The sequence below is a fragment of the Temnothorax americanus genome, unplaced genomic scaffold, assembly GCF_048541705.1.
Source record: "Temnothorax americanus isolate GAGA-0224 unplaced genomic scaffold, ASM4854170v1 Scaffold61, whole genome shotgun sequence".
Classification (NCBI taxonomy): Eukaryota; Metazoa; Arthropoda; class Insecta; order Hymenoptera; family Formicidae; genus Temnothorax; species Temnothorax americanus.
Window position 1 is genome coordinate 657,507 of NW_027509762.1, and position 115,136 is coordinate 772,642.

General features: G+C 35.8%; 7 protein-coding genes across 7 annotated transcripts; 1 reads left to right on the forward strand and 6 right to left on the reverse strand.

Annotated features, from left to right (window-relative positions):
* Positions 1-8,211: 8,211 nt before the first annotated feature.
* Positions 8,212-46,568, reverse strand: LOC143905420 (osmotic avoidance abnormal protein 3). The gene is made up of 9 exons (XM_077420846.1): positions 45,744-46,568; positions 37,362-37,651; positions 32,182-32,658; positions 31,477-31,786; positions 29,463-29,845; positions 28,549-29,063; positions 14,557-14,881; positions 12,270-12,449; positions 8,212-9,089 (listed from the first exon to the last, which is right to left on the reverse strand). Exons 2-8 carry the CDS (start codon positions 37,430-37,432, stop codon positions 12,335-12,337), a joined length of 2,196 nt encoding a protein of 731 aa, XP_077276972.1. The 5' UTR covers positions 37,433-37,651; positions 45,744-46,568; the 3' UTR covers positions 8,212-9,089; positions 12,270-12,334.
* Positions 19,806-28,475, reverse strand: LOC143905419 (uncharacterized). Its single transcript, XM_077420845.1, has 2 exons — positions 21,352-28,475; positions 19,806-21,266 (listed from the first exon to the last, which is right to left on the reverse strand). Exon 1 carries the CDS (start codon positions 24,981-24,983, stop codon positions 21,891-21,893), a length of 3,093 nt encoding a protein of 1,030 aa, XP_077276971.1. The 5' UTR covers positions 24,984-28,475; the 3' UTR covers positions 19,806-21,266; positions 21,352-21,890.
* A 12-nt stretch (positions 46,569-46,580) lies between the features above and the next one.
* Positions 46,581-47,672, reverse strand: LOC143905444 (uncharacterized). The gene has a single exon (XM_077420863.1). The coding sequence runs from the start codon at positions 47,670-47,672 to the stop codon at positions 46,581-46,583; it is 1,092 nt and encodes a 363-aa protein (XP_077276989.1).
* A 183-nt stretch (positions 47,673-47,855) lies between these two features.
* Positions 47,856-48,359, reverse strand: LOC143905445 (uncharacterized). The gene has a single exon (XM_077420864.1). It carries the CDS (start codon positions 48,357-48,359, stop codon positions 47,856-47,858), a length of 504 nt encoding a protein of 167 aa, XP_077276990.1.
* A 116-nt stretch (positions 48,360-48,475) lies between these two features.
* Positions 48,476-49,897, reverse strand: LOC143905446 (uncharacterized). The gene has a single exon (XM_077420865.1). The coding sequence runs from the start codon at positions 49,895-49,897 to the stop codon at positions 48,476-48,478; it is 1,422 nt and encodes a 473-aa protein (XP_077276991.1).
* A 4,647-nt stretch (positions 49,898-54,544) lies between these two features.
* Positions 54,545-61,674, reverse strand: LOC143905452 (uncharacterized). Its single transcript, XM_077420871.1, has 5 exons — positions 61,171-61,674; positions 60,197-61,076; positions 59,545-59,604; positions 59,348-59,425; positions 54,545-59,255 (listed from the first exon to the last, which is right to left on the reverse strand). The coding sequence occupies exons 2-5, from the start codon at positions 60,446-60,448 to the stop codon at positions 55,827-55,829; spliced, it is 3,819 nt and encodes a 1,272-aa protein (XP_077276997.1). The 5' UTR covers positions 60,449-61,076; positions 61,171-61,674; the 3' UTR covers positions 54,545-55,826.
* A 4,208-nt stretch (positions 61,675-65,882) lies between these two features.
* On the forward strand, positions 65,883-70,111 carry LOC143905447 (uncharacterized). The gene is made up of 5 exons (XM_077420866.1): positions 65,883-66,335; positions 66,377-68,184; positions 68,294-68,431; positions 68,697-68,901; positions 69,359-70,111. The coding sequence occupies exons 1-5, from the start codon at positions 65,883-65,885 to the stop codon at positions 70,109-70,111; spliced, it is 3,357 nt and encodes a 1,118-aa protein (XP_077276992.1).
* The last annotated feature ends 45,025 nt before the right edge of the window (positions 70,112-115,136 follow it).

The following is a 115,136-nucleotide window of genomic DNA, read 5'->3' on the forward strand; positions in this document are numbered from 1 at the left end:
TCCAATTAGGGGGGGGGGGGGTTTCTCTCATAATATTCCGCTACGTGCCCTACGAGCGGAGATATTGCGACGCAAAGTCCAAATGCGAAAATTTATTTTTAAGATACTCCTCCTCCTCCTCCTCCTAACGCCGACGTCTCAATATTATTATGATTATCAGAGAAACGTCCCTTTCACTTTTTCGACGCTGGCGGCGCAGGTATCGCCAGTTTCGATATCGCGCGCGTATTTCGAAATTAGGTCGATAGACTTATCGGTCAGAAGGAATATTTCTTTTACAATTAGGTAAATTAAGTATATATATAATAAATATTGAGTCAACGGAAAAGAAGGTTCTCTACGCTTGGCAGAAAGTGCCGCTAGGGAATTTCTAAGTCGATTCTTATGAATCAAGCTTGAATTTGATGTCTATGTATCCCAGGTTGCCGATGACGAGGTCCAGATAGTGCGCTTTATAGTTTTCGGTGTCCAGGTGTAATAATACGTTGAATTCGATGTCTACGTGTCCCAGGTTGCCGATGACGAGGTCCACATAGTGCGCTCCGTAGTTTTCGGTGTCTACGTGTATTAATATCTTGAATTCGATGTCCACGTATCCCAGGTTGCCGATGACGGGATCCAGATAATGCGCTTCATAGTTTTCGGTGTCCAGGTGTAATCGTACGTTGAATGCGATGTCTAGGTGTCCCAGGTTGCCGATGACAAGGTCCACATAGTGCGCTCCGTAGTTTTCGGTGTCTACGTGTATTAATACCTTGAATTCGATGTTCACGTGTCCCAGGTTGCCGATGACGAGGTCCACACAGTGCGCTCCGTAGATTTCGGTGTCTACGTGTATTAATACCTTGAATTCGATGTTCACGTATCCCAGGTTGCCGATGACGAGGTCCAGATATCGCGCTCCGTAGTTTTCAGTGTCTAGGTGTAATAATACCTCGAATTCGATGTTCACGTGTCCCAGGTTGCCGATGACGAGATCCAGATAGTGCGCTTCATAGTTTTCGGTGTCCAGGTGTAATTGTACGTTGAATTCGATGTCTAGGTGTCCCAGGTTGCCGATGACGAAGTCCACATAGTGCGCTTCGTAGTTTTCGGTGTCCAGGTGTAATAATACGTTGAATTCGATGTTTAAATGTCCCAGGTTGCCGATGACGAGGTACACATATTGCGCTCCGTAGTTTTCGGTGTCTACGTGTCTTATAAATACCTTGAAATTGATGTCTAGGTGTCCCAGGTTGCTGATGACGAGGTCCACATAGTGCGCTTCATAGTTTTTGGTGTCTAGGTGTATTAATAATTTTAAATCTAAATGGGTGCGTTCAGCCGATACTCCGCTAGCCTAGCAGTCGTGAGCAGTCGCCCGTTTTTGCTCGTTTCCTCTCTTTTTAATCCAGTAGGTCAAAAGAGAGGAAACGAGCGAAAACGAGCGACAGCTCACGATTGCTAGGCTAGCGAAGTATCGGCTGAACGCACCTAATGTAAGACACGTAGATATCGAATTCGAGGTATTAATACATATGTAGACACCGAAAACTACGAAGCGCACTATGTGGACCTCGTCATCGGCAACTTGGAACACGTGGCCATCGAATTCAAGGTATTAATACATCTGGACACCGAAAACTATAGAGCGCGCTATGTGGATCTCGTCATCGGCAACCTGGGATACCTAAACATTGAATTCAAGCTTGATTCATAAGAATCGACTTAAAATCTCCCTAACGGCAGAATTAAAATTATGTCATGACATAATAAAAATCGTTGAATTAAAATTATGTCTAGACATAATAAAAATTGGACAAAAATTATGTCTAGACATAATAAAAATTGGATGAATTAAAATTATGTCTGATGTAAAAATAATTATCAAAAATATCGATACCTGAAGATATCGATACATATACAGTTGCGAACAACATTCAGTAAGACACGCAAATAAAAATAAATACAGAATTTTACAGTTAACGACTTATTAACATTAATCATGCTTTATTGCCGATTATGTTTTATGTTGAAATTGAAAAATATATACAAGGTGTACAACTAAAAGGGTTACAGATTATTATTAAAAATAAACTAAGCAAAATATTAAATTGTTGTTTTCTTTAAAAATAATAGTCCGTAACACTTTTAGCTTCATACCTTGTATTATATACGGTTTATAAGATTATAAGATATATTGTTCATAAGATTAAGATGCGTAACACTACAAAAAGGCGTGATATCTGTACAAAATTACTTTTAAAAAAAAAAGGTAAAAAAGAGTGCCAAGTACATGCATAGTAGTGTATATGTTGTTACCTAAAAAAAAAAAAGAAAGTGGTAGTATTATACCTCGAAAAAACCTAAGTAACAAGTGGTAGATTTTTATATCTCAAAAAATCTCGAAAAAATCTAAGCAATAGTATCTTTATTTCCGAAAAATTATAACCCAAGTGATACACGTCACAAAATTATGCTACCTTATCAAAAAGAAGAGTCAATTACAATTACAAAAAAGAAATGATATCTCTTTAAATTAGAGCGCCAATTACAGAGAGAACATGTATATTGCCTCAAAAAATAATTGTTGCACTACTTTAAAAAATCTTTACATTGTGTCAATTAGAAAAGACTGTATAATAACAATTTTATAAGATTAAAAAATTTTATTTAAATTTAACAAGGGAATACAAGATATTTAAATACAAAGTTATTTACATGTGTATTTTTTAATGGCCACAAAGAATTACAGAGGTAACAGTACAAAATAAAAATATTTTATTAAAATACATAAATTTTTCTTGTAAAAAAGCTTGGCGCTGCTAGACCTCGAAATTTTAAATAAATAAATAAATTTATTCTATACTTAATTATAAGCCGCATTATCCGCCGTCCGCGTCGTCACGCACTCCCATATCACTCACTCCCACATCCACGCTGATAATCATTTAATATTACTCCCATCGCATTCTTCTCTAAATTATTTTTATTTATTGTTGTCCTTATTCATTTAAAATTTTGAGGTCTAGCAGCGCCAAGTTTTTTTACAAGAAAAATTCATGTATTTTAATAAAATATTTTTATTTTGTTAGCCTTTCGGAAATGAAGATACTACTGCTTAGATTTTTTCGAGATTTTTCGAGATATAAAAATCTATCACTTGTTACTTAGGTTTTTTCGAGGTATAATACTACCACTTTCTTTTTTTTTTAGGTTTAAATATACTCAAAATGTTTTCTCAATTTTTCTAAACCACTTGAAAATGAGTAAATTACGTTTATTTTCGAATGCTTTTTGTAAAATTTGATTCTATCGATCCAATCAAAAGTTACAACTCTTTTTAAAAAATGCGCGCGCGCCCGCGTACTCTGCAGGCGGCTTCACACGGGACGGCATCGACGCACTTTGAAGCGTTAATTAAAAAATTATTACTCCTACACATATTAATATTAAGATAACTTTAGATATGTTTCTTTAGTAAAATTTTCTCCTCTTTCGATTAGCATGGTTTATTTTTTCATAAAATTAATGTTTTTTTAGTTATACTAAAAAAACTGATTTTTTCGGTCTTTTTTTGTTAAATAAAACATTTAACATAGGGTTTACGTTGGTAAATTTTTGGGACATGTTTTCTGAAACCCAAAAGAACACTTTCCAAAAAAGTTTACTCTTCGAGAAGAAATTTCCAAGTGTTTTCCTACATTGACTGGACTAAACATTCGATAACACATTCTTTCACATGTTGCACATTATTTCTTGTAAAAACTATATTTAATTGTAATAAAAAACTCGTTAGCTTCAACCAATCTGGCAATCTTTATTTTCAAGCACGACGCGTTTCGACCGAGATTCCGGTCCTTATCAAGTGCAACAGTCCATTAAACGCTTGCAGAACACTTCATTGTACAAATGTGGCAGCAATAAGTCAACAAACTGACACAGAGAAACAAAGGAACAATAGAATATAACAATGAGTAGTTGAAAAGTTGAAAAAAAATAAACGAGTTTTTTATTGTTTTATTACTTACATTCTGGCGAAGGAAAAGGATTTTATTATATATATTTAATTATATTATCATATTGATTTTTCTTCATTGGAAAACCGCCTTACGTAAACTGTCAAAGTCCTTTTCTGGTTCTTGCTTTTTTTCCTCCGCGAAAAAATAATACAGTTTTTTGAAAAGGTTGTCCTCCTTAATTTTTTGCTGGAAAGTGCAAGTAACATTCTCGCGAGCAATCGCCAATAATAATCGAGTAAAGTGCAACATGTAGTACACGTGTTCGAGGAATGCCACGCGATACTTTTACTTGCTTTTTACTCGATGCTTTTTATCCAAAGTAAACTTTACCTATAAAAGTGAGTCTTCTCAATTCAAAAAATTAAAATACGTAATGCATTGTACATACTGTATACAAAAGATACATTTTTATTATACATATACATATTTATTATATGAGATTTGTTATATAAAATAAAATTATATTTTAACAATAAAAAACAAAATTCTGTCATACATGTCACTATTAACCCTCAGTTACCTTACGTTTTTACACCCCGATATTACCTCACCAGGGTCTGAGAGACCCCTGCCGTTTTTTCTAGCTTGTATCTTTAAGACAAATGCATCAATTTGAAGTCCTTTTTTTTTAATCAATGCGTCTTTTAAAGATCTACAAGACTGTGCAAGTTAGATTATTCCAAGTTAAAAAATGTAAATGTTATTTAAAAAAAAAGACGTGTTTTTCTGAAAAAGCGAAAAAGATTGCTTTTTTTCAAGTTGACGTAGTACTGACTAAAAAAAGATACAAGGGTTTTATGAACGGTTTTATGAATATTAAAAACTTTTTTAAAGTGATTTATTCAAACATGCAATATATGTAGTTTTACTCTTTTCATTAATAATAATTGTTGATCATAATAACACTTTTCTCTTATTACAGTATACATTTTTCTGATTAAAATATAATCAAAATCAAAATTTGATATAATAATCCTTGGCATTAATATAACATAGGTATTTATCGATAGCGTACGAAAAAATGTAAAACATTTTGAGAACACAAGACATTATGCCACGTGGTCTAATGCCTCCGTTATGCCCTAAAATGTATAAATATACTTTTTTAAGTAATATAAAACATCACAGATAATTGATATTTATTTATACAGATACTTTATTAAATTGACAAGAAAAGATCATTTAATAACGTAAATATACTTACAGTAATAAAAAGTAGAATTTTATTATTGTTTATTTTATGCAAATGTATGAAAGAAATTGTAACTTAGTCGCGGAGAGCGCAGCAAAAGCAATTTGTAGCATCTTTTAGCTAAAAATAATATAAAAATTGATAATAGCAGTTAGAGACATCTAAGAGTAATAATTTCGAAATATTTCATTACTTGGCAACATCTCTGTAAAGAGACATTGACCACTTCATTATGCCCCAGGTTTCCCTATTATTTTATTGTCTTATTACTTCGTTTAATTTATTTTATGCATGTGTATTAATTGCATTCTTTTATGATATGAGATATTATATATATATATATATATATATATATATATATATATATGTATATGTAGGTCCGGAAGTATGTTCCGGGACATTTATTTTTGATATCGGTATATTCCAGGACATTTGGCAGTTTCCAGAACTGTCCTGGAAAAAATTGATGTCCTACGGCAATTTTCGGAACAGTTTTTTGAATCTGATTACATATATAGCGTTATATTCCAGGACTGTACAATTCAAAAAACGTAAACAGTCCCGGAACATACCTCTGGACCTACATATATATATATATATATATATATATATATATATATATATGTATATATACGTATATGTATATATGTCCACTATTTACAAGTTCTTTTTTTTTTATTTTACTGATCTGATAGTAGAATTGATACTAAGAAATTATAAATTCTTTTTCTATATAATTTAAATATTTATTTATAGTTAAAACTTTTTTGAAACATTTCATATCTCTACATACTACAGATTAAAAAATCACAGCATTTATTATAATAAATATTCTTACATGTAAGAGTATATACATTTGTTCCTTATTTACAAAACGTATATATATATTTTTTTTTGTTATAGTGATTTAAGCAACATTTTTGTGACTTTAATTTTTTTGTTCAATATAAAGACGAAACATGAAAAATCAGTAGAAATAATTTGTTACATATATCTAATCATGAGAAAAATAGCAATTTTTCATATAATGACATTCAATTCGAGGGACAAAATTAATGATTTGTAGAACTATCATATCACTTTGACTTCCTTTTTCTTAATTTAGCTTATTTCTGTAATTTTTATTTTATGACTAATGATAATTTCGACGGTTTAAAAGAAAAATATATGATGTTGCACGAAAAAGTAGCTCAACTAATGTTAATAAGAATTTTATCATTCTCTTGTGCTAATAAATAAGAAATTTTATTATTTTTATAGTAACATCACATATTATTACAATCATCATATTTAAAAAATTATTTTTAATTTTATTATTATACCAAGAAATCTTCTTGAGTAAGTATTAAATAACTCCCAACACTGTAATGTATAAACAATATATGTATAAATTGACAATAAGTAACATTTTTTAAATTTATTAGACAAATATATGTTTTTTCCAAGCTTAAAGCTAAGAAAAGGAACTTGGTTTACAAATCGACCTTAAACACTCATCCATCCACACCATATAAACTACAAACCTCGGCTATTAAACTTCCTTCGCTTATGTTCTAACCTGTTTCCGCATCCTTTCTTTCTCTTTCCAAAGCCTTTTTAGTATCCTTCCTTTTTCTATTCCTAACTCATCGTTACAAAGTGTATCTAGTCTTTCTTTATAGCTCTTACCTAAATTTACAAACCAGTTGCCAATTCCCACCAGGGATGCCTTAGCGGTGAGAGTGAAAGTGAGAGTTTAGATTTTTAAAATTTATTTAATATTATTAGATATTTATATATATATATATATATATATATATATATATATATATATATTATTTTTTAAATTAATGCTTATAAAATAATATGGTAAATATGCATATTAGGTCAAATCTCACCGATGACATTGACCTTGACATATGTTGTCAAGGTCACCCTCCTGAGTGACCTTCAGAAGGTTTTAGCCGGCGGTCATTGTGTATTAAAAAGTTATAAACAAAAAAAGTTTGAAAAATATAGCAGATATTTTGAGTATTGGAAGGCATAAATGACTAATATTACGTTTCTTTTTTAAAGCAGAGAATACTTTATTTCGCGAGAAAGTCGCTGCTTTACCAAAACACAACATTTAAAGTAGTAAATTGTTGATAAATTGAAGTCTTTTTGTTAAAGCAGAGAATACATGGGTTAGATGACGCTCTTTAAACAGTTGAATACTTTTAAAGCGCGTCATCTAACCCATGTGGCATCTCGCATATTAACTTTCCACGCATGAAAAATTCACGCATACACTTTCCACGCGAACCGAGGTTCACGCACACCCCCCCGTGCTTTCGGGGGAGGTGCGGTAGCCCCGAAACAGTTCACGCATACGCTTTCCACGCGAACCGAGGTTCACGCGCACACCCCCCCCCACCGTGCTTTCGGGGGAGGTGCGGTAGCCCCGAAATAATTCACGCATACACTTTCCACGCGAACCGAGGTTCACGCACACCCCCCCGTGCTTTCGGGGGAGGTGCGGTAGCCCCGAAACAGTTCACGCATACGCTTTTCACGCGAACCGAAGTTCACGCACACCCCCCCCCCCGTGCTTTCGGGGGAGGTGCGGTAGCCCCAAAATAATTCACGCATACACTTTCCACGCAAACCGAGGTTCACGCACACCCCCTGTGCTTTCGGGGGAGGTGCGGTAGTCCCGAATAGTTCACACATACACTTAATTGGACAAAATACGCAAAATTTTAAGTATGTAAATTAAATACACAAAAGTAATAAAACGGCTACCGCACTTCCCCCGAAAGCACGGGGGTGGGTGTGCGTGAACCTCAGTTCGCGTGAAAAGTGTATACGTGAACTATTTCGGGACTACCGCACTTCCCCCGAAAGCAGGAGGAGGTGTGCGTAAACCTCGATTTGCGTAAAAAGTGTATGCGTGAACTATTTCGGGGCTACCGCACCTCCCCCGAAAGCACGGGGGAGTGTGCGTGAACCTCGGTTCGCGTGGAAAGCGTATACGTGAACTGTTTCGGGGCTACCGCACCTCCCCCGAAAGCACGGGGGGGGGGGGGTGTGCGTGAACCTCGGTTCGCGTGAAAAGTGTATGCGTGAACTATTTCGGGACTACCGCACCTCCCCCGAAAGCAGGGGGAGGTGTGCGTAAACCTCGGTTTGCGTGAAAAGTGTATGCGTGAACTATTTCGACATATATATTAGTCATTTATGCCTTCCAATACTCAAAATAGCTGCTATATTTTCGAAACATTTTTTGTTTATAACTTTTTAATAAACAATGACCGCCGGCTAAAACCTTCTGAAGGTCACTCAGGAGGGTGACCTTGACAACATATGTCAAGGTCCAAGTCATCGGTGAGGTTTGACCTAATATGCATATTTACCCTTGTATGTGTTATATAATAAATATCTGGCTGCTTTTTTTCATATTTCGCGTATTTGCTCTTCGTAAAATTACTTCATGATTTGTTTCTGAACTTTCACTTCTAGGTTTATTAAAACAGGCATATCTCAGGTACGTTATCCAGGGGGACATATAAAAATATGTATATTCAAATATTTCTTTCACATATATCTGTTTCTTAAGCAAGAGCTTCATATTCCTATTCTGTACTCTTATTTTGTTATTATCGTTATATTATCGTTGCACAGCTTAATTTTTTACCATATAACGCAAATATATAACGATATATAGCGAAACTGTCGAAGAGTTACAGCCTACTGAAAGAGTTACGGTCTACTAAACAAGTTACAAAATCATCTCTCGGAAAAGACCGAAGGCACAGCATTTTATGGATTAGAGTTTAATTCATCACCGTTAATATTTTTGATGCATCAAATAGTTTCGCCGATTTTCATCGATGCCACCTTGAAATTCCTTTCAACCTGACCTCTGTTTCTTGAACCTGCGTGTCAGAGAAACCACAATTAGTAGTGTATAAATATCACAGCGGAATGATTTAAAATCGAGAGATAGCCTGACAACTGGATGATTGCGTAAGGATGGAGTCCAGAGATCTACATGCAATATAATCATGTTATGTAATCGTGCATGATTATTCTTAAATTATTCGGTGACAAAAATAAGTACAAAGCTATATACACGTATCTAATTTATAAATTATAAATGCCTTATTTATAAGAAACAAGAAACAAGAAATTTATTATAAATAAAACAAGGTTTTATTAGAAAACTAGCATCACTCTCCCCCTCTCTCTCTTTCGCTAAAATTTTTTAAGACGAGCACAAAACTTTTTATATTATTGTACAATGATTTATTGTATTATGTTTTGTAATGATTCAAGTCGATTTTTGACAACACGCGGAAAAAATTCAGTACGTTTTACAGATTGTTATCGAGAATTTATTACACACAGAATGCCTAAAACTTTTTATTTCAGAATCTCTTTGCCATGTCGTAATAGCCATAATTGAATATACATATGGTCGGCTTATTGTGAAATTCAACTGGTTTAAATCGTTTCACGAGATCGCGTCGCATTTTGTTTGTTTGTTACACATATGTACGAAGGTCAAGCATCAAAATAGATTAGGAAATCAAGTAATCCGCGATCAAGATATTTTCGATAATGTTTAAATTAATTAAAAATTAGATATATAATTCGTAAATACGCAAATTTTATAAACTATTGTATTATATAAAATTAAATTTATTTCCATATTTACATAAAAAATAAAATATTGTGCAAAAAATAAAAGAAGAATAAGAAGAAGAGCAACATAGAAGCCGGAAAGGGAAAATTTCGTAATATTATTTTCTTACATTATGATAATTTGAGGAGAAACAGACTATTGATTGATTACAATTGAATTTATTGTAGGGTAAGTAGTCCAACAATAAACCATAAAAATTTCAGAGGTTTATATCTCTCTCAATTATTGAGTTGGAGATCTATGTTTTTGCAGTTCATGAATTTAGTTGGCTATATACTGTATACGATTTATAAGTCATTTTTCAAGTTTAGCCACAATTTTTATTTTTTTAAAACAATGTCAAATTGTTCATTATGTACAGGGATGTGTACACACACAATGAACCTAATAGCCATTTTTAACAATAAACTACATCTTTTATACTGTAAATTGTTAGTGTTATTTTAGTTTTACTATGTTTTAAAATGTTTATTTAGGGAAGAGATAACTATATAAGACATGATAAGTAAAATTAAAGCTAACTTAATTATATATGTTATGTTTTTATTATTTGAAACTTACAATTAAAATTATTACTTTTTATCAGACTTTTTCTCACTTAGATTATTATTTATTGTAGCAATAACTTATAGCCAGTTTAATAAGACTTATAACACAGATAACTGTAGTAAAAAACAAAATTGTTCATTGTAGACCATATAACATTTTTTACGATAATCTCTAAAAAATACAGTAAAATAATGCAATAGAAGAAAGTTGCTTATATACAGAATTATAAAGCCAAATATACGTACACAATTATAGAATAATAAAAAAAATAATAGATATAACAATAAAAACATGAAAAATACGTAAAACTTACGAAAAAAACTTAGTTTGTGACTCAAAAATCATAAAATGTGGCCTCAAACTGCCACCTTCGCAACCATCCTTCGCGCGATTTGCCGGTCAATTGGGGAGCCAAAAAGTTCAAATGCGAGCTGTTGTATGACAACAAGTACAATCTAGCAACATTACATTTATGAAATATCGCAATGGTTCATAGTGTATTACTGGTTCATTGATGGACTATATACCTACCCTATATATTATGATAGATTTAAGTCAGTTTCGGAAAAGATAGATAAACTTTAAGAGATAAATTTTTTTTAAGTTGCTTACATTTAATTATTATTATTTTTGTAAAAATAAAAAACGTAACAAAATGACAATAAACAAAAAGATGTTTCAAGATTTTGATACATGCTTCTAGAAATGATTCTTAATACATTTATAATAATCGTTCCAGTGAAAAAATTCTGACTATATAATAATTATATATATATAATATATATATATATTATATATATATATGTAGGTATGTGTATGTATATATGTATGTATATATATGTATATGTAGGTATAGGTACGCATATATGTATACATACATATATATATATATATATATATACATATTTATTTAATTATTTAATTACAGAATAAAAATTATGAATATTTTGTTTATTTTGTTGAAAATGTAATATGAAAAAGTTTGTTTTACATAAAGATGTTTTAAAAGCATAAAATATTAATATTTTCATTAATGTATTATTAGTCTCAAATTATATTGTGTATGCTGATTATAAAAATATAACTATATTTAAAATGTAACTGTATTACTTTTAATAATGTGTGTTTTATTTACTATTTTCTTCACAATTTAATAATTTATTCTTTAACATAAAATTATTATTTTTTTTATTAAAGGAGGATATTAATATTTTTCTTATCATTAATTAACTTTTAAAAGAATTTAATATTTATATACGCACGCACACGTACATGCACACGCATACGCACACGCATATGCACACGTATACGCAAGCACTCTCTCTCTCTCTCTCTCTCTCTCTCTCTCTCTCTCTCTCTCTCTCTTTCTTTCTGTTATTAAATCAGATACTAGTACTTAATAAAAGATGAACCAAATCTTTTTTTTCTTTTTTTCCTTTCTTCCTTCTTTACAACAGATAATAGAAAGAATAATAAAATAGATTAAACTTTTTTAGTACGTAAACATATTAAATTAATTATTTGGATAGAATTATATAGATAGGTTGAAATGAATTTGCTTGTCTTTACTTTAATACATTTTTTAAAGTAGTCTTTTCTTTCAGAGTTACTCTAATATATATTTGAGTGAAAAGAATTTTTAGAAAGTGTATTATATTATAAGCTGCATTATAAATTTCAATTTTAATTTTATTTAAGAAAATAATTAACTATTGTGGTTATGCTCTTCTGATATCAAATTGTATAATTTACAATTAACAACTAATCTAATCATTAACAGTTTAATAAATAACGAAATTAATTCTTTTACATTATAGAAATGTATTGTTTTCTTTTATACCTTTTTCTTGAATTAACATACCTTATATTTCTCTTAGCTTCTTCTTTAATACAAAATGTTTTTATTAAAAATTATCGGCTGGCTTGTCAATAAGTTGGCGAACAGGTATGTTCGACATGGAATGGATGATGGCGGGTAAAAGTATCGTTGCTGCGTAGTAATCTTGGTGGCAGTTCTCGCTCCTGACAGTCTTCAGATATTCTAATATCAAAAGTATAAAGTAATTTTGTGAAGATTAATAAGTTAAATATTAAACTTTTTTACTTATAGAGAGAGATTAATAATAGAATATAATTAAATTATTTATGTAAATAAAATAAGACTAATAAAAGTAAAATATTACCTAAGTTAAAAAAAATAACAATAAACATTTTTTAATAATAAAAAATAAAATAATTAAAATAAATTGTACGTTTAATTTTCAATGAAATTTAACGAAAATTGTGGTTTACTTATAATTTCCATTAAATTTAAGCTATACTCCAGGAAAATTCTTAAAATTAAAAAGAAATAGTATAATTATCTAAAAATGGGACTCGGGTAACGTGTAACTTGGACGTGGTGGACGGCCCAAGGAGAGAGGAGCGGAGAAAGTGGTGCGAGAGGAGAAAGAAGGGAGAGAGAGAGGCCGGAAGAGGCGGATTGGATGGAGAGGGCATAGAGGAAGATGAGAAAATGAAGGAGACGGGAAAATCGAAGCAGGAGGAGAGAAACGGAGGATGAAAAGGGCTGAGTGATATGGAGGTTTAGGAGAGAGGCTGATGGAGCGAGAGGGGGGAGACGAGCGGGGGCAGCAGCACTGACGCGAGATCACGCGGCGCTCGCGCAGGCGCACCGGTGGTGATGAGCGCGGAGCGGAATGGTGTGCAGACGGAAGAGAGGTTGGCAAGGGGAACGGTGAGGATAGAGGACGCGGTAGGAGGAGGAAAGTAGATACGGCGGCGCGGGACATCAACGGGTGAGAGGTTGTGTGGGGAAAGCGGAGAGGCTAGAGGGCGTAGCAAGAGGAAAAAAGTTGAGACAGCGGCGCTGGATAGTAGCTGAAAAGGATTGGTACGACTGAGAGGAGAGGCAGGGAACCGAGAAAAGTTGGACGCACTGGCAGAGGTTTGAAAGGAGGCAGAAGTGTAAAGGAGGAAATTATACAGAAGGTGAACGGAAAAGGTTTAAGGGAAATGCGAAGGAGAAAAATCGTGGAGGAGCGGACTGAGAACTGTAAGTAGAGGAGGAACAAGAGGAGCGAGGGAGAGAAGGGCGGGATTGAAGGAACGGAGGTAGCAGCCCAGGTTACACGACGAGGGAGCTGAGCGAGTTGGTAGCAGAGAGTATCGATCGGGCGATCGATTGACCTGTCGAGAAAGAGGGTTTGGCGATGGTGGCGCGGCAGGTGTGGAACAGAGCAGGGAGTCGGCTCGACAGATCGATGGATCGAACGATTGAAGGGGCTGGACGGATAGATAGGTGATGAAAGGAGAAGGAGAGAAGGCGACGTAGAAGTGGAACGAGGAAGGGGAGGAAGTGACGAGCGTGCGTGAGCTGGACTTTGGTTGGCAAGAAGAAGGAAGGAGAGTGGGAAGGGTGAAGATGGACGAGGATAAAGCGGTGGAGGCGAGGGTATGGATGCGGACGAGGACGAAGGCCATAGGAAGAAAAAAGAGTAAGAGGGAGGTAGGATGGAAAGGAGAAAGGGTCTGGGAAAGGAAAGGGGAAGGAGGGAGAGAGGTTTTGATAGTGGAGATGGAGGATGAGAGGGAGAGGGCAGAGTTGCTGGGAAGATTTGGAGAGGTTAGGCAGAGGTAGCGAGAAAGAGTCTAAGGGTAAAGATAGCTGAGGACAGATAGGGGGAGACGAGGATAAGAGAGAGAGAGGGAGGGGAAGTTAGAATAGGAGAGAGAGTGGAGGAGAGGAGGAGAGCAGGAGTGAGAGGAGGTAGGAGGTGGAGGAGAGCACGAGAGAGACGGAGGAGAAACTCCGCAGGAGCGGGGAAGAGGATCAACAGACCCAGGGCAGGAGACAGACAGGAGGGAAGAGCTGAGACAGGAAGAGGTGGAGGGAGACGAACAAAGACGTGAAGGAAGAGGAGAGGGCTAAAGGAAGGGAAAAAGATTTATTGTGAGGTCGCACATGGCCAGGAAATGAAAGAAGGGGAACTATTGTAAGAGGTTTGGGTACGCTCCTCAGTAAAAAAAACGCCTTGTAAGCCCTGCGGGGAAATGCAATAAACACTTACATACATACATATAATTATCTAAATCTATTTAAAATTTATTAAATATTAAATTTATTTGTTAATATAAGAATCACTTACTCTTTCAACTCCATCTCTTTGAGACGAACGGGTGATTTGAATGATGTATCGTCATGCGGGTACGAAGGTAAGGCTTCCAATATTCTTGGAGGAGGTTTCTTCGTGGTATTGATGAAAGAGTTATAGGTAGGTCGGTTAGGCTGCTCATCGTAAACCCAGCCACCGCGTATCGTCGATTTACGCTGGTTCGGACTGTAGTTGCTTTCGCCGCGCATCGGCGTGTTACTTTGCAAATTCAGTGCATTGAGCTGTAGATAACCGCTGCCACCTGCAATCGGTCCCAAGTCTTCCGAGCCTCCTGATTTGCTCAGTCGATTTCCCGGTTCTGTAGCATTTGTATCATTTGATAACAATTTCCAATTAAAAAATCTTAACAACAGAAACATTTTTTTCGAAATTTAACAGTTTGTATATTATAATTGTGAATTTCAAACTGATACAATACATATAATCAAAACATTCACTATCAAAATTGATTCCTATTTAATTTAAAGTGCAGCTGACTCAATACACCATCTTGTAAGATGTCTTAAATTCAAAATCATTAGTGGTACTTTTATTAGTATTTTTAAGATAAAAAAAAATAATTGCGACTACAACAATGTAACTTAAAAATTGTCATTTTAGAGTTGTTTGCAAAAGAAAGGTGAGAATTTAATATATATTGAATAAAGAGCTAATACACGGAGAAAAAGATAGAGTTGCTACAACAGAATAATAATGTTATTTTTTGTTCATCAATGCAAAAAGGTTATGGAAACCATAACGTACTCTGGAAGTGACTTTGCGATTGAACTGAACTCTCACAATTAGTGCTGTACCGTGCAACTATACATCTTATAGATCTCTCAATTATACTATTTATGCTGCAGACTGCCACTTTCGAGAGAGTACCAATAATCCTAAGGTAACTATATATGAGGGTATTGTAACCGAATGCTACTTATAGTAAGAACTATACAATTATGAGAACCGTACATATGAGCATATCTTAGCTACATTTAATGTAAATATCAACCAAAAAAAAAAAAGAAAGTGGTAGTATTATACCTTGAAAAAACATAAGTAACAAGTGGTAGATCTTTACCTAAAAAAAAAAAAGAAAGTGGTAGTATTATACCTCAAAAAAACCTAAGTAACAAGTGGTAGATTTTTATATCTCGAAAAATCTCGAAAAAATCTAAGCAGTAGTATCTTTATTTCCGAAAAATTATAACCCAAGTGATACACGTCACAAAATTATGTTACCTTATCAAAAAGAAGAGTCGCGCTTCAAGTGATCTATTACAATTACAAAAAAGAAATGATATCTCTTTAAATTAGAGCGCCAATTACAGAGAGAACATGTATATTGCCTCAAAAAATAATTGTTGCACTACTTTGAAAAATCCTTACATTGTGTCAATTAGAAAAGAATGTATGATAACAATTTTATAAGATTAAAAAATTTTATTTAAATTTAACAAGGGAATACAAGATATTCAAATTAAATACAAAGTTTACATGTGTATTTTTTAATGGTCACAAAGAATTACAGAGATAACAGTACAAAATAAAAATATTTTATTAAAATACATAAATTTTTCTTGTAAAAAAACGTGGCGCTGTTAGACCTCGAAATTTTAAATAAATAAGGACAACAATAAATAAAAATAATTCAGAGAAGAATGCGATGGGAGTAATATTAAATTATATATATATATAATTATATATATATATATATATATATATATATATATATATATATATAAAGAGGTCTAACAGCGCCAAGTTTTTTTACAAGAAAAATTTATGTATTTTAATAGAATATTTTTATTTTGTACTGTTACCTCTGTAATTCTTTGTGGCCATTAAAAAATACACATGTAAACTTTGTATTTAAATATCTTGTATTCCCTTGTTAAAATTTAAACAAAATTTTTTAATTTTATAAAATTGTTATCATACATTCATTTCTAATTGACACAATGTAAAGATTTTTCAAAGTAATGCAACAATTATTTTTTGAGGCAATATACATGTTCTCTCTGTAATTGGCGCTCTAATTTAAAGAAATATTATTTCTTTTTTGTAATTGTAATAGATCACTTGAAGCGCGACTCTTCTTTTTGATATATAAGGTAACATAATTTTGTGACGTGTATCACTTGGGTTATAATTTTTCGGAAATAAAGATACTACTGCTTAGATTTTTTCGAGATTTTTCGAGATATAAAGATCTACCACTTGTTACTTAGGTTTTTTCGAGGTATAATACTACCACTATCTTTTTTTCTTAGGTAACAGCATATACACTACTATACGTGTACTTGGCGCTTTTTTTTACCTTTTTTTAAAAAAGGTAAATTTGTGCGGATATCACGCCTTTTTGTAGTATATTACGCATTTTATAAACAGTATGTACAGGATAAAGCTATTTGGAGGTATAATACTACCACTTCGTTTTTTTTTTCGAGGTAACAACATAACAGGGTAACAACATAATACATATACACTACTATGCGTGTACTTGGCGCTCTTTTTTACCTTTTTTTTAAAAAGGTAATTTTGTACGGATATTATGCCTTTTTGTAGTGTTACGCATCTTAATCTTATAAACAATATACCTTATAATCTTATAAACAGTATATAATACAAGGTATGAAGCTAAAAGTGTTACGGACTATTATTTCTAAAGAAAACAACAATTTAATATTTTGCTTAGTTTTTTTTAAATAATAATCTGTAACCCTTTTAGTTGTACACCTTGTATATATTTTTCAATTTCAACATAAAACATAATCGCAATAAAGCATGATTAATGTTAATAAGTCGTTAACTGTAAAATTCTTTATTTATTTTTATTTGCGTGTCTTACTGAATGTTGTTCGCAACTGTATATGTACCGATATCTTCAGGTATCGATATTTTTGATAATTATTTTTACGTCAAACATAATTTTAATTCATCCAATTTTTATTATGTTTAGACATAATTTTCGTCCAATTTTTATTATGTCTACACATAATTTTAATTTAGCGATTTTTATTATGTCATGACATAATTTTAATTCTGCTGCTAGGGAAATTTTAAATCGATTCTTATGAATCAAGCTTGAATTCAATGTCTAGGTGTCCCAGGTTGCCGATGACGAGGTCCACATAGTGCGCTCTATAGTTTTCGGTGTCCAGGTGTATTAATACCTTGAATTCGATGGCCACGTGTTCCAAGTTGCCGATGACGAGGTCCACATAGTGCGCTTCGTAGTTTTCGGTGTCTACATGTATTAATACCTCGAATTCGATATCTACGTGTCTTACATTAGGTGCGTTCAGCCGATACTCCGCTAGCCTAGCAATCGTGAGCAGTCGCTCGTTTTCGCTCGTTTCCTCTCTTTTGACCTAATGGATTAAAAAGAGAGGAAACGAGCGAAAACGAGCGACTGCTCACGATTGCTAGGCTAGCGGAGTATCGGCTGAACGCACCCATTCAGATCTAAAGTTATTAATACACCTAGACACCAAAAACTATGAAGCGCACTATGTGGACCTTGTCATCGGCAACCTGGAACACGTAGACATTGAATTCGAGGTATTATTACACCTAGACACCGAAAACTACAGAGCGCGTTATCTGGACTTCGTCATCAGCAACCTGGGACACCTAGACATAAATTTCAAGGTATTAATACACGTAGACACCGAAAACTACGGAGCGCACTATGTGGACTTCGTCATCGGCAACCTGGGACACCTAGACATCGAATTCAACGTACGATTACACCTGGACACCAAAAATTATGAAGCGCACTATCTGGATCCCGTCATCGGCAACCTGGGATACGTGGACATCGAATCCAAGATATTAATACACGTAGACACCGAAAACTACGGAGCGCACTATGTGGACCTCGTCATCGACAACCTGGGACACCTAGACATCGAATTCAACGTACGATTACACCTGGACACCGAAAACTACGGAGCGCACTATGTGGACCTCGTCATCGGCAACCTGGGACACGTAGACATCGAATTCAACGTGTTATTACACCTGGACACCGAAAACTATGAAGCGCACTATCTGGACCTCGTCATCGGCAACCTGGGATACCTAGACATCGAATTCAACGTACGATTACACATGGACACCGAAAACTCTGAAGCGCACTATTTGGATCCCGTCATCGACAACCTGGGATACGTGGACATCGAATTCAACGTATTATTACACCTGGACACCGAAAACTATGAAGCGCACTATGTGGACTTCGTCATCGGCAACCTGGTACACTAGACATCGAATTCAAGGTATTAATACACGTAGACACCAAATACTACGGAGCGCACTATGAGGACCTCGTCATCGGCAACTTGGGACACGTAGACATCGAATTCAACGTGTTATTACACCTGGACACCGAAAACTATGAAGCGCACTATCTGGACCTCGTCATCGGCAACCTGGGATACCTAGACATCGAATTCAAGCTTAATTCATAAGAATCGACTTAAAAATTCCCTTGCGGCATTTTCTGCCAAGCGTAGAAAATCTTCTTTTCCGCGTTGACTCAATATATATTATTTATATATATACCTAATTTTTTTACCTAAATAGAAATCTTCCTCCTGACCGATAAGTCTATCGACCTAATTTCGAAATACGCGCGCGATATCGAAACTGGCGATACCTGCGCCGCCAGCGTCGAAAAAGTGAAAGTAACGTTTCTGATTATGACGTCAACATATCAGACGTCGGCGTTAGAAGTAGTAGTATACGTATCTTAAAAATAAATTTTCACATTTGGACTTTGCGTCGCAATATCTCCGCTCGTAGGGCACGGAGCGGAATATTATGAGATAAACCCTCCCCTAATTGGACCCCAAGCTATCGATCAAGCCTACTTAGAATTTGATCCGTTCACTCGTTATCGAGATCTCAACATCTCGACTACTCGCAACCCGTCGCGTCGCGTAAAAGAGTCACGGTCGGTCTCGCTCCGCGTGTACTTGGCGCGAGACACTACCGTGTCTCTTGATATAACTTGAATTTACATACATTTCTTTTTCAATCATATAGAGAATGTTGTTGTAACAACCGTACTAATTTTCTCCGTGTTGAGTTGGTTACACGCTCGGGGATGTTTTTTAGCCGGTGCAAGCCCGACATAACCTTGGAGACTGGCTCTAGGGTATGCGTTAAGCATTTTCATCCCGAACGCAAAACAAAAAAAAAATATATATCCGAGGTACAAAAATAATGCCTCCTGATTTTATTTTCAGAAAATTTTATTTCTGTGGGAATGTCTGCACAAGCTCGCGCACAAGCCTGATCTCAAGAGTCAGATGAGGAAGGAACAAATGAAAAGAATCCGTTTACTGAAAGAGAGATTGCGTTTCGTGATTTATATGTAATTCAAATCAAAAGTTTAAAGTGGGCAGAACTATACAAAGAATACCAACATTTGTTGCATAGGAGAAGGGAAACTGCCCTAAAACCTTCCCAGTATTCGTGAACAAAATTATACATCGGTAATATAAAAATACAATATAAGTACAATAAATGTCTCAAATGCTTAAAAGAAACAAATAAATGGTTATTATAGAACAGTCCTTTCTTTAAATATGTATCATAATATACTTTGGAGGTTTTACTGAGGTATTTCTTTATCATATGAAATCTTCATTGTAAGAAGAATTGTCATAGTAGGTTCTCGTATAATTTCTCTTGACGTAGTGAAGCTTAGAATTAGTTGTTCTTCTCTAAAGAAAGGATCGTTTGAAACATAAACATAAATCAATTAATACAAGAATATCACTTCAGATAGAATGTACAATATATAATCTGGAAAATAATGCATCAATCTTTTATTTTAAATAACGAATTACTATCATCAGTCTATTCAGTGATGTTATTTGTAATGTCAATACTGATTGAGTATTACCAAATAAGTGTCTGCATCTCGGCAAAGCATTATACTATATCATGAGCGATTACTACAACATAAGCTATGTACATGACATGAGCTACAACAGAAACATAAGCGATAAGTTTCTCACTAAATTTACTAGACTAAATCTTGTACTAGGCAGTCTTTGATTGACACATTAATTCACCACAGCATGAACGTAATACTAGATAACTAATAATTCGCAAGATATTTATTAGAAGATTATAAAGTAATTGAATAAGAACTTATATAGCAACGCACGGAAACGGTTATTCGATAGTTTTTATTACAATGCCAGGAACTATTTATATATTTCGCAAAGAACGCATTCTCATTTAGTACGTAATACAAGTGAGTGTAACGAATGTCCGCAAACCAAAGTAATAGACGATAAAGAATATGACATAATCAATTATAATGAAACAGTCGTATGAAAGAAAAAAATAAACGTTTTCCTTGTAACTAAAATGGTTGCAACCGAATGATTAATTATTTAATGTACTTTAGACTGAACTCAGTGTTACAATTAGACTCGAAATAAACTTTAATCTCTTTTCAAAAGACGAGGAAGTTTTCCTTTCGCTTGCTCTCGTGATTTCTGCAAATTGTCAGTTCAAAAGGTAACCTTGAGAGGAGAGATTATCACTCTCGCAACGTTAGAAGAAATCTAACGTTTCCACTCTCGTAACGGTAGACGAAGTCCAACGTTTCCACTCTCGTAACGGTAGACGAAGTCTAACGTTTCCACTCACGTAACGATAGACGATATCTAACGTTACCACTAAAATATATTTAAACAGGTTACCTTTAGTTTTTTATGATAACATCACGTAAGAAGTTCATACACGAGTATATCTCGAAAATACCAAGCCAAAACCTAGTTTATCCAGGACTTCGAAAGGGCGTTTTATCTCATGCCGAAAAGGTTCTCTCGAACGTTCCAGAAAATGGCTGCCTTCCTCGAACCTTCCACGTGCCGGCATGGCTCGCCAGGATGTATCTCGCTGGCTTCCTCTCAGTGACGATCGTTGTTGTCCTTTTCCGATCCGTATATGTTTCACAACTATCTTATTTATTGCACACGAATAGGCCGATCTCAAATACTTTACGACTTAACTGCGAAAAGATGATGCAATTATGCGACACGAATTTCTGTATAACGCACGATGTATCACGCACGATGTCTGGGAGACGAATGCTCGCTTCTTCTTTGCGCCCCTAGTGGATCTCTGGCTCAACAGGCCACAGTACCACGCTTTCCGTACAAGACAGCGGATCCAGTGACGGGGAGCACTGGAGCCCTCTTGTATTATTTACAGGAGGCTTCAAGCCGATTCAATTATAACTTTGACCATCTGAGAGGTCGATAACTATTCAAAAATAAAAATGTGCCATGCGCACGTATTTACAACCCGAGATCACAATCTTTAATAAAGGAGAGTATCGCCTTAACAATCTTGTAATTTAAGTTACTATATAAATATAGGCAAGAAAAAGGAGCCAAGAGTTCAAGGTCAAAAAGAGATCGTAAAAACCTAGATCTACCACTTTCAAACCGACTACATGCCCAGAATAAATGATCAACATCTTGATACTCCCAGCCACAAGGACATGAGGGGGATTCGCCGATACCAAACCTATACTTAATAACGTTAGTATATGGGTAACCAGCAAGCAAACGAGCCATAATTCCAAAATCTCTCCTGCTAATTCTAAACTTTGATAGAAATGACAAATTCAAATTTTGATCGGCCAGATTTTCCATGTAAAACCTGCCCGATCCATTATTAATACGGTCCAAGAACCCAGCATCAATATCAATGTAAGCATACAAAAGATGAGATGAAATATCCTTATGAGAGATTTTGTTATTAAGTGAGGTGCCACTTAGCGAGGCTTCCTTAGCAGCCGAGTCGGCCCGCTCGTTACCCAAAATTCCCTTATGTGCAGGACACCATGAAAATCTAACCGTCAAGCCGCTTGCAGCGGCAAGACTAAGCTTAGACTTAAGATTCGGAACCAAAGGGCTAAGTTTGCCATTGCTAAATGGTTTAATATTTGCGATAGATTGCAAAACGCTCCACGAATCCGTACAAATGTTAACATGTTCCCATGAATTGACCAGCGTCAAATCGACAGCAGCAATAATCGCCAGAGCCTCCGCGGAGAAAGAGCTTGTATACCTATTCAATTTAATTCGTTGAGTAATATTCAATTTGGGAATCCAAACCGAGCAGCCCGCAAATGGAACTCCATCAGTCCCCACGGATTTAGAACCGTCGGTAAAAATATCAATCTCAGTAGGGGAAGATCTATTCAGAGAGATCAAATTAGTGAAAGCCAAGTTAGGGTTACCGTTATCCTTAGCAAACTGCCCAGAAGTGCTATCTATGGGAGGGGAAACAGCGAAAATATGTGACGGGAAAGAGAAAACCGGATGTACATCCCAGGCATATAAATGACTGCGGAACGGAACCACTACAGGCCATCGAGAGACAATGAAGGGAACGTTACTCGGAGCAGTGTTTTGCCGATTATTCAACCAATGCAAATTGGCAACCTTATTTATCATTTTATTATTACGCAATTGAATAGATCTACCTAAATATTTGTCGCATTTATACGAAATTCTTCTAATAAAGGATCTCTGACCCGAAAAAACCCAACACACCCTGTTAGAGGAAGATTTGGGAATATTCAGAGCAACCTTGTACGCAGAGCATAACAGACTCTCGACGGTCCCGAGATAAGAGCGAGCAGCGCTAATATACCACATAGAACCCCACTCACAAATCGCACCAAGGGTAGCGTTAATGAAATTAATCGCAAGGATGGGGCTGATACCCCAGGATCTTCCCGCCAGCCATTTCAAAATATTCACAAAAATGAAAGACTTGGTTCGCAAAGAGGAGATATGTTCCTTCCATCTAAGACCACGGTCCATAACCAGCCCCAGATACTTAACAGAAAGGTTAAGAGGTATATTGCCACCAGGCAACTCCAGAATATCAGGCAGGATCACAGATCTTTTACGATGAAAGATAGTGAATTGAGTTTTTGGGAGAGAAACCGACAGATCCAGATCATTCAACCACTTCTCCAGTCGAATAAAGGTCGACCTCAAACCAAAAATAATATTATCCAATAAACTATCAGAACATAAAATCGCGATATCATCAGCATATTGTAATAAGGCAACATTATGAGGAACATGCAGTAGAATATCTTTAACATATAAATTAAACAATAACGGGCTCAGGACAGACCCCTGAGGTAAGCCCCTTTGCAGAAGCCTACTACCATATGAAATGCCCGACTCATAAAAACACGCAGACCTAGGAGAAAGAAAGTCCATGAAAAAGCTCTTATACCCAGAAGGGATCCTAAGTTTATTTATCAGACTAAACAAGGTACAGGGATTGACATTATCGTAGGCACCTTTAATATCTAAAAAGAGAGCACCCGTCATGGAACGTTGAGCAAAGGCTTTATATACCTCCAGGTTGATAAGAGCCAGGCAGTCATCACATGATTTACCCCTCCTGAATCCATACTGACAATTGGGTAAAAGCATTTCCAACTCAATAAACTTCTCAAATCGTCCCTTAATCATTTTTTCAAATATTTTCAAAACATTGGAAGCCAAGGAGATAGGTCTAAAGTCCACCTTGTTAGGCTTAGGAATAAGTATCACATCAAATCGCCGCCATTGAGACGGATATGACCCATCGCGAATAATTAAGTTAAAAATGTCCAAGAGCTTAAATCTAGCAGAGTCAGGAAGCAACTTCAAGAGATGATAACCAATCAGATCCGGGCCAGGAGAGCTCGAATCTCTGGAAGAGTCTATAGCCACATTAAGCTCAAAAAAGGAGAATTCGTCATCGAATAAAGAGGTGAAGGGGGTATCGGAAATATTTTCAAACCGATTAAAGGCCCAGGGGGGTGAAAAATTATCAATGAATTTATTTATACCTTGAAATTTACTACTTGAAGGAGGATTATTTGATTTAAAAAATACAGAATTTTTAAAAGAATTGATCGTTTTCCAAAAAGTTTTAATATTAAAATTTTCATTTAAATCATTGACAAAATTGACAAAATTTTCCTTTTTTCTTCGACGAATAGTTCTTCTGGCATAATCAGAACTCTTCCTGTACAGATCAACATTCTCCCTAGAAAAGCGAGCACAACAGTTCTTGAAAGATCTCTTCCTCTGAGCAACAGCCTCCTCACATTCCGAGTCCCACCATGGTTTACGGAGACGATTTTTAAAATTAGGTTTATAAGATTTACAGGTCTGAGACTTTCCATCAAAATACTGAATGTGTCCTGTAGCATCAAAAATTGATGCACCAGCCTTAAGGGCACAATCAATTACAGAGGAAGCCCACCGATCATACGCACAACCTCCAGAAATATCTCCAAGAGTGAAACCTTCCATAGCTGCATTAATTAAATCACTAAAGTAATCCTTTTGCAACTTGTTCATACACATCCTAGGTCTTTTATTAGAGTCAACAGAACTGGCAACAGGGGAAAACTGAATATAGATCTGAAAATGCTCGCTTGCCCGGGCTGCGCGCCCCTCCTAACATGCTCACGCAAGCGCGCGGGAAGCCCGCGCTCGGCCGTTCTCGAACGGTCGGGCCCTGTTTTCGCGCGCACACACACATTCGAGCGTTCCGACCTACCGCAAGATGAACGCCATATACTACGTTTACGCGAGCGTTACTTCTGTAGTAACTTACGATAATTCATTCGCGTAAACGGGATTTTTCTTCGCGTAAACGGGATTTTGTAGTAACTTACGATAATTTACTCCGCGTAAACGGGTGAATTATCGTAAGTTACTACAGAAGTAACGCTCGCGTAAACGTAGTAGTAGATGGCTGCACCAACACAATCTCTCTCTCTCTCTATACGTTGATTTCAAACAGGGAAACTTTTACTGGGTGTTTACATGAGTTTAATCTTATATCTTTATGGTGTATATTTATTATTTTTCCATATAATAATCATTTCTTTCTATACACTTTTACCATCTGTGAATAAAACGAAGTATATACTCGTACGGTAAAAGTCTTTTGCTTTTATTTGTGAAGGCTTGATCAACACTTTTCTTTAGCTCATCGTCACTCGTCTGTAGAATTTGACCTGACAAAAATTTGAATAATGAGGTTTTTCTTCTTTATGACAACGCACGGCCCCACACCAGTCTGCGGATGAGGGAGGCAATTGCTGAACTGTAATGGACTGTTCTTCCTCATCCTTCTCATAGTCCGGATCTGGCGCCTCTTCGGCCTATTGAAAGATACACTTTGTGGACACCAATTTTTAGATGCCAATGAGCTAAAGAAATGTGTTGATCGAGCCCTCAAGAATAAAAGAAACTTTTACCGCATGAGTATATAACGTCTTAGGCCGGTATTCATAGTTATTTAAGACCGTCTTAAGTTCAATCTTAAGATGTCATGAATCAATTACAGAGCCGTATTAGCGTCTTAAGACATTACTTAAGACGATCTTGAAGAGTATGAATACCGGCCTTATTCACAGATGGCAAAAGTGTATAGAAAGAGATGGTGATTATATGGAAAAATAATAAATGTGCACCATAAAGATGTAAGATTAAACTCATGTAAACGTCCAAGTTCTAGGAATAAAATTATGTGAAAAAAAATTGTGGGCATTACTTTTGTACCGACGATACTCTTATTCTTCTACAGTTATTATATACTTCAAAATTGCATTAAAAAATAAGGTAAAGTTGCAGATGTACTGCCTCGCCCAAAATTAGAATTAAAAAATCCGTTCCTGACGTATTTTTGGCTGCTGATAACAAATATCGCAATAAAATTTGGCGGTCGGATATATTGGAGCCGCCATTTAAAAAAAAAAGTCGAAAAACGCTACTTTTTCTATATTTTTGCTTCTATAGTCAAAAATATGGATCGAATAAAAAAATGTTTTAAGTTTTAAATAAAAAAGATAAAGTATTAAATTCCCTATAAAAAAGTTGTATAATAGTTATTGTGTAACAAATGCGGGAAGTTGAGAATTAGACACGAATGCGGAGTGGACGCACGAGCGTCCCGCAATTTTCACATTTGCTGTCATGTACCAGTTCGAAGGAGATGTGGTCAAAATTAAAGTCCGTGTACGATAAAAAGTCGGTCGTCAGCGTGCATTTGTTGCAACAGAAGTTTTTCATGTGCGAGTATAAAGATGAATCCATGTTGGTTTTTTTGTCAAAACTCGAAGAAATACGGACAAAACTTAAGCAGACCAGGGAGCCTATCTCAGATAAGATGCTCATGACCAAGACATTAATGTCGCTACCAGAACCTTATACAAGCATTTTCGATCAGCGTGGGAGTCAGTTCCACTAAAGAAGCAGACAACAGAGGAGCTTACATCGAGGTTATTAATTAAAGAGGAAAGGGTGAGCTCGAGCGAAAGTGAAGTAGTAGCCTTGGCAGGAACTATAGCAGCAGCAGGAGTGTAAAAAGGAAGATGAAATGCTTCGCATGTGGAAAAAAAGGGCATCTAGCAAAGTTTTGTACCAGTAAAGTAAAGGAAACAAGGAGTTGTTATTACTGCAAGAAAAAAGGGCACATCGCAGAAAATTTCTTCTTAAAAAGGAAGAAGAAAAGTGAAGAAAAGAAGAAAGACAATATTTGGGCATGTTTATAGTACAAAATTTAGAAAAAGGGGAAATAATAATAAATCAGACAGCATATTTAGAAAACCTGCTAGTCAAATGTAACATGAAAGACTGCAAAGCTGTTTCTACACCGATGGTAGAAAATTTTGATCATAGCGTGCTAAAAAGAGATAAATCAGAGAGTGAGAAAATTGAAAGTAGATGTAGAATGGTTATAGGCTCATTGATGTATGCCATGTTATGTTCATGCACGACCTGACCTATGTTTGTCAATTAGTATATTGAGTAGGTACCAATCTTGTGCTAGTGAGGATCTGTGGTCAGCGCTCAAGCGGGTGTTGCGCTATATTAAAGGTACCATTAAGTTAAGCCTAGTTTTTAGAAAGAGTAAAGCAAGTAATGTTAACAAAATAATAGGTTTTGTTGATGCTGATTGGGCAGGCGACAAGGTAGAGCAAGTCAGCGGTGGTTATGTTTAAAGTTTTGGATTGCAGTGTATCATGGGCTTTTCGTAAGCAATCAACTATTGCCTTGTCATCGACCGAATCAGAATACGTAGCTTTAAGTTTAGCCACTAATGAGGCCTGTTTGATAAAAAATTTGTTTTTCGACTTGGAAGGAAAAATGATAACTGTAAAGATATTTGAAGACAATCAGTCTGTGATCAAAGTATGTAAGAATCCTGAGTTTCACCACAAATTGAAGCACGTAGACATTAAGATGCATTTTGTTAGAGATAAAGTGTCCAATAATATAATATCAGTTGAATATATTAGTACTGATGAGCAAATTAGTGATGTACTGACAAAACCTTTGGGCAGAGTTAAGTTTGAAAAGTTCCGTGGTGGCTTAGGTTTAGAATAAGTTTTTTTTCTGTAAAATTTCAGTGGGTGTTTTAATTTTTTTTGTGTATAGATTTACCATTAAGGGGGTGTGTTGGATGGTAATGGTAAATGTTGCGTTGGCAGCACTAGCGTGTTCCTAAGAGCGGCGCTCCCTGTTTTATCTCTCACGTTTATCATCGCGTTCGCGCCAGATTCTCTTTGCGAGCAAGCCCGCAAGCGTGGCACATATAAGCATTCTTTTAATTGTGCTTGAGTTTCCTTTTTATTAAACGCAACGTTAAAACGTTAGTGTATGACTTTATTCTGCGCAACATACCCTGTTTATCAAAAACGTATTTTTTTATTCGATTTTGAGGTGAGACAGTACATCTGCAAATTTACCAAAAATAATATAACAAAATTATAATGGTTCAAAACACTCAAGTTTATTCTCTAGAAAACTTTGTTTTTTGAGTTGTGTCGTTGTTGCAGCAAATAAGCGAATTAAATAGAAGCGTACGCACATAAATCTAAACATATAATACTCGCGCGCGCATATGATATAATCTTACCGAAAGTCTTCGCTTCTCTTGCGTGTGCTAGAAGAGTATCCACTCTGCTTCTTCGAAAATAAGTGTTCACGGCATTCCAGCCGTTTTTTTTCTGTATATCTCGTCTACCGTCTTCTTCGTTATCGTTATCTTGATCACTATCATTCTCGTCATTGCTACTATTATTATTACTATTGTTATTGTGATCCGCCTTGGAGGAAATACCGGTGAGGTGAAGAATATCCGCCCGCGCCGTGGGGGCGGCTGGAGGTAGAGGTATATGAGGGGACACATCCGGCAAGCGCCATCGTCCTAGCTCATCGCACCAGGTCGCCGCTTCTCTCATCGCTGCAATATCTCGAAAGAGGCAGCCAGGACGAAGATAGGGTACCATGAGGTCGCACAATTGGGACGTTAACAGTTCTCTTCGAAGGAGCTCGCGACGTTCGGCGTCCCAGGATGCCTGGAGATCTGCTGCCTCAGCTTCTAATTGTTTTACTCGCTTCGCCATCTTCTTCAGTGCATCTTCTGTCGATCTTTTATTTTAAACATAGTGATCAATAGTAATCATTTCTTTATTATTAATAAAAATATACTTATTAAAATTTATAGAGACATAAATAAGTTGTACATAAAAAAGACAAAAAAGTAAATATTTTGTTCTTCAATCTCGAGCTAGTATCTCTTTTTTTCTATTATATTTATATTATTACTATTCTTTTCTGTTATTCCCTTTTAAACATAATTTTATTTTACATTATTTTGTTTGAATATTACTTTTTTAAAACAAAAAACAATTTTTTTAAATTATTATATTTTTATTAAAATAGAAAAAAATAACTTTTTAAAATATTTTTTAAAATAATGCGGTTTTTTTCAAATGATTTTAGTCTTCAGATAAATTACAAATAAACATTGATGAATATTGTACAAACCTCAGTTGGCCGTATACTTGGAAAACACTACCATTGGCATCGTTGGCTTCCAGCGCCCCTACAAGAACTTCTAGCTTCTTTCTTCTTTTCTCCCTCCTTTTTTTCAGTTCCGCATTACCGATCTCTTCTCCACCAATCGTCAGTTTCTCCAACCTTCTTAGAACGTCTTGTAGAGCTGCCTCTCTTTTCTTTCTTCTTCTTTCCATTCGTTCTTTATCCAACTCATTCATCTTCTCACATTCTTGACTAAGATTTTCAGTTTTGTCAATATTGTTCGTCATGTTTAATCCCGATTCGTAACGGAATTTCAAAGCTTCTAGTTCCTCTTTTAGTTTTTGAGCTGATAAATTTGAACTGTCGCACTCTTTTCGTAGCCTCTCCACCTTTAATCATATTTATATCTTTTTTATTGTTATATATTGTACAATTTGTATCGTGTATGCAAGTGAAAAGTATCAACTGTATTTTGAAGTTAAATTAAAAAAATATGCAATTTTTTTTTTACAAAGAAATAGATAAATAGAGAGAAGATTGTTTATATATTAAATATACAAATTTTATTCTAAAAATTTATAATTAAATTTATATAAAACTATATTAGCAATATATAATTAATAATAATAACAATAAGTGTATAGAATGACTGTGCAAGAGATATTTGTAGAATAATTAATAAGGACATTTATATACATATATATTATTAATAAAAATATACTTATTAAAATTTATAGAGACATAAATAAGTTGTACATAAAAAAGACAAAAAAGTGAATATTTTGTTATATATATATATATATATATATATATATATATATATTTGTAAAATTAAAAAGTATAATAGAAACCCTGGTAGAAATTGCCTTGCCAGCGCCACGACACTTGTCAGCGCCATGCAAGTTTGCCACGCCACAGCCTTATCCTAAAAACTAGAAAGAGCCATATCAGGGCCATGTCCGCGCCTAATATGGCATTTACATAAAATTGAACGGGCGCAGGTCTGGATTTGACTGAGTTTCTAATGCGATCCACACTTGCGCCACGTTAGGTGCTGTCGAGATTCTTCTCTTTGGCTTCTAGATCGACTTCTTAATTTTTAGAAATTTATTAAAACATGTACGTTAAAATTGAGACAGGATTATTTTATCCTTTACCTGCCGCGGCCGGAGTCCTTCGGCTGGCAGAGCTCTACTAATTTATCTGGCAATAAATAATAATAAATGATAATAAATTATAATAAATAATAATAAATAATAATAAATGATAATAAATAATAATAAATAAATGGTAAATAAATAATTTGGTTTGGCAATAAATAATAAATAATTAAATTGGGCGCTAATCAGTTGTAGAAGAACTGATAGGCTACAACTACATCTATCGTAACGCTTTGATCGTGATCAAAAGTAAGACTGTGATTATTTGCCAAATATTAAGGTATTTTATTTTTAATTATAATGGTGTCATTTTATCTCCCTATTGAACTTAATACCACTTCCTTTATCTCGTTGTTATAGAGTCACGTTTGTCATTGTATAATACATATTTATTTTCATGTTTCCTAATTTATGAGATAGATTATTAGTTCAATTGACAATCTGTTAAAAATAACTATTTAATAAATAATCTTTAAATAAATGCATTATATGAATTTAGAAATTGTACCTTATTGGCGCCATGTTAGCGCCATACACGTGCCATGTTAAAAACTCGCTAGCCCCATGTCTGCATTATGATAGTACCTTATTGCCGCCATGTTAGCGCCATACACGTGCCACGTTAAAAACTCGCTAGCCCCATGTCTGCATTATGATAGTACCTTATTGCCGCCATGTTAGCGCCGTGCCAGCACCACATCAAATCTGTGGCGCTAGCGGGCAAAACGTGACGTTTCGCGGATGGCGCTTACCAGCGTGCCATGCCAGCTCCTGAAGTGGCAGTGTGGAACGCTGGTCAGTGCCAGGCAAGCGCCCAGTCAAAATTTCTACCAGGGAAAATTATACAATTATTGCATCACCTCGTCGGAATATTGTTTCTCTCTTTCTTCCTCCGCATCTTTTTGGAAGTCCGATCCAGCGTTTAATGGGTCGCTGCAGTCAAGCAACTTCCTTAAACGTTGAAGTTCTAATTGATATTGTCTAAGAAGAGCGTCTTTAGGGTCTTCATTGACGATCGGCTTATTCTTGATGCAACGAGCTCGGGCAGCATAGCGCAGAGTGCTGAGGGTCTCTTCAGCGTCGATGTCACTTGGGCTTACGCAGGCGATCATCAAAGTTCTGGCATTCCCACCCAGACTGTCGCGCAGCAGTCTCGTCAGTTTACTATCTCTGAGAAGAATCATAATACCTTTAGTTTATAATTACTTTTTATTTTGTTCTTCTCGATAATTTGTAAAATATTAAGAAAGTGAAATCTGCGTTAAATAATTATGTGTAATAAATAAGTATAAATAAGTATAATATTATAAATAATATTGTATTTTATTGCATAATAATTAAATCATCTAAGACAGATAAGTCAAAATTGTAATTGCAGTGTTTCTTAATTCTTATGGGGTTTTCAACGTTTAGACATAATTTTCAAATGAGAAAGTTAAGTAAATACAATTTTGGATTATACGTAAATAATGTAAAATGAAAACTTCATCAAGTAATGGTGTAAATCAGAAAAGATAAAACTGAAAGTTCATGAAAAATTATACAAAAATGATTTTGCATAATACCTGTAAGGGACATGTCTTCCATTTCCGGCAGCTAACGCACTAATGACATTCCCCAATGCCGATAAACTCAGATTGATACTGGCAGCTTCTTTCAAACGATCTCCCGTAGCTCCAGTCCTGGTTTGCCTTTCGGATCCAGCTAGATCGACTAAATGCAATCGACCTCTTCTGATAGCATTACCACGTTTATCATCGTCATTGATGGCGATCGCCTCGAGTGACAGAGTTAAAACAGCGTGACTCCTCGAACTGGCAGCGTTCATCTTCGTCGCGGCTGCGGCTCTCCTTTGATCGCCCTGTCGAACCAACGCGGCGCATTCAGTCGCGTCTTTGACGGTGACCTCGCGCAATCCACCCGCGACGTAGGTACCTTTCGTGGGGTCCTCTTTCAGTGTCAGGGTTTCCCCAGTGTCGTCTTGTAACAAATCTCGTAATCGCTCGTTGTAGATCTCGAGGTAACTGAGCAACGCCAAATACCTGAACGTAGAAAATGTAATAATAAGCATTTGAGAAGAAATATATAATCTATATTAAAGAACTTTTATATTTCTCTTTTAAAATTGAATAACTTTTGTATGAGTTGTTTTCGTTGTGTAAATCGATTCGTGTTTAAAGAATGTGATTCAGTACACGCGTTTGTCTTTAAAATTCCTTAATTCTAATCTAATGATTATTTCTTTTTTATAAAAGTTTTATACAAAGCTTAGTGTAAAAAGAAATAGTTTGCTTATCACAGGTTGGGTATACAGGGCACTGGTGTGGGAGAGGGAAGGTTCCACGTTAGCGTTCGCGTTTGATTTTGAGTTGTGATGTTGAGTGCCGTCCTTGCCTATCTCTTGTACCTGACCTGTGATAAGTAAACTATTTCTTCTTATAATTTAAAAACTCTAAGCTTTGAACAAAATTTTGGAAAAAAGTCGTCTCAGAATTAAGTCAGGAATACGACATTTCAAGGACAAACGTTTGTTCTGAATTATCCTGTATATGTTTTGTTTCCATTAAAATGGAATATTGTGTATTATATATTTTCGTAGAAATTGATTTAAGAGCAGCGTTTGCCTTAGATGATTTCAAAATCATTTGAGTTAAAGATAAGATGAAAATCTGTAAATTTATCTTAGATGAGGTAAATATAATTTTGCTATTAATTAATCTAGATAAAAAATAAAACAATTATCGTGATTTATCTAGATAATTTTGTGTGTATCAGATTATTTATAAAAAATTATAAAAAAATACACAGATTATAAAAGAGATATTAAAACAGTATTCACACAATTTTATTTTCAGTTTTTATTTCTTAAAAAGAAAAGTTTTTGAATGTTTTGTCTGATAAGAGATTTTGACGTACACTTATTTACTGTGCTAAATTTAAAAGGCGTTCTACTGGCACCGACGATGTGGCAGGGATGTATTATATTTAACCCTCCGTAGTCACACACTGGGTCAATTTGACCCATCCTCATTTGGATCTAAATATCAGCTAAATACCTAGCTTAAAATGGAGCTTGGTCCGCCATCTACAAGAGTTTGAAGTATCCTCTATAGGTAGAGACCGTTAATAAAAACAAATTTTTCGCGAATTTTTTTTATATGTTAAAAATTCCTGAGGCACTTTTTTTATATCTATCAATTTAGCAATGTCGCAAGTGCATTCGAAAATTTTTTCAATACGATCGGTAGATAAATGGTCAAATGGCGCGTTCTGCGCGTTGTCGCCTCCAGAACGGTTATGTCGTACCGTACGGTGTCCTACGAGGCGGCGACGCTTTTAGCCAGGATTCCGCCTTTACAATTATATGCAGCTTTTCTTCGACGGGTTTATTTACGCCTCTGCGAGATGAAGGAGTTAGGCACCTATACCGATGATTCCCCGAAGGAGGAGCGTGCTGCCGAGCGTCTGGAGATGCATAGACAGTGGGCCGAGCATATTCAGGATCCCCGTTTACCGGGAAGGCGAACGAGGGACGCCATTGCACCTAATTTTGACGAATGGCTCAATAGACGTACCGGATTCTTAACTTACAGAATGACTCAACTGCTAACAGGCCATGGATGTTTCTCCACCTTTCTTTATCGTATCGAGAAAGAGGATAGCCCGGCTTGTAGGTACTGCTGCTGGGCGGAGGATTGGCTGAACACACGCTCGCGATATGCCCCTTTTGGGGTGTTGAGAGGGGCGAGCTCGTGGCGGCTCTTGGACCGGATTTGACCCTATCTGCGGTCATAGCCAAGATTTGTGATACGAAGGAGGCCTGGAAGGCGTTCGCTGTTTTCGCGGAGCGCGTGATGACGAAGAAGGAGGAGGATGAACGTAGGAGGCAGATGGACGTCCCTGACCGCGGTGCGGACGCGGGTGAAGCGTGAGGATAATTTGCGTGTTTTCCGATTAGGTTTAAGTTGCGGTTTGCGTCACCATTATGGTGGATTTACGTTTAAGGCTTTTCTCTGTTAGACATCTTCTTCTGCGACTTTTAGTTAGGTTTAAGTTGCGGTGTGCGTACCATACGGTGAATTTGCGTTTTTGGTCAGTTATTCTGGATGTCCCTCTTCTTGGGGCGGGCGGGCGTTGGTCGGTCGCGGGCTTTCCTCCCCTGGGGTCCGGTGCGTCGCTGTGTGCGTGCCTAGAGTCGGAGTGGTTTACCATGCATCGTGGGAGAAACGGAAGTGCGTCCCGCCACCGCTTCAAGCCGACTCTGGGATTGGGATACGTTGGCGACGTATCCGGATCCCTGGGGGGGGGGTGGCTTGGGGGCGGTCGGTGTTTGTCCCTCTTCCTCCTTAAGGGCCGTCGGGGACTTATTCGCTATCTTGGTGGCAATGTGCTTGCCTTCCTGTCTTTTTGTTTATTGGGGAGACGGTCGTCTTTCTGCCGCGGGGTCCTCCGGGGGTTGGCCGGCCGTGGCTTGCCGCTCGCTACTGTTTCGGGCTCTTGCCCCACTAAAAACAGTGGGTGCTAGAAGCCTTTTGTGGTGGCGGACCTCGGTGGGTCGTCTCCTGGCGGGTCTCCGTGGTTTGGCGGCTCTTCTCCCTATTTATGTTTTCCGCGCTCTCCCCCTGGACTCTTTCCTTCGGGGGGGAGTCTGGGGGAGGGGCGCGGTTTGTACCCTGCCGTGTGCCTTCTGCCTCGGCTAGAGTCTGTTGGATTCGTTGTGCCGGGTCCTTTTGCTTTGGAGGTGGGATGTGTTTTTTCCCCGAATGTTAACGGGCTCGCTATTGACTTAGCGAGTCCGTGTCTTGTTTTCGCGTGGAACCTCTCTACCCGGGTAGGAGGTTTTTGTTTGTCAAATTCGTGCACGTCTTGGGACCATGTACGACTCCTGGGTGTGTGAATTCCTTGGGGAGGCGGTCCCCGCGGTCAATGAAGAACTCCCCAATGATGTGTCTGTTTCACAGATACTATATGGGGACTTCCAAGACGGCTGCGTAGTTTGGCTTGCCAACTACTAGGCTGGAGGACTGTCTCTTTCCCTTTGGAATGAGAACCCCATTTCGACCTACCGTGTGTCTTTGTATGAGGTTTACGGTCTTTTTGTCGCTTCTTGCGAAGGGCTTTATTGCTGCATGTGATGAAATACCTCGTGTGTCCCGTGTGTCGTAATCCTAGTCCTTTGTCCTGGGTTTCGGGAGAGGTTTTTTAGTGGGTGCAAGCCCCACATACCCTGACAGCCGGGGTCAGGAATGCGCCGAGGCATTTTTCCTCTCCTACCGAAACAAAAAAAATGGTTAAATAGCGAACGATCAAAGTTCGTCTCGGGTCAAAATGATCCAGAGTGACTTTCTTGTTTGAAAAAATAGGTGTGACCACGGAGAGTTAAGAAAAATGTTTTCAACATTTTGAAAATTTATAAGAGATTGGTGTTCTTTTAATTCCATTTATTCAATTCCAAATACGAAAGTGCTTTGATGTTACCTCTAATAATTGTTTATTTAATATTTTTATTTTTTTCAACATTGCGGAAGAAATTTTCTCTGTTACTACTAAAAGTTGATCTATTTTCGAGTATAATGACATTTTTGTAGTGTAAATAATTTACTTCTTTCAAAAATGTGTCTACACAATTTTATACACAAGGTCACTCTAGTATTTACGCCGCGCGGGGATTTACAGCGCAGAAATCAGAAAAAATAGAAGGAATGAAGATATTTGCTCGCAAATTATTTTGTTATGTGCCTTTATGCCACATTAGTATTGTGTTGTAATTTCAGTCCTTTATTAATATTAACAAAACCGTCGTGAGTTGAATCGATTTTTCAATGTAATAAGTAGTGCGATCATATATTACGACTACGTAAAATGATTACTGTAGGGAATGCAAAAGGTTTAATAGTTATTTTATGATACATAAGTGTAGAGGGATAGTAAAGGATGGAATACAGCAAAATACAAATGCATAGCTCTTGTATTTTTTGTTTAGCTTGATATCTTGTATATCCCACCTGTTTAGGATATACATATAACATTTTTAGCGTGCGGGATTTATGCCATGGTATAAACACTCTGTAAAAATCGTTATATAATACATCTATAATACATCTATCGTTCGTCTACTTTCTTTTTAAAATTTTTTAGTTTTATAATTTGTTTATTATTCTTACACCTTAATAAACTTTTTACACACATTTTATAACTTATTATGACATTTTATTGCCTTATTTATAAACATTACTTGTCATTTTTTATAAAGCTTATATTTTACCTATGAATATCAATTATCCCTATGGGATTTACAGCAAAAATGCAAAGGTCTCTAAAAAGTTTATTTTTGTTAGATACAAAAAACAAATATTTTATATTTCTAATTTTTTTATAGTAGTAGACAGTACAAAGTTGTTATTAGTGTAATTCATTTGCCTTAAACATATTAAATAGTACTCAATAAATTAAGTTTTCCTTAGGTGCGGTGTATATACCGGAGTTACCCTATATATAATGTTCTGAAATCCAATTTAATTTAACTGCAGTAAAGAAATACCAGAAAGAATGAAAATCTTATCTTAGAAATTTTTTATTAGATAAGATAACATGATTTTTCATCTAAGAAAGATAAAGATGAATATACTTTTTATTTTTCCATCTAGATAAGATAAAGATAATTCCATTTTTTTTATCTGGATGATCATCTAGATAATTTTATCTAGATACCGCGGCAAACATTGTTTAAGAGTTTGAAGAATACCTTGTTTCGGAACTGGCGGTGGAAGTCGCCTCGAATAGATGTTCCAATGCACGTTCGATGAATCCTCGCATTGTAAATGATTTCCCGCAACCAGTTTGACCGTAAGCGAACACAGTGCCATTGTAACCCTCTAAGACAGCCTCAACGATTACGGAACCTACATCTTCGTAGACCGACTCTGTTGTAGCGGACGGGCTGAATGTAGCGTCGAATTGATAGACTTTTCCACTTCCACTGGCGGTATTTTCCAACGTGCAGGATTTTGTCAGCGGATCGATTGTCACCACGTTCTGCGACAAACGTGTCAGTGGAAAATACAAATGTGATAAGAATCGACAAAAGATGATAATCGATGTTTCCTATTTTTCGCACTATAATATCGATTATTTTGCAAAACAAAAGAAAATAGATCTAGAATTTTTTTATCGAATTTTTCAATAATGTAAAATTTTAATAGAATTTTCAATATGATAGCATTTTAAATGATATTTAACGTGGAATGGCATTATCAAAATCTATTTGCTTCCTCATAGAGGAAGCTTTGTTTTCGTAAAAAAAAATTTTTTTTTGTTTTTCTGAATGTGTTCAGAATGTTCTAAAATGTCGAAAAATTGCAATTTAAAAATTTGTTTGTATTTATGTATGTGTGTGTGTGTATGTGCCAAATTTACCGAAATTTCTGTAACTCCAGAACTAATCAACCAAATCTTAACGAATTATATATGAAATAGGGGTAGAAAAAAAACTGAAGAATATAATAGAATTAATAAAAATTGCTAATAATCAAGTTCTTTTTTAATAAAATTTTGAATTTGCAGAAATGTTTGTTTATGCTTTAATTTCCGCAAATTTGGAGATATCGATCTATTTCTAATTTTATTATATTTTTCAGTCTTTTCTACCCCTATTTCATATATAATTCGTTAAGATTTGGTTGATTAGTTCTGGAGTTACAGAAATTTCGGTAAATTTGCTCTAACTTCCGCAAATATTGAGATATTGGGCTTCTTTATAGTTTTTCTCCCGACTGCTGCCAACTTTCGGTTGGCGAAGACAAGGGAGTATGCGTTTCACGGAGGCCGAATCTTTGTTACCTTAGTTCTCGATAACTACAACATACTTTGATATGTGCTTCCGTATATATAAGTTTCTTATTGATCAAGCAGGGTTTATAGCATATAATTATTATTAATCGTTGTGTTAATAAAAAAGCGAAAAAACAATATATTACATTTATATGTTCTCTTATTGGCTATCGACTGAGTTACAGAGGAAATTGATTAACCAATGACATGCATCCACATGGGGAATTTTAGTGAGATTCTAGTTGCCTCTATGGGCTTCGGCAGAACGTATAGCTTTTCTATTCATCGCTGCACGCTCATTGAATATCGCGCGGCGTGCACGATGTTATCGCGCGCGCTGGTCTGCTCTATTGCTCACATGTCATATTTGGCCGGTAGTTAGAGGTTAAGTTTGTTTATACAGGTTTAATCTTTACAAAATGAAATAAAAATATAATAAATAGTGTGATAAACAGTAATACACTGCCTAATACAAGTTTGTTTATTGAATCATTTCCTCGGAAATACCATGTGGTATCAGGTATCTTATATGTGTGTATACATACAAGGTGTCAAGTAATAATTAAGCGGATCACTGCTCGTGATGGGCAGCTAGAGCGGGTAAAACTGAATCGAAAAGTCTTACTGTTTTGTAAGTATTTCAATAATTAATAATAAAATAATTAATAAAGATACGCGAATCAAGATGCGTTTGTGCGATTCGACGAGAAGGAGCAGTCAAATGGATAATTGTATAGATGGGGGGGACCATCTTGGATGACCTTGATATTTTAAGTATGTTGTCAAGATCACCCTCCTGAGTGACCTTCAGAAGATTTTAGCCCGCGCTCGTTATTCGTTAAAAAGTTATTAACAAAAAATGTTTCGAAAATATAGCAGCTATTTTGAGTATTGGAAGGCATAAATGACTAATATATATGTCGAAATAGTTCACGCATACACTTTTTACGCAAACCGAGGTTTACGCACACTCCCCTGCTTTCGGGGGAGGTGCGGTAGCCCCGAAATAGTTCACGCATACACTTTTCACGCAAACCGAGATTTACGCACACCCTCCCCCTCTGCTTTCGGGGGAGGTGCGGTAGCCCCGAAATAGTTCACGCATATACTTTTCACGCGAACCGAGGTTTACGCACACCCCCCCCTGCTTTCGGGGGAGGTGCGGTAGCCCCGAAATAGTTCACGCATACACTTTTCACGCGAACCGAGGTTCACGCACACCCCCCCTGCTTTCGGGGGAGGTGCGGTAGCCCCGAAACCAACACACACACACACGTGTGTTGCTCTGCTTTATAGAAGTTGTGATTTTCTTTAAAGCAGGGCACACACACATGTGTGTATGTTCTGCTTTATAGAAGTTGTGATTTTTGTTAAAGCAGGGCACACACACACACACACACACACACACACACACACACGTGTGTTGCCCTGCTTTATAGAAGTTGTGATTTTTTTTAAAGCTGGGCACACACACATGTGTGTATGTTCTGTTTTATAGAAGTTGTAATTTTCTTTAAAGCAGGGCACACACACGTATATATTAGTTATTTATGCCTTCCAATACTCAAAATAGCTGCTATATTTTCGAAAAATTTTTTGTTAATAACTTTTTAACGAATAACGAGCGCGGGCTAAAACCTTCTGAAGGTCACTCAGGAAAGTGACCTTGACAACATACTAAAATATCAAGGTCATCCAAGGTGGTCCCACCCATCTATACAATTACCGTCAAATGTTTACGTTGCTATTAGGCCGCGACGAGACATTGGGAGGAATGCTAATGTTTATAACAAAAATTATTAACTATACATAAGTGACACTCATTGTCATTATTGTTTATAAAGCACTCCTCTCTTATAATATTTCGCTATGCACATAGTAACGTAAACGTTGGGCTGCTCCTTCTCGGCAAATCGTGTGGATGCACACTGATTAATTCTCTTATCTTTATTAATTAATTTCTCATTAATTATTGAGAAACTTACAGTACGACAAAAGACGTTTAATTTGATTCAGTTTAATTCGCTCTTCCTGTCCACAAGAAGTGGTCCGTTTATTATTACCTAATACCCTATATATACATGGTTATATATAATTGTAAATTTATTAGATATATAAATAAAAATCATTAAAAATGTTAAAAAGATAGAGAAAATTACTTAAGTCATAATTAATCTCATACTATTGTGTATAAGATTTAGATTATGCCTAGTACCTATATTTTCAACTATTTATATGTATATTATGAAATATGTTTCTGCATAGCATAGAAATATTTGTATTGCTTTTAAAAGTATAAAATAAATAAAAACCTAAAAATTAATTAGTAAAAAACAGATTTAAAAAACTAAAAAATAAAAACTTAAAAAATTTAATAAAAAGGCAGAAAACAAATTAACAAACAAATTGTTAAAAAAGAAAGATTTGACTGCTGCCTAACCAGGTTAAATTAAATGCAGAAAATAAAAACGCCAAGTGTTTCTCAATCACGTTTTAGATGTCAAAGAAAATTATGTATTTAAGTTGTTTAACTGCGTATATATATATATACAAAAAAAGAGAAACAAAAATATATGTTGAAATATTAGATATAAAATTTGGCGTGGCGTCTCCCGACTGCTCTTTTAAAATATGCAATTAATAATTATATCTGTAATGCCTAATATAATAATAAGAAGAATAAATTGTAATAAGTAATCAAGTATTTGTATATATTTTCAATCATATTTGTTATTAGATAATATTTCCTAATAGTGTGTCAATTGTATTAATAATATGGTAATTATATAATATATAAATGTATAATATATAAATATTTTATAATTAATATTATTTAAAATTATATTTAATATTATTTAATATTATATATAAAATTTTTAAAAGTTTTTAATTTTGTATTTTATACTTATTATTATATGTGTATTATATATATATATATATATATATATATATATATATATACATTTTTATTACCAAATAAACTATGTACCGATTAATTTTTAAGACTGTTTTTATCAATTAAACTTTTTAAACCTGGTTTTGGTTAAATTTATTTTTGTATAAAGTTTTGTTTTTAAATTGTTTTATTATTATTTTAAACTTTAAACCTGTTTTTGGTTAAATTTGTTTTTGTATAATTTTTTGTTTTTAAATTTTTATATAAGTTTTTTTAAATTGCAGTTATTAAATTTTTTTATAACTGTTTTTATTTACTAATTAATTTTTAAACTTGTTTTTGGTTAAATTTATTTTTGTATGTTTTTGTTTTTAAATTTTTTGTTTTTTAAAATTAATTTTTTGTTTTTAAATTTTATTTTAAATTTTATTAATTAAATTAAATTAAATAATTAATTAATTAAAAATGTAGTATGGAGAGGGCAAATGGGAGGGACGCGGAAGAAAGGAGGGGCATGATGGCGCGTGTGGCCGAGAGGGTGCTGGGGAGAGAGCCAAGGATTAGAAGGGTCTGGGAAAGGAAAGGGGAGGGAGGGAGAGAGGTTTTGATAGTGGAGATGGAGGATGAGAGGGAGAGGGCAGAGTTGCTGGGAAGATTTGGAGAGGTTAGGCAGAGGTGGGGGATTGGGGTGGACGAGGACCTTTCGATGGAAGAGAGGAGGGCAAGGTGGAGGATGCTGGAGAAAGCGAAGGAAGAGAGGGACAAGGGAAGAAGAACGAGGGTGGAAAACAAGAGATTGTGGGTGGATGGAAGGGAGATAGAATGGAAGGAGGATGAGGGAAAATGGGAGGAGGTCTAAGTGGGATTGGATAACGTTGATGGCTAGGCTGGGGAATGAAGAGGAGAAGGGGAGGGTTCTAGAGGCAAGAAGGAAAGCGAGAAATAGGTTAAGGGTAAAGATAGTTGAGGACAGATCGGTGGAGGCGAGGATAAGAGAGAGAGCGGAGTGGGAAGGGAGATTAGGAGAGAGAGTGGAGGAGAAGAGGAGGGCAGGAGTGAGAGGAGGTCGGAGAAGGAGGATATCACGAGAGAGTTGGAGGAGAAACTCCGTAGGAGCATGGAAGAGGATCAACAGACCCAGGGAAGGAAGTAGACAGGAAGGAAGAACTGAGACAGGATGAGGTGAAGGGAGACGAACGAAGACGTGAAAGAAGAGGAGAGGGTTAAAGGAAGGGAAAAAAATTAAATGTGAGGTCGCACATGGCCAGGGAATGAACGAAGGGGAATTCTTGTATAAGAGGTTTGGGTACGTTCCTCAGAAAAAACGCCTTGTAAACCCTACGGGGACATGCAATAAACTGATACATAATTAATTAATTAATTAATTATTAATTAATTAATAATTATTATTAATTATTAATTATTATTAATTAATAATTAATTAATTTAATTAAATTTAATTTAATTTTATTAATTTTTTTAATTTTAATAGTTATTAAATTTTTTGTATAAGTGTTTTCATTTACTAATTAATTTTTAATTTTTATTTTCTGCATTTAATTTAACCTAGTTAGGCAGCAGTCGGGGTTTTTTTTAAACAATTTTTTTATCGTTTAATTTTTTGTTTCTAATTTTTATTTAAATTATGTTTTGTTTTTAAGTTTTTTAATTAAATTTATTTATTATAAGTTTTTGTTTTTAAATTTTTTTTTGTTTTTAAATTTTTTAATAAATTTTTGTTTTTAAATTTTTTAAAATTCTTATTATAAGTTTTTGTTTTTAAACTTTTTTATAAATTTTTAAATTTTTTTTAATGTTTTATATAAGTTTTTGTTTTTAACTTTTTTTATAATTTTTTGTTGCTGCTCCGGAGATTTTAATTAATTATTTATTAAACCTGTTTTTGGTTAAATTTATTTTTGTATAAATTTTTGTTTTTAAATTGTTTTATTATTTTAAACCTTAAACCTGTTTTTGGTTAAATTTGTTTTTGTATAATTTTTTGTTTTTAAATTTTTATATAAGTGTTTTTAATTTTGTTTTTAAATTTTATTTTAAATTTTAGTTATTAAATTTATTTTTTTATAAGTGTTTTTATTTATTAATTTTTATTTTCTGCATTTTTAATCTAACCTGGTTAGGCAGCAGTCGAGTCTTTTTTTTTTATTAATTGTGCAAGTAGAACCCTTTGCTCATAAAGCTTCCTCTATGAGGAAGCCAAATAATAAATACTAATAATTATACATTAAATAAAATAAAAGCTTCCTCATATACATTAAATTTATACATTAAATAAAATAAGCTTTCTGTAATAATGAGGAAGCAATGTGCAAGTTTGTAATTTGCACCCTTTTTTATATTATAATGTCGACCTTTAACTGTTTAAATTTTTATTATTATGGGTTTATCTTGATTTAGCTTATCAAGATATTAATAATAAAATATTTATTAAAATTATAGGAGATATAAAGCTCTTCAATGCTTACAATTATAATACAATTAATGCAAGAGATTGAAGTTATCAATGCATGAACAGTAACAAAATCGCCTGGGAAAAAAAATCTCTTATAATGTCTTATGTGCTCATATAAGAAGCGATCTTATATGCTTATATATGAATTTTGACCTGATAAAACCTTATATGGTCATATATGATTAGATAATATTATATAAGGACATATAAAGAATATCTCTTATAATGTTTTATATGTGTTCATATAAGACATAAGTTTATATAAGAAGCGATCTTATATGCTCATATATAAATTTTGGCCTGATAAGAGCTTATATGGTCATATATAATTATATAAGATTATATATAAGGACATATATATGTCGTAGGCTTATAGAAAAATCAGCCCGTTAGCTAAAATCCTAGGAACTTAGCTAAACGCCGGCCAATAGAGTAATGAACCGTGAATTAGTGTAATAGCCTAGTAAATTCAGCCTGTTAGGCTAAAAGCCGGCTGTTAGCCTAACGGCCTCTGACACGCTTTGGGCAGTTAAAAAAATGATTATTGGATAGCATTGCAAATGTGAACAAAACATTTTAAAAGATACGGAAAGTTCAAACATAATATACAACAAGGTCATAACGGCTATACCTAGCATAGTCCCTGTAATTATACTTTTAATATTTGTTATGACTTTACATGTCCTTGTTTGTAATATCGACTCTTTAAATCAGTTCATTTTGAATTCAAGTGGCAGAAGGAGCTCGCTTCTCATTCTTAATTATTTATCGAATTTCTGCATGACTACCAATTATTATTTTAAATCAGGCACCAGCTCTACTTGCTTTAATAAATAATAACGTATGTAATAATGTGTATGTGTAATTAAATGTTTTGTTTACATTTGCAATGATATCTAATAGTCATTTTTCTAACTGCCCAAAGCGTATCAGGCCGTTAGGCTAACAACTGGCTTTTAGCCTAAGAGGCTGAATTTACTAGGCTATTACACTAATTCACGGTTCATTACTCTATTGGCCGGCGTTTAGCTAAGTTCCTAAGATTTTAGTTAACGGGCTGATTTTTCTATAAGCCTACGACATATATATATATATATATATATATATATATATATATATATTTAAATAAGTTTCAAAAAATTTTTATTTTCAAATGTTTTTTTAAGTGTGCCACTTGATTTTCTCCTTCTTAACATGCCTAATATTCCTCTTAAAATTTTTTCTTGACTAAATATTTTGCCATCTTAGGGTGTAACTCCGGTATATACGCCGTATCTGAGAAAAACTTAATTTATCGAGTACTATTTACTATGTTTAAGGCAAATGAATTATACCAATAAAAACTTTATACTGTCTACTATTATAAAAAAATATAAATATAAAATATTCATTTTTTTGTATTTAATAAGAAAAACTTCTAGAAACCCTTACATTTTTGCCATATATTCCAGAGGTGTGGAATAAATAATATTCATAGGTGGAATATACGCCTTATAAAAAATTACAAATGTTTACAAATAAGGCAATAAAATGTCATAATAAGTTATAAAATGTGTGTAAATAAAAGTTTATTCAGATGTAAAAATAATAAATAAATTATAAAAGATTTTAAAAAGAAAATAGAAAAACGATAGATGCATTAAAGGTTATTGGTATACGATCCAAAAAAAAGAAAAAAAACACATAGGAGATTCCAATTTTTATAAAGTGTCTGTACTGTGGTAAATCCCGCATGCTAAAAATGCCGTATATCCTAAGCAGGAGGGATATACAAAATATCAAGCTAATGCACTTGTATTTTGCTGTATTCCATCCTTTATTACCCCTCTATATGGAACGCCGTTTCACTTTTTAATGGCATCAATAATATTCTACATAATATAAAAGTTTCAAAAAATAATTGTTTTAAGAAAAATAGCGATTCTTACTTGTTCGCGAATTCGCTGATTAATCCCGACGATGGGAGCGGGATGAGAAGGACGCGCGTGGAAGGTGTTCACTAATTATTCACTTTATTTTTTGTGTAACTCAGACCACAGTCTGAGCCGTCTTTAATGTATCGAAATTGTTACAGTCTGACCTGAGAATCGATGAGCGGTGTATAAAAGAGAAGTCTTTGTATGATCGTTGCAGGCGAGCGACAATTATATCAATTGCCCTCCTCGTGTGGTGAGTCGCCCGTGAGCCGGTGAGACACGTGGCGGTCGGCACTCGCGCTCGTGTGAGCTTGAGTCGTCGTGTTGAGGCACCAGAGTTGATGAGCGGTCTATTTCACAGTTTATGATACGATCTAAAACAGCGTGAGCACTGCGATGTGCACGATTAACCGAAGTCAATAATAAAACCGTACAGAGCACACGTTATGCGTCTAGTCACCGCGCGGCCATTTACACAAAAGCGAGGAAGACATTGGCGATGAGCGCGCCCGTGCGGGCGCGAGCTGCCGCGGTGATCGAGCGTCGTTACCCGATCGATGCTGCCATCTGATCGGACGGCGCAACGTTAACGGAATCTCGAACATTTCGCCCGCCATCAGCAACCTTGTTGATGATTCCTTACTCTTGATCCTTCATTCGGTTGCGATGGGTAGAATCGCAAGCTTGGCACTTGGCCGAGTGAGTGTCGTGGTGGCTGTCTTAAGGGTAACCACCCTGGTGAGTCCGTCCTTGCCGGGGTGCAAAGCTGTTACTCTGGCGAGTGGCCATTTGCACGGTGGAGAGCGTTCGTCGGTGAGCAGCACGATGGACCCCACCTTGATGTTGTTGTTAGGATGATGCCACTTGGATATCGCCTGCTGGCGTTGCAGATAAAGAGCCGACCATTGTGCCCAAAAATGTTGAACACGCTGCTGGATGAGCTGCCATCGAGATAGTCGTTGCTAGGTCAATCAGAGATGGCTCGGGTATGGTAGTGGGTGGACCTCCAATAAGGAAATGACCTGGTGTGAGCGCTGAGACGTCTTCCGGGTCGTCACTCAGCGGTTCTAAAGGCCGTGAGTTGAGAATGGCCTCAATTTGCGTAAGCAACGTTGTGAGTTCTTCCGTCGTGAGTAAAGTCTCTCCGATAGTCCGTCTCAGATGAAACTTGACGGATTTCACCACCGCCTCCCACTTGCCCCCCATGTGTGGAGCGCCTGGTGGGTTGAACTCCCATCTGGTGCAATCCTGTTGTAGAATTTGAGCGATTCGTTGATGTTCTTGTGAACTCTGGATGAACATTTTCTTGAGCGCGGCGTCTGCTCCAATGAATGTTGTCCCGCAGTCCGAGTATATGGTCTGAGCAATTCCCCTTCTTGCTGAGAATTTTTGGAAGGCTGCGATGAATCCTTTTGATGAATAGTCATTGACTACTTCGAGGTGAATTGCGGAGGTGGAGAAGCAGACGAACACACAGATCCATCCCTTGTATGTTTTCGCACCTCGTTCTTTCCATGGTTTGATGGTGAGCGGTCCGGCATAGTCAACTCCTGTATGAGTAAACGGACGTGACGGCGTAACCCGAGAGAGAGGTAGTTGGCCCATCAGTTGATGAACACGGATCCCCCTCTGCCGAGCACACACGACACATCGTAAAATATGAGACTTCACCGGAGCCCGTCCGCCGATGATCCAGTATTTTTGCCTGACATGAGCCAATGTCAGCTGTGTTCCTCCATGCAAGGTACGCAGATGGGCGTGTGCAATGATCAGGGTCGAGAACCGTGATTGGCGAGGCAAAATCGCCTGATGCTTGTTGTCTTGAGCTAGTGCTGATTGGTTAAGGCGGCCGCCAACTCGGATGATCCCTTGAGCGTCTATATACGCAGTCAATCGACTGAATGCGTGAGCAGTTGGTAGTCTCAAGTTAGCCGTGAGCATCTTGATCTCGTGCGTAAAGTATGCCGCTTGAGTAACCTTAATCTAGAACAATCTGGCCTCCTCCAAAGCTGAGTGTAAGTCCAGTGGCGTGCGTCGGCGCCTTCCCAGAAGCGATATGAATCTGAAACAAAGAACTGTTATTTTCAATAACTTGTTGAGAGTTGAGTACCGATATATCAGGTCCTAGTGATAGTCCGGTTGAGATGCGGCCGCATGTAACGCAATGCCAGGACGAGCCAGCGCGGGTTGAGATGGCCAAGCTTCAGGGGTGAGTATCCACGGTGGTCCCGTCCACCATAATGAGTGGCTTTGGAGTTGAGCAGTACTTAGTCCTCGTGATGCGCAGTCGGCTGGGTTGGACGTACCTGGTACGTATTTCCAATGTGCGTTCGCAGTGAGCTCTTGAATTTGAGAAACTCGGTTTCTCACAAAATCCTTCCAGCGCGATGCATGAGATTTGATCCACGTGAGTGTCACAACAGAGTCCGTCCACAGGTGAGTTGCTGTGACGTTCAACTTCAAGGTGGCTTGAACGTATTGCATGAGTCTTGAGAGCAGCAGTGCTGCGGTGAGTTCAAGTCTTGGGATCGTGAGCCGATTGAGCGGTGCTACCTTGGTTTTGGAGCACACCAATGAGATCGTGGCGCCATTTGACCCGTGGACGGTGATAAATACGACTGCAGCCATTGCCAGTTGAGAAGCATAAAAAAACCGTGAAATTCCACTGACGATGTACTCCATGTGTTATACCACCGAGGTATTGAGATCTTGCGCAAGCTGGTGAGTTCCTTTCTGATGATGAGCTACCGTGATGAGAGCTGGGATGGCAGTGGTTCATCCCATTGGAGCTTATGAAACCAAAGCTCCTGCAAGAGCATCTTCGCCTTGATCACGACTGGTGATGCAAAGCCTAGTGGATCGAATATTTGAGCCACTTCAGATAAAACGAGGCGTTTGGTGAGATGATCGGTATGCGACGAGATCCTTGTTGAGAATGCGAATGAATCTTCTTGAGGAAGCCATCGTAATCCGAGTATTTTGGTTACGCAATCGTCAAATGTAATTTGTGAGCCCTGGTCTTTTTCTGCTTGAACCGCAGTGAGCACGTCCGGATGAGTCGCGTGCCACTTGGCCAATGGAAAGCCGCCCGCCATGCACAAGTTTTTCAGTTGCAATGCAATTTGAATTAGCTGTTGGACCGTGTCAGCGCCTCCAAAACTGTCGTCGACGTATCGACCTTGAAGGATGGACGGCACTGCAAGGGGAAAATTGTGGCCTTCGTCCTCCACCAGTTGTAGCAGCGTTTGTACTGCCAAAAACGGGGCAGCCTTGGTACCATACGTGACCGTGGTTAGATAATATGCCACTTCATTGAGCCGTTCATTGCTCCATAGAATCCGTTGTAAGTTCCAGTCATCTTCATGCACGTTGATCTGTCTATACATCTTGGTGATGTCAGTGGCAACTAGATGTCGAAATTGTCGAATCCAGAGCAAGACATCGGTGACGTCTAAATGCAACTTGGCTCCCGTGTGCATGATATCATTAAGGGAGCGGCCAGATGTAGATGCGCTCGAGCCATTGAATACCACACGTAATTTCGTGGTTGCGCTGTCTGGTTTGAGCACTCCTTGATGTGGCAAATGATATTGCGTGTGCTGACTGGAAACGGGTGAAGCCTTCTTCATGTGATTGAGATCTCGATATTCTGTCATGAATTGGTGATACAGACGTCGATAGTTGTCATCTCGGGAGAATCTTCTTTGTAAGCTTTTCAAACATCGATGCGCGGTGAGATACGAGTCGCCGAGAGTATCAGGTGATGATTTTAGGGGTAGTCGAACTGTGTATCGACTTGTTGAATCCCGTGAGACAGTACTCTTGAAATGTTCTTCACATCTTTGCTTGTCAAGAGTAAGCTCAGGATTGTTGCTCGCAGGCACTTCTTCCTGTGTCCAAAATCTCGACAGTAACTCGTCGAGAGCATCTTCCCTCTCCTGAATCGATGCACGATGCACTGCAGCGGATGCCGATGATGATGTGTCGACAGGTCTGAGAACGAGCCATCCGAAAATTGAGAGCTGCGCAATTGGCATCAATGTATCTTGTTTGATGATGTTGGGCTTGATGATCTGCCCATATGAGTCAGCTCCAATGATAATATCCACTGGCCGTGGTGTCAGAAAATCTGGATCAGCCAAGGTTAACTTGGTGAGCTGCGCCATTCCTGTGGTGCAGCGTTGAATGATGGCAGAATGTTTGTTAACGTCTGCAGAATGTGAGCTTGAATAATGACGTCTGATCTTGAGCGAAGTGAGCGGAGCTAGAGTAATGCAACTCCTCGAGTTTGCGTGGACTTTCCGCCACCAATTTCGGTGATGAGAATGACAGAATGATGACGAGGTACGTTGAGCTGACGTATGAGTGATTCCGAGACAAAGGTAAGTTCGGAACCTGTATCGATGAGAAGCCGTACGTGCTGAGTATTAACCGATGAGCTAATCTGACAAGGGGACTTTCAGGCTAACGGATTTTTGTTTTTTTTCGTACTTACTGTACTTGAGGATCATCACTCGGACATCAATTTCCCAAAATATTAAGGCGCGCTTTTCAAAAAAACTCGAGAAAATCGACTTTGAAGAATTACGAGCGCGCTATGTACACAGAATTTTAATTTTAACGTAAAATTTATCAAATCTATGCTAATTAATATTTAATCGTTTTCAATTTTGTTTTCAATAAAAAACTTACTTCTTTTTATTTTGAATATTGGTACAAAAATGAAAAACGTCAGGTAGGAAATAAAATGGTTTTATATTTTTAAAAATTACGAGAAAATACAGCGCAAAAATGATATTAATAAAAATATTGTTTAATTTTTAAAAGTGAATTATATGATATGAAATATATAGTTTAAAATATATTGTATACAGTCGTTTTACACGTCAATATTGCACGAACCAGGATGATAATCATCGAAAAAGCAAGAAAAACAATAAGTTTTACAGCATCTAGCACACCGTACAAACGCAGATATTTTACAGGCGCAAGGTTTCTTTTAAAATGTCTATTGGAAAACATACTTTATTGATGTTCATAAAAATGTCTCTGTCATCACAAAGGATTGAAGCGAATCGCCACGCGTATCGAATCATGTTCTTAAAGATTGGAGAGAACAGCTGGTGATGTACAATAGATTGAATTTTAATGCAATTTTCTCGAGAATTAATTAAAATGCCTGTAAAATATCTGCGTTCGTACGGTGTGCTAGATGCCGTGAAACTTACTGTTTCCCTTGCTTTTACGATGAATATCATCCTGGTTCGTGCAAAATTGACGTGTAAAACGACTGTATACAATATATTTTAAACTATATATTTCATATCATATAATTCACTTTTAAAAATTAAACAATATTTTTATTAATATCATTTTTGCGCTGTATTTTCTCGTAATTTTCAAAAATATAAAACCATTTTATTTCCTACCTGACGTTTTTCATTTTTGTACCAATATTCAAAATAAGAAGATGTAAATTTTTCATTAAAAACGAAATTGAGAACGATTAAATATTAATTAACATGGATTTGATAAATTTTACATTAAAATTAAAATTCTGTGTACATAGCGCGCTCGGAATTTTTCAAAGTCAATTTTCTCGAGTTTTTCTGAAAAGCGCGCCTTAATACTTTGGGAAATTGATGTCCGAATGATAACTCTCAAGTACAGTAAGTACGAAAAAAAAAACAAAAATCCGTTAGCCTGAAGGTCCCCTTGTGAGCCAAAGTCGTAGCGAGTAATGTTGAGTGTGATGAGCGAGCCAAAAATGAGTGAGTGACGATTGCACCGTTGTCCTATTGGGATGCTGAGGCTGAGCTGGTGGTTGGCTTCGAAGATGAGTCGCTCTGATGTGCCTCATGCAGCATTGTATGATGTCGGTGGGTGCACTTCTTGCACCCCCGTGAGCTCTTGCATGAGCGAACGTTGTGACGGCCGAGGCAGTTGAAGCACAGCCTCCGTGAGATGACTACCTTCTGTCGATCGCCCGGTATGAGAGTTCCCTGAACTTAGGGCACATCACCACGAAGTGCGTGCCGTTACAGCAGTCGCACGGGTACTCCGTTGAGCCGTCTGATGTATTGGTGCGCGCCGGTTGAGCTGCCGCATGATAAGCCGTCGAGGAGCATCGTGTTGTTGACGCAGCCCCTGTCGAACTTCCTGAGCTGGCCGTTGACTCTATCATCTCGAGTGCTCGTGCTCGCGAGATGAGAAATTGCTCGAGTTTCTCGAATCGCGGATATTCGCGCGCGGCGCCCAACGATGTCTCCCACTGCTCCTTGGTTTGGCGATCCAGCTGCCTAGACAACTGGTACACCAGGACGCAGTCGCCCAGATCCTGCGAGACGCCCAAAGATTGTAGGCCCTTGATGCCCTCCTTGAACGTGTTAAGCAGCTTGTCCAGTGCCTTGGCGTTCTTCTGCACCGGTGTTGAGCTGGCAAAGAGCTGGTCCAGATAAGACTGAATAAGCAGCCGCTTGTTCTCGTAGCGATCGACGAGCATTTCCCAGGATGGTTTGAGCAAGTCGCCGGTGAGAGGCAAACCGGAAATGAGCTGAGCAGGTGGGCCTTCCAGTGAGAGCCGCAAATAGTGGAGTTTCTCCACGTCTGTGAGCCGTTGGCTGTCATAAATAACCGCCTTGAAGAGATCGCGATACGTAGGCCATGCCTCGTACACGCCCTTGAAGGACGGGATGCTGATGTCCGGCAATCTCTGCTGTGATTGTGAGGGCTGCGCCGCTACAGGAGCTGTCGTTGGAGCGATCTTTTCCGCCAATGCACCCTTGAGCTTTGCCAGAGCGCGACGAGCCGTCATACACTCTTCCGTCTCCACGGCGAAGGCGTTTTTTGAGAAATACTCGTGAGAGATGAGCGCCGCCGGCCATGAGACCTTAAAATAGGCGTGTTCCTTGAGGAATGCCTTGTGCACTTCCTCGAGCTGGATCGAGATCTGCAGGACCTCATCCACTGACGTGTCATTTGGAGTCGATGGCAACGTCTCGCCGATTTTCCGCACTGTCGCGATGCGGTTCATTTGTGTCTGCACCTTTAACGTGAGTTCCGCAGACAAACGCACCGGTGAGGCCTGGCGATCTGAAGTGCGCTTGTCGTCCGGCAGCTCGAGCAATGGCGGGGTCTTGCCGCCCGTCCCGGTTTTGGCGGGATCCGGCATGATGAGACATCAATGAGCTGCGCCCGACGAGAGACCTACGAAATGTCGAGACACGTATGAGAACTACTGCATGAGGCGAGAACGTTCGAGAAACACGGTAGAGCAACACTACGCGAATCGAGAGTCTACAATGTCATGTATTGAGCACGTAAAAAAGTCTACTTTCACTCGCGGGAGCGCGTGAGCATGTTTTCGTAACATTTGCGAGCGCGCGTGAGAATGTCTGTACTTCACTCGCGGAAGCGCGCGATAATGTCCACGTGACATGTCGTGAAAGGCATGCCCTGTTCACATGATATGTGTCCGAGCTACACTTTAAGTTCCACGCATCCGGCTCGAAGGACCAAATGTTCGCGAATTCGCTGATTAATCCCGACGATGGGAGCAGGATGAGAAGGACGCGCGTGGAAGATGTTCACTAATTATTCACTTTATTTTTTGTGTAACTCAGACCACAGTCTGAGCCGTCTTTAATGTATCGAAATTGTTACAGTTTGACCTGAGAATCGATGAGCGGTGTATAAAAGAGAAGTCTTTGTATGATCGTTGCAGGCGAGCGACAATTATATCAATTGCCCTCCTCGTGTGGTGAGTCGCCCGTGAGCCGGTGAGACACGTGGCGGTCGGCACTCGCGCTCGTGTGAGCTTGAGTCGTCGTGTTGAGGCACCAGAGTTGATGAGCGGTCTATTTCACAGTTTATGATACGATCTAAAACAGCGTGAGCACTGCGATGTGCACGATTAACCGAAGTCAATGATAAAACCTTACAGAGCACACGTTATGCGTCTAGTCACCGCGCGGCCATTTATAGTCTAAGATCCGGTATTAGAAATTTATTCCCTCATTTGTTATTTATAAATGATACAAAATACATGCTAGATAACATATACATTAATACATCGCAAATAGGTTGCCGAGCTAAATCGGGTCCGGATAATATTAAATAACTAAATGTTTAATTAAATTTATTCGATCAACTTCCTCGATTTGTTATTTATAAAAATTGTGCATTAGTTGAGAGAACATACCTGAAGGAATTGGAAAAATAAAGGTTGCCTACTTTCCCGTCTGCGCAGCTGTGGAGTTGCCAGGTATAAACAGGTGAGTAAGCGTTATTAATATACCCTCATCAGTTATTTAATCAAATTATTATATGAAATGAAAGCTTATTTAATTCACAATCCAACCGTATTAGGTTGCTTTATCAAAAAGTGGATTGCATCTATGGTTGCCTAGATTTTAGATGTAAAGTTTTCAGCGCGAGCGTTGAGATGACAGAGAAGCGTTGCGCGCGCAACTCTATTTTTAAGTGGTATAAGAAGACTTTAAGAATGCCAGAAAAAGAATTTTTGAATAAGAAAAGGCGAATTTGGACTATTTGGAGCGTAAAAGATATTTTTTAGGTAAAAAAATTATATTTTTTTTATAATCGCATTCTCCTCCCCAACTCTTCCGCCTGCCTCTGAGCCATAATGGTCCTCTGTGGAATGTCAAATAATTTTTTAATTTTTGTCAAATAATTTTAAATAAGATTTTTCCGATAGCGTAAGCGCGTTCCATTCATCAAATATTGGATTCAAGTCAGATTAAATATTAACAACGATATAAAATTCTTTTTACTCACATTTATTTATCAGCGGTTACACATTATTATGAAATAATAAGTTTTTATGTTTAAAATGTACATCTTTCGTAAGGATATTTTTCTGATTGTGTAAGTGCGGATTAAATACTAGTAAAAGTCAGATAGAATACTACATAATGATATCAACATTTTTATAAATTTATAAATTTATTAATTTATAAATTAATTAACAAATATTAATTATTTATTTATTAAATAAATTAATAAAATATCTCAGTGAAAAATTTTTATGTAAAAAACTTATTCTGATTCTGACTCGTCAGAAACGTCTCCGTCAAAATCTAATTCTAATTCTTCATCGTTTTCTTTTTCCTTTGATTCTCTGAGTATATCCCCAACTTGTAAGGGTGTTGGGTCCCCTACGAACCATGTAGGCTTTAAATAGCCATCTAAAAACCAACCACAATCTTCAGGATTTAGTTTGACGCAGCATGCATCTATTGCATGAAGCCACATTGAATTTACATAGATTGTACGTAAAATTTTCTGTTTGAGGGAGATCCAGCATGGTGGAATCAGATTGGAGTCGATGCCTTTAATCTTCTTCATAAATTGCTCTTTGTTATTGTTTATTGCATATGTTTTTTGGAACAGCTGATATCTGGCGTCATTAATGTTATCACAATGCTTGATCCCATACAGAAGGGCAGTAAACTCCTGAACACATTGAATTTTTTCTTCTACGAGTACATCTACTGGGTCCGTCAATGATGCGAATATTTTCTGAAAATCCGTTCGTTTGGAAAATATTTTAAAAGGCTTGAGTTTTCCTTTGTTATAAAATGCAGCTGTATAATCACAGCCCGTAAATGCGTGGAAAGCTGGCAGACCCAAGCATAAAGTAGGACCCAACTTCATTGCAAGCTCAGTACAGTTAATACAATCAAGATCTTTTTTATTGCTTTTTTTTTATGATAAACTCGCCAACCAAATTTGAGTTTGTGGAATTTTATGGATTGTGGCCAGTAAAATTACCAAGACATCGGTATCATTCGCTTTGACCAATATTTTCGAATTAGGTGGTGCTTTTGACAGATGAAACATTATCCGCGTATCTGCCTCTTCATGTTGACATAAATAATCTTCTTCTTGACGTTTCACGACGTGATTTTCGATTGTATGGTAAGAAAAACAGTGTTCTCCAACCGTTATAAAAATTTTTTTGTTTTTGATTATTGACGCTAGATTATCATTTTCCCAGTAATTAGCCAAGAATTGAACTAGAGTTTCTTTGAAACTGTAATTTTTTAGATTTCCGAGAAAATCGCTAGGCCTTGGTTAAAGAGGTCCTTGAATGACATATGGTGTATCGAATTCCAGCCGACTTTTACGTTCACAGTCTTTGATAGAGGGTGTTATGTGCCTATCAAAAATTATGTGTATTTCAGAGGCGTTAGTTGAGCACAATTTTACTAAGATCGATTCAGCAACCTTGTCAAATGTCTGCGGCATAGATAATCCGATAACATACAAATAATAAAAACCGTCTATAATTTCGATATCGACACCGGTAGGCTCAACCGTTTTGACATTAGACTTCAATGCTTGGGCTAGTTTGGATTTATCAGTTTTCAGGAACTCACCAGTAAACGAGAAAAGAGCAGGCGGCACAGGCGCTAACGGAAACGTTAAGCAGTGCTCTATGTTGATGTCTTTCTCAATACTAATCGCAAGTAATCGGCCGAAGATGTCTCGTTCCATTTTAAGAACGGCTCTTTTACTTTTATCTTTGCTGGTTTGAGCTTTGACGGCGGACTGTGAAGCAAAATTTAGGATTTTGTTACGCTTTATCGGTTTTTCGAACCTTTTGGGAGTAGAATTGCATTCTGAAATAAACGTTAATTTTTGTTGACTTCCAACCGACTTAACGTTGATTAGAAAATCACAAACTTCAGGAGATGTTGCCTTACCAGTTGAAATATTAAACAGGACATTTTTATCAATACTCTCAACGAAGGGATTCAGTGTATTTTTTATAGTCTCAATAATACTCTGAAGACTTTCGTTATCCTTTTTGATTCGACTCTTTTGCAAGGCATGAGAGGTATCATCTTTTTGCGATAGACCGACATGCTCTTTAACGGTGGATATAATTTTGGTCCTCATGCTGTGACTAAGTGCCCATCTTTGTCGTGCTGATATGGACTCTGCGGCAAAATTATATGTTAATTGATTTGAGGCATCAGCATTAATGGTCTGTTCTAACGTCAAGTCAACAGGTGATCGGGAGAAACCACATTTAGTACGTCGGATACCAAATGCTCCTCGTCTAAATTCAGATACTACACGCGAATTGCTGTTCTGCGCCTTTATAAGATTGTTTACGTACATAATGGACCACCTGGCATAATTTGGCTGGTTCAATGAAAAGAACAAATCGGACATGTTGTAAATGGAGTCTATATAGAGCTCAAAATCACTACACCGGATGCTTCTTGAAAATCGAAGAAACAAATTAATGAACTCACAATACTGGAGATAGTATTGAGCCGTCTTCCCATGCTCACCGAGCAAAGTTTTTTTGCAATATTCTTTGTAGCCATCTACGATTTTCCTCAGTATTTCAGGTAAGTCAATTTGGTACCCAACGAAACTTACATTTTGGTCCTTTGAAATCTGTAAAAGTTCATCTAACATCTCAGGATTTGATTCATGCTTAGACAAATACTGCTCGAAGTGAAGGATTTGTAGTGCAGCGGAAGTCAATGGATGGAGTCTCTTGCAGCGATTAAAATGCTTGCTGTCTAGAAAACTATTGGCTGAGCCTCCTGCTAAGACCTGTGCTTGAATCAAAACGTCCACTAATCCACTGCCGTCTATATATTTACCAATGGCTTTAAAAAATGTCATCTGAGTGTGAAATGCCCCCAAATTTACGAATATATTGTCATATTTCGGCTTTTCATTTTGCTGTATTTGCATCGCCATTTTAGCTATGGCTAAGTCGTACGTGACAATTATTAAATCTTCATTACACTTCTCAGCAATTTCATTTGCCATCATGAGCGTTTCATTTACTATAGCATATGACGTTGGCGAAGAATTAATTGGAGGTAAATAATGTACAGTTTGAATTCGGCTACTATCGGTCGTAACCATGCAATTGTAGCCTAACCACATAGGTACTGAATCAAGCCGTGCTAAAGTCATCATCCACAGTAAATCTATTTCATTAGCAATATCGGTAGCACCTTGACATGTAACCATCCCCTCTTCAATGGAATCAACGGTAAGTAATTCCATGGTTGCACTAGGTTTTTGATAATATGGCCGTACCTCTCTTGAAATTTGATTAAAGCGTCGTCTTTTTCGTGATGGTGGTCTTAATTCATCATTATCGTAATGATCTTCAAGACGTAATGGTCTTGATGACGATGAAGCTCCAATATTATTCAAATCTTCATCGTCAGCGGTAGAAAATTGATATATTATACCAACGGTGTCATGCATGGTGTCTTTTCCAGACGTAGTATCGACGAAGCGATCAAAATTATCAAAGGCTAGATGAGTGCTTCGTCCATGAACTGCATTGACACCAAATGGTATGACTTTATTTTGTTCGACTGCTGTGTAAGTCATTTCAGTCTCTAACTCTTCAGCCAAGTTATACCCAATTGTGTGACCATATCTATTGAGTATCGTGAGAACTTGTCGTGAATTAGTCAGAGACTTCAAAGCCAATCCAAGATTTAGATTTTTATCAGGCTTAACTCGACCCTTTGTTATCATGTAAATTATGTCACTACATAGTGACTTAATTTTAACAGTGGTCTGGTTTGAATCATCAGAAGAAATATCTGGTCCTACGATTAAATGGCGCATAAACTCATACAGTTGCTCTGGAATCTCGCATTCTCCGTTCATCACATCATCTACTGTTAAACGACTTGGTAGCTTTCGGCTGGGCATACTTTTAACACAGTGTCTCAAATCATACGCCACTTCTTGAAACCTAGTGTCCTTTTTTTCTTCTAGTTTTACAGCTTCACTTGCCAATGTTGATATGTCCATATCATTAAGATAAATAATCTTTTTGTTATAAGGTCCAGTAGATGTCTCAATTGTGAGACGGTCACAAAAAAATTGTGATATTTTTTTTTCAAGATATTCACTCCGATAAAGCGAAAAATCTTCAGTGCGATTCTTGCCCGCTGCAAACTCCAACAACAAAGCTTTATACCGGGATAATAGTTGCGTGACGTACATTACTTTATGGTTGTTGATGACCTCTTGTTTTATAAATGTTGCAAGAGAGTTAAACGCTAACTTGTGTATCTCTCGGTCTTCATGCCAATTGGAATAAGCGTGTTCTTCAGTTTGGCGTTTTATTTGTACTTCATATGTTGAGAAACAAGTTGGATGATACGCGACAATTTGATTTTCAAGTTTATTAAGTATCTCAGAATCATCTAATGTTGACGCAATTTTTTTAAGCTTGGTAACAGTTGCTTCGGACTTCGGAAATATTACGTTAACCTTTCGCTGACCAATTTTCTTTTGTATATGATTGCAAAATAAGCAAGCCACTTTATTCGTTGTGGTACACGATGGCCGCGATGAGGAAGCTTCAGCAGATGCGGCGTCAACACCGGGCTCCAAGCGTGATGAGGCCCCACCTAATATTACTGAATCACTCAGTGCTGATTGGTCAGGTGTCATTGATGGGGAATCAAAATCTACCCCGCTTGACGATACATCACACGGTACCTAAAACAAATATTTTGTTGCACAAATTTAAACAATTACTTTAATTTTCATTATGGAAAATGGATAACAATTTATTAAAATGGTTTTAATACCTTTGATAAATCCACAGTACGATTTGGAATGTTCATTCTGGTGAGATGAGCGTCAATTGTAGACATACTTGGCTCCCCCTTAAAAAGAGATACTTTCGATTAAAGAAAAAAAAATACGGAGTATTGAAAAAAAAAATAATAATAATAATAATAATAATACGGAGTATTTCGATGAATTAACATTCCTCAATACGTACAGAGTATAGAGACGAGCTAGATGATATTTGTTGCTCCGGATTGACTGAGAGTGTCGGTACCTGAAAATATTACATCACATTGCAGTAAGTTTTGAATATTCGACAAGTGGTTTCGCAATGTGGTCGGCGAGAGTATGAGCAATTTGCTTATTTAAGGATTTTTTATATAGTTAGGCAAAATGTAACGAAGTTTATGAAAATTTAATATCATATTCTGTATACTCTTTCAAAGTTCGGGGCCAAATTTCAGATCAATTCACAATTTAGATAAAAAGTTATCAATTTTTGAATATCCGTTTTACAAAGGGTTTACAGAGAAAAGTGTAAACATTAAAAAATGTTACCAATATAATAATATTTTACACACAAATAGATCATGAACAAACAAAAATATAGCAACAAAATTTGAAACGATTTACAACAATTTTTTTTTAATTTTTTTTTGGAAAAAAAAATAGTAACAGTTATTTACGGTCACTAAATCTATATCTTTTACATTCTATTAGATGTTCCGTAACTATTTATATACATTTTTTTGTCTTTGGATCTCTGGAGGATTAATATCAGAGTTTTTAATATTTCCTGCATACTTTTGGTTGGGACGGTGCCTATAAAACATCCTTAAATAGGAAACTAAATTTTTTATACTCACATTTTGTTCCTTGCAAAATTGTGCGTATTCATCATTATATTTCTTGCTTAGAACAGTTACTTTTTTGTAGCAAGTAGAATGATAACCAACATTATCAATAGATTCCAAACATAACCTAACTTCACCATGCACAAATTTTTTCTTACTCCGAAACAGTAACTTTAAATAACAATTCTTAAAGGATTCATTGTTAAAATCAATAATAGATTTCTCCGAGGATTTCTCTAAACCACATAAAAAACACTTCTTCATTTTTAACTCTAATCCCTCCAACCATGTCCTTTCGTGTCCTCTGAGTTTCTAACAATCGTTTGTTCAAAAAAACAAATGATCGCTAAACAGTCCTCCTCACTCCTAAAAAAAGTTGTTGTAGCAGGAAACCTCAGGCAGAAATTTCAGAGCCGCAACTCATTTATTCTCGAAATGGCAAACGATCGAAATTTCGTTAAGACACGAAAGTGCATGGTTGGAGGATTACGTTAGTGTTCCGTGAAAAGTAAGTAAAAATTTTTTTTCGATAAAAATGTATTTTTATGTACTATTTAAGTATATTTAAAATATTTTTATCGTTAAAAAATTATTTGACATTCCACAGAGGACCATTATGGCTCAGAGGCAGGCGGAAGAGTTGGGGAGGAGAATGCGATTATAAAAAAAATATAATTTTTTTACCTAAAAAATATCTTTTACGCTCCAAATAGTCCAAATTCGCCTTTTCTTATTCAAAAATTCTTTTTCTGGCATTCTTAAAGTCTTCTTATACCACTTAAAAATAGAGTTGCGCGCGCAACGCTTCTCTGTCATCTCAACGCTCGCGCTGAAAACTTTACATCTAAAATCTAGGCAACCATAGATGCAATCCACTTTTTGATAAAGCAACCTAATACGGTTGGATTGTGAATTAAATAAGCTTTCATTTCATATAATAATTTGATTAAATAACTGATGAGGGTATATTAATAACGCTTACTCACCTGTTTATACCTGGCAACTCCACAGCTGCGCAGACGGGAAAGTAGGCAACCTTTATTTTTCCAATTCCTTCAGGTATGTTCTCTCAACTAATGCACAATTTTTATAAATAACAAATCGAGGAAGTTGATCGAATAAATTTAATTAAACATTTAGTTATTTAATATTATCCGGACCCGATTTAGCTCGGCAACCTATTTGCGATGTATTAATGTATATGTTATCTAGCATGTATTTTGTATCATTTATAAATAACAAATGAGGGAATAAATTTCTAATACCGGATCTCGGACTATTATACATTATTAAGGCTACATTCTAATTATATACGTCTATAGTTCCGATATTCACAATAAAGTGATTATCAGTGATCCCAAAAATGTCAATTATGGCAAATTAATCTATACTAATATATAAAATCCTTATGGGTGGTGTATGTTTGAACGTTAATAACTTGAAAACTATTGGACCGAAATTTTACCACAAGTATATGAAATAGGGGCAGAATTTTCTGGAATGTGCTATAGAGTGTGTATTTTTTCGTTACCGATTTTCTGGATACCGATTTTTTAATTTTTTTAATTTTTACGGGTAAAAAAATTAAAAAAATCGGTGTCCAGAAAATAGATAACGAAAAACTATACACTCTATAGCACTCCCCGAAAAATTTTACCCCTATTTCATATACTTGTGGTAAAAATTCGGTCCAATAGTTTTTATGTTATTAACGTTCAAACATACATCACCCGTAAGAATTAAAATAATTAAAAAAGAAACGTTATTAACTTAAAAACTATTGGAACGAATTTGTATTAAAACCATATAAAATAGGGGTAGAATTTTCCGGGGAATGATATAAAGTGTATAATTTTTCGTTACCGATTTTTTTGGAAATTATTATCAGAAATTTGTTGAATTTTTCGGGAAATAATTGATCAAATCTTAAAGAATTGTAACAAAGGTAGAATTTCTAGGAAAGTATTATAAACTGTATAGTTTTTCGTTACCGATCTTTCAAAAATTTTATTAATTTTTCGAAGAAAGAGAGAGAGAGAGAGAGAGAGAGAGAGAGAGAGAGAGAGAGAGAGAGAGAGAGAGAGAGAGAGAGAGAGATTGATTGATTGATTGATTGAGCTTTATTAGCCTTCTCGGCTATTTGTAATACAAATAATCAATTACATATTTCCGATATGTTCCTTTAACATTCTTTTAAACTTCTTAATTTGTTCACAACGTTTTACTTCGGTTGGCAATGCATTGTACATCTTGACCCCCTCATAAAACACACTTTTTTGTGCGCTCGTAGTTCTACGGAACTATATCGCAATGTCCTCCGCCTGGCGTGTTTGTCTTCCACTCACACTCTGTACTACTTGCAACCTATTTTTTAGCTGTTCAGGTAACATGCCGTTCAAAATTTTATAAATAAATATACAGGTGTTATAATACAGCCTTTGTTTTACCGACATAAATTGTAACGCTTGGAGCATATGTTCCACTTTCCCTGGTAACCAATCCTTTGCAATTCTGCTGTAAAACTGCACGAAAGTCGTGCACTAACTTTCGGGCAGATCATGCGTTTTCTATTTCCAACTTTGACTATTTTTCTGTTGGCAGAAACTTGTTCTCGTCGTAGTGCAACAGAATTGTGGAAGATATGTGTATGCATTTACATATAGCAAAATAGTGCAAGAAATGTGGCAGATGCTTGCGCAAATCGCAATGCAACATAATCGCGCTAGATTTGTAGCAGCGCCTACTGCTACCCATAGAACACAAAATATTTTAAAAATATTTCTTAGAAAGATTAAAATAATTTACAAAAATATTTTTTATATTTATAACACCGCAGTGGTGTTGGGTAAGCCTTGCGTTGTATTGCTGGCGAAGATTGTCGCGAATGTCATGATTTTGCTTCGCGCTTCGCCGGAGGCCTGCTTATATTAGATCCCAACTGAAATTTACTTGCGAGTTAGTTTTACCATTATGCGCCGCCTAGCGGCATTGTTGCAAACTAGCACATACAGCAGAATTCAACAAGAATTACGGCAGATGCTTGCGTAAGAAGTAGAGCAGCAGAAATACACATGATTTTGGCAAAAATAAACAAAACAAGGCAAATGAGAGCTTGTTCGCGACGATGGACGGGCGACAGTAATAAAATATTACAAATTCAACAATTTGAATAAAATATATATAATAAAGTAAACGTTTCGGTCCTTGGTTTGGACCCTCCTCAGTACATATAGCTGGTCGAGTGAAATGCAGTGGTCACAAGTAGTCAAAAATGCAGTTATTCCGCTCTCCGATTATGAGAGTGTGGATCTTGTATCCTCAACGTGACTGTTACCTTAATTCCATAAAAAGAAATAAATTAAACAAATATATATAGTCATACCTTAAAAAGTGATCACAAGAGTTACCTGACAGTCAAATTGATAAGATATACGACACCATCTCTCCGCGTAATACAATAAGTATTACGCGGCATTTTTGACTACTTGTGACCAGTGCATTTCACTCGACTAGCTATATGTACTGAGGAGGGTCCAAATCAAGGACCGAAACGTTTACTTTATTATATATATTTTATTCAATTTTTTGTAATATTTTATTACTGTCGCCCGTCCATCGTCGCGAACGAGCTCTCATTTGCCTTGTTTTGTTTATTTATCGTTATTGAGAGCGTTATCTTTGTTATTTTGGCAGAATATACCGTACATCTGATTTATCAATCAAACATTTTTCGAAATTCGTAACGCCAAAATGAACCGTATAGCCTACATCTCACAGCACGAAGCTATAACAGTTTCACAATTTCCACTTAACTTACAGTAATTATTTCTATAAATATTTATAACATAAATTAAAAACTACTTTAATAATATTGATGATAATTATTTACACTTTATTTTAAAATATTTATTATAATCTTTTATTTTCCGGACATTATAATAATATTTACAAAATATTCAACGTATATATTTTCAAAATATTTAAATCTTTTTTATAAATATTTTATAAATATTTTGTGCTGTCTGGGAGTTTAGCGCGCTCGGCTGTTCTTTTTCTGACGGGCAGATGCTTGCACGCTTTTTTCGCATTTCTGCCGGTCGAATCTGTACGGCAAAAACAACAATTTAAGCGACATACACTTGTGAAATTTTGCTGCAAATATGTTTCAAGCGTCTAGCACACTCGACTGCTCTTTTTCTCACGGGCAGATGCTTGCACGTTCTTTTCACGTTTCTGCCGGTTGGATCTGTACTCAAAAGATACTTCCATATTGTTTTCACATTTCTGCTACATGTTTACTTTTAACAAATAGTATAAAATTTCACAGTAGCTTCTTACAGCAGACTACTGCAATAGTACAGTAAGTACTCGTTCAATCACAGATATTATGCACTTTTGTCGCAATTCTGGACTGATTTCTTGCGCACTTCTTCGGGACGCATCTGAACTAGCAAACTGGTTACCAGGGTTGGTACGCCTATCACATTGATCACTCGCATCGCTCTATTCTGCGCTATTTGCAACTTCCCTAACTGTGTTTTTCCCATATTGACTAGCAGAGTCGCGCAAAACTCAAAGTGAGGCGTTATAATTGTCTTATATATAATACATCTTACATACGGCGATATACTATTACCTATTCTATTTAGAAAACTCATTTTTTTTCCTACTTTCTTAAGCATATAATCACAATGGTTTTCAAATCGCAGCTTGTCATCAATAATTATACCTAAATATTTCATTATTTCCACACGTTCTATATCCGTACCATCTAAACATTTGACCCTGATACCATCTCTCATTTCTTTCCTCCCACTTCTAACTATCATGTATTTCGTTTTCCCCGCATTCATTTTTAACCTATTTATATTCATCCACTGCTCTCTCTCCACTTTGGAAAAGGCTGCATTTAATTTTCTTTCTATTTCCTCACTGTTATTACCAATTACATATATTATTGTATCATCCGCATACATTTTTATACTACCTCCTTCTGGTCGGACTTTGATTATATCATTTATATATATAATAAACAGCAGAGGTCCCAACACTGATCCCTGCGGCACTCCGTATTCTGTGTCTAATAACTTTGACCATTGATCGTTAATTCGAACTTGCTGTGTTCTATTTCTTAGATATGACTTCAACCATTCCAGCACCGCTCCTCTAATTCCATATTGATACAATTTCTTTATTAACCTTTTCCTATCTACTGTTTCAAATGCTCGTTTAAGGTCCATAAAAATTACACCCACCATATCCCTTTCACTAATTATTAGTTTCCATTCATCTATAATTGTTTGAATCGCCGTTTCACAGGAATATTTCTTTCTAAACCCCGACTGATGCTCTGTTATAATCCCATTATTTTCCAAATACGCTTCAATTTGTTTCTTAACTACTAATTCTAACACCTTCTCATATATAGGCAGCATATTGACAGGCCTATATTCACTCGCCTTTTTAGCCTTCTCTACTTTTGGGATCGGTATAATCGTACATGTTTTCCAGCTATCAGGAAAACATCCTTTTCCTAAGGAAGAGAGAGAGAGAGAGAGAGAGAGAGAGAGAGAGAGAGAGAGAGAGAGAGAGGGAGGGAGAGGGAGAGAGAGAGACTATTTGCGTCTCATGGCCGGCGGCGCTCATCTCTCACGAGTATTTCTCAAAAACCGCCTTCGCCGTGGAGGCGGAAGAGTGTATGACGGCTCATCATGCGACAGCTCAACCGGCACGCACCAATACATCAGACGGCTCAACGGAGTACCCGTGCGACTGCTGTAACGGCACGCACTTCGTGGTGATGTGCCCTAAGTTCAGGGAACTCTCACCGGGCGATCGACAGAAGCTAGTCATCTCACGGAGGCTGTGCTTCAACTCGGCCGTCACAACGTTCGCTCATGCAAGAGCTCACGGGGGTGCAAGAAGTGCACCCACCGACATCATACAATGCTGCATGAGGCACATCAGAGCGACTCATCTTCGAAGCCAACCACCAGCTCAGCCTCAGCCTCAGCATCCCAATAGGACAACGGTGCAATCGTCACTCACTCATTTTTGGCTCGCTCATCACACTCAACATTACTCGCTACGGCCCTGGCTCAGATCAGCTCATCAGTTAATACTCAGCACGTACGGCTTCTCATCGATAGAGGTTCCAAACTTACCTTTGTCTCGGAATCGCTCATACGTCAGCTCAACATACCTCGTCATTATTCTGTCATTCTCATCACCGGAATTGGTGGCGGAAAGTCCACGCAAACTCGAGGAGTTGCATTACTCAAGCTCCGCTCACTTCGCTCAAGATCAGACGTCATTATTCAAGCTCACATTCTGCAGACGTTAACAAACATTCTGTCATCATTCAACGCTGCACCACAGGAATGGCCGCATCTCACCAAGTTAACCTTGGCTGATCCAGATTTTCTGACACCACGGCCAGTGGATATTATCATTGGAGCTGACTCATATGGGCAGATCATCAAGCCCAACATCATCAAACAAGATACATTGATGCCAATTGCGCAGCTCTCAATTTTCGGATGGCTCGTTCTCGGACCTGTCGACACATCATCATCGGCATCCGCTGCAGTGCATTGTGCATCGATTCAGGAGAGGGAAGATGCTCTCGACGAGTTACTGTCGAGATTTTGGACACAGGAAGAAGTGCCTGCGAACAACAATCCTGAGCTTACTCCTGACGAGCAAAGATTTGAAGAACATTTCAAGAGTACTGTCTCACGGGATTCAACAGGTCGATACATAGTTCGACTACCCCTAAAATCATTACTTGATACTCTCGGCGACTCGTATCTCACCGCGCATCGATGTTTGAAAAGCTTACAAAGAAGATTCTCCCGAGATGACAACTATCGACGTCTGTATCACCAATTCATGACAAAATATCGAGATCTCAATCACATGAAGAAGGCTTCACCCGTTTCCAGTCAGCACACGCAATACTATTTGCCACATCACGGAGTGCTCAAACCAGACAATGCAACCACGAAATTACGTGTGGTATTCAATGGCTCGAGCGCATCTACATCTGGCCGCTCTTTTAATGATATCATGCACACGGGAGCCAAGTTGCATTTAGACGTCACCGATGTCTTGCTCTGGATTCGACAATTTCGACATCTAGTTGCCACGGACATTACCAAGATGTATAGACAGATCAACGTGCCTGAAGATGACTGGAACTTACAACGGATTCTATGGAGCGATGAACGGCTCAATGAAGTGGCATATTATCTAACCACGGTCACGTATGGTACCAAGGCTGCCCCGTTCTTGGCAGTACGAACGCTGCTACAACTGGTGGAGGACGAAGGCCACAATTTTTCCTTTGCAGTGCCGTCCATCCTTCAAGGTCGATACGTCGACGACAGTTTTGGAGGCGCTGACACGGTCCAACAGCTAATTCAAATTGCATTGCAACTGAAGAACTTGTGCATGGCGGGCGGCTTTCCATTGGCCAAGTGGCACGCGACTCATCCAGACGTGCTCACTGCGGTTCAAGCAGAGAAAGACCAGGGCTCACAAATTACATTTGACGATTGCGTAACCAAAATACTCGGATTACGATGGCTTCCTCAAGAAGATTCATTCGCATTCTCAACAAGGATCTCGTCGCATACCGATCATCTCACCAAACGCCTCGTTTTATCTGAAGTGGCTCAGATATTCGATTCACTAGGCTTTGCATCACCAGTCGTGATCAAGGCGAAGATGCTCTTGCAGGAGCTTTGGCTTCATAAGCTCCAATGGGATGAACCACTGCCATCCCAGCTCTCATCACGGTGGCTCATCATCAGAAAGGAACTCACCAGCTTGCGCAAGATCTCAATACCTCGGTGGTATAACACATGGAGTACATCGTCAGTGGAATTTCACGGCTTTTCTGATGCTTCTCAACTGGCAATGGCTGCAGTCGTATTTATCACTGTCCACGCCGCGGCTATAATGGCGCCACGATTTCATTGGTGTGCTCCAAAACCAAGGTAGCACCGCTCAAACGGCTCACCATCCCGAGACTTGAACTCACCGCAGCACTGCTGCTCTCAAGGCTCATGCAATACGTTCAAGCCACCTTGAAGTTGAACGTCACAGCAACTCACCTGTGGACGGACTCTGTTGTGACACTCACGTGGATCAAATCTCATGCATCGCGCTGGAAGGATTTCGTGAGAAACCGAGTTTCTCAAATTCAAGAGCTCACTGCGAACGCACATTGGAAATACGTACCAGGTACGTCCAACCCAGCCGACTGCGCATCACGAGGATTAAGTACTGCTCAACTCCAAAGTCACTCATTATGGTGGACGGGATCACCGTAGATACTCACCCCTGAAGCTTGGCCATCTCAACCCGCGCTTTCGGACGAGTTGAGCGCGCATGAGGCTCGTCCTGGCATTGCGTTACATGCGGCCGCATCTCAAGACTATCACTGGGACCTGATATATCGGTACTCAACTCTCAACAAGTTATTGAAAATAACAGCTCTTTGTTTCAGATTCATATTGCTTCTGGGAAGGCGCCGACGCACGCCACTGGACTTACACTCAGCTTTGGAGGAGGCCAGATTGTTCTGGATTAAGGTTACTCAAGCGGCATACTTCACGCATGAGATCAAGATGCTCACGGCCAACTTGAGACTACCAACTGCTCACGCATTTAGTCGATTGGCTGCGTATATAGACGCTCAAGGGATCATCCGAGTTGGCGGCCGCCTCAATTAATCAGCACTAGCTCAAAACAACAAGCATCGGGCGATTTTGCCTCGCCAATCACGGCTCTCGACCCTGATCATTGCACACGTCCATCTGCGTACCTTACATGGAGGAACACAGCTGACATTGGCTCATGTCAGACAAAATTACTGGATCATCGGCGGACGGGCTCTGGTGAAGTCTCATATTTTACGGTGTGTCGCGTGTGCTCGGCAGAGGGGGATCCGTGCTCATCAACTGATGGGCCAACTACCTCTCTCTCGGGTTAAGCCGTCACGTCCGTTTACTCATACAGGAGTTGACTATGCCGGACCGCTAATCATCAAAACATGGAAAAGACGAAGTGCGAAAACATACAAGGGATGGATCTGTGTGTTTGTCTGCTTTTCCACCTCCGCAATTCACCTCGAAGTAGTCAGTGACTACTCATCAGAAGGATTCATAGCAGCATTCCGAAGATTCTCCGCCAGAAGGGGAATTGCTCAGACCATGTATTCGGACTGCGGAACAACATTCATTGGAGCAGACGCCGCGCTCAAGAAAATGTTCATCCAGAGTTCCCAAGAACATCAACGAATTGCTCAAATTCTACTACGTGATTGCACCAGATGGGAGTTCAACCCACCAGGCGCTCCACACATGGGGGGGCAAGTGGGAGGCGGTGGTGAAATCGGTGAAGTTTCATCTGAGACGGACTATCGGGGAGACTCTACTCACGACGGAAGAACTCACAACGTTGCTTACGCAAATCGAGGCCATTCTCAACTCACGACCGTTAGAACCGCTGAGTGACGACCCGGAAGACGTCTCAGCGCTCACACCAGGTCATTTCCTCATTGGAGGTCCACTCACTACCATACCCGAGCCATCTCTGATTGACCTAGCAACCTCACGACTATCTCGATGGCAGCTCATCCAGCAGCGTGTTCAACATTTTTGGGCACAATGGTCGGCTCATTATCTGCAACGCCAGCAGGCGATATCCAAGTGGCATCATCTTAACAACAACATCAAGGTGGGGTCCATCGTGCTGCTCACCGACGAACGCTCTCCACCGTGCAAGTGGCCACTCGCCAGAGTAACAGCTTTGCACCCTGGCAAAGATGGACTCACCAGGGTGGTTACTCTCAAGACGGCCACCACGACACTCACTCGGCCAAGTGCCAAGCTTGCGATTCTACCCATCGCAACCGAATGAAGGATCAAGAGTAAGGAATCATCAACAAGGTTGCTGATGGCGGGCCGGAATGTTCGAGATTCCGTTAACGTTGCGCCGTCCGATCAGATGGCAGCATCGATCGGGTAACGACGTTCGATCACCGCGGTAGCTCGCGCCCGCACGGGCGCGCTCATCGCCAACGTCTTCCTCGCTTTTGTGAAAATGGCCGCGCGGTGACTAGACGCATAACGTGTGCTCTGTACGGTTTGATCATTGACTCCGGTTAATCGTGCACATCGTAGTGCTCACGCTGTTTTAGATCGTATCATAAACTGTGAAATAGACCGCTCATCAACTCTGGTGCCTCAACACGACGACTCAAGCTCACACGAGCGCGAGTGCCGACCGCCACGTGTCTCACCGGCTCACGGGCGACTCACCACATGAGGAGGGCAATTGATATAATTGTCGCTCGCCTGCAACGATCATACAAAGACTTCTCTTTTATACACCGCTCATCGATTCTCAGGTCAGACTGTAACAATTTCGATACATTAAAGACGGCTCAGACTGTGGTCTGAGTTACACAAAATAAAGTGCATAATTAGTGAACACCTTCCACGCGCGTCCTTCTCATCCCGCTTCCATCGCCGGGATTAATCAGCGATTTCGCGAACATTTGGTCCTTCGAGAGAGAGAGAGAGAGAGAGAGAGAGAGAGAGAGAGGGAGAGAGAGAGAGAGAGAGAGAGAGAGAGAGGGGGAGAGAGAGAGAGACTATTTGCGTGTCTTATTACATATGTCCTCCGGGGCGAAGCCCGGGTAACCAGCTAGTATCATATTAATATTATTAAATTTTATTAGAAAATAAAAAAATGTATCGTAAAAACAATTAATTATAAATAGATAATGAAACAAAAAATAACCAGATAATAAGATTCTAAGCATTTGTCTCATATACGAGGGCAATGAAGGGTTAAGGTAGAAATGTGATTGAATAATTTTCTGGTGCAATTATACAAGTTTGTCTGGATAGGCTCTCACAGTCACTTGTAGTTTTATCTTTCGCAACCTCGATCTCGATCCAGGATCGTTATTGTAGTCTTGTGAATATACTTTAGAGTAGAGCGTTGCGCACACAGAGTTGTATTTGACGACTTCTTCACACGAAGTCACTTGACAGAATAGGTTGTGTCGCCTCATGTAAATGTACAATGCAACTTGCATCTCTATAAGTGAATAGCAACCTAGAGTTACCAAATACGTTTTATAATAGTGTTGCTACTATCTCATTTACAACCCTCGTACACTATATTGTGTAACGTAAGGCAATAATTTCAATTATATAGGACTGTGTCTAATCTATGAGTCAATGGGTATAGACTGAACATTTAGTGATGACAACTCAATATAGAATTCCATTTATTGTAACCCTCAGAAAGATGCAGCCTCTGATCAGAAAAAATAATTTTCATGAACTTTGATTTGATTGTTCCGATCACAAAGCTCTCGCGGGCTTTTTGCAATTCGGCGGTGAGGCTCTTTGCGAGTGATCGTTTGTCTTCCGGTTTTCCGGCGTGATAACTTTTTCTCACGGCAAACCGGGCGGGCGAGCCTGGGTGATTTCGAAAGAAGGGGGAGAGGAGTAAGTTCGATGCTTTTCTCGCGCCAGTAAAATCCATGCCCTCGCCACAAATCTTTTCCGCCCCGGCGTGCTTCTTGCTTCTTTGCGTCGATCCCTCGCAACGTCCCTCCTAACCCAGCCGCGCGCGCTTTTCTCTTCGCGACTTAAGAATATCTATGTACTCTTTCAGCCGAGGAAGTGCCGTACCAGCCGGATGGATCAATGCCGAGATGAATGGAGCACGAGCATAAAAGTGAGACTTTGGGTGGAATTATAGTTGACATGACAAAAAGTTATTTTTTTAAAAAAGATGGAAAAATTAAATATAATTTTGTGATATATATAATAGATTTTAGTAAAGGCAATCATAATAACAATAATAACAAAACATAATAGAAATAATAACATTAAAAATCTAAATTGGTGGTAGTATAAGAAATAATACGATGATAAACGCTTTGAATAAAAACGATAACGTTTATGAAGTAAATATTAAATTTTGACGAACACAATAGACAATTATTTTTTAAGTATAAAAAAATTATTAAAAAATTAATAATAAAAAATGTTTTTATAATGATAAAGTAGTTAAAAAATAATTGAAGACTTAATGATTTGACAATGAGACTAATTATATTTGAGTTATTGCTGATCGTCCCTATTTTTCTCATTGTCAGACGATGTTGCGCATCTTGCGATTGTATTTAGATTAAGCTCGAATAAATTGCAGTCTCGCCGTATTCCCTCAAGTATAATGTGACCGTTCTAAGTGTTAAGGCGTACGAGATCGAGGACTTAGGTGCAGAAAAATTCGTGCAAACTTTCTCGTCTCCAAAGTTTTCCCTGAAATTTCCACAGCCGACCGGACGTAAAAATATACCATTTTCGTGGATGAGGCGAAGAGGGAGGAGCGGCAAGAGGATGGACGTTACATACTTCATAAGAGTATATAAATTCAAGGGATTACGCGCCGCTCAAATCGTCAAAGTCCAGGTCGGGTTATACGAAGTCATAGCTCTCATCATAGACTGCCAAAACTTCAATCGTGCGTTCCGTGTTTCTTGAAGTATGAAAAATGATAGGCATGATATAATGTACGGTGCAGAAAAATGTTATATGAGCACCAGACGTATTTTTTTAAGAATAAAAAGAACGGAAAATGATAAGAGATATATAGAAAAAAAGATTTTTTCCATATAAAGTTCATATATATCAGAATTATTTTATCGGAAACTATAAATTTAGGTTAACAAAAATTTAATTTGTACAACAAAAGTCGCACATTATTATATAAATTTAATTTTTAATTTTAAATTTTAATTTCCGCATGCAATTTTTTAAATTGTGATTTTTTATTTTCAACTATGTAATACAAAATTTGAAATTATTAGCCTTATTTTTTAATTACAAATTATAATTTTCATAATTTTATTTAATTTTTGATTTAATGATTAAATTAGAAATCGTAAATTTACGATTTATGATTAAGTTCTACGCAATTTCGTCCTTTATCAAAGGTACGAGATAAAAGTTGAAGAGGACTGACAAATGCCAAAAAATTTCAGCCGACGCGCGCGACGGGGTAGTCGACCCAAAGGATCGTAAAGAGATCGTGAAAAACCGTCGTTTTTGTCGTTTTCGAGCGAGTGGGATTCCCCGCGTGCGAATTTTCCATTGGAGCTTTCGTACTTTTTCCTTGCTCCATATAGCACGAGAAAAAGAGATAGGACCGCAGAAGCAAACGAAAGGAACGCAGGGGAGAATAATAGGGAAACGAGTGTACTGATGTCGAATAATCATCTCTATATGCATATCACCCGAGCGATGAAAATAATATCTCAACGAGAGAGAGATATGTTGCTTTTCCACTTTTATACAAAAACTAGCTGGTTACCCGGGCTTCGCCCCGGAGGACATATGTAGTAAAACACGCAAATAATCTCTCTCTCTCTCTCTCTCTCTCTCTCTCTCTCTCTCTCTCTCTCTCTCTCTCTCTCTTTCTCTCTCCCCTTCTCTCTTTTTCTCTCTCTCTCTTTCTCTCTCTTTTTCCCTCTCTTCCTCTCTCCCTCTATTCCTTTACTCCTCTCTCCCTCTCCCTCCCTCTCTCTCTCCCTCTCCCCTTTTTCTTTCTCTCCCTGTTTTTATATACAATTTTTTGAGATTTGGTCATTTGAAACCAGTTTCCAAAATGATTGGTAACAAAAAATAGTACACTTTATAGCACTTCCCGGGAAATTTATATATATATTTATATATATATAGATTTTTTTAATTTTTTTACCCTTATTTTTCTTCCTCAATATCCATTTTCTTTAGATTACTTTCCATTTCCATGTATTTCTTTTTCCATATATTTCTTTTTACATTTACTAACAACTGACATATACTGATTGAAATTATTAACTTATCTATACAGAATGTGAGAAGCCGATTAACTTGAAACTTGGTGACATTTATGAGTATATGTTTGGCTCGAACTTCTGAACTCTAATTTCTGAGCCGAACATATACTCATAAATGTCACCAAGTTTCAAGGGTAAACCAAAGGATAATGTCGCTGTCCTAGATATAGAGGTCGATGTCGAATCTTAATAACGCGAAAATATACGACGATGCGCCGCGTAGTGTCTATGTCATTTGTCTGTGTTATGGTATGAAGTTGCTGCTTTCACATATTATATGTCAAAACTGATAAATCAGTCACTTCAATTCGTGACTGTCGCGAGCAATTAATTATTTAGTGAAAACTTATTTAGTGCCACCTTTGACGTTATTAAATTTTACAGTCAATACTACTTTCGGATACCGATTTCCAAAAAGATCGGTAACGAAAAATTATACAGTTTATAGCACTCCCGGGGAAATTTTACCCCTACTTCATATATAATTTTTTGCGATTCGGTCAATTAATTCCCGAAAAATTTGAAAAATTTCTGATACCGGCTTCCAAAAAAATCGGTAACAAAAAATTATACCCTTTTTAACATTTTCCGGAAAATTCTACCCCCGTTTCATATACAATTCTTTGAGATTCGGTCAATTATTTTTCGAAAATTAAAGAAATTAAAAAAACCGGTTTCCAGAAAATCGGTAACAAAAAACTGTACACATTATGGCGCTCGCCGTAAATTTCTACCCCCTACTTCATATACAATTCTTTCAGATTCAGTCAATTATTTCCCAAAAAATTGAAAAAATTTCCGTACCGGCTTCCAAAAAGATCGGTAACAAAAAATTATACATTTTATAGCACTCCCCGGAAAATTCTATCCCTGTTTGATCTATAATTTGTTGAGATTTGATCAATTATTTTTCGAAAAATAGGAAAAATTAAAAAAATCGGTTTCCAGAAAATCGATAACAAAAAACTATACACATAGTGGCACTCCCCGGAAAATTCTACCCCTATTTCATATACTTTTGGTAAAAATTCGGTTCAGGGGTTTGGGCTGGGCGTTGATGAGTCAGTCAGTCAGTCAGTCAAAACAATCGTGAAAAAAACACATTTTACCTCTTTTCACCCCCTTAGGGGTGGAATTTCTAAAAATCCTTTCTTAGTGGATGCTTACGTCATGAGAGGAATACACCCTCCAAATTTCAAGTCTCTAGGTTCAGGGGTTTGGCCTGGGCGTTGATGAGTCAGTCAGTCAGTCAGTCAATCAGTCAGTCAGTCAGTCAGTCAGTCAGTCAGTCAGTCAGTCAGGACATCTTCCTTTATATATATAGATAAAAATGTATGTTATCGATATGAGATGTTCGCAGAAGCTAGAATTATTTTTTCTCTCTTTTTTACGTAATATTTATTTTCTTCAAATACAAATAAATATACATTTTTCAATATTAATTATATATATTACATGTATTAATTATTAATTATATAATCATATACAATATTATACCACTATACCAAATTGTGTTTGTTATTAGGGAAAACTATATATGTATATAGTTCTTTATCCCCTCTTTCTTTCTTTCTCCCTTTCTCTCTTTCTCTACGTTGCTTGGTAAGTAAAATGCATGGAACGAACGGAATAAGTTTTTTTTCAGATTAATTGTAAAAATTAGAAAAATAATTTTACACGCGAGATTATCGTTATAACGAGGCAATCGACAATTTAATTGCAAAAAACTATACAAATAACTACCGGCATATCATAGACACTTCAGCATTAAAATTGTGATTAAAACTCGTGATGAGAACAATTTCTAGTTTTCAACGAAGTAATTGCGTGCAACTGTAATGCAATGGCAAGACTGCGTGCATAACAATTAACTGGTTTTCTCCGCGTTGGCGCGATGTTTCAGGGAATATACGCGCTATAACGGACTTTCGCGGCCGCAAAAACTTTTAGCATTCGTCGACGGACGCGCGGCCGACGAATTTGCACAACGCGGGATTCGCGTGTATGCACAAGTGTGCAATTTGTACACGACACGTCAGTTTTTATCGATGAGTTGGGACCAGTGGCCAGTCAAGAAATAATGCAACAAATTTTTCTCATTACAATTCATGAGCTCACTATTCTAAAATTAAGTCATGATTAAATCACTATAATGTATTTAATTATCATAATAATTAAATTAATGAAATATTTTTAAGTAAGAATTAATACAAATACAGTTTTAATATTAAAACATAAGAAAATCTCACTTCTAAATATTAATTTTTGTTATTATATAAAAAAGTTAGTATTTAAAAGTGGGTTCTTCTTCCTTTTATACTAATAAAACTTGAGAAAATATATGGATATGGAAATATTTTTGCTGAGATCAGCTCCCTCGCTAGTCTCTGCCAAATTGCATCGAAGGAGGAGTCGCATGTCATTTGGCGTTTTCAATGCGACACGAGATTTTCCGATTCAAAAAGCAATCAGCCAAGACCAAAGGCGGTAGAAGGTCGAGCGAGCGTCACCGCGTACGTGACGCGATTTTCCTCCGTTCGCGGGCTCGGGATGATTTTCTCCCCTCGCTCTTTCCCCTGCGGGGAAAGACGACGGTCGCTCTTTGACAGAGACGAAGTTCAGGATATGACGAATCGCGCCGGGGCGAAGGAAAAAAATGACAGAAAACGTTAAGGCGCGTGGCAGACGACAAATCGTCGCGCAGATGCGAGGCGATATACGACGATACCGGTACGCGAAGTCTTCCTCCTCTCCTGTTTCCTTTTCTCTTCCTTTCTAGGCCAGACAATTCACCGTTTATATTCACTCACACGCGCGCACGCACGCACGCACGCACGCACGCACGCACGCACGCACGCACGCACGCACGCACGCACGCACGCACGCACGCACGCACGCACGCACGCACGCACGCACGTACGCACGCACGCACACACACACACACACACACACACACACACACACACACACACACTCTCTCTTTTTCTCTCTCTCTCTCCCCCCTCTCTCTCCTTCCTCTTCTTGCCACTCTCTTTCTCTCTCGACAAATAAGATGGTGAGCGAACGAGCCGATATTTATCACGAGATATGCGTATTACCGCCGTGCGGGAAGGCGAGCGATTTTACTGCCGATTCGTCTCGATTCATAGCGAGGCGAGTTCCGGAACGTGCAATAAATTAATATCTGCGCTTATCTGTATCCGCGCGCGTGGACGTGACATTGCCGCTTTCGCGAAGCGGCTTGCTGACCCGGAAAATAACACTCGGGAGATAAATAATAAAAAAATAAAAATAGTGATAAACATTGATTTTATTCATAATAAAATCATTCATAAAATAACCGTAATCAATTTTTCTTCTTTTTCCTTCACATTTTTTTCGTGATTTTTTTTATACATATAATTCTTCAGTCAATTTAAAGTACATTAAAAAATATAACGATGCGATGAAAATTCGGTATAAAATTTCTTTTTAAAGTCTCATCACAATCTCATATTATTTATTTTTCTCATAAAATAATTTAGTGATATATTACTTCTTTATCACATTTTTATCTTGCAAGTGTATATATAATTATCATGATGTCATATGCAACCGTCTTGATTAAATTTATCAGAAGGATTGCTTTGTATTTTATTATCATTATAGTAATACAGTAATAAAAATGAAATATAAAAAAGCAATTCTTTTTATTTATTTAACGTTAATTGTGTGTGTGTTTTTTTTGTCTTCAGAAGCATTCTATTACGTCACAATTTTTGAGAAATTTGAAAATAAGTTTTATATATAAGCCTAAAAGGATATTATTCTAATATATTTTTCTATACTATAATTTTTCTATTCTAAGTTATATGACGTGCTAGAAAAAGTTTATTTTTGTTACATTTAAAAATATCGCTAAAATTTTTATCCTTAAAATAAATTAAGATTAATAACATTTTTGCGATAAAATATTTCTATTATCCATATATAAAAAAGTTATAAAGCTATTAACTTTCCAAACCATTGCACTTTTAAATATTTTTTGTGTATTTGCTATACGTTTTTTTTTACTTTTGTAAGTTTTTAATGAGATGTTAATATTTACAATAATGATAAAACGAATTATTTGACAAATATCAAGAAATTTAATTTTTTTTATCAAGAAATTTGATTTTTCTATCAAGAAATTTTCCTATCCTGCACATGTGCTATGCATTCTCGCCATTACGCTACATGCGTGTGTAATATGTATTATGTATCTGTGTACAGAAACTTATAAACGCTTTAGAATCGCGCGCGTGCGCGCGCAACGGGTTCCACGTTTCAGAATAATTTAATTAGAGCGAGCGCATGAAGTGAAGTGCTAGGTCTTATCCCATGGGCTTAATAGCAAACTCTCGCTACCGCTGAGTACCCCCGGGACGTATCTTTCCCAGGGAAAATTCTTCTGCGAAAGCGAGGAACGTCGGGAAACGCGTACCACCGCGGAGAGAGATCGCGCGTGAAAATGCGTTTAATGAATTAATTAAGCGTTTATTATGCGCGCTTTGTCGCGACAGTTTTTTTTATTTCGTTCGTTATTATCTTCGCCTCCTGGCTGCGTCTTATCATCTCAAAATCCCGCTTTGATTGAAGGTTTTGTACGATCTTCTGAGATACTTTTAATCTTTTTAATCATGGCATATATCATATATTACATAATTTCTGTTATCTATTACTAATCCTTTATGCGGGATATGAAAGATAAATCCATTTATCTTTATCTAAAATATTTTTATTAAAAAAATCTCAGAACAAACATTGGATATTGTTTTCTGTAAACGGATTGTGCTGAGTTTTCCTCAGTTAATCACTTATTACGATGTTACACCCTGGGGATAGATGTCATAATCAAATTTCATGCGCATCTCAACATAAAATAATTTCTACCAATACAACTATACTCTGTTTTATATACATGGCAATATATGTATAAAATAGATTTTATAACGACGTCCCAGTAATGCAAATTATTTATCGACATTTTATTTTATTTTTACACTGAAAATAGCCTAATCTAGGTCGAAACGTTTACTGTAGATTAATTTCATAATAGCATTAAAACTTAACTCATTATAGAAATTTTTTTTTAAATAATTAAGATATATAAATATGTACCTCTTCAAAAAAAAATCAAAGTTTATTAATTTATAGGAGAAGATAGCAAACATATTTAAAGAAAAATATATGTTAAAATTAACTTTCTTGGAAATAATACGCGATGTAATATTCTATAAATGAAAAATTAGAACATGAATGGAAATGTTGAGAAGGAATGTAAAGAATTATTTATCAAAATTATCTTATTTATTAGTAAAATTATTTTTATCGCAGGAATAGAAAATGTTGATTTTAAATTGCATACCCATAGGGAGTTTCTAGTGGGTGATCATTATTCGGTTTCACCTTTCAGCGACACAATGCGCCAAGCATTTAAATGTATTTCGGGCAAGTCAGCGGGCTTGCGGGACCGTGTCGGACACGAGGGCACTTTAAAAGCAAAATTTTTAATTAAAAAGTAACCATTGAAGTGTGCCAAAGAGCAGCCTCGAGCAATATAAGCTGCTATGTAAAAGTTTTCCAGAACCGGCGGAAAATCCAAGACTACGATGACATTAAGAACCAATTCATACGGAAACTGTTAGCCTTAAATTCGTAAAACCAGATCTCACCCCTCTTTGCCAAAACTTTTTGTCTATAATTTGCTGGTAATTTTAATGAGGCGTAAGCCCCAAAAAAGTTGTAATAGTGAATACTTTCTTGTGAAATAATTTCAAACTAACTCCTTCAGGAAAAATTGTTTCTATTTAGGTAATATATGTCTATATATACTGATTTTAGACAAAAAATGATAAAAGTTATTTACCTAAAAAAGGAAAATTTATACATACTTATTTATATGTACATTGATAGGATTTAAAATATACCACATATAACTAATAATCTTATTTCTATATAATTTTTTCACAATTAAATAATAACATTTTGAATAATAATCAAACAAAAAAAGTAACATTTCACAAAAAAATGTTTTAATTTCATGAAATAAAAATAGGAGTAAGAGAAGGAAATATTTATATATTTTTTATTTATTTAATACTTTAATAGTGATTCCATATTCAATAAAATATTGCGTCTCTATGCATTAAGATCGATATTATAATGTAACTTATAAAGTCACTTATAATTTCATTTAATTCAATTATGATATTCTTTGCGACTAATTTCCTCCGCTGAAGAGATATTTTAATATTTTATTTAAGATTTTATTGAATTTTACTTCGTAATATTATTATTAATATACAATTGATGATCACGTTCTTCAGGAAAAATGTAAGAGTTTTTACACTCAATATAATAATTAATTTAATTCAATAATAAATATTTTATTTATATACATGGCAATAGTAATTATCGGAAGAATACGGTTATCTATATATTTATTTAAGAAATATGAAACAAATAATTATGTGTGACAAATGATCTGAGAAATCAATTCTTAATTTGCATGCGCATTTTCGACTAATTTTTTTCCCAAGCAAAGCCAACGGAACTACAACGTTACGAGCTCTCTTAATTACGGTTATGCGGGATTGCAGTGGGGATTCGAATCGAGGGTACTCTATAATAACGAGACGTCGTTATGGCACCAGTGAATGTATTCCGCTTATGTTACCGGCTAATATGCAAGAAGCAAATTTTTAAATGTAACACAAATGCCCATTCGCGCGGATATTCAATTACATTTATTTCCGTTTTATCTTAATCATAAAAAGTGGAAGAAAGAGAATGGATTATCAAGCTCTATTGACTTCCGTCGCAAATTTAAGTGAATAAATTAATGTATAGGCATTCAAATTATATATTATTTTAATTATTGTGTAATAAGGTGTGATAAAAAATACTTTTAAAATCAGTCAAGTGGAAACCACGGTAAAATTGCAGATGAGCGATCTCATTGATTTTAATAATTTTGATATACACATATTGTACTACTCTCCTTGCACCCGAAAAAATCTAATCTAGCCTAAATCTAATTTTAGCATTAAATTATATATATATATCAATACAATACAATACGTTCGCTTACAACGAGGAATCGATCCCCACGCAGAGCGTGGCCTAGTAGACAGCGCACTGGTCTATTGAGCCAAAGGTCCAGGGTTCGATTCCCGGTATTATAGAGCTAGAAAATTTTATTTGCTCGTTCTCCTCTCGGAAGGCAATGGCAAACCACCGAGAGTATGTCTTGCCACGAGAACTTCTCTAAAAAAATTGCCGTTTGAAATCGGCGTTAAACTGTAGGTTCTATATACAATGTATATAATTGTATTGTATTGTAAGCAAATTATATATATATATATATATATATATATATATATATATATCATATATATATATATAAAATATATTATTATATAATTTATTATATATTATATATAAATTATATATATATATATATATATATATATATATATATATATAGGTCTTTATTTATCCTCTCCCCTCATAATCCTAATCTATGTTTGTACCCAAATGCATCTTTTATTTATTTCATTTTATTTATTAGTTTTTTTTTTAGTTTCGATTGCCACCTCTCGGAAGATAATGGCAACCTATCGAGAATATATTGCCAAGAGAATCTCTCTAGATAGCCGTTCAGGATCGGATCGGCGTTAAATCGTAAGTACCATATATGGCGCACAGATATACGCACAGAGAGGTCACGACGCTTGAAATCGAACAATATAATGGATAAGAAAAAGTTAAATTCGTCTTAACTTAATTTTTTGTACTTATTATTTAATTTCTTGTTTATTAATTATATTTTACTGAATCTTTTTTCATTATATTTAATGCCTTAATTTTAAAACCTTACATAAAATTTCTTATGAATGTTATTTCTTTATAAATAATATGATATTTTTGACACATTCAATGTATACTACTAGGTACACGCGTCACCCATCGTTTTCCTCAGAAGTCCGTTTTCGGGATGGCTTGTAGTGCTTAATTAAAACGGGGTATCGACGTCCTACCTCCTGTGCATTTGCTGCAGAGTCGCAGGAGGTAGTACCGCACAGGCTGAAAACGAAGGAAACTAATAAAGGGTGCGATTTATTTTTTTTCTTCCTCCTCCCTGACAGAACAGCGAACGACGACGAGATATCGAGCCAGAAGTCTTCGCGATCGATCCCGTGGACCGGAAAGCCGTGAGGGAGGACAATTTATATCCTCGATAAATTTCTTTTCGCTTTCATTAGCGGTCTTGTCCGGCCTATGCCACCCGCCCCCCATGAAGAAATGATGGTATATACGATCAGAAGAAAGATTTAGAGTCCTTCCCCGCCTGCAAAATGGCATTCGATCGAATGCAACGCAAATTTAAACGATGACATTGTAATGTGTGCAGCTAGCCTTAAAGACTACAGTTTTAAAGTTTTAATGTGAAAAACTGAGATAAATATTTTTTTATTAATCATATAAATATTTGTATAATTTAAAGTACACAAATTTTTATTTAAAATTTTTTGATCTTAAAAATAAAATAGAAATATAATTAATATTGTAAAATTTATTGTCTTATTGATTTTATTTTAATTTATTATATTTGGGGTTGTTTATTATGTATATCTAATACATCTACAGCTTTGTTAATTTGTTATATCTTATAATAATAGATTAAGATAAATCGGTAAATTTTCTATTATCAAAGATAATTTTACCATAAGTATCTTAAAATGCAGAAAAATTGATAATTTAATAGAATCATAGATATTATACCTACCTAAATATTTCAAAATGCAAAAAGATTGACATACATAATAATTGAAATTACAAAAGAATTTCTCTGATCTTTTTTCGTACATCTCATGTTGATATTTCTTGACAAACAAAATTCTACAAGTTCTTTTTGTTAATTTTGTCATCACGAATAAAAACTTTCGACGGAATTAAAAATTTTCTTTCGCTCATATTTTCACGCAGGTTTGGCAGGTTAACAGATCCATGAAAATCGCGAAGAGAAGAACAATACGAATAATTTATTCTTATATAGCTACGTGGATTCGGAAAATCTCGTGGTTCTCAGGAGGTGACGGAAACGACGTTACTTCCTACCTCGAAAATCGAGATCTTCCCTCAGTAAATTTAATAATCTCTCAAAATAGGCACGCCAACTTCCATTCGATGCGCTCATTTAAATATGCACCGAATGATTCCCGAATACCAAGTATATCATCCCCACCTCGAAGTCGAAGAAACCCGCTCCGGGGAACTTGATGATTATGTCCGGAATTAATAGTTGAAATTAAATACACTTCCCAATTAGAGACTTGGTATCATTAAAAAGTTCTTTATTAATTATGAGGCGTAATTATCGGTCGACGATAATGGTGTCGTTTTCGCGAAGGGGAAAATTCATGGAAATTCTGGAAAGAAATATAGAGGGTAAATGACAATAAATAAGCATCCTCTTGAGAAAGATGAGTCGACAATTATAGAAATTATTATTTTACTTAAGAAATCAAAATTAAAAGAAATATGCACACAATTGTAACTTGTAAAAGTACATGGTAATTGTTTACATCAATGATGACTTCGCCGATTTCGATGAAGTATGTTAAAAGGCTCAGAAGAAAGTAAATCTTCAGTTCAAAATTGAGGATCGCTCATCTCAAGTTTTTTGAAGTTACAGATATTAGAGGATAAGAAGGAAAAATTTAGATTATTATAATAAATTATAAAATTATGACTGTAAAAGCGCTAAAAGTGACATATCTGAAGATTAGGAAATTCGTTATATCGTCGAAATAAAGTGATATAAGCATGAGAAACCCATATCGTACAATTGTAGATTTTATTGCATACTGCAAGCACCGGTTTAGGATTATAGAAAGTTGAAAACATAACTTTTAGATTCGTCAGTTGTCAAATTGTTATATTTACGATTTGAGATTATATAATTTTTTTTAAAGAAATTATTTTTGTTCACATAAAAATAAACTCTATTTATATATTTTTACCATATTTGTTTATAGTTTATAGATTGTTTATAGGCAATCATATTTTGATGCAATCTTGTTTTTAAATTTAAACTGGACAATTGGAAAATCGTTTTTGTTATTGCAAAATAAATTGTTTATAATTTTATGCTTATAAGCTTGAAAATAAATTAATATCGTCTTTTAATTTTCTGGCCTATATAATCATAACTGTTAGCAGAGTGCACTTTAATTACTTTATAATGTGCATTAGACCAACTTGTCTATTACGACTTATGCGATACAGTTTACATAGCGGCAGTGATAACGGATGAAGATCTAAGCTATCGTAACATCGATAATCGCGATATCCGCATCATTCGATATCTCTCAACTACACTTTATCGTATACCTACTCTTATTACAGGGTGTATCAAATACCTATCAATAACAAATAATAAATATATATTATTTACATATATGTTATTTACATATACATAGATATATGTATATGTATATGTATATACATATGTATTATACTTGTATGCTAGAGGATAAATAAGATCGGGAACTGATTGTAAGATCTCACCTGATAATGTGCTGATTGGTGGACCGCAATAGGATCGTGGTGTACTTGGTAATGAGCATCTTTTTTATACTGTCTCATCCCATCACATGCGTATCCTCACACACGTGCGATTCATATTTGCGGGCGTATAACGTGAAAGCCTCTGAGTCTCAACGACGTTGGTTTCGGCTCGAAAATCGAACAAAAGCGAAGTCGCGACACTGTGGATGCCGCGAAAATTCTTTCACCTAAATTTAGCATTCGTATACAAGGTGTTCTTGAAATATTCATTCTCACACTTCACTACATATTCTATAAATTGAACTGTGGAAAACTGTCGTGTAATGTTCGTTCAAAAATTTACACATTGCCATACAAAATTGTTTTTTAAACAAATCAAAAAAAGTTATAGTGATAATTTTATATATATATATATATATATATATATATATATATATATATTAGAATAAATTTTTAAATATAAAAAAATATAAAAATCGATTTAAAAATAATGTCCTACGTTTATTTCATATCTATCATATTTATTTATTTTGTAAATTTATATATTATATATTATATTTTTATTTAGTTTCTTATTTTATTATATCATCATATATATTATTATATTACACAGACACACACACACACACAATTTATTTACTTGTAACGCAACATTTGTATGCAACAACATTGCTCATCCGATTGCTATCGCATACGATTATCATAATAACATTTTGCATCTCGATAGTAATTGCATATCCTGTTTCGTACTTCCAAGGATTATCAAGGAGAGGCGTAGTTTATCGGCGTATATATTGGATAATAAATACTAAAAGTTCCAAGCGACTCTTTCTTTCTCGTTACTTAGTCGATTTTCTTTTCTTCCAGTGGGGAGTTTGAAAACGGCAATTTACATTTCCTCTTTGCGACGAGAAGAACTTGATGCTGAGGAGCGTCTGTCGTCTATTTATCTTTTCTGGTTTGCGTTACGCGGCTCATTATATTTAATCGCGCCGTGTCCATCGTCACCGAAGCAAGAATTACTCTGTCTTGTGGAACGCGTTAGAATTCTAAAAAAATGATATATATATATGTATATATACAGGATATCTCCTATCATGAGTGATCATCCGCTTTTACTTCCTAAAAGAGATAGACCGTAATAAATACATATCATACTAAACAGTTTAATCAAACTCTATTTTTTATTGTAAGCATAACGAGTAAAAAATTTGATTTGTTCAAAGTACTCGTAATGTATTATTTAATTGAGATTGTCTTAAAAATAATACGCAAATTTTCTTGGTTTCTATTTTTATTATAATTTCGCGCTTTATGATATAGTTGACTTCTGATTTCTGAATTAATTTGATGAGTAATATACTGTCTTCTAATCGAGAAGTCAAAAGTTGGTCACATCATTATTAAGAAATATATTAAATGTTAATCAATAAATGATATCAATAATTAAGATGTTGTTGATTGACTTATAAAAAAGAATTACGACTGAAATAGTTTTAATTCTTAAAGAAAATATTCATAATTAAAAAAACTTAATAAAATTTTTTATGTCGTTAATTTAACTAAATTAATGAAGTTAAAATAATACTGTTTTGTGTTAAAATAATAAATTTCGACATATGCGGTAGTTAAAAATAACAAAATGTTTATTTAACTCAAAATTAGGTAAATCTGAAAATTATTTAATTCAAGGTATTGGTTTAAATTTCATCCGAGTCTCATCCTTCAATTATTTAACAATCGTTAATAAATATACAGCATACAATAAAATTACATCGATGAGATTTTACGCGATTTTCTGGCCGACGAATCGACGATGAATCGTGCTTTCTACAATTGAGATCGAAGATTAATGTTACTTTCAATAAAGTTGCTGGTCGCGACGGGGTCATCCTCGGTCACACATCGTCCTTGATAAAGCGACTCGTTGACTTCGACGACTCGCACGTCATTGACTCCGATTAATCCCGTAACAAAGGAATGTATTAATATAGAGTAAACAGAAGGGGCACGATAGGTCTTGATAGAATTAGTTGGAGCGTAGAAACGTTCAGAGAACAAATCTATTTCGCGAACCTACTTTTCTCACGAAATATTTCGAACTATCAACTTAATAAAATTGCGCCGCTAAATATCAATTTAAAAAAAGAAATAAACTTCATAAATCCGCGTTTGCACTTGTAAATGACTAAAATATTAAATTTTTTAAATTAAAAATAAATTGTTTTCTGTACATTTTAAGCTATATAAAATAATTTTTGCGTGTTTACTTTGAAAATATTATTAGCAAATTATAGTACTAAAATAAATTAAAATAGCAATTAAAACAGATATGTCGCAGTATCGTGATTTGTAATCGCAAAAATCTGTGGACATGTTTATGAAGAGAAATGCATCTTGTTCTCAGGATTCTATTAGCTTACACATAGCGTCGTAAATTATCTCTATCGTGAATGCATGTTTTAACTATCGCGTAGCGAAATTGAATGATGTGTGCTGTCGATAGTACATATCGACAGCACATACAAAGTACATATCGATAGTGAAGGAATGTGATGAAACACCTACTCGATATACCTTCCACTCGATTTAATTCTACGACGAGTATATATATTCCTTTGGACTCAGATATATCGGTTAATCGGCTCCTCGGCTTCGCCGCGAATTGATTTCATGTTCGATCGCACCAGACTCTGGGTCATCCGCGAGGCGTAACTTTTCGAAGTGCCTCGATTACGATCAGTATATCGAAAAGGATAAGAAAAGCATAATTCTAATCAACCGCTTCAAGAATTCAAAATAAGTAAATCTTTTATTTTTTTAGATTCAATTCTTTCTATTTTAATCTATATTTCAAAATTCCTATCCTATATATATTATAAACATTTTAATTTAATATATAGTATTCATTTCAATTTTTATCATTGTGTGTGTGTGTGTGTGTGTGTGTAATTTCAATTCATAAATAAATATTTTATAAAGTTTTGGTTCATTGTTTTTAATGTTAATTTTTACGTTGACGTCAATTTTAATTTATTATAAATTTCACTTTTTATCTCATGTATATTGAGTTAGACAAAAATCTTCTTGATTCTTTTTTAAAGACATTTAAAATTGATTCTTTTGATTACTTTCAAGTAATGTTCATTATTCCGTTTTCACTTTAATTTATATATTTTATATTTTCCTTTATGTCTCTCTTTCTCTCTCGAACAATCGAAGGAAACGACACGGAGCACTTGTTCGCTCCGGTCGCTGACGCAAACTCTATAATCCTCGTCGAACGTTTCACTCGTCGATTCACAACGCAAGATCCCGAGGTCAACTCATCCACAATCTATTCTTCCGAGTACACCCGATTACTATCGCGATCCTTATCGAGAACCGGAATTCTCAGCCGCTTGAAAACGTAATCGTCGCGCAAGAGCAATTGGCACGAGTTGGCGCGAATTCGAATTCGTCAGTCGATCTTAATCGATTACAAGTTTGACATCCCGAGGAATTGCCGGATCCCTTGGAAGGGCGATCTAAACTTGGATCAACGAGGCGAGGTCACGTGACGAATAAAAAGTCAATATGGAAAAAGCGTTCGCTATACCTGCGAGGAGATTAACGACGAGGACGATGTCGACGACGCGCGACACCTCCGCGCTTTGCCGTTTCGACGATCGGCGGAATTATTTATAGACGCGCTCAAGGGATAGACAACAAAGGCGCGTATCGCGGCACATTTAACGCTAAACGCGACTGCCCGAGAGACACTTGCCTTTCATCCAAACGATTTTACTTTTATTAACGTGCTGAATGAAAGACTTTAAATTATACACATGAATTTCCCGTCTGCATCACTTTGGAAATTTATTTATGTTTCATTTTTTTTTATTCTTATAATAATTATTACGAAGCTTTAACAGTTACTCATGTATCATTCTCTTGGATTATAAAGAATATCCAGAGAATAGAACTTTTGAAAATTACTTATTTTATTGTCACATTTATTATCTCTAGAAAATTATCAAGTATACCTATTATACTTAAAAGTTTAGATCAGTAATTATTAATAGACTGTGTGACTCATGTTAAATTACTCATTAAATTGCACTCGTTATTCACGCACAAGCAGTGTTTGTCATAGATGATTTCAAAATAATCTGAGATAAAGATAAGATAAAAATCCGTAAATTTCTCTTAGGTGAGATAAAGATTATTTTGTTTTTAATGAATCTAAATAAAAGATGAAATGGTTATCGCAATTTATCTAGATAATTTTTTAGATAATTTTGTGGTTATGAGAACAATCATAAAAATTTATAAAAAAAATTACACATATTATAAAAGGGATTTTAAAACAGTACTCACACCAATTTATTTTAAGTTTTATTTCTCTAAAATAAAAGTTTTTTGAATGTTTTATCTGATAAGCGGTTTTGATAGGATACACTTGTTTGCTGTGCTAAACTAAAAAGGCACTTTATTGGCACCGACAATAGCACCGACAATATTGCGAAAGAAATCTTTCTCTTTGCTACTACTAGAAGTTTATCTATTTCTGAGTGTAATAATTTGAGTTTTTCCAGTATGAATAATATAATCTACTTCTTTCAATCAATTCAATCAAAAAATAAGTTTATACCATTTTACATATATAACGTTCTGGAATCCAATTTAATTTAAAAACGGCGGTAAAGAAATAGCAGGAAGAATAAAAATTCTACTATCTTAGATAATTTTTAGATAAGATAACATGATTTTTTATCTAAGATAAAGATGATTCTACTTCTTTATCTGAATAATCATCTAGATAATTTTAACTAAATGCAAACACTGCGCACAAGTAATGCGAATCAAGCGAGAGAAAATATCTGTATGTCGTGGTATCTAAGAAAATTACATGCGATGAATCACTGTGACAGTCAAAATATCAATTATGCAGCTCAACTCAGACGATCGTCGTTTAACGTTGAACGCAGCTAACAATAATTGCTCGTGATACGTTGGATGATTATATTTAGTGCGCTAGATGAGTATGAAACAAAGATCCAAACGCGCCCCCCTCCTCGAATCTCGTGCACAAAGTACGTTCTTTGTGCTGCCCTAGCAAGACTCTAAACTTGGCACAGTCACAAATTTACCCCTCGTATACGCGATAGAAAATAAATTGAAACGCAAGATAAAAACCTGCATTCTCACCACACACACGTAATTAAAACGCCAAGTGTCTCGTTTATATCTCGCGCTTTCACTTCAGATAAGTTTTTTCGCGGCGAGCAAATCGGTCTTCGACACTTTCGACGGGAAGGACGTGTTCGCGTTGAAGAGACGAAGCAGAACGCGCAAGACAAAGAGATTCGAGCCGACTCTCGGTTCGGTTGGCGGTCGCGAATCAACTAACTTCGCGAGTCGGTCGTTTAAACACTATAGTCGCGCCTGCAAGCCGGGATACGGCCACCTTATGCGCCATCCGCCTATAGTCTACGGCGAACGGCGAATATCGCGCGAGCGACCGTATAGATAGGACGGGGTCCCTGCATCCCGCCGCCGGCGCCGCGCCGCTGCGTATATGCGTTGCGCCTGTATGTGTGTGCGAGATGGCGAGATTTGCACGGCAAGAAGTCACCTATAGGTACGTAGGCACGAAATGTTGCACGTCTACCTACTTAAGGTTAGGCCTACACTTGATGATCGTCTATCGAAAGAATGGACAAATGGACGAGCTCGTAAAAAAAAGGATCGTTATATTCCGAATGAGAGAAACATAAAGAAAAATAATATTCTTCGGAGTGGATGAATAACGGTCTAAAAATGAAAGAAAAGGATGAAACATAAATCTCTGGATAAAAATAAAATTTTGAAGAGAATAAAATATGTATGTGTCTACTTGTGAAGCTGAGTAAACGTTGGTTCATCTTCGAATAAGCGTGCGTCAAAAGAAAGTAGATTAGTATAGTCACTAAAAATAGATATATTCCGAGGGAGAAAAAATATAGATAACAAAAAATGTAAAAGAGAAAAGTTATAAGTTATAAATAAAATATAATATGCACATCTATGTTTAGAGTTTATACAGGTTGGAGAAATCTACCGAAAAAAAAGATAAATAGACATCAATAAAAATGTTTCATGTTTGTCAAAGATTTGAAATCCTAATTTTTCTAGCTAATAAATTTTAAAGAAAAAAACATGATAAAAGAAAGTATTTTCGAAAGAAAAAATAAAGCTTTGTAAATAACTCGGATAAAATAAAAGTTCATTAAAATCTGTAAATTAATGAAGAGGTTACTTCGATCTTTATCTTATAAAATTCAAGTTTCTTTCACACGATTTTAGTTTAAAAAATTATTTTTTCGAATTTATATTAATCAACGTAAAAGTTAGCAATTGTATTAGTCTAATCAATTCTATTAATCTGTGCATACACACGTGATTAAAATCTCCTGACGTGCCAACAAAACTTTTCATAAAAATATGAGACTCAAATGCAATATGATGATTTATGTCAGATGCCAGTTTTTCAACTAGTAATCGCCAGCTATTTTCATTACAACCAGTCGGGATCGTCATGTCGTCGGTATCTAGTTGTAATGCATCAGTACAAGAAATTTAATTTTCTCTTGCTAATATAAAATAATTCTGGCTTATCATTTAATATTTATGCACATGTATCAAGCTATTAATGATTGTGCAACATAGCTTATTCTTTGAAATATAAATAATTAATAAATATAATTGTGTATTGAGATTACACACACGCGCGCGCACGTGATTTTTCTAAATTTCATATATGTGAATAACTTTTGAACACAAAAATGTCTTTAAAGTACATTTATAGCCACAATAGTTGAGATATTTATTACTGCATTTACGTTTTCTAATATTCTTGCATTTACATTGTAAACTAGAAAATTGTGCTGCCGTTAATCGTCGCTGGCGGAATGCAACATGCGCTTTGCGGGATTATTGTAGCGAATTTCCAGCCGAATAAGCTCTATATCTCTCGCTGAATTTTCAACGGCGGAAGTGTGCACACATCAATCCCGGGCTCTGCATAATAACGCGGTGCAGAGCATTAGCATGTAATTGTTAACGACTGATAACGGCGCGCAATGTAATTCGTGCGGATTAATCATGCCATTTGGTACCGCACTCGCTTATGTACCTCCGCTGAGTGTTTAATCGCGGTCATTTCGTGGAATGAAGTCGGTCCACAATGCGTCCAAAGTATATAGATAGCGAGAGAGAGAGAGAGAGAGAGAGAGAGAGAGAGAGAGAGAGAGAGAGAGAGAGAGAAAGAGAGAGAGAGAGAGAGAGAGAGAAAATTTGACTAAATATTATATTAAATATTATATTATACAATATATATATATATATATATATATATATAGATCATATTAAATATATATCAATAAAACTAAATATATTTATTCAAAAAGTTTGATTTATAATTTAAATTAATGTTATTTACAATATGTAACACAAGAAATAGTTATTATAATGTATATAATATATACGGTAGATAATACTACATATATGTATATGTAATACGTACTTTTATACATATATTACACATATGTATATGTGTAATTTTTTTGTTTTTTTAAATTACAAATTTAGGTAAATGCAAATTTTATCCCATATTCAAAGACATTGAATAACAATCGACAAAATTTAGTGAAAGTCGGATCAATATTTCATTGAATCAATGTTTTATTCATAAAACATTTCGTGCGTTTACATGATTACTTGATTACAGAGATGATTCAGAAACGATAAGGTAGATTGAAATCAGTCGATACACATATTTTTGATTATAATCGCTTTTCTTGCGTGTTTGTCGCGTTAATATATAGCTTAATTTTTTTTATAAAAAAATTATTATTGTCGTATGCCTTGAATATGTCCTTCATGACTATATACATATACTAAAGTTTCGTGATTATATGTATACATATTTTGGCTGTGAATTTGAAGAGAAAATACACAATGGACGCTATACATATTTTTATAATTATATATTATTAAAATAAACTAAAATTATCTTTCATAAAAAAACTAAATATTTAACAAAGATTTAATATCTCCTTTTTGGTGTGTATAATTTTCGTCCGTTAGTTTTTTAGTTGCTAAATATATAATACATATATATAATATATATTATATATACGGTACATCCAGTGTATATATATATATATATATATATATATATATACCTATATATATATATATGTATATATGTAGGTCCGGAAGTATGTTCCGGGACTTTTATTTTTGATATCGGTATATTCCGGGACATTTGGCAGTTTCCAGGACTGTCCTGGAAAAAATTGATGTCCTACGGCAATTTTCGGGACAGTTTTTTGAATCTGATTACATATATATGCGTTATATTCCAGGACTGTACATTTCAAAAAACGTAAACAGTCCCGGAACATACCTCTGGACCTACATATATATATATATATATACACTGGGTGTACCGTAAAGACTGGAACAACTCTTAAGGATAGATTCCTGAGATCGTTTGGAGACAACAATCCTAATGTCAAAATGTCGAGGCTGCCAAATTGTCATCCCGATATTCGTCGGTCTTGCGTTCAGTGTACAAAGAAATAAAGTAAATAATAATTTCAAATATTTCTATTGAGTTGAGTAAAGTGTGCAAGAGCTGTTTTGACACGCAACATCCGTGAGTGCGCAAAATTTCGACAAGCACACTAGTGAACTTTAAACCTTTTCCGTTTAAACACTGTAGCAGCCTCGAGTCTTTATGGTACACCCTGTATATATATATTTTTTCCATTAATGTGACGTTCTTGTTAAGGAAAAGTTATAAAATTCAACAAGAAATCGTACAGTTATTCTGAGCCACAAGGTATATATTCGATATACATAACATGGTTGTTATATTGAAAGTTTCACAATAGTCAAATATTGAAAACTTCGTAAGAAAAAGAAGACTATAGGTAGTTGCTCCTCTTCTCGGCGACGTTCTGTGTTCGTTTTTTAGCTTTTTATTTGGCGGGATGTCGATAAAGTAACCGAGGTTCTGAACTCGTGCTTTCGAATCGTCTGGGCGCCTTCTTTTCGCGTGATAACGGAATTCCCTTCGCGCCGAAAGGAAAATCCAATTAAAAGAAAAATCCCCGGTTGCCTTGAATAAACGTTGCGCTTTCTTGATCGATCCGTGAATGCCTATTATTTACGCACTGAGAGAAATCTAAGTAGTTGTGGCAACTATTTTTTTGGCAACTCTGCAGTTTAACTACTTGTAACTAGTTTTCCAAAGTAATAGGAACTAAATAGTACTGAATACTATAAAAATATAGTCACAGAAACAATATTTGTCAACTATTAGTTGATAGTTAAATAGCGCCTCAACTATAATTATTATAGTTATATAGACTCCATAAAACAAGATATGACAATAACATTCTTCAAGTTTAGACAATTCCTTGACTTATTGTTTAGACAAATATTTTTTTGTTGTGTAGCATACTTCCAGAAGCCGGTGCGGGCGGCAGCGCGGACTCGCGCGGCGAGAGAGTTCGGCTCGCGCCCGCTACGCGGTGCATCGCCAGTATACTTGTAGCGACTTGCCGCTCCTGAAATTAATGTTCTGTCGGTTTTATGGAATAAAATGCACTTTTAATGAGGCTACTAGATAAGTTTATTAAGTATCACCAATGTACAGACGACTCGAGTATAACGAGTATGACGCAACTAAAACTACGCGGGAGCCGGCGGGACGATAACCGTAGACGTACGAACGTGTCTGACTATCGAATTGAATTGACTGTCGCAGTGGCGCAGCAACGGAAGAGCTCGGCTTCCCTGGATCACGAACTCACTAGATGAGTAGTGGGGAAACTCGACGGTGGCTACATACTCCCCCCCGAGTGTTAACGAAAGGAAAGTAATATTGCACAGTAGTTATGTTGCTTACATGCTAATTAAAATATGATAATATAATTGAAACGCTGAGCTTACCACTAATAATGTTACGCTAATGCTAAACTTACAAACTAAAGGGTTGACAATACAGTATAGGGGTAAACGCTAAAATTACTAATACGCAATGAAAAGAATTATGGCTCTTTATTTAGATTGAATCGTACTCGCTTTTTTTGTGCCGGATACGTTCTAATTTGTTTAGACGGTTGTTCTACCGAAAGGGAATAATTACTAGGCTGATTGGAAGTAGAGGGAACGTCTGTTGTAGGTAATTCAATCACGTTATTCAATAAAAAATGTGCAGGTTTAAGACGTTCTATAGAAACACTGAGCAGTCGATTATTGACTTCAATTGTATAGACTTTATCGGAATTTCTTTGCAGAATTTTGAAAGGACCAGAATACGGTCGTTCCAGAGGTTTTTTAACTGCATCGTGTCGTAGAAAAACATGAGAACACGAGTTCAATTCCTTAAAGAAAAATGCGCGTTTTTTGTAGTGGTGAGCCACCGGAACAGGTTTAACTTGGCGCATGAAATTTCGAAAGTCGTTAATAAAGATCTGAGGATCTGGAGAAAAGTCTTCCTGAAGAAAAAATTCTCCGGGCACTCGAAGAATGGTGCCATAAACATACTCAGCTGGAGAAGCCTGCGTATCCAAACGTATATGCGTTCGTAATCCGAGGAGTACGGTTGGAAAGGTGTTGACCCAATTCTCTGTACCATGGCACATTAAAGCTGCTTTTAGTGAGCGGTGCCAGCGCTCAACCATACCATTTGACTGAGGGTGGTAAGCGGTTGTACGAATGCGCTTACAGCCTATTAAAGATAACAAAACTGCAAAAATCTGAGACTCAAATTGAGCTCCTTGATCAGTTGTTAAAATTTTGGGAGCGCCAAAACGAGTGATCCAATGATCGTAAAAGGTTTTAGCTACTGTCTGGGCTGTGATGTCAACAATCGGAATTGCTTCGGGCCAGCGAGAGAATCTGTCGATTAACCCCTTAACTGTCGATGACGGCTATAGCCGCAAAAATAAAAGTGGCCAAGAGTGCGCCGTCAGGCTATAGCCGCAACGTAGAAAAAACAAAGTAAAAATTTTTGAATTTGCTTGAAACTTGTTACACGGGGGTTTTTGGGGTCGCTAATTACGAATCCGAAGTCAGATGTACAAAATTCAAAATGGCGGATCCAATATGGCGGATCAAAATTACAAAAAATGGTCTGATTTTTATGAAATTTGGTACTCTTATGTTTTTTGAGTTTCTGAATCCGAATATGAAGTCAGATGTACAAAATTCAAAATGGCAGATCCAATATGGCGGATCAAAATTACAAAAAATGGTCTGATTTTCAGTAAAATTTCTTTCTTATTAACCATTTTGAATATATTAATTCTAATGTTAAATTTAGATTCGGAGATCTAAATAACTTCAAAATAATAATAAAATTCCGTCTATTTTTTGTAATTTTGATCCGCCATATTGGACCCGCCATTATTTAATTTTGATGTCATATTCGGATTCAGAGACCCAAAAAACATAAGGGTACCAAATTTCATGAAAATCAGAACATTTCTTGTAATTTTGATCCGCTATATTAAATCTGCCATTTTGAATTTTGAAAATCTGACATCATATTCGGATTCAGAGACCCAAAAAACATAAGGGTACCAAATTTGATGAAAATCAGACCATTTTTTGTAATTTTGATCCGCCATATTGGATCCGCCATTTTGAATTTTGTAAATCTGACATCATATTCGGATTCAGAGACCCAAAAAACATAAGGGTATCTAGTTTCATAATAATTCGATAAACTTTTTTTCAACACACTTTTGGCCCAAATAGTAAAATTCTCTTAAACAGCCAATGGGTTAAAGTGAGGCAGTATCTATAGCCATTCATAAGTGGTAAGGGACCAATAATGTCTAAGTGAATATGCTCAAAACGCCCATCAGGAGCGATAAAAAAAGCAGGAACTTGTTTGACATGACGGGAGACTTTAGATTGTTGACAGTCCAAACAGCTATGTGCCCATTTGGTAATGTCACGATGTAGGTTAGGCCAAATGTATCGTTGACGTACGATGCGGTCAGTGACCTTGGCATTGGGGTGGGCGGGATTATGAAATAAATCAAAGACCTCTTTCCTAAGAGATGCTGGAATGTAAGGACGGATAACTTCTCCTGACAATTCACAGTAGAGCTCTGTATTAAGAGAACCCCAAACAAATTTTTTGAATTTGAGGGAAGATGTGTTAGAAGCGAGTAAATGTTTAAGCTCGTCATCTTTTTGCCGCGAGGCAAGATCAACTAACTCGAATTCGGTAGGTAAGCAGAATGCTTCGATTCGCGATAAACTATCAGCTACCACATTATCGGGACCGGGAAGGTAATCGATGTTGGTGGAGAATTGAGCTATAAAGGATAGTTGTCGCACTTGCCTCGGGGAGGCTTTATCCGAGCGCTGTTTAAACGCGTAAATTAACGGCTTATGGTCAGTTAGGATCTTAAAATCACGACCTTCGAGGAAGTGTCGAAAAAATTTTATAGATTTGTAGATCGCGGTGAGTTCGCGGTCATATGCACTATATTTCTTCTGCGATTCGGTAAATTTTTGAGAGAAAAAAGATAACGGTTTCCAAGTATTCTCGATATACTGCTCGAGGACTGCTCCTATAGCAAAGTCTGAGGCGTCGGTAACTAAACGCGTTTTTGCGTTGACGGACGGATGCGCTAGGAAAGCTGCGTTGGCCAGGTCTGATTTAGCTGAAACAAACGCTTTTTCGGCATCAGGAGTCCAAATGATTTCGCGCTTATCGTTCTTTCGCGAATCTTTGAGATAGACGTGAAGCGGAGCTTGAACGCGTGCTGCTTGAGGGAGGCTACGCCTGTAGAAATTTAAGGCGCCTAAAAATCGACGAAGTTCGACTACTGTACGCGGTTTCGGTAAGTTTTGAATGGCGGCAACTCTTTCTGGAGTAGGTTTAATGCCGTCGCGGCTAACCGTGTAACCTAAAAAGTTTACTTGTGGGACGCCTAGAATGCATTTGGATGGATTTAAAAATAATCCGAATTCTTTAAGTCTCTGAAACATTATACGAAGATGTTTCTTAAGCTCTTTAACTGAGGAGGAGGCAATAAGAATATCATCAATATATGCGAAGACAAAATCTAAATTTTTAAGTGCTTGATGAATGTAACGCTGAAACGTTTGCGCTGCGTTGCGTAGACCGAAAGTCATGTAAACGTATTCAAACAACCCAAATGGGGTGATAACGGCTGTTTTAGGTATATCTTCTTTAGCCACCGGGATCTGGTGGTACGCTTTAAAAAGATCTAAAACCGAAAAAATAGTTTTTCCTGCAAGATTGGTAGAGAAATCGTGGAGGTGAGGAACGGGATATAAATCTGGTTCGGTAATCGCATTTGCCCGGCGGTAATCACCACATACTCGCCACTCACCGTTCTTTTTGCGAACGAGGTGAATAGGGCTAGCCCAAGGGCTACTAGAAGGCCTGCAAATGCCTAACTCTATGAGACGTTTAAATTCCGCCTTAGCCGCCGCCAATTTATCTGGCGGCAAACGTCGAGAACGTTCTGCGACTGGCGGGCCGGAAGTTAGAATGTGATGTTCCACATCACGAGTTCCAGAAGGAATTAGTTGACTAACCCCCGTTATTTCCGGAAATTCTAAAAGGATATCCGCGAAATTAGCTTTGCGATTTACCGTTGATATTTTATTTTTACGAACGACTTGGATTTCACCTGTAGTGAAGAGCTTAGTGCTAGTATCGATAAGTCGACCATTGTGTAAGTCAACCAGGAGTTGATAATGTTTTAAACAATCCGCACCTAAGATAGCATGAGGGACTGCCGCCACGCGAAAATTCCAGACTACAGGTCGCCGAAGACCGAAGTCTAGCGCAAGGCGACGTTCGCCATAGGTGTTGATACTAGAATTATTAGCCGCAAATAATTTAAGTTCAGACGGCGCTTTTTTATCGCGCAACGTTGCGGGGAGAATTGAAATTTCCGCGCCCGTGTCGATAAGGAATTGCTGACCTGTAATGCGGTCAAAAACGTGAAGACGGCTTTGCTTTGCCCCGTTACTCCCGACCGTCTCGGTGCGAGGAGGGGGTTTTAGTTTTCCAGCTGCTTAGGCTCTTGCCAAGCACATGGCTTGCGACAGGATGTCGCCTTGGTTCCGTATTTACGGTGGATATAACAAAGGTCGGATTTTTTTTCACTTTGCGATTGCGCGGGAGAACGACCTTTAGACTTAGATCGGTTACGTCGCGATTTAAACACCTCTTTATTAAGGGCCGCGAGTTGCTTAGTAATCTGATTTAATTTTTTATCAATGCTAGATGAAGGTGCTGCATCTTTCGCTTGGTTTACCGCAGCGACAAACGGTACTACCGAAGTACTCGGGTTATTGGTCTCGGAAATCCTATCCGCAATTTCGGCCAGCTTTTGCAAATCTTGTTCATTAATTGCGGCTAGAATGGCTTTGTGAAAGTCAGGAAGTTGCTCGATAAACAAAGATCTGAGCACCGCTGGGCTGCACTGACCGTTATTAAGATTTTTCATATGATTAAGAAGGTGTGAAGGTTTTTGATCGCCTAACACCTGACCTTTTAACAGGCTTCGCAAGCGAGATTCGGAAGAAGTCGCTTAAACGGATAAGATACGCTCTTTGAGACTCTCGAATAGATCATCAGGCGGCGGATCCGCTTTAAGTAAATCAGAGATGTGTGCAACTACTTCAGTGTTGACGCCCGTTAACAAATAGTCGGCTTCGGTTCGATCGGCGGTAATTCCCGCCACACGCAACGACGCCTCGACTTGCAAAATCCATTTCCGGCTCACTTTTCCAAAATGGCGGAATTTTAGGAACGCGGTATGTTTCCACACGCGGCGGTTCTGACATGATTACGGAGAAATAGAGCACGATCGAAAGCGTTACAATGGTACGCGCAAGGTTACGTCGAAAACGCGCGCTATATATGCACAGATCACGCGTCGATGCTAAACGTTTACTCGTGGGAACGGTCCGCACGAGACGCGAGATCGCATATACTGATAACAATAGTAAACGGGAGAGTAACGTTACGGAACGAAGGTCTCGACGACTACGATGAGCTGCGATGGGCTGCTGCACTGGTGCGGACGGTCAGCCGCCAGGAACAGCCTCGCCAGGGAAGAAAATCGGTTGAACGGGCTTTGGCCAATAGCGTGTCGTGCGTAATGGCGCGCTGCCGTTGCTATGGGCTTGAATGCCAGCGAGAAAAAAAAATTTTCGTCTGCACCTAATATGTGTCGATCTTCTTTACAGGGTATCAGCTGTATACCGGCTAATCTAAAACAGAGAAAAATGCCGTCGGGTGTCTCCCCGACAGGGTCGGTGGACACGAGACGGGCCTCGACGAGAAACTTCTCGAACGTGCACTGAACCGAGCAAATCACGTCGGGGTCACCAATTGTAGCGACTTGCCGCTACTGCATTAATGTTCTGTCGGTTTTATGGAATAAAATGCACTTTTAATGAGGCTACTAGATAAGTTTATTAAGTATCACCAATTTACAGACGACTCGAGTATAACGAGTATGACGCAACTAAAACTGCGCCGGACGATAACCGTAGACGTACAAACGTGTCTGACTATCGAATTGAATTGACTGTCGCAGTGGCGCAGCAACGAAAGAGCTCGGCTTCCCTGGATCACAAACTCACTAGATGAGTAGTGGGGAAACTCGACGGTGGCTACATACTTTTGCGTGTTTAAAATTCAACATCGATTCCTATAACTAGGGTCGCTCAGCAGGGTTTTTCCAGCGATCCTTCTAAGGTTCGCCAGTCAGGGTGTGTTCACCCACATATATATTAATTAATTTTGGATTATAAATCTGTATGACTTATGTGGCAGCTCACGCCACCAGTAACCAGTAATACTCGCCCGCGCGGTAACTGTAAGGTCGACAGTCTGCATCGTCGCCGCTAGGCGTCGCATCGCCGGTACATTCTCTCGAGTTCAAAATTCCGCACCGACCTGTATATAAGGAGACCCCCTACGGGACCAAAGCAGATATTTTCAGGCGCTAGTCGCCTAGGTATATTAATTATAAAATTCTTTTTTACGTTAAAATTTTTATTTTTCATGTAGTAATTTTTTACTTAATGTTTACTTTTAAGTCTTTTATAATTATTCATGTTACTACAACATACTTTTTGCATACACAATATATTTTTTGTTAATGCCACTACTTTCTTGTAGTTTAAACAATTTATTTATTGTTGTTATTACAACTATTATATACATAGTTGAGGCGTTTTAACAATAAAAATTCTAGTTGCTGGTACAAATTTTTTCTCTGAGTGCGGCTTTGAATATCTTTTTTGCGTAAGCATTCATTACTTTTAATTCTATTAACGTAAATATAGTAATAGTTATAGACAATTAAAACAAGCTGTTAATACAAAATTATAAAATTATTAATATTGTCAACGCTCATTATTTATACTGGATTATTTAAAATAAACTACTGTATAATATTTTTATGTAATTTCTGAAATTTTTTCTTTATTCTTAAAAATAAATATTTAAAAAATACTTTAAAAAGAATATTATTATACACCATATTTATTTATTTATATGTTGTGCTTAGTCATTACTAGACATTTTACTAGAATTTTTTATACATGCAGATTAGTGGAAAAGAGCAATTAATAACTATGTTATTCATAATATCCAATATATTTATACTTAATATATGTATGTTGCAGAGTATTTTGAATATTATAATTATAAATAACATAATTTTAATTATTAATTGACCTTTTCCACTAATCTGCATATAAAAAATCCGATGTCAATAGTCATTACTTATTTTGTGAAGTAAAATTATTTTACTCGAGTAAGTTCTATCTTAAAAAAATAAATAGATATATCAAAGAAATAGAATTTAATTCTTATCAAGAAATCTTCTAAATTCTTTTAAATAAATTTATAATACTTGCATTTAATATTATTCATTTAAATTAAATAATAACTTATAATTTTGATTTAGACTTATATTTTTGTCAATAACATGCATGTGTTATCATTTTTATTATATATTTTTTCACATATCCTTGCATAAAAAATTATATTTTATAAGGCCTTAAAAATATGAATTGAAATCTAAACACATACGCGCGCGACACGCACACAACCCACACCACATGCATACACAATACATATCGCAAAGAAATACTTTTTGAAGGACAGTCCCTTGCGAATAAATAGATGTTGCGACCGAACGAAATATCAGGGATATCTTGTACGTATTTTATACCTATCGTATACGCCATTTTTTTGAGAGCGATGCGGAAAATCTGGTTCTTCTCCGTGAATGGCGATGCGGCGAGGAACAGGATCGGATGAGAAAAATCCAGCGGAAGAAGAATATGAGTCTGAGATCTGTGATGAAGATGACAAGGAAGGAGGATGCAGCCTTCGCAAGAAACCGGGAGCCGTTTCCCGGCTTCTGCCGGCCAGTGGCAGAGTGAAGGTCGCTTTCGGCCAGTCGGTTGGCTTCCACAAATAGCCATTGATACCACTGTATCTCGTTCTTTGTTCGTTAATCGACTCGAGAAAGCATAATTAGACGTATGGACACGTCTAGCATGTTTAGACGTAACTACGTCGGGTTCAATGCTATCTTACTTTTTCTACTATACACACGTGCACTAAGAAAAAAAAAATAGTTACAGTTTTGCTAGTTGCTATAATTTTACTATAATTTTTAGTTATTCTTATTATTTATTTTCGGTGCTAATTACATTTTTATAGTTATTTTAATAATACGAATTATATAGCTGACTCACATACTACATTTTGTTGTCATAGCTTTAACATGCATTCATTCAACCATATATAACATGCATGATTTTATGCACTATAATCTAGCTGTAATTTATGTATAGTAAGTTGTACTATAAATATGATGAAAATAACCATAATCGAAAAATACATATAAGATTATTATTTTTACTAATGATAAAAGTTAATAAAATATTTCTTAATAGATCTCAGGTCTTAATTAGAAGGTTAATAGGTTAATCATCGTACTAACAACGCGATTAGTTTTTCGGTCAGCAGATGTGAAAACTGTTTATTGCTCATTTCAAGATAAATTCTCGGTGGCGACTATATGAGGCCTCTCCTTGTTCCGTTCTATCAGTAGGAGCTAATAGAAACGCGTAGTAGACGATTCGCGCTGTGAATCGCTTCGCGGGCTCATTAATTCCGTGAGTGGGCTCTTTGAGTTTACTGAAGATCAGCAGATGCAAGTCGACGCGGAACCGTTCCGCAAAGAGAACAGTTGAACTGTCAGCTAGAGAGAAGTTAAGATGACGATTCGTCAGCGTCTTGATTCATTATACATATATGGAGAAACGCAAATCACAGGAACTTTCTGATCGCCGAGACTTGAAAACTGACAGAAAGCTGTTGTATTTTCTGTATTTTATTTATACTAATTTACATATAAATTTCTTATGGGTGGTGTATGTTCGAACGTTATTAACTTAAAAATTAATCAACCAAATTTAGATATATATGAAATAGGGGTAGAAAAAACTGAGGAATAATAGAATTCAAAAAATTGCTAATAATAAAGGGGTTACCGATTTCTGTCTAAAAAAATCTACGTGATTGCTTTAATTTCCGCAAATTTTGAGATATCGAGCTAATTTTTTTTTTTATAGATGATGTATCATTAAAGGTAAGTTGGTATTGAATTTGGCGAGAATTAATCGGTGAAAGTGATGCCGATTTTTGCCTAAAAAGTGTATAAGTTATACATGTCATCTTATAGGTATAGAGTATCATTGAAGGAAAGTTGTTTTGAATTTGGCGAGGATCGGTGAAGGGGTTACTGATTTCTGCTTAAAAAATGTTAAGTTATTTGATGGATAGAGTAGGTATCGTTTAAGGAAGGACGGTATCTGAAAGACGGTATTGCAAAAACTCTCTAATAACTTATTTAGTACCAGTGTCTTTTAATAATTCTCTATTTACTTACGGGTGGTGTATGTTTGAACGTACTACAAAAAAATGCGTTAATAATATATAGTACCTCATAGATGACGTGGAAAGTTATGGAAAGTAAGTGTTTATGAATCATACTTTGATGGATAAGATTAGCTAGAACACAAATGTAATAACACAAATAAAGTCGTTTAAAAAAAAGATGCCCGGGCGAAGTCCCGGGTAACCAGCTAGTATTCTATATTTTGTATTTTATTGTAAAAAAATCAAGTTGCGAGATTATACATAAGAAAATAATGCATTATAATAAAATAAAGCAATTGTGATGTTAAATAAAATCTGATATCATTATTTATCCATTTATTATAATCGTCACCATACCGTTAAATAATATTATAAATGATATTAATAATATATTGCAATAATAATTTTATTATTACATTACTATAATAAGTGAAAATATCATAATAATAATAATAATAAGAAATAAATATTTATTTATTTTATTACATCTATATATAATAATATTTTGTATTAATTTGTTATTAATTCTTATTTTAATATTAATTAATTTATTATTATATATGTATCAATTTTATAATATAACAAGATAAATATTGTGTGTGTAATAATAAGAAAAAAATAAGTTCTAACAATACATGGTATAATTTTGATTATGAAAATATTTTTGAAATTAGCATTTTGAGAAATTATACATAAAATATTGTTTTAATTTCCATTACAAGTTATAAATTGTCCAAACTGGACGATAAAAGTCTCCTCAAAGTAAACATACTATCTCGGACAAAGAGATTGAACGAAGGAGAGTGATTAATTTTACGAGCGGCGCAAATGGAAGACGTCGAGCGGTGTAGACTTGCAAAGAGGCAAGTCATTCAAATAATAATAGAATAGAACCGATGATGATCCCGTTAGACTATCGGAAATCGGGACTACTATAATTGATACTATCTAACTCAATGAAGTTTTTATCAAAATAGTAAAAAAAATATAAAATTTGTATAGTAGAATTATACTTTATCTTTTATCACTTTAATGATTATATACAAGATGTTTTATATTAATAATTTAATTTAAAAAAAGGAATTTGTTTCAAAAAAACAAAAAAGTGTAGAATAACATTTTTTAATACAAGATTTTATTTAAAAAAATAATTAGAAAATTAGTAAATTAATAACTGGGATTTTTTGGATTTAGACTAATCTATAACAATCTTGGGGTCAATTCTGTATCTCGGAACGAGGTGAAAATTACAAAAGTGAGGAAATTCACTAAAGAATCTACAATTTTATTTGTCGAAATCTAGTAAATCTGTTCACTTTTGTCTCAAAATACAGAATCGACCTTCTTATGTCATTAAACTCTTGTTTTGACAATAATTATTAATACATATAAAATTAAGATATACAAAATGTCTTACATTTTATTTATAATAAAACAGTTAAAAATAACCAATAATTAGTAAAGAAATTACATATAAAATATTGAAATAATTTATATTTTTTCCAATATAGAATGTTATATTTTTTATAAATATTTTAATAACCATTGTTGAGATTAATTCAATGAATTAAAAATTAAAGGACTTATAATATCGAATCTATCGTTAAAACTAAAAAGCGAAAATATTTCTATAATAATCAAAATTCAATAACAAAGCTAATTTTTCCGAAAATACAAATTAATAACAAAAAATGTTCGATTATTTTTACATTATACTAAAAAATTGTAGCAGCTAGGAGTCATTAGAAATCACCTTTTTTTCAATTGTTCTGAAATATACACGATATTTCAAGATCCATAAAGCTAAACTTCAGAGGATGGTAGATCTCACCAAAAGATTCAATTTTTGTCAAAAAAAAACCCGTGTCTTTCGATGCGTCTTAAAAGCTACGAGTATATATTTAATATTAATTCCTTAATATATATATATATATATATATATATATATATTAATATTTAATAATAATACAAAATTAATAGAATTTTAATATATCGCTCAAAATATGATCATATTATTATATTTTATTTTTGACTATTATTTTTAATTTATCAAATATATATCTTTTTTAGAAAAATATCTTTTCTTTATTATTTAATATATTAAATTTGTTTTTGATAATTTCGATATGTATAAATCACACATATATAATCTTTGCAATAAATGTATATTATTAACAATACGGAAGAACAAGCAGAGTGCAAAGAATATATAATCACGCTGCACGCAATAACATTAAAACATTAACAGCTTCTTCAGATAATCCCGAGTAGATAAAATATGCCGTATCCGCACTTTTCTGACACTCTGAAGGAAAGTGTTTCTAGTCGAGCAAAAGAAATAGTATGACTACAGAGTATTATGCCGCGTGATCCGCACTCCGTTTACTATCTTCATCCTCCTGAGAAAGTCTGGAGTGCAGCAGCAAGCTGTGCGACTGTGTACACACACTTATCTCGCGCAACGCGCAACTTGGATTATCCGTGGCGTGATATACAATCTCCATAAATTGAGCTGCTAAATCGCCTCTTCTCCTTTTTTTTCTTTCTTTTGCGGAACATTCATACGACTTCAGCTTCATCTTCTTCGCATTCGATAATCTTGTCGCGCCCTCTTGAAGGGCTCGTCTCGAGGATCACGACGCATTTTTCGCAGTCGTGAGACGGTCGCTTTAATATAGAAAAAATGTCTCCTCCTACCGCGCGCGAATTTATGACCTACACCCTACCGCTCATTGTAGATCAGAAACAAGGCCCGGGAGGCTGTATTTAATATATTCTGGAATATTTGCGTTTGAATTGACGGCGTCGAAGATAAATGTTAAGTATTAATCTTGCTAAAGAAAATAATAATAATAATAATAATCAACAAAAGTAGAGGTAATCATGTAAAACGTAGAAATAATCAATAAAATAGATAATTAAAATAAGGTAATAAATTATACTGGGCACAAACATAAATTTTGCGATTAAAATATATTTCTTATATGTTGTAACTTTAATCAGAAGTGTACAAATGATAAAAATAATTGAGCTATAAAGGTACTTTAAGCTTTAATTAGCTTTTCGTTCTATTTATTTGACATTTTTTCGTGTCTATATATATATATATATATATATATATACTGGAAGAGATTTAAAATAAAAAGGGGGATATATATATATATATATATATATATATATATATATATATATATATTTAGAAGGGAAAACGTGGGGTAAGTAAAGTACCAAAAACGGTCTCTCTGTCAGAAAGACACAAATCTCGGGAAAATCGTTATCTTTCATTTTTCACTTCATAACGCTTTAACAATAACGCCGTTATTCCAACCATCCCATTGTCAGTGGTTGAAATGCGCACAGTAGACAACCCCTAAGACTCCCTTCGCGTTGGAAAGAAGAAGACAAGAGTGTTTCAATGCTTTTGCCACATCTATTAAGCTGGCACAGCTACTGCAGCATAATCGAATAAAATATAGACATAAATTTAATGCTTTTTTTCTACTAATTTGTTATCTTATACATATAATTTTATGTGTATAATAATATGTATAATAATGTGTATAATGATGTGTATAAAAAAAAGGGTGCAAATTACAAACTTGCACATTGCTTTCTCATTATTACAGCTCGCTACCATTGCTCCTATTTTAATTCGTTTATAAAGCTTCTTGAGGAAACTTTTATTTTATTTAATGTATAATTTAGTATTTATTTTTTTGGCTTTCTCATAGAGGAAGCTTTGTGAGCAAAGAGTTCTACTTGCACACTTAAAAACTATAAAGAAGCAATGTGCAATTTCTCAATATTTGCGGAAGTTAGAGCAAATTTACCGAAATTTCTATAACTCCAGAACTAATCAACCAAATCTTAACAAATTATATATGAAATAGGGGTAGAAAAAAAACTGAAAAATATAATAAAATTAAAAATAGATCGATATCTCCAAATTTGCGGAAATTAAAGCATAAACAAACATTTAGCTGCAAATTCAAAATTTTATTAAAAAAGAACCCCTTAATTAATAGCAATTTTTATTAATTCTATTATATTCTTCAGTTTTTTCTACCCCTATTTCATATATAATTCGTTAAGATTTGGTTGATTAGTTCTAGAGTTATAGAAATTTCGGTAAATTTGGCACATACATACATACATACATACACACACACACACACATACATACATACAGACATTTTTTTAAACTGCAATTTTTCGATGTTTTAGAACATTCTAAACACATTCAAAAAAACAAAAAAAAAAATTTTTTTTACGAAAACAAAGCTTCCTTTATGAGGAAGCAAAAATATAATAATAAATGTGTATGAATGAGATGCTTATATATAAGTATCAAAGATTACTTCAATTTAAAAAGACCAAAACCCATGGTCGAAAAAGCCTTGACGATTAATCTGACGAAAACCAATGGTCGAAGTGTCACGACATTAGCCAAACGTTGTCGAATATAAAAATAGAGTCTTTCTCGTTTATTAATTATTGGCAAAACAAATACATATAATTTTCTGACATAATTTTATGTTTTATATGTACCTAGACCTACAATATATACTGTTGTATCTTAAAATTATATGTACATATATAGCGAGATATATAGTTGCGGGAGTTATCTCATACGTGGAATAATAAAAGAAATCAAATGTTGTAAAAAAAACAAACAAAATTATTTAAAAAAATTTGATTGTATTTTGTAGACGTATTTAATTTGGCAAATTTGCAAACGTAAAAATTAATATTATTATTCAATTTCTTTCATTATTCTACGTATACAAGTATTCAGGTAAAGTCATTAAAAAGTGAATGCTTTACGTGATATTTTATATTTTATATTAAAAATATGACAAAATTTAAAATATCTAGGGAAATTCTTAACGACAGAGAGCTTTATTATATTAGTGTTATGAAAACGTCTCGACAAAGGCTACAAGCATATACGATAAAAAAAATAGGGGTTTTAATTTAAAACAATTGATGTTATCTTGATATGACCTTAACAACGCCACCCAAGGTCTAACTAATAGTCCGGGAGGCAGCGACACTAATTTCTGTCTAATTTCAGCATGGCTAGTTATTTTTTTTAAACAGTATTTATGCTAAAATGTAACAAAATTACCGTCAGCTGTCGCACCACGTGTACAGGACCTAGAGAGTCCCTCTAATAAGAGTCGCGACACGTGGCTGCCACTTTTGATTGATCCGGCATTTTTTGGCAAAGGACGTGAAACAGAAAGAGAAAGAGATATATAAAAGAGAAAGAGAAAGCGATATACAAGTAACATACATTCATATCGCTTTCTCTTTCTCTCTTATTTTGCCGAAACTCAAAATGTCGCGACTCTTATTAGAGGGACTTTATAATAGGACCCGACAATAAAGTCTGAAATACTTGTATAAAAAATAATGGTAGGGTAGAGCGGGGTCAAAAGTAACGCGGGACGAAAGTAACAACTCAAATATCTATAGTTATAGGCATAGATGCGCATGTGTCTGTTGGTTAACGGACTTGAAGCTGAACAAGCTATAACATGTCTCAGAACACCTGCGGCCTGTGGGTATTGAGTGGACGTGTGCAATAAATAAAATATGTTTTTGAGGCCGTAAAGTAGTTTCTTCCAACAATCTTAAACTTTTAATATAATATATCCACTACAAAAGTAAGTACTTTTTCTTTTAGGTTATATTTGAGTTTCGTTATTTTTGCTTAATATAATAATTATTACTTATTCATTTTTGGCATTTTATTATTAAAAATTTTAAGTCAATGTTCAAAAACATATTTGGGACGATTGTAACATCATTGTGTGGGGTCAAAAGAAAAGTAATTTTTATTTGTACTAGTCCTTAAAGACATTGTGTTCCTATTATTCAAAAATATAAGAACAAAAAATGTTTATAATTAAATAAACAAAGAGTTAATGTTTTCTATAATTGATATAAAGAAGTTACGTTTTAATAGAATAAGATTTCATTTTACTTCTTTTGTATGAGAATATGAATATTTTAGTTTGTTTTTGTTAATATAAAAGAAATAATTATTTTTCATTGAATAAACATTTTTTATTTTGATTATTTAAAACTATTACTATCGACCCCCTATAGTGTAATATTTTCCCTCGTTTATGTTTTTGATAATTGTTATTTGGTTTATCACAAGATTTAAATAGGACGATTTCCATAAAGTGAAATGATCACATTAACTTAAGGTATCAAGAGTTTTTCTTTTACTGTAATAGTTCTTCCACAATCAAGTTCTAAAGTCAAATTGTTACTTTTGACCCCGCTCTACCCTATACTTGCTTATATCAGCAAAGCTGAAACTTTTTGAATTATTAGTTTACTGCAAAAAACGGAAGAAAAATGCAGTCAGTCACCTTATCTCGTGTGCGGTATGCGTCAGCTACGCATGTAAACATGTTAAAAAAATGTGATCAGTTGACTCATATCAATAAAGCTGAAATTTATTAAAATGTAAGAAAAACGCAGTCAGCCAGTCGTCAGAGTGTACAAACGTCTAACTGACGCATAAACGCGGCGAGTCGCACGCACCATACCGCGCAATACTATTTCAAGGACTATTCTTCATGTATAGCCTATATCCGCACAGCTGACCTTTTTTTTATAAATTTTTTTTATAGAATATAGATAACATTAAATAACAACAAATTTTATAAATTTTTAGATCTATATTAACCCTTTCGGTACGGAGCGACCGAGACGCGAACGGCCCTCCAGTGGTCAAAGCGTCGATCCGCCGACATACGCGATTCGGCCGAGAGAGCTAGGCACACGACTTTCAACGTCTTCAATTTTATTATATGTAATAAAACTCAATAATAAGAACAATTTAAAAAATTTATCAACAGAAGCATTTCAAGTTAACATTTCAAGTTGCTCGGTCGCAGTGAGCAGCATGTGGACAGTGACTATAGTCACTGCTCGGCCGCAGTGAGCAGCATATGCGAACGGTGACTATGGTCACTGCTCAGCCGCAGTGAGCAGTATAATGGTGACTATAGTGATTATAGTCATTCTTCGTACCAAAAGGGTTAATAGAATAAAATTTAATGCAATACTTCAAATTTATAAATTCAATATAGAGCAGTCTCTCGAATTGTATTTTTTTTTTAGAATCCCCCTTCATATCTTTTACTAATAAATGCTCTATAAAAGACATAACTTACATAAGTAAGTTTTCTTAATATTTTTGTGCAATACATAGATAACTTATTTATTTGTACAATGTATAATAACTAATAACATATAAATAATAAGTAAGCGAAATATTACCACAGTGATAACTAAATAAATTTTTCATATTTAAATCTTTTGTCGCTTTTTTTTACAAATGTATGTTAATTATGTACAAATTAAATATAAATTAAATTAATTATATTAAATATTACAAATTAAAAAAATATATATATAGAAAAAAATAAGATAATTTGAATATAATTTGAGAATATTCCTCTACTGGGCAATTGTGATTCCCATTAATATCCGAAATGCAAAGAATTTAGATCTTACACTTATAAAAACCGTTTTTGTCATTCGTTTTCAGTTTCTCTTTTCTTGGAGATGTTTAGTGTCTAAAAATAAATCGTTAAATTGTAATAGATAAAAAAAATGTTTAATCGTCGTTTTTTCATCGCAGATATCCAGTTTCAGAATCTAAAAAAAAATACTTTTGTAATTAATATTTGTAATTAAATCAGATAACCCCATCGAAATATTCAATGATCGAATTTGCAGTTTACACTGTTTACAGTATTGTGCAGGCACGGAGTAGTTGGGAATAGTTTACAAAGGGATGGAGCAATAAAATCGAATTTAATGAGAATATCAAGTAATAAAATCAAAGAGATATGTAGTCCATCTTTAAGATACTCGATAAAATTAATAATTTATATGATGTTGTGCTAGTGCAGAGTGCAATTGAAGGACAAATTTTTGGAATTAAGAATGTCATAACCAATTTAGCAATAGAGTAATTAAATAGAAATAGCACTAAAAAATACGTTCTTATCTAATATATGTTTTGATTTCTCTTTGTGGCTGTGCTAATTATCAATTTAAATTGGCAGAGTTACTATTATTATCGAATCGACTAAAACAACAACATTGCAAAAACTATAAATTAGCAATAAAAAAGCATTATGTGTATATTTTATTTAATCATACAAATTAATATACATATTTTTGCCCCCTACCGGAACTAGTTAAAATTTCGTCTCAAATTAAGTCGTCGATTACGACGAATAATTAAGTAACAATATTGTTTATACAAAACAGGATAATTATAAAATTGTATATAAAATTATAATACAATAATAAAATAAAATAGGTAATATATAGATTATACAATAATACAAATAACAGAATAGAAAAAGAATAAGGTAATTGTATACATCGAGGAGATAGACCTCGTTTCGAGCCAAAAGCAACGATTCGCTGCTTTAATAACTGCTTTAATAACTAATTTGCTGCTAAAATAACTTTTGAATAAACAACGAGTGCGGGCTAAAACCTTCTGAAGGTCAGTCAGGAGAGTGACCTTGACAACATACTAAAATATCAAGGTCATCCAAGGTGACCCCCTCAATGTATACAATTACTAAAGAATAATTATGTAATATTAGGTATATAAAATAATAATGCAATATGACATACTACAGTTTTTTTATACAAATAATTATTTATAAACAATTTATACTGAATATTTTAATTGAAAATTCACATAAAATTATTTGACATTAAACTGCAATTTAAAAAAAACGAAAGTAATCTCTTATTCATGAAAGATGAAAATGTGTAGATGTATATGTGTAAAACAATAAAAATGTTATCACATTTGGTGCAATCGCAAACATGCGGCGAGATTGCGAGTTCTCACATGGGCGAAAATGCAAATGAAAATTTGCACATGCGAGTGTGCATGCAAATGCAGATGCGATGCATACATACAGAAATGTCAATACAATATCTAGAAATATTCAAAGCATATATAGTCACACAGAGCATCAAAATGGCAGAAACAATATTTTTCTATAATTCTTTGAACGCATCTGATATGCAATAAAAAAAGTTTGTTCTTTAATTACTTGTATGATGTATATATTGGGTATATATGGAAAAAGTAGAGGAAACCGGGGCAAAGTCGCCACTATTTTTTCGGTGCCAATTTTTAACAACAAAACAAATAATTTTAGTAAAATGTAATATACCGTTGTAAAGAGTGAACTCTTGGAAAAATTTATACGGACATTTTTGGTCTACGTCGCTTTGTTCAACTGGTATAGAGTAAAAACAACCAAAGGTGCAAAAATTAAAATGTCAAAATTGCCGAGGCGGAGTCGTTACTCCATTCTCGGATTGAATTTTAAATAAAAATTGATCATGAAAAATGATAGGATACATTTTATTAATTACTTTTTAATACAAAAATGGAAACATTAATTAAAAATACGATGGCGGAAACGGTAATTCTTCAGTTTAGCTACAGCAGCACAAAAAACGATGAATTTAGGCTCATTCTAGGCGAAAACTAATTACAAGAAAAGAGCACACACTTATGTGCCCTACGCTTGCACGTTTCTCGTCAGCTCTATTCTGTCATCTCTGAGCACATGCAGCACATATTATATCCAAGTCCTCGCTGGAATCCGACCACTGCTGCTTCTTTGATTTTGATTTTTGAAACTTCCCAAAATCTCCATGATATGGCTTGGTAACGACTTTGCCCCAGACATAAATTTCAAGTTTGGTCGCTCATAAAATATTAGAATTTTTTTTAGTGTAATATTTATACAAATAGTGTATATAATCTTTTGTGATCTTTACAAGTTCCTACTTTAAAACTTGTGATAGATAAAAAATGTATAAAATCAAAGTTATTTGGTCTAGAGAAATATAATTCAATTGTTCGGGCGCGCAATAAACACGCCGAACGAATTGTCGAATCCGTTCCGCGAGAACGCGAGATATCACGAACGGCTCCGCTCAGCCTTTCAACTATGAGACGACCGAATAGTTTCAGCTGAACGCGGACTCGATCGCCGATCAGAAAGTTGAGTGGAAGGCCCAAAGACAGCAATTGACTTACAATATATACAAAACTTTATTCGGTATAATATAACAAAACTGACGAGACGCGAGATGTACAGACAAATTAGTGCGAATACACTCGGCGCGCTGTGACTTATAGTTTTTGAAGCGCGGTTTTACGACATAGAGAGCGGTTTTACCGAAACGCGGTTGATTACAAGCTTTGGCTGACGCGATAGGTTGTGCACATGCACTTCATTACTAATGTAAGTATATTTAAAAAATTGTTATAATTTTTTTTTAATTTTTTAGATAGAGGATCCAAAGCTGCCGACGTGACAAACAAACTGCTGTTTATGATTGCTAAGGACAACTTACCATTTCGTGTGGTTGAAATTAAGCTTCGGGGCCTTTAAGGGCTTACACGTGGGTTCCCTAATAAGGATTTCCACATTAGTGCCAGGCTAGGTCCCAGTAGGGCAATATCAGTTTTGGGTAGCTCAATTAATGTGTGGCCTAAATAAGGAAACCCAATAAGGGCCTTGGTGAGACTTGATCAAGGTAGCGATTTTAAAAAAAATAGAGATTATATATTTATTAAATATAACATTATATATTATATTACATTATATATTTATTTATATTATATATATTTAAAATAATAATGTTATATTAAATATAACATTATTATTATATTCTACTATACATGAAGTAATGGCAATACATATGTGTGAACTCTTCCATTAGGTTGGTTTGAGAGTTTTAATGCAACTAATTTTTGTTCGATATTTATTATTAGGCAAACAACATCCACGGAAGTCTTTGTTTCAATTTTCCATACATGGACTTTACGTGATTGTGTCGGATAAGTAAATACATCTGTTTTTGTTTTCCAGGCTTTTGCTTCAATAAACAGAGAGTCTTGAGAATTATTGTATCCAAAAATTTTTTTAATTTTTGCTACATATCCATTGCTCAAAAGTACAACGTTATCTGAAATGTTAGTACTAATAACAGTGGAAGTATTAAGGATCAATGTTTTTACCATTATTTTTCCCTCTTCAAGAACCTTACAATCAATTATCTGCATTATTAAGTTATATAGTCGTATTATTAAGTCACTATAAGTCTACTTTACGTAAATATTTGTTAATCGAGTCATTAATATGTATTAATAAATAAATTAAATTCTATTTAATTTTGTATTGATTTTATATAGGGTAAACTCGGATAAGATGGCCATACAGGAAAGATGGCCAACCCATGTTCATTCGATGTTTCATGGCAAGCTAGATTGAAAGAACATAGGTTGGCCATCTTTCCTGTATGGCCATCTTACCCGAGTTTACCCTACATCCACACACACACACACACACGCACGCACG

Bases quoted from the DNA above. Each gene is read 5' to 3' on its own strand.
- LOC143905419 (XM_077420845.1), bottom strand. From the start codon at position 24,983: ATGTGTATGAACAAGTTGCAAAAGGATTACTTTAGTGATTTAATTAAT.
- LOC143905420 (XM_077420846.1), bottom strand. From the start codon at position 37,432: ATGCGAGGATTCATCGAACGTGCATTGGAACATCTATTCGAGGCGACT. The intron at 32,659-37,361 runs GTATTCTTCAAA...TTCTACGTTCAG, and splicing joins ACCGCCAGTTCCGAAACAAG to GTATTTGGCGTTGCTCAGTT. The intron at 12,450-14,556 runs GTAAGTGATTCT...TTTTGATATTAG, and splicing joins AAAGAGATGGAGTTGAAAGA to AATATCTGAAGACTGTCAGG.
- LOC143905444 (XM_077420863.1), bottom strand. From the start codon at position 47,672: ATGCTCACGGCTAACTTGAGACTACCAACTGCTCACGCATTCAGTCGA.
- LOC143905445 (XM_077420864.1), bottom strand. From the start codon at position 48,359: ATGGCTGCAGTCGTATTTATCACCGTCCACGGGTCAAATGGCGCCACG.
- LOC143905446 (XM_077420865.1), bottom strand. From the start codon at position 49,897: ATGGCGCAGCTCACCAAGTTAACCTTGGCTGATCCAGATTTTCTGACA.
- LOC143905452 (XM_077420871.1), bottom strand. From the start codon at position 60,448: ATGAAGAAGTGTTTTTTATGTGGTTTAGAGAAATCCTCGGAGAAATCT. The intron at 59,605-60,196 runs GTGAGTATAAAA...TAATATTTTCAG, and splicing joins AATTTTGCAAGGAACAAAAT to GTACCGACACTCTCAGTCAA. The intron at 59,426-59,544 runs GTACGTATTGAG...TCTCTTTTTAAG, and splicing joins CTAGCTCGTCTCTATACTCT to GGGGAGCCAAGTATGTCTAC.
- LOC143905447 (XM_077420866.1), top strand. From the start codon at position 65,883: ATGACGGCTCATCATGCGACAGCTCAACCGGCACGCACCAATACATCA. The intron at 66,336-66,376 runs GTTCCAAACTTA...CTCATACGTCAG, and splicing joins ACGGCTTCTCATCGATAGAG to CTCAACATACCTCGTCATTA. The intron at 68,902-69,358 runs GTTGGCGGCCGC...AAGGATTCATAG, and splicing joins ACGCTCAAGGGATCATCCGA to CAGCATTCCGAAGATTCTCC.